Genomic DNA, 116,237 nt, shown 5'->3' on the forward strand with positions numbered 1-116,237 from the left:
TTTTCACATTTTTCATTATTATATATATGTATATATATATATATGTATTATAGTGGTGCCTGTTTGGGTGTTGGAAAAATTTTCATTCGGACGCCCCCCAGATTTGTTCCAAATCATTGAAAAAATAAAATAAGTGTAAATTTTCAAGCCTCTACGACAAATGGAACACGTGCCTCTAAGCCCCGATAATTTTTAATGTAAAATACATGTTATAACCAGTTATTACCTTTTGTATGAATTTGGTATAAATCGAGGTATAAATCAAGGGACCGATTTGAAACTTAGCAGAGTTATTGCTTATAATGATAGGAACAAACCCTAAAAATTTCAAAACCACATGTATTTTATATTTAAATCTTTCGGAGCTTAGAGGCACGTGTTCCAGTTGAGGTAGATGCTTGAAACTTTGCACTGAGTTTATTTTTTCAATGATTTGGAACAGATCAGGGGGGCGTCCCAATGAAAAATTTTACGGCCCTTAAATAAGGGGATGTATAAATAATTATACATATATAATTGTTTGTTTGTTTCGTAAAATACCAACAAAAAAAAACTCCCACTATTCTTAGAAAGCGTTTTGTAAATTCAAATTGCTGCGAAACTCTCGGAATGTCGTCAAAATCCTTTCATATCATAGAATTTTTTGTAATCGTAGGTCTTCTGACTTCAATATATATATATTAGAAGCTAATTTTTAGAGAAATTACTTTTCATCACGGTTAACCCTTACGCTGCACACCGAGGTCAAAATGACCCCGATGCGTGTTCACTGTAAATTCCACACGAAAAACATCCAAAACAGTTTGATATGATGCTTGAGAAATAATGAAATATCGTAAAAATCGTTAATTCATTCTCTCTCCAAAAATTCAACTTCACTCACTCATATAAATATGTATTTTTCATCGCACATTATCTCCATGTTTTTTTTTTTTAATCCCTGTGTCTCGAGAGTTACTCAATCAGTTCTCAGCTGGAAATATTGAAAATTCAACGAGTCATGATTTTTTGAGTCAACTAATCGATTTCCCGGTATTTCTTTGTTCAAGGAATTGTTTTCATTTTTAAAATTTCATTACGCTAAACATAGTTAATTTTTCTTGAAATGTAATAGTTAAAGAGTGTCCCTACATTTTTTCAAGTTATCCGAATCGATATCACCGTTTTTTACTTATTGATTTGTGACGTGGGGTCTCCAGCGACCCCGGTGTGACACCAGTGTTATACACAGGAGGTGTGCAGCGTAAGGGTTAAATTAAGTCATTAATTATTTTCGTCGTCAAACGCTGAAACACGAGTAAACGAAAAAAATGCCAATCGTATAAATATCAGTTCAAAGTATGCGTCTCGTTGCAGGTTGATCAAAGTCAGGAAGCGATATCTCAAGAACCTGTTGAGGAAACGAGGCGTACGAAAGGAAGAACGGGATGGCCTCAGCACGTCTGGGCCTTGGAATTAAAGCAAGAACAGCCTCCGGGATTATAGCCTAATTACCACGAACAGCCTGAGATTCATCCTACTTTATACGAACTGGGTATGTGACAAGCAAGGTGGCGTGATAGATAAGTGCGGACATGTCACAAAAATGAGAGAGCATTCACGCTTTCGCCTCGGTTCTAAGAGTGCCATTTTTTGGAGAATAAATCGTTCTCACGAGAAACGAACGATCATTTAAAATCAATAAGCACGACCACGAAGCTGATCCATATTTTTTTCTTAAATTTATCTTTGTTCGGAAACATCACTTCGAAGAATAATTGTTTTCTTCAACTTCATAATATGTTTCGTCAGTAATTTTCTACCCAGCAGAATTTGGGAAAAAAGATCAGCTAATTCGACCTCAATCGATATACCTACCGTAAAAAAAATATTCCCAACAAAATCATAGTGCCTACGATTTTTTATAAGTCGTCGTGGAATTTGACTGTATATTTCAACTTTTACGAGCAGTTTCAATCGTCCTAAGATTTGCTATAATTTCGTTGTACCCAGGATTTTTAACAACGTCACGACGTAGGAATTTTTATTACTTGTCTCAAGTTTTGAAAAACGAACAGCTTTTGCAATGAGGTCGCGTTTCACGGATGAAGATACATAAATTTCACGTTCACCCGGCTGGTTCAATAATTTTTTATTTTCCATCGATCCTTCCACTCGAATCGTCCGGAAAAATTATAATCCACTGTACCGCGGCGTAGCAAAAGAAATCGCGGGCAGCTGGTTGAATTATACGGGGAAACATTTGTCATTGAATTTTCCTTCATAAATATCTCTGGCGAGCGCGAGTGCGACGTAAATTACGAATCAACGTTAGGTGGTCCAGGGAATCCCTTTTTCCGCGGGTATCTCGACGCAAGCGTCGCTTGGGAAAAATAGACACCGCGGAAAAACGAGCTCGAAATCAACTAAAACAAACGATTGGTTTGAAGATTAAAGAAAAGCTCGTAAAGTGAGCGGACGGATGTTCAAGCAGGTCCGTTTCACTGTGCATCAATTTGAAAAGTGTGCAGATATCAAGTTGAAATTGGTCGTGAAATCGTTGCTTATTACGATAGTAAAGCGTACTTTCTGTTTTGAAATATTACTATTAACGAAGGGGACAGAGTTTATGGTGATGCAAGACACCCGATACCGCGAGGTTTAAATCCTGTGAGTCACTTTTTCTTCTTCACTTTTTCAACGAGACATCAATTACGCGCGGGTTCTGGTAAATTCGATATCTCCGAGTCGTAATTACGGCGCCAAAAGTCTCGCAACGTTCCAAGTCATGATTTAATGTATAGTTTTGCTCAAATGATTCATCGACTCACCGCTGACGGCAGCTGTAGGTTTTAATTAACGCGAATCGGAAATTTGCATGCATGAAAATTTTTAGTGTGCCGATAATTCAGCTTTTAAAAAAAGCAATAAACATATGTAGCTCGCTTTTTGTAAATTCAACAAACAGACTTTTCACCTGAAACTGTTTGACGAAACTTTTTACCGCGGGTTACGTAATGTTTTAATTTCCATCGTTTCTTCAACTAAATTTTTATCTGAATTCTATTTCTTCGATTATATTTTGGCTCAACACTGAGAGGACAATTTATTACTGTATGGTGAAGCCAGTATTTATTACCATGTCGCATACTAAAACTATATTATCGATACACAAATATTGATAGCATATTTATTCAGGTTTAATTTATCGGTTTCTAATAAACTTTTATACAGCTTCGTGATCGTTTACAGTATAAAGTAACAAATATACAGCTATTTCCAAGCTTAATGCAATAAAAAAAAATCTCTATCGTTATAATAAATATTGATATCTTCCTTCTTCTCACGATGAACATTTCTCGCTAGTTGAACTTTTACAGAATTCTGATACGGAATAGAATTTAATCTTGCTCGAATAAAAATAATAAACTTTCGCAAAATTGGAATAACAAAAATCAGCTCGCCGGACGATTATTCAATAAGAATTGGAATCACGCGGTTCTGCGTTAAAATAATTAGGGAGCTAAATATATTTTGGCATTTTATTGCAATACGTTAGACATTATCGAAGGAAAAATTCGACGATGCTGTTTGTTGAAATGCCAAATAATGAAACAAAATCGGTCGCATGAGCAACAAATCACCATCGAGAATAATTAAAAAATATATATATATATGAAATGCATTCTCGAAGGTGCCGAGTCGGTAAAGGTGGAATCACCAGTTCATTTTTCTTCGTTCTTTGTTAATTTTCAAATACTACGTAATATGTGTAAAGTTATAATATAATACACGCAGATACATATTACATATAATTATGCAAGTATTATAAGTTATTTTTATCGACAAGCAGAGCCAGGGCACGCCTGGTTTGAAGTATAACTGCTGCATAGACGGTAATATATGCCGATAGCAATAAATATCTAGTGACTAAAATTCACCCGCATATGTACATTGTTAGCTATCTATCTTTAGTAGCAATTAAGTCTTACACCAATGTGTTATACAGACACTAGAATTCGCATGAAACCCGCCGAATATCATCGTGGACTTGGAGCTCTACGGTTAATAAATTTTTAAGCAAAGAGTTGAGCGGTAAAAAGTGATAATATTCGCGGATAATATATACATATTTATAGAATTATTTAACTTATTTTCCACAATTATTATTCATTTATGGCTATTTTGATATTTATTGCGTAGACAGCGTCATGTGTATGTATGTATACATTATTACATAGCGTATGTGTGTGAAATAAATGTGAACGTTAAAAAAGGCGTTCCGAGTGTATGAGAATTATTACGGCGGTTTCACTGTTCCCTTGCACTTTCGTTTTCATCAACGATTCGAATCGAAGACTCGAGGCCGGAAAAAAGACGGAAATTTTTCTTCATCCCATCGCGGCCACCCCTGCACCCTCAACTTCGAGGTTCAAATACCGGGTTGAGATATAAATCTGCATTCCAAACGGGCGACACTATGCGAGGCACGCTATTATTAGATAAAGAAGTGACGTTTTTCCTGTCGTCGGGTTACCGCCACCCTTATACTGATTATTCCACGCTGGATACGCGTTCCCGTTATTTTAATTGCTCGCGTAATTAGGGGTAGTTTTTCATCGGCGGGCGGTACCTGGGATCTTTTGAAGCCCGGCCGAAATACCGAAGGTGGGAATTCGTGTCTCACGCTTCTATACTTGTCTACAAGTTCATCCCGTAATTGGTAAAAGCGTTAATCTCCATTTATTTTCACTTGCATCGGCATACCGGTTGTCTTCTTATTCCTACCCTCGGCTACGCCCACGAATCAAAATAACGACATACATTCAGCATCCCTTATTCCGTCTGCATGGGAAATCCAACTCACGTCAGTCTGACGTTAATACCGTGACTAATATGCAGGAAAATAATTTTGCCACCGCATAAAGCAATTTGCTCATTGGTTTTTATTTTTTGTATTTTTTTTTTTTTTAAACATATTTACAGCATCTCCTAAACGAGTAGTCGAAATAGTCGATACAACGTAATTTTTTGGTTACGTTTTGTGGCGACTATTTTACAAACTTGATCCTCATAACAGTCTTCCACGATTATCATCAAAGTTAATTACATGTTATTAAACAATTAGGAGTGAATTTTCGATAAATTTATGACGCAGAAACAATAATACTGTGATTAAAAAAAAACATGAGTCGTGTACGAGGCTTCGACCAGAGTTTAAGAATTGTATTGAAAAAGCTCGCTTGTCGCGTCGTTACTCCGCGAGCTGCCAAGACCCAATGGTCAAGCGAGGAGAATCGAAAGGGTATTTATAGCGTAAGGGGTTGATTGGTTGATCCTCAGATTGAATTGGATAATTGACAAGTTTAACCCGCGACTGATAGCCGGGGAAAGCGTTACGCATAAATTCGACGCCTCGCGCGAAGCTCGACGTTAAATCTGTTCATTCGTTACGCCGTATGGGGTACGCGAATACGTCGAGAAATCCACGTCGCCGACTTTCAATTGTTTCCGTTATCCCCCGTCTCCCAAGCACAATCCCATTTTCAGGTGTATTTTGTTCCTCCTTTGAAAGTTGCAAAAACGCAATAGGTACGATTTTCTGACGATCGAAAGTCGGCACGGTGATCATTTTCACAGAGCATACAAAATGCGTGTGTATAAAATGTCTGTACAACTCACCGAATGTTGAGAAATCCACTTCCTGTCTTGCTACAACGCTCTGTTCCCTCGTAGTTCACATTTAACACTATGCACTGGGAATTTCAAACAGTTCGTTCTGCCTTACTGCGCAAAATTGTTGATAAAAGTTGAAAAGTTCTCGATGCAACCTCGATTCTAATACGAAACCTCGTCATTGTCTACACACTCGCACCACACACTCGTTCAACTGTTACGATTAGAATTGTAGAATGAATGGGCTTTGAGACAAGCCAACGTATAAACGGATGCCGAGAAGGATCAGCGGTAAATGAAACCCGGTGTTATTGATGAAATTCTACGCGTTTCGGAGCAGAGTCACAAACACTTACGTTAGTTTACATTCACAGATTCGCCGAGTCACCTTTCACCCTCTGACTATCAGCTACGCGGCGATGTACGGTGTGAAAGGTAAACAATGCTAGTTTATGAAAAGAGGAGAAGAAGCAAGCCTCTCGATTTGACTTTAAAAATGATTAGTATCGGGGGAAAACAGCTCGTCGGTATCGAGTGGTCCGTGAATGGTGATGCGAAGGTGTATTATCGGACAGGTTCGTTCTAAACTCGGTGCGTCTAATTCCGTATGGGCGACGCGGAGTCCCGATCAAATGGAGACAAATTACCATTGAGTCGAGATTGTCGATGTAGGGGGAAGGGTGTTGTCAGCGGGGTGGTTTTCCTGCCCCCGTGAGCGGCGCCTCGGTCATCCTCCCCGTGGGATTGCGCCTCCTATATAACCTGAGGATTTCGTTTTACCGAACACCACTCGACTAAGAGGTTCAATCCAGTGTACAGCAGCATGATCCTCTTCACCAAGCATTTCTCTGTCTGTACGAGCATTGCTCTCCTCGTCACCTGCGTCACGGCCGAATACGGTAAGTCCCAAGTCGACGACACTCTTACACACATTTGTAACCTTATTACATGTTGCACATGCATCATTTCTTGCAGTGAAAATCATTCTTACGAGAATTACAGGCTCGGCTTCGAGATTTGTACTTGAGGGCGCGGAGTCGTGCTCATTGTTAACGAAATGTAACTCCAATCTTGTTTAACGATGTTAAATCGTGTGGCGATTCAATTTCAGCCTGATTAAGCAATTAAGCTCCTTGTTGAAAACCTGTGACTTTTGGACTTAGTTGAACTTTGCATAGTTATTTCCTTCTTCAAATGGACGGCTATTTATGCAACTCGCTAAGGCAGTGAATCGTACAGATAGTTGCAGGTATTGATTTGACAATGAGACATCCATAGGTAACGGATTTCAAATCTTTTACAAGGATTTGATGCTCTGCTCTAGAATTTTGGGTGATTTTAAACCATGCGAATCGTCGAGGAGCTTGAGACCTGTATAAAGTAAATAAAACCTCGTGTTAATTGACGTTGATTTGAAACAAAACTTCCATCCGATGACACGAAAAGAGATTCCCCACAAGAAGGAGAATATTTAATTGTAACGATTTGTAATTGAAAAAGATCACTCCGCAATATTTCAGTATCATAAAGTCACTGTGAAAATTTCAAGTAATTTAGTAGACTCGCTTGAAGGTTGTATACAAGAATTTTTGAATGCTAAATGTTTTTTTTTTTTAACAAAATAAAAGACGCGGTCTTCGCAACTGCTTTACCGAATGAATTTTACCGTACAGCGATATAAAAATTTCAATCCCTATACCTATTATCACTAGAATGAACCAAGAGTCGCGTGTTTTTTCTTTTAAATTTTAGTACCTTCTTAGCCACGGATATCAGTTTCTGCGACGACGTTGCTAATTCCGAAAAAAATTCTCCCCACTGTCAAGCCACTAATTCCGTATATTGATTTGCCGCAATTCGCAAGCCGTGTAACGTACCTACCTCGGTAAAAATTTTCCAGACACCAGGGAAACCGAATTGAATGGCGGCCGATTGCCGGAAGAGAACAGCATGTGCTCGGGAACCAGCTGCGCAAAGCGAAGTCCCCTGAACGGTGCTGCTGGCTCAATGTGGTTCGGGCCGCGTCTCGGCCGCAGGCGAAGATCCGACGAGAGGCTGGAGATGGATCCGGAGGAGACGAACGCCATAGCCGACGTGATAAACGGTGCGCCCTGGGCCTTGGTTTCCATCCCAGGTGAACTTGCGCTCGCCCTTTAACCGATCGGTTGCGATGCGTGATACGAGTTCCCGCTGTACTTTGTATTTTCTCAGGAGGAAAACGTCACGCTCTGCAGGTCTTCACACCGAGATTGGGAAGAGAATTGGGCGAGAATTACGGGTTCAATTCGCTGGTCGGTGACCAGGGCGGGAATCAGGACGACATGGAGCAGCGTTCTCCACCTTTCGCGCCGCGTCTTGGACGCCGTCTTCCTTTCGCACCTTCGCCGCGCCTCGGTCGCGAGCTTCGAGCACTTTTCCAGAAGGTCTAGGTCCGTCGACACGTCCAGGGATTCCTGCTGGAGGATCCCTGCATTCGCCCACTTCCGTTGTTACATAAATTTACATTGATTGATATAATTACGATAATTAAATGGTATATTACACGATTATACTGTATATTAGCCGTATTAAGTACCTGTATGACAACCTCTACGATGTATAATTAAACGCGATATTGCAATAGAAAATTGAAAGAAAGAAAAGACAGAAGAAAAAAAAAAAAACAACCATTTTACACACTTCACAAACGAAATATAAATACGTCCGTACAGAACGTGACTTGTGTAACCCAAGTAAATATGTACTTATAAATATATATGTATGTAGCTCATCTCTTATGGATAATAAACTTTTATCAAGAATTTATTTTTTTACTATAATTCCTTAAAAACTTTATGAAATCTTTCCAAGCACGGGTAAAAGAAAAAAATGTCAAACTGTTATACGTGAAATAGCGGATGAAAGTGAGAAAATGACGAAAGGATTAAGGGGAATAAGAAAAAAATGGAGAGAAAAAAAAAAAAAAACTGTAGGAAATGATCCATGGACCGGAACTGCATGGTGCAGTAGTGGGCCATGTGGCCATGTGTTTTGGGCGCGAGTCATAACCGTAAAACACGAATCACCAACACGAACAGATACCAGGAGGCAGCCACACGCCCCGCGCTCGCTACTATTTCAAGTCTTAACTTTATACTTTACAGCTCAATATTTATTTATTCGAGCCTTGAGTTGTTACGACGCGTTTCTCCCCCTGCTTCGTGAATTTACAGCGACTACCCACGAATTTGCTTTGCGTTAAATTTCGCCGTTTATTGCATATTTCTCGCCGATATTTGGAACCTGGAATAGTTGGAAGATGAACCGATTTATTTGGCATTTTTTTTTTTTTTTCAGTTATCTACCGCCTCTCCTCTTTTTTTATTTATCGTATTATTAAACAGGAACAACGAATTAGCGTGGAACAAAAATTTCGGTCAATATCTTGAGACCGGACCAAATAATCCCCAAGCTTTCTCGGAATACACTGTGGTCCTAATTTTGAGAGAAGTTTGAGCTTCGAGGGAACGCTACATAGCGGAAGTTGAAGCGACCATAAAGCTTCCAACGACTTCGTACACATTGTACATACATATATTATAGTCATACCTGCGGGATCGGGGGTGTACACCATATTATACGCCAGATGTCTTATACGGTGTATTTATTATTTTAAGCTCGATCTTATTTTAAACCGTGGGCTCAGGAAGATAATAGTTTTTTCGTTTAAAACTCGGTCTCACAATGTTATTATCTGCGTTAACCTGCATCGTACACCATATCTCCATGACGTATATTACGGAATTATAATTTTCTGGTACACGTCCCATGGTTCCACAGTATTAATGTCCGTTAATATCGCTTTGATATAACCATGAAAAAATAAGATATCTCCTCGCCTTAGTCTCGGTTTTTTGGTTTTTATTGTATCATTATTATTATTATTATTATTACCATTAATTTTATATTAACAAATGCTATGTATGTATAAGCTCAAAACGTATCGAGAGAACAGAGCCAGATGCATTAATAGGCGTGTGATTTATCTATCATATAATACCTTGCTATTTATCACTTAAGTATACACTACGAGAATTTTCTCTAAATTGCAAATTTTTTCGGCTTTTTTTTTCCTTAGTTCCTTTTCTTTCTTCTTTTTTCGAAATTTTTTTAAAAATCCGACATTTCTTTTGCATTATTTCGAACCAATTTGGGGGGTGAGACCATTAAAATTCGATTTTACCCTTATTAAGGACAGGTCTAATGCACATGCATGTATATACACATGAATGTATACGTTTGCTACTTACATAATAATATTTACATTGTATAGTATCGTTAATCGCATCCAATTAAGTGCAACGTTGTAACAGTCACTCAGAATAAGCTATATTAATACGTTTCACAAATCTGTATAATGATCTATTGTTTACTATATGATAAATAATATGGGATTATACATTTTTGGTCTGTATCTACATAAAATGTGTATCGTACATATCATCGATTATTCAGTTATTTATCACGTTAAATCCAAACGCAGCTTCGCTTTACTCGTCGATAAATATATTTGTCTGTATATTTATATGGGTAAAATTTCTTTTCCTATCGTTTATATCCCGTTTTAATATGCTAAATTTATACAAGTGGTAGTTCAAATTTATTATAATTACACGTATAATTAAACGAAGGTTAAATTTAACACAAATCATCGCTTACATGTCTATCGTACAATTTCAAACTGCTTGATAGGCCCTGAAAATTCTTTTATCCATCCATTATACTGTACTTCGCGTAATAGTAATAATCGATCTGAATAGAATGAGCATAGGCAATGAAGTTCAAAACAAATTCACAAATTGATATTTCCTTGCATGAATCAAAAGTGTTTCACTTCTGTAATAATATGTAATGTAACCCGTATTTTTTTCAACATTTTTCTTTATTTGCGTTTTTTCATTTTTTCATTTTTATTTATTAATTTTTTTTTTTTTTTTTGTTCTTACTAACATTATAACCCCAGCCGTTATAATAAGCCCTAATTTTGATATTAAAGATTATAGCAGTGTGAGTAGATTATAATTAATAGTTATGTATATTTATACAAGCAAAAAAATTTTAAACGCCTCGAAGCACGCTCTATGTAGGATACATAATATACTGTATCACGTCTGATTTTACAATAATTAACAATCTTTAGTTTCTACACATAACTCCCATCGCAAGTATATCTAAACGTTGTGAAAAAATAAGGTTTATCGAATACTGGCAGCAAGTTATGTTCTTCTTTTTTTCCTCCCGTTTTTTCATAAAAACAGACGGTAACTAATATCTATTACATTTAAGGAATACCCTGTTTCAACGTCAAAGCGTTTTTGTCCTCGATCACGTCGATCGGAATAACAAGTCGGAAGTGAAAGGTGTCAATTATTGCAAATTTCCAGAGTGATAACAAGATTGGATCTTGCACACTGCGTTACCCTAAACGTGCCACGACGTACTTTAATAATTTTGCATTTTCATCATATAATATATTCTTATCAAATAGTTATGAATCTATGAGTCTATAATTAACAGCATTAATATTATCAATAGGGTATATAATATGATATTATGCGGTAGTCACTCGCTTAAAACTAGTTAATCCTAAGCTGCCAACAAAGCAGTTAGTTTCTATTTACAAGACTGAGCAAAGTCGTTCAAGCGCTATCAACTCTTTTCAAACGTGACAATGCTTATGGCTGTCCGATTCGTTGCCAGCACAATATTATACTCTACCTTTCTCCGTCACGCTTTACTTTGAAATTTTATCAATCATTCCATTTCGCACCACTGTAATATCGTGATCTCTGGATTCGCGCGTTATTCGCAGACAAATTACCTTCTTCATCCTACCCATTCCAGTCAGTTTACAGACACGTTTTCAATGTTCAATCACCAATATCTTTCGTGACTATAACCCGTTCTTAACAAACCCAATTTTTAGTAAGACGTGGATTTCCATAAAAAGAATAGGATGTTCGAAGCCAACTCAAGTTATAGACTTATAGTTAGATTACACTGAACCGAGTGTGACGTGACTAAAACAGTGACTAATGTATTAAAATATAAATTTGAACCAAAAACGCTATCTCATTTAAAACGAATATTATTCATTCGTTTGCCTGATTCGATTTTTCATTACTGTTTGTTAAATATCTTGGAAACTTCATACTTGATGCCTATTGATTTGACAGACTATCATAGGAACTGTCTAAATTATTTTTTCTCTTATGAACTATTGTTAAAACGGTCTTGGCCGCGATGTTACCCTCGTGTTCAATACAAGAATTAGCATGAAACGTCTTTGAAATGACTTAATTTAAAAGTAGTAAGAAGAATTAGAAAAACATGAAAGTGAATTTTTTGTGCGTTCTCATGCATAATAAATAGCACAATAAGTCACTTTTCTGCAATAATAAATACATGGATTACTCACGATATAGAGTTTTAAAAAATCAGATTATGGATCGAGTTACCGAGTGCGTGACAAGGCTGTCAATACAATAATTGAAATCTTTCAGAAGTCGACGTATAATGAGTTTATATATAAAAAAAACACAATTTGAAAAAAACTAGACAAACAACTGAACTGTAATTTCAATTTTTCAGTTATAACGAGGGATGTAAATGTGTGATCTGAGATCCTTGGATATCTGACGAGAAAAAAAATTGCTACAAATTAAGCAATGTAGAATAAATTGAAGGATTTTTAGCAAATTGCTAAAAGATTTCCCACCCGAAAAATGATTTGAGTAGTTTTTGTACCAATTCTTTACAAGTGCCGAATGCAAACAATATTTGGTTAACATTAAGAGTATGTTGCAACGCCACAAAAAAAAAAAAAAATGCTATTTGCTTGATGTTATGTTTTTTTTTTCTTCCCTTTCTTTTAGCAATAACATATTACAGCCTGTGGGCAGAGGGATCACACCTTTCAATAACAGAAAATAGACCCGTTGTATACGCACGAAAACCTAACCGTTCTAATTCATTTGTAATAATGTATTAAGTTTTGTTTTTCATTCATTTGTATTTTTTTTTTGTTTTTTCTCTTCTTGCTCTATATTTTAGATATAGTATATAATATATATGTTTAAATTAATTCTATACTTTAGTAGTAGTAATTATATTATATCATGCACACCTCGTTTCTTTGCCACTGATCAATGGCTAGGTGTGTAGTTACTAATTAAATATTCTTCCTTGTTTTGAAATGTTTTATGTATTTTCTTTTTTTTTCCTATCAATTACGATTTACGACGGTCTTGGAGGAAATTTTTCAAAACCAGTAGTCATCATTACAGTATTCCGAAACTGTCTGACGCAAATTTAAAAAAAAATTTTTCCTTGATCTCGCGGATGTCAATAATTTTTATACGAGTGGGTAATCATAAACTAACAATTTGAGACGACTTAGACGACTCAGATTTAACTTAATTTGTTGTCTCATGGTGGTTTTTTCCTAATTTCTGCATTTCTATTTTACACAATTCAATGTTAAAATTCTTTCGGATGTGCCTACCATAATATTATGAAATTTACACCGGATCATACTGATTTATGGAGTAATATATGGAACACAGCTGGGTTAAGAGACAAGGTTTGTATATAGTAACTGTTTTTGTTCCAACAGTACGATCGTAGCTTTCTCGTACTGGATTCTAAAAACAAGACAGGATTGACTAAGTTACAATTATCATCGACTCAAATCGTTGCAAAACGATAATTAAGCATGGATTTCAAATATTGCAATATGTTATAGTGCAGATGTAGTAAACACTCAAGTATGTGCAAAGTTGTCTATTATACAGTACACGCCGAACACGTGGCACTAGACAGCGTCAGTAACAAAAAATAAAGTTATTTTTGCCAGCAAATACGGTTGCAGGCAATATCGGAAGCCCGGAAAATAATAATATTCTTGTTCCGCTCCTTTAACATCAGTGCGCGTAATGCATTTGTACATTATTTTTAGTTTCAATTATATTTACCCATTCATTCATCTGTAGAATTGATTTACGTAAAACGTCTATTGAATTAAATCTATAATTCATAGCACTATACTTTGAGTTTTTTTATTTTTCTTTTGTATCTTCCCCTTAAATATCTATTATTTTTCGTAATAACATTATTATTGTTGCCCAAAATTGTTAATAATTGTATTAAAAAGTTTAAAGGCAGAATATCTGGATCAAAATATAAAATGTATAAATATCAATGGACTGTTTATCTCACGTTATTAATAAAAATTATAAACCATTTTTTACCTTTTCAACAAAATGATAAATAAAAATAATAGGGTACTTTGTGCAGTATAAGTCATATCTACCTATACAACGATTTTCAAATCGAGATAAACTTTATCAGCTAAAGTACCTCAGAATACTCCTTACTACGTACGTAAACAAGTTATACAATAATCACCATTAATTTTTGCCAATTGTAATTCCGATTCAAACTGGTATAATATGGGTTTTGTTGTAAAACGTTTTATTCTGCAAACAAAAGACAATAAAATTACTATGTAATTGTTTGGACAATAGAAGTTCCTCAGTCCCTAGTATCAAATTTTCTCGTTCTGCCGTTCTCCGGTCCCTTGATAATTTATTCATTTTTGACTGACTGATGCCGTCTCAGGTTTAGAAACACTGGGCTTAGGTTGCTCAGATTTAACGGATAATCTTGACTGACCTTTAGCTACTTCTTGGGGTCTAGTAAAAGAGCCAGAATTGTGTCGACTCCTGGGTTGTTGCTGCTTGGTGAGATCACGTTGACTGTTAGATGCAGAATCGTTTCGTCTTTTGGTACGACCCAATCTACCCGAACCAAAAGATTCTGCCCTATTTCGATACTGCGACAGATTTACGGAATCTGACCGTTTGTGATTGTTAGTATTACTAGAATTGGTAGAAAGTGTCACAGTACTCGAACCACCAGATAAACGTCGTACTCGACTAGTAGGGGATGCTTCTCCGCCACCAGCGCTTTCAGAAACGCTTCTGTTTCTCCTTTTCATAGCTTGGCTTCGTAGATTCCCACTAAATCCTTGGAGCATCTCGTTTATTTGCGGCTGTAAATTATCAGACAGTTTCAAGTTACTCTTTTATACCAACCAAGATTGTCGAACGCATGTTTCTATCGGGTGCCAATAGAAATCTGAACGTTTTTGATGTCTTGAAATACATGTTGATTTTGAATAAATTAAGCACCGAAACCGTGGCAAATAAACTGAAAACCTACAAAGACATGCATATCATTATACAGCAGATTGGAAGCGATGAAAATCAAAACAAACGTGTGAACCGCAATATCAAACGTGAAAGAGCTTCGAATACATACTTCGACAACATTGGGGTATCCACCAATGCTAGATTTCATCAAGAATATAGTATACAGGCGGATCAATAAAAATTTGACTCACCTCAACTACTCTGAAATCCTCAATACTTTTGAACTTTGAAACATACTCCTGTAGTTTGCATTCAACGTAGAGTTTTTCAGCATGCTTATAATATTTCATGAAAGCCCAAAACTTTTCTAATCCATATAATTGGCCTAAAAAATGAAAAATGAATAATAAATTAACAAATAAAAATCGGATACGTAAATATGTAAGATCTATACTATAATCATTCATCAAATTCGTCCTCAAATACCGACTCACCAATTTCGTAATCTCGTATCGTCTCGGTTTGAAAATCTTTGTAAAGTTGAGGCCTGAACAAATATATTTGATTATTTAAAAAAAATCGGGTCATGTATTAACTTATAATGATAATACGGTGATCAAAATTTGAAATTCTTAAGTCGAAATTTGAAGTGAAAATTGCGGTAGTTCTTCGATAAGAGCCGATCGGAATTGAGAATGACGAAGACATAAATCGTTAACTACTAGAAGTAGTTGTCAGTTGGAGAAATAATAGATACTAAAATATTTGTTATTATCTATCTGCCGTTATGCAGTAAGAGAGATTGTTTTCATCGTGTTTCTAAAAATATATATTTTGCATATCACTATCGGTTTTACCATTCGGTTATGTATATTTGTAAATCATAGGGGTAAGTAACGCCAGCAATTCACGGTGCAAGGTATCGTGTAACGATAACAATTCCCATAGCTACAAATAGAATTTCACGAATAGAATAAAACTCGCAAGCATCCAACTTTACTTTTGGCCACGTATCATATAAAATCACCGAGTCTACCGAAATTGAAGCTTATTGCTCTGTAAGCACATTGGAAAAGGTTCTTTTTTTTTTGAGAGTGAAGCAAACTCCAGCAGGGTAATAATATGATGAATAGGAATTCTCGACCTCGTATATAATCTATTATAGAATCTTGGTGATCGGTCAATTAAGTAAATGTATTTTTAGTTAACGTTTCGACCCGGATATGGGCCCTCCTCAGAACGATTTATTTATTTAACTGTCAAGAACAACAGAACATTTTTATAAAAATAATACTAGAAGTACAATCAGACATTAAATATTGTAGATGTAATACTCTTAGGGCTATTATACATTATTGGTTAGTGAGAACAATTTGATTAATTGAAAAAAGAAAGGCTTAGAGTGTTGCTTACCTTTTTTTTATAAAAGTAAGCGGACCAAGATGCAGTCGAATTCACAATTTACAATTTGTGGAGACAATGTTCTTTGGGTGACGGTAGTCATTGTCACTCTTCTAGTTATTTTACATGTAGGAGTCAAGTGTTGGAAGTCATTAATTAAAAAGATTAAAGAACTATGTTTCTTCACAGTCTATATGTCATTGTATTAAAAGGTTTTAAAGAAGGTCTTTTTAGCAGTAAAATTAGTTTGCAAAGTGTCCAAAAAGTGGAGCTAGGCTCTTTATGACTATGTTCCCCATGTCTAACAAAAATTATTATTGGTTGAACCGATTGGGTCAACGGGTGAATAACGACTGATGGGAGAAACAAATATGATCCAGAGTGAAGGTGAACCTAATATAAACAATTATACAGAAAAACAGAAAAATATTTTGTGAAAAAAAAATTATGTAGAAAAACTGTGCTATGGAGACAAAAATTTTTTATGTATCTAGTTAAGGTTAAACAATATTTGTTGTGTGGGCGGAGATTAGAGGTTTGTAAATATTACTTAAATGTTCAACATCTTGTCTAAGATTAACCGAATTGGTGTGACCTACAATGTTGCACGTTTCTAGTAATAGTCTTTTATAATAATTGGGTTCTTCACAAAGGATGTTTGTATTGTCGTAGTTAAAAGTATGTTGTTTATTGATACTATGTTTTGTTAAAGCGGTGTGACGTTCTTCAATCTCATGTACATTGCGTTGATGTTCTTTGATTCTGGTGTTAAGGTGGCGGCCGGTTTGTCCGATATAAACTTGGTTGCAATCATTGCAAGGTATTTTATACACAACATTGGATCGTTTGCCGATGGGGATCTTATCTTTTCCCGTGTCAAAGACTAATTGTAAATCGTTTGAATTTTTTCCAACAAACTTGACATTATGTTTGGTAAATAGACGGTTCAATGACTCAAAGAGACCAGATACATATGGGATGGGAATATATGTATTAGCAGGTCTATTGTTATCATCTGTGGGAGCAGAGTCAATACTATTGTCAGGTAAGTTGTTGATGTAGGTGCGTCTCTTATTTATATGTTTATGTAATAGGCCATGAGGATAATCATTCCATCTTAGTATATTGTATATGAGTGACAGATTTTTTACGTGGAATTCTGTACTTGAAAGTTTGATGGCTCGGTCAACTAGGTTAATGATGGTGCCTATTTTGTAGGACATTGGGTGGTGAGAATTAAAATTCAAATACCCCTGAGACCAGGTTTTTTTGTAGAACCAATCTGTTTTGATATTATTGTTGTTGTGTATCAACAATACATCTAAGAAATTGATGGCGTTATTTTCTTCTATTTCAATAGTAAATTGTAATCGTGGATGATATCGGTTAAAAATATTAAGAGTGTAATCTATTTTTTCTTTAGGAACAGCAGTAAGAATATCATCAACATACCGAAAATAGAACGGTAAATCAAAATCAAGATTGGTAATGCAAGACCTTTCCAAGTCTTCCATGACAAGGTCTGACAAGATTGGAGAGAGAGGAGATCCCATGGGCAGCCCGAATTATTGTGCATACGTATCATTGTTAAATTTGAATATTGCAGAATCAAAACATATTTTTAAAGCTTTATCTAGTTCAATAAGAGGAATTGGGATCTTATTTTCAAGAGAAGCCCAACGATTGTTTACTACGCGCAATGCAAGATCTGTCAGAACGTTGGTAAAAAGAGATATTACATCTAGCGATATTAAAGTATAGTTGTCTGGAATAATCAATGTTTTTATTGTGTCAACTAAGGAAAAGCTATCTTTAACTCTAGAGGTGGGAGGTGTGATATTAGTAGTGAGCCATGAATTAATTATCTTGGATAAGGCATAAGTCGGGCTATTGACAAATGAGACAATAATTCTTAATGGGACTTCCTCTTTGTGAATTTTAGGTAGCCCATATGCACGTGGGGGGACACTATTGTAGGTAGAAATGCTTCTGTGTAAGTTTTTGTTTATTAATTTGGAGTTAAACCAATTAAACGTGAGTTTATTCACCCTAGTTTGTAGGGAGTTGCACAGGTCATATTCAGCAATTCTGTAGGTATTAGTATCCGAAAGCTGTTGCCTCATTTTGTTATTGTAAGAGTCTCTATGCATAGCTACAGACGCATTGCCTTTATCCGCTTTTAAAAACATAATATTAGGGTTGTTTTTTTTTTTTAAATCATGGTATCACGAATTTTTTTGTCAGTGACTGAATTATTGTTATTGTTTCTGGGGTACTTTGGGAAAAAAAACATTGCAACATTGTAGGACACAACAATTCGGTTAATCTTAGACAAGATGTTGAACATTTAAGTAATATTTACAAACCTCTAATCTCCGCCCACACAACAAATATTGTTTAACCTCAACTAGATACATAAAAAATTTTTGTCTCCATAGCACAGTTTTTCTACATAATTTTTTTTTCACAAAACATTTTTCTGTTTTTCTGTATAATTGTTTATATTAGGTTCACCTTCACTCTGGATCATATTTGTTTCTCCCATCAGTCGCTATTCACCCGTTGACCCAATCGGTTCAACCAATAATAATTTTTGTTAGACATGGGGAACATAGTCATAAAGAGCCTAGCTCCACTTCTTGGACACTTTGCAAACTAATTTTACTGCTAAAAAGACCTTCTTTAAAACCTTTTAATACAATGACATATAGACTGTGAAGAAACATAGTTCTTTAATCTTTTTAATTAATGACTTCCAACACTTGACTCCTACATGTAAAATAACTAGAAGAGTGACAATGACTACCGTCACCCAAAGAACATTGTCTCCACAAATTGTAAATTGTGAATTCGACTGCATCTTGGTCCGCTTACTTTTATAAAAAAAAGGTAAGCAACACTCTAAGCCTTTCTTTTTTCAATTAATCAAATTGTTCTCACTAACCAATAATATATAATAGCCCTAAGAGTATTACATCTACAATATTTTATGTCCGATTGTACTTCTAGTATTATTTTTAAAAAAAATTTTTGTTGTTCTTGACAGTTAGATAAATAAATCCAGGGTGGCCACTCAATTCCGCTCACGGAATTCCCTGACATTTCCCGGTTTTCCCTGACTAAAATCACTGTTTTTCCCTAACATTTTGATGCACAATTTGTGCAGAAATCACTAACAACTATAGTAACCTAGGTAAAGTATGGCCAAATATATTAAAGTTATAAAAGTTTTTAAAAGTTGTTCATTCCGTTCATTGTGATTTTTGAAAGTTGACAAAAAATGAAAATTTCCATTTGCTTGGTCTTGTTAAGTATATATTTAAGAAGGGGCTCCAAGAAGCGAAATATTTTTAGAGCTATTATTTGAACATTTATGCTGTTTGCAATGAAAATCGAGGTTCGAAGAATTATGAAAAATAAACTTAAAAATTTTTTTCCAACGGGAAATTTTTCTTTTAAGCGTGAAGAGTACACCACAATTTATCCAAATTTTTAAATTGATATTTAATACAGCAAAACAATTATTTTATGCGGTGTACTGTCTAGACGCGGCGCGTCTGTGCCGTCACAGTTGCGCAGAGCCCTACGTTCAGCGTTGAATTAAAATTACTAATACTGAAGTTAGAATTCCGGGTGCTTGTACTTTTTTATTGGAAATTTCCTCCTCTTTAAGAATCTTTTTAAAATTTTGGCTAGCGCTTTTACTTTTTGAGTTACTGCCAAAAACCTGAGGCTTCGATTTTTCTAGACTATTAGGCGTCGGTGAACTTGCGTCTCCACACGCAGCGACGGTCATAGATAAATCAAACCGATGTCTGCTCGTACTACTGAATTCATGTGACAATCAACAACTAAGCTTATAATCGTTGATAAGAAGAGAAGAAAAATTGTGACGATGCGGTGATAGCATCTCAATTTTATGGACAAAGCTTTTGAAATCCGTGAGTTCTATAAAAAGTCCCTGACCAACCAAAAAATTCCCTGACATTTCCCTGACATACAAAATTCCCTGACATTTCCCGGTTTTCCAGACGGGTGGCCACCCTGAAATCGTTCTGAGGAGGGCCCATATCCGGGTCGAAACGTTAACTAAAAATACGTTTACTTAATTGACCGATCACCAAGATTCTATAATAGATTATATACGAGGTCGAGAATTCCTATTCATCGTAATAATATTTTGTATAGATAGGCAATGATCGTTGATTTCAAACATACCGTGTTCCTCAATATTTCGCTTTACATTGGCAGTTTTAAGCATCGTGTAAGCGAAAGACGGGATCACATGCGTGCCCCCTGAAAGGATGTTGGCTAAATAAAAAAAGATAATCTCCATACGTTACTTTTCTTCAAAGCAAGATGATCGATAAATCATAATCCCTGGTAACAGTTGATTTTCTTCATTCCTTTTCCCAGTTTCAACGAGTGCAAGGTAATTTTTTTCAACGTTTTTCTTTATTTGCGTTTTTTTCATTTTTTCATTTTTATTTATTCATTTTTTTTTTTTTTGTGTTCTTACTAACATTATAACCCCACCCGTTATAATAAGCCCTAATTTTAATATTAAAGATTATAGCAGTGTGAGTAGATTACAATTAATAGTTATGTATATTTATACAAGCAAAAAAATTTAAACGCTTCGAAGCACGCTCTATGTAGGATACATAATATACTGTATCACGTCTGATTTTACAATAATTAACAATCTTTAGTTTCTACACATAACTCCCCTCGCAAGTATAGCTAAACCAGGGTGGCCACTCAATTCCGATCACGGAATTCCCTGACATTTCCCGGTTTTCCCTGACTAAAATCACTATTTTTCCCTAACATTTTGATGCACAATTTGTGCAGAAATCACTAACAACTATAGTAACCTAGGTAAAGTATGGCCTAATATATTAAAGTTATAAAAGTTTTTAAAAGTTGTTCATTCCGTTCATTGTGATTTTTGAAAGTTGACAAAAAATGAAAATTTCCATTTGCTTGGTCTTGTTAAGTATATATTTAAGAAGGGGCTCCAAGAAGCGAAATATTTTTAGAGCTATTATTTGAACATTTATGCTGTTTGCAATGAAAATCGAGGTTCGAAGAATTATGACTAATTAACGAATGTGTAACTTTTTGAAAAATAAACTTAAAATTTTTTTTCCAACGGGACATTTTCTTTTAAGTGTTAAGAATACACCACCATTTATACAAATTTTTAAATTGATATTTAATACAGCACGATGCGGTGATAGTATCTCAATTTTATGGACAAGGCTTTTGAAATCCGTGAGTTCTATAAAAAGTCCCTGACCAACCAAAATATTCCCTGACATTTCCCTGACTTTTCCCTGACGTACAAAATTCCCTGACATTTCCCGGTTTTCCCGGTTTTCCAGACGAGTGGCCACCCTGTAAACGTTGTGAAAAAATAAGGTTTATCGAATACTGGCAGCAAGTTATGTTCTTCCTTTTTTCAACGTCAAAGCGTTTTTGTGTCCTCGATCACGTCGATCGGAATAACAAGTCGGAAGTGAAAGGTGTCAATTATTGCAAATTTCCAGAGTGATAACAAGATTGGATCTTGCACACTGCGTTACCCTAAACGTGCCACGACGTACTTTAATAATTTTGCATTTTCATCATATAATATATTCTTATCAAATAGATATGAATCTATGAGTCTATAATTAACAGCATTAATATTATCAATAGGGTATATAATATGATATTATGCGGTAGTCACTCGCTTAAAACTAGTTAATCCTAAGCTGCCAACAAAGCAGTTAGTTTCTATTTACAAGACTGAGCAAAGTCGTTCAAGCGCTATCAACTCTTTTCAAACGTGACAATGCTTATGGCTGTCAGATTCGTTGCCAGCACAATATTATACTCTACCTTTCTCCGTCACGCTTTACTTTGAAATTTTATCAATCATTCCATTTCGCACCACTGTAATATCGTGATCTCTGGATGCGCGCGTTATTCGCAGACAAATTACCTTCTCCATCCTACCCATTCCAGTCAGTTTACAGACACGTTTTCAATGTTCAATCACCAATATCTTTCGTGACTATAACCCGTTCTTAACAAACCCAATTTTTAGTAAGACGTGGATTTCCATAAAAAGAATAGGATGTTCGAAGCCAACTCAAGTTATAGACTTATAGATAGATTACACTGAACCGAGTGTGACGTGACTAAAACAGTGACTAATGTATTAAAATATAAATTTGAACCAAAAACGCTATCTCATTTAAAACGAATATTATTCATTCGTTTGCCTGATTCGATTTTTCATTACTGTTTGTTAAATATCTTGGAAACTTCATATTTGATGCCTATTGATTTGACAGACTATCATAGGAACTGTCTAAATTATTTTTTCTCTTATGAACTATTGTTAAAACGGTCTTGGCCGCGATGTTACCCTCGTGTTCAATACAAGAATTAGCATGAAACGTCTTTAAAATGACTTAATTTAAAAGTAGTAAGAAGAATTAGAAAAACATGAAAGTCAATTTTTTGTGCGTTCTCATGCATAATAAATAGCACAATAAGTCACTTTTCTGCAATAATAAATACATGGATTACTCACGATACAGAGTTTAAAAAAATCAGATTATGGATCGAGTTACCGAGTGCGTGACAAGGCTGTCAATACAATAATTGAAATCTTTCAGAAGTCGACGTATAATGAGTTTATATATAAAAAAAACACAATTTGAAAAAAACTAGACAAACAACTGAACTGTAATTTCAATTTTTCAGTTATAACGAGGGATGTAAATGTGTGATCTGAGATCCTTGGATATCTGACGAGAAAAAAAATTGCTACAAATTAAGCAATGTAGAATAAATTGAAGGATTTTTAGCAAATTGCTAAAAGATTTCCCACCCGAAAAATGATTTGAGTAGTTTTTGTACCAATTCTTTACAAGTGCCGAATGCAAACAATATTTGGGTAACATTAAGAGTATGTTGCAACGCTTCCAAGTACCTCGCCTTACATCATGGTCAGATATAGTGATAATTAATGTTCGAATATGCAAAAAAATGGTTTAATAATTGTATACGATATTATATCATTATTGTCTCTATACCCTAACATAGGAATAAAATAAAACAAAACAAAACACAAAAAAAAAAAAAACATGCTATTTGCTTGATGTTATGTTTTTTTTTTCTTCCCTTTCTTTTAGCAATAACATATTACAGCCTGTGGGCAGAGGGATCACACCTTTCAATAACAGAAAATAGACCCGTTGTATACACACGAAAACCTAACCGTTCTAATTCATTTGTATTTTTTTTTGTTTTGTTTTTTTTTTCTTTTCTTCTTGCTCTATATTTTAGATATAGTATATAACATATATGTTTAAATTAATTCTATACTTTAGTAGTAGTAATTATATTATATCATGCACACCTCGTTTCTTTGCCACTGATCAATGGCTAGGTGTGTAGTTACTACTTAAATATTCTTTCTTGTTTTGAAATGTTTTCTGTATTTTCTTTTTTTTTTCCTATCAATTACGATTTACGACGGTCTTGGTGGAAATTTTTCAAAACCAGTAGTCATCATTACAGTATTCCGAAACTGTCTGACGCAAATTTAAAAAAAATTTTTTCCTTGATCTCGGGGATGTCAATAATTTTTATACGAGTGGGTAATCATAAACTAACAATTTGAGACGACTTAGACGACTCAGATTTAACTTAATTTGTTGTCTCGTGGTGGTTTTTTCCTAATTCCTGCATTTCTATTTTACACAATTCAATGTTAAAATTCTTTCGGATGTGCCTACCATAATATTATGAAATTTACACCGGATCATACTGATTTATGGAGTAATATATTATATGGAACACAGCTGGGTTAAGAGACAAAGTTTGTATAAAATAACTGTTTTTGTTCCAACAGTACGATCGTAGCTTTCTCGTACGGGATTCTAAAAACAAGACAGGATTGACTAAGTTACAATTATCATCGACTCAAATCGTTGCAAAACGATAATTAAGCATGGATTTCAAAGATTGCAATATGTTATAGTGCAGATGTATTAAATACTTAAGTATGTGCAAAGTTCTCTATTATACAGTACACGCCGAACACGTGGCACTAGACAGCATCAGTAACAAAAAATAAAGTTATTTTTGCCAGCAAATACGGTTGCAGGCAATATCGGAAGCCCGAAAAATAATAATATTCTCGTTCCGCTCCTTTAACATCAGTGCGCGTAATGCATTTATACATTATTTTTAGTTTCAATTATATTTACCCATTCATTCATCTGTAGAATTGATTTACGTAAAACGTCTATTGAATTAGTTCTATAATTATTCATAGCACTATACTTTGAGTTTTTTTATTTTTTTTTTGTATCTCGCCCTTAAATATCTATTATTTTTCGTAATAACATTATTATTGTTGCCCAAAATTGTTAATAATTGTATTAAAAAGTTTAAAGGCAGAATATCTGGATCAAAACATAAAATGTATAAATATCAATGGACTGTTTATCTCACGTTATTGATAAAAATTATAAACCATTTTTTACCTTTTCGACAAAATGATAAATAAAAATAATAGGGTACTTTATGTAGTATAAGTCATACCTACCTATACAACGATTTTCAAATCGAGATAAACTTTATCAGATAAAGTACCTCAGAATACTCCCTACTACGTACGTAAACAAGTTATACAATAATCACCATTAATTTTTGCCAATTTTAATTCCGTTCAAACTGATATAATATGGGTTTTGTTGTAAAACGTTTTATTCTGCAAACAAAAGACAATAAAATTACTATGTAATTGTTTGGACAATAGAAGTTCCTCAGTCCCTAGTATCAAATTTTCTCGTTCTGCCGTTCTCCGGTCCCTTGATAATTTATTCATTTTTGACTGACTGATGCCGTCTCAGGTTTAGAAACACAGGGCTTAGGTTGCTCAGATTTAACGGATAATCTTGACTGACCTTTAGCTACTTCTTGGGGTCTAGTAAAAGAGCCAGAATTGTGTCGACTCCTGGGTTGTTGCTGCTTGGTGAGATCACGTTGACTGTTAGATGCAGAATCGTTTCGTCTTTTGGTACGACCCAATCTACCCGAACCAAAAGATTCTGCCCTATTTCGATACTGCGACAGATTTACGGAATCTGACCGTTTGTGATTGTTAGTATTACTAGAATTGGTAGAAAGTGTCACAGTACTCGAACCACCGGATAAACGTCGTACTCGACTAGTAGGGGATGCTTCTCCGCCACCAGCGCTTTCAGAAACGCTTCTGTTTCTCCTTTTCATAGCTTGGCTTCGTAGATTCCCACTAAATCCTTGGAGCATCTCGTTTATTTGCGGCTGTAAATTATCAGACAGTTTCAAGTTACTCTTTTATACCAACCAAGATTGTCGAACGCATGTTTCTATCGGGTGCCAATAGAAATCTGAACGTTTTTGATGTCTTGAAATACATGTTGATTTTGAATAAATTAAGCACCGAAACCGTGGCAAATAAACTGAAAACCTACAAAGACATATCATTATACAGTAGATTGGAAGCGATGAAAATTGTAAGATATGTGATGTACGAATGTGTGTATCTATAACGATAGTATAGAATGTGAGAAGGCAGGCAATAAAAGTAGTCGGTTCTGAACCGTAACAGAGTGTAGTCGTCTTTATTTACCTCTTCCTTGCATACACAATAACTGGCGACGAGGATAAAAGCATTGTTCTAGAAACTTCGTCGGCATATGACGAAATAAAACCAAATTAAAGTGTTGGAATGCTGATTGAAATAAAAGGGACTGCATGGATCCAGAATTTAACAAAAGTCCAATTGCAAAAGTTGTGTGAATTAAATAATATTGATGGTGAAGACGATAATATTAATGAGTTACGAAGAAAATTTCGAGAATTTGTGAAAGAAAAGACTGAGTGTGGCCAGCAAAAATTAATACGGATAGCAGATATAGTGGATAAAAAAACGTTCGAAATAGTTGATCCAGATAGTATAAATGAACAATTAAACAAAAGCATAATGGAACATAGTGCAAATTTGGATTTTGATATTACCAAAAATGATTGGGAAATGTTTTGTGATCGACTAGAGCAGTATTTCATTGCAAACAAAATAACAAATGCTGAAGAAAAAAGAGCAATTTTGTTGAGTAAAGTGAATGCAGAGACGTACGAAGAGATCGCAAAAATATGTAAGCCCGTTAAGCCTAAGGACAAAACCTATGAAGAAATTATAACAAAGGTCAAAGATTATTTGAAACCGCCAGCATCATACCTTGTATATAGATATGAATTCAGACTCAGGAAGCAATCAGACGGCGAGGGTATAAAAGAATACGTCACAGCGCTGAAGTTTATGACAGACAAATGTAAATTTACGAACGAAGACGAGCAAGTACTCGATCAAATGATTTGTGGCTTAAAAAGTAAAGCAATAACGGCGGAATTATTAAAACTAGAGAAACCCGATCTGGAAACAGCATTAAAAAAAGCTATGGCATCAGAGGCAGCTAGTAAAGGCGCAGAAAAATTGCAAGAAACAAATGCGGAAATTCAAGAGGTACACATGCTAAGTCGTGGAAAGTTTTGGCGAAAGCAACATGAGGGAGATCGTAGACAGGGACAACGTACATGGACTAGAAGGGGAAGAACATTCGGCCGGGCTCGAGGAACGGCGCAAGCACAACAAATACCGCAAGGCTCTGCTTGTTACCGTTGCGGGGATTCAAGACACTTCGTGAAGGATTGTATGTATAGGGAAAATGTAGTATGCCATACGTGCGGTGATAAAGGTCACACTACTAGAGTTTGTACGCATAGAACCGGAAAATCACAAAGAATTACAGTTATTATTAGGTAAAATCAATTATTATGGCAGGTTATTTAAAGATCGTGCTAAAATTCTAGCACCATTACATAATTGCAGTAATTCGAGAATTTTTGAGTGGGATCAAAATTGCAAAGAAGCGTTTAAAAGAGCGAAAATAGAATTAAAAAGTGTGCTTGTAAACTACCTTCCATCTTTACCATTAAAATTAACATGTGATGCGTCCCCAAAAGGGCTGGGTGCGTATATCAGCCAGTCTTATGAAGACGGCGATAGACCAATAGCGTTTGCATCAACGAGGTTGACAGCCGCGCAAGAAAATTACTCGCAAATTGATAAAGAAGCAGCTGCGATAATATTTGGAGTAACTAAGTTTTATGATTATTTATTCGGACGTAAATTTCTTTTAAAAACGGATAATAAACCGTTATCTAGGATCTTTTCTCCTGAAAAGGATATACCAAAAATGGCTACGAGTAGATTGCAAAATTGGAGTTACTTTCTATCGGCATTTGATTATGAAATAGAGTACATTAGTACAAGAGATAATATTGTGGCTGATACTTTATCAAGATTACCGATAAATTATGTAGAAAATAATGATGTTTTAGAAACTGAAGGCCGATTTACGTATTTACACTATGTATATTCAAAAAACATAACATGTTTAAATTTCAAAGCAGTAGCACGCGAAACTGCTAAAAACGAGACTCTATCCATCGTGAAGCGGATGGTAATAGAAGGATGGCCTGACTGTAGTCTTAAAAGTTGGCCTAATGAGTTGCAACCATATGCACTGCGTAAAGACGAAATTCACGTCGAAAAAGAATGTTTAATGTGGGGACAGAGAGTTATCGTCCCACCTAAATTAAGAGAAAAGGTAATCGAAAAATTGCACGAAAGTCACTTTGGGATAGTTAAAATGAAGAGTTTGGCAAGGTCGGTGGTTTGGTGGCCTAATATAGATAAAAATTTAGAAGATAAATCTAAATATTGCAAATGGTGTGTTGAATCTAAAGACAATCCAATTAGAATGGAATTAACTCCATGGCCATGGCCAAGCCAACCTTGGCAAAGACTTCATGCAGACTTTGCGGGGCCATATTTGGGGCAAACTTACCTTTTAGTCATCGATGCCTATTCTAAGTGGCCTGAAATTTTCATTATGAAAAATATATCAGCAGAAGCAACGATAGAAAAATTCCGAGAAATGTTTACAACGCATGGGCTACCGAACCATATTGTAACTGATTCAGGAACGCAGTTTACGAGCGACGAATACAAAAAGTTTCTCAAGCAATTAGGAATAAAACAAGATTTTTCAGCGCCGAAACACCCAACGACAAATGGAGCTGCGGAAAATCTTGTAAAAACATTTAAGCGTAAACTCAAAGCGATTGTACAAAGCTCGAAAGTAGATGTGAGAACTGCTATACAAATGTTTTTATTCTCATACAGAACAACAAAACAAGCAACAACGAATGAAACTCCGGCCAACTTGTTGTTTAAAAGAGAACTGGAAACTCCTTTGTTATTATTACGGCCAGAAACGAGATATCACGTTGAATCAAAGCAATATATGCAAAAAAAGCACTTCAAAGGTAGTAGAAAAGAAAACTTTGAAGAAGGCGACGTAATAATGGCAAAGGATTTTCGAAAACATCACCCGAAAATGTCGGAAGCCAAAATTGTTAGGAAATCACCTCCAAGAAACTGTATAATAAAATTTAAGGAAGGAGGAGATAATTTCTATCAACTTTGATAACTGAATAAAACGGGGAAGGGTGTAAGATATGTGATGTACGAATGTGTACGAATGTGTGTATCTATAACGATAGTATAGAATGTGAGAAGGCAGGCAATAAAGGTAGTCGGTCCTGAACCGTAACAGAGTGTAGTCGTCTTTATTTACCTCTTCCTCGCATACACAATAAAAATCAAAACAAACGTGTCAACCGCAATATCAAACGTGACAGAGCTTCGAATACATACTTCGACAACATTGGGGTATCCCCCAATGCTAGATTTCATCAAGAATATATTATACAGGCGGATCAATAAAAATTTGACTCACCTCAACTACTCTGAAATCCTCAATACTTTTGAACTTTGAAACATACTCCTGTAGTTTGGATTCAACGTAGAGTTTTTCAGCATGCTTATAATATTTCATGAATGCCCAAAACTTTTCTAATCCATATAATTGGCCTAAAAAATGAAAAATGAATAATAAATTAACAAATAAAAATCGGATACGTAAATATATAAGATCTATACTATAATCATTTATCAAATTCGTCCTCAAATACGGACTCACCAATTTCGTAATCTCGTATCGTCTCGGTTTGAAAATCTTTGTAAAGTTGAGGCCTGAACTTTCTTTCCAAACCGTAACTGTAAAAACGGAAAAGACATTCCAAACCGTAGCGGTATCCTTCAGCAGCATCTTCTAAAGCCAAGGATTTAAATTCTTCGTACATGGTGCGGTTGAAGTTCTCTCTGAGGAAGAATGACCAGAAACGGAATAGCGTGTTCATTTCCTGAGACTGCCCAATTCCCAATCTTTTGCGTTCTGTGAAAACAAAAGTTGCACATGTGTAAACAGCCAGAAAAAGATAGAATTAATTTACTACTCATGCAGCCTCAAGAATTTCATACCTTTCAAACATCGAGAATGGTACTTGTGATAAACTTGTTGAGTGAAACCATTTTCTTTGAGGAGTGAATGACTTGGATGTTGGAACGTTGGTAAAGACTGCGGTGCACTGCCGTAGCTGCTTGCCAAGTAGCTTTCGCTTGGGCTTGTGCCTGCGCTGCTTCTAAATATTACAAGGTTCAAAGAGAAAAAAAAAAGAAAGATGTTAGATACGCCTATTGATTTATAATGTGAAGTTTTGGGAACTTTGGAAAATATATGATATCCTGATATAATTACCCGGTCGAATAAGTTCTAGGACGATGTTCTCTGACGTCCATAATCCAACCAACGTGATGCTCGACGGGAGGATTACTACTGTGACGCGTTTTACGTTTGCGTGGTGTTCTAGGATCCACAGCTGCCTCGTCTTTCACTACGGCAAAGAAACGAGATGCTCCACCTCTTCTGCTGCCTCTGCTTGTCTGAGCAGATCTTTGTACATCGTTGCCTTGACTTCTATCACCGCCTCGTTCACGCTTGCCACGTCCTTCAGATGTATTTGGATCCTGAATATTGGAAGCAACCATTTGAACGCTGTATTCGCAACCGCATCAGTGCAATTTCGAACGAAAATTAATCAATGACAGATATTAAATACCTGTGTGGGCAACGAGTGAGCAACTTCCATTTCATCTTCACTGGTGGTAGGTGGCGGCGGCGGAACTTCAGGGTTGGTTTTTCTTGGAGCTTTAGGTGCCATTTTTTCAAAAGCTTCTTGACTAATCAAATTTACAGTTTTGTAACTTCCGGTCGAAGATACAGATCCAATCTAAAATATTGGCAAGTTGCTTGAAATTTGCTGACTTAAGACTTCCATAAGACATGCAAAAGGTTGTTTACCCTTTGTCTGTCTTCAGTCCATAAATCTTCTTCATAATAATAGAGTCCGTCGTTAATAGCCTGCTCAAGATCTTGCGACATCTTGACACGAGTCATCCAATCACCTGTACGATCATGTCCTTCGTGTTTAGGAATTCTTGTCGTAATGGCGATTGCCTGGGGATTCGACTGTGTTACAATCAAAAGTTTGTTAATGTCACGATCCGAAAGCTCATAATCATCGTCATCCTCAGACCTGTGAAGTGTAGACATTCCTTACTATTAGCAAGTTTTGAGGTAGGATTACATAAAAAAAATTCAGTCTCATTGTCAGATGCAAATATATCAGCATATTTTTCCTAAGTCGGGAAAAGAAGACAAAATTTGATTAAATCATCATGTTTTAGAGTGTTTGAATAATTGTCATATATTTTATTGCAGGTGCTTACCATTCGGAAAATGCATTGTGTCGGCCTGTTGGTGGAGGTGTATCCAATTCTTCGTCAAACTGAAAGTCTAGTTCTTCACGTTCTTCTTCTTTGTTATCCGCTAATTTTCCTCTGTCTTCAGATTTATCTTTTGGTGGTTGTTTCACTCTTCTTCTCACCTGCACAATCCAAACGAAGTTATAAGCCATGCATACAATTTTTCAAAATCGGTCGAGGCCCAATATCATACTGTGTCTGCAGCATTATTGGTAAGTATCGTTACTAGATTGTTAATACACTGCTAAGAGCGTGTGTAGAGAGGTCTACTATCAAACCCCACTCATCGGATGATAATCCTTGTGGTGTTAGCGAATCCTCACAAAATACTCTTGCGCAATTCAAATCATCCGACTACCACAAAATGAATATCCGAATTATCAAATTGAGCTTATGATGGAATCTATAAAATTATTTCCTTCACGACTAAAACTGCGTCACATACTTACTTCTCTCCAAACGTCATCCATGGACGGCTGATCATCTCCGTTTACTTGAAAGGTTGACGATCGCACTGAATTGGATGATATTTTTACAGGTTTAACACCGGTATCTGGTAAGGAGCTGCTCTGTTTTCGACGTTCTTCTTCTTTCTTGGATCGAACATTTTCTTTGTCATTATTAAAGGACTCAATTCCCTTGTTTACTATAACGGGCACAAACTCTGGTACGTCAGGGTTCAGACTATCACCTATTGAAGAAGATACGCTATCTGATTCGCTAAGTCTCCCATGTACAGAATTAGAATTATTGCGTACACGTAAGCTTAGAGGGATTGGTGGTGGAGGAATAGCAGTCAAGGGTTCGGCGACGGGAAAGAAACTGGGATGTGAAGGCGACGACGACAGTTGCGAAGGAATCTGATGATGATGATGCGCCTGAGGATAAACGGGATTTCCAGCTGCATCTAATATCGGCCATTTCAAAGGCTCAGTCTTTGTTCTAACCTGAAAGTCGAGAGTTTAAAATTTATAAATCTACATTCCATAAATGGGTAGATTAAGAATGCATTAAATTATCGAATAGCGTGAGGAGAGAAGCCGTAAACAGTTGTGCGAAGGTCTACTATCAAACCCCACTCATTGGATTTTTGGTCCTTGTGGTGTTAGCGAATCCTTCAACTTTCATCTGGCACAATATCGTCATTAAACTAGTATCAAGAATCTAGCCGAATAATTCGATGATAATGTGCCTTGCAGATGTGAAAAAAAATCAAAATATCGAACATTCTAACCTGGAATCCATTAACGAGTTCAAGTTTGTCAGACTCTTTAATAGCCTCGACGACCAAAGCTACGTCAGTGGTAAGCGCTTGTACTCGATGGAACGAAGCTATAAGAGTGATAGGAAGAAAACCTTCAGCATCCATTTTACGACGTAGAAAGAAATCCCTCATCAGATTTTCTTCGCTAAAGTAGTACTCGCTGGAATATAGAAAATACATACTGCCTTAGTATTTGGGTTATAGAAAAATCCTTGATTCTGTATAAAAACCAAATTATTCTTCAGATATAGTTTTATCAGCATGTCGAATTTCTTTTCTAAGTCGGGAAAAGAAGACAAAATAATGTAATATCATCATATACGTAATGAACTAGGAACTGAATAAAAATCATATTAATGCCTGCATTATTAAATCAGACTTACATTTGTTTCTTAATGTAATCTTTAAGCGTTGTCATATCCAAATTGATGTAGCTCGAATTGTTGAAGTAGAAAGTACCCATATATGGCATCATAAATGAGGCATCAGATCCGCCAAACTTATTCACCTGCAATTCAACTCTGTTAACTTCATATCAGGCTCAATTAATACCACTCAGTTAAATTTTTCCAAGTTTTATGCCAAATTTCAATATATACAGTTAATAACATCTGTCAATTCGTATTAACAGCTAGATGTGGCAGAATTGTGATGAGTTTCACTCCGACTACAAGTGCAAAATTGTACATTAATTAATCGTCTAATCTCAATAATGAAGGGAACAAAAAATTGACTCCCAAACATATAACAAACGTCACATACCTGCGTGTAGTCCGTAGGATAGTCTGGATATTCAGGATCATGCCTAGGCTTAAAACCACCGCGGCTAGTACCACGAGTGCCTCTACCACCTCTCCCTCTGTATCGAGTACTACCGCCTCCTCGTGCGCCTCTATAGCTATACCTCGATCTGTCGTAATCTCTGTCACGCCAATTTTCCTCCTCTGACAGTTAGCAAAATGAAATTTGTTTTGGTAAGTTGAGATGAATACTAGAATTCTTCGAAAATGAACGGAAGACTCAATTAATCGAGAGTTTTTACCTTCTCCATTTCTCTCACGCGGTCCATGAGTTTTCGGAGATCTTTCTCGCTTCCCTCTGTTCTTTGCCAAATCTATGTCTAGGGGAACCCATTTCTGCTTTGTGACTGAAATTTGATATCAGGAACTATTCAATAACTTGGTGGATTGTATAAGCAGTGAAGAGCGTAGGAATGTGTCACAAGCTCGAGAGAAAATGCTAGCGTATTTGTATTTTAGTCAATCAACGTAATTGAACACTCTTTCTTTTTTTTCTTTCTTCTCTTTCACGAGTCACCGAGGAATTTCTAACGTAGAGTTACCTTTTTTCTTTTTATCACTGCCGTCCGTGTGTTCGTCGCTATCATCTTGGAAGTGATTTTGTTCTTTGTTTTCCTTGCCTTTGCCTTCGCTGGCTGGACCAGCATAGTTGTCCTTTGTTTGGTTTGGTTCGATGACGCCGTTTTGTTTTTGGGTTGCTATTGTGGGCTTCTTCTAAACCAAAATGGCATAAACTGTACCGCTGATTATCAATAAGATATCATGATCACCAAATGATATAACAGATTACGTACTGCTTATCGACTTATCGATAAGATGTCAAAATTAATGAATGGAGTGATTTCAATTATGGTATAAACTTTTCACAATTATGATTTGCTAATCATTTAACAGTTTTCTTGTTTTTTTTTTCCTTTAATTTGCACGAAAGCCGATAGTAATACACTCTAACTGGCATGGGAAATATTCAAGACAATGAAATCATAGTGGATTTTTAGAAGCATGTAAGAACACATTTGGTACCAAGACAATTATAATACAGCGTCGGCACATGTTTTAGATAAAGGTGTTCGGTGTTAATCTGGCAAAAGTTCTACACCTACAGATTTTCATGGAAATCTGTACGCTCTAGCTTTTGCAGGTTTGATATAGGTACACTGATAGTCATGTTGAGATTGAATTTTACTGTCTGTTTTCTAAATTAAATAATGGTAAGTAAAATTCAGGAAAATACGAAACCCACCTCTCCTTGAGCCCCAAGAGATGGCCAGTCTCCAATATCGGTAAAATCACTGGCCTGAAATATTGTAAAACGTATATGTTAATACTAACATAAAGATAATTTAAACAGTGATAAGTCATAGAAGTTAGCAAATACGGTATAGAAGCGGGAATGGTGATTTGCTGCGATGACAAACGAGTTAAAGAAATGTTGAGTCTAACAATACTCGGGCAAATTTATTAAACACGTAACTATACAAACACTGCCAAGGTATTATGGAAATTTCCAAACCGAGTATGAGTAGTAAAAACTCTGGGACACGGTGAGTAGTTTATAAATAGATTTACTAAAAATGATTATCACCGCAGATAGTTTCTGAAGCGTTGAGTGAAATCTGAAAATAAATCACCACGTAGCGAAACCAGGATCGTGATCCGATCAATTTATCAAAAGAGTAGCAATCGGGAAAATTCACTCAATCGAACACAGAACTGGTACAGTAACTCAAGATATTATATTTTAAATTTCCCAACCGATGTAGTCAAAAATTTTGCAAAGACCTGTGGAATCTATTAGACTGGAATAATCAATGATTCTAATGAAAATCTTACCTTTTGATTGATTTTTCTTCTGTCTTTTGGCGCTTTGACAATTGTTGGCTGCACACCGGTTGAAGAACCATTTTCTGCAAACAAGAATAAACATTTGTAACAACAAGTATACTTAATGACCAATAAATAACGTAATACTGGTAATAAAAATAAATATTGCAACAAACATTCGATAAGTTAAAAAAAAACATGAATAGACATTATGTGTATAATGTATTGATTAAGAAAGAGTCGCTCGTTATCAACTCCGATTGCTTAACCTTGAAGATAATCGCGTAACACTCGTACAAATAAATTATAGCATGAAATCAAATGCAATGGCAGAATTGAACGGTCTGTTCAATTTTCATTCTCATTCTTATAACTATACGTGCGCAATTCAACCTGTACAATCAGCAACAGTGTCAATAAGAAATGCTAAGTAATTTTTCACCGAATTTCCGGTTGAATACTAAATATGCCGCAAGTTCGTCAATTACGACATAATATAATAGTTGGAATAGGTGAAAAGTAAGCATTAATTCTCATATTTCGCAAACATGGATATTTCTTCACCGCTAGTTAATTGAACATAATTAGTTTTCAACGGAGACAGCAAAGCAAACTCTCAGACTATCTACTTATTGTACGAATACGAACGTACGCGATTCAAATTATTCTACGCTCTTCTTATCCAACCGTAAGAAACTATCGTCTCATTTGTAACTTTACTTACTAGAGAAAAAAATAGGATATTTTTAACAGAAAAAGAGGCAATCGCGTTGCACAGAGTTAAAAAAAAAAAAAAGAACGCAGAATACGGATATTTCATCTCCCGATAGTATGAGTTTAATTTCGCGTATTACACCCCCTCATTTCCAATTACACACGTATTATCACACATTTAAAGTATTTTCGTTACTTAAATAATGCGTATGTACGTTATATATACTTGCCCACAGAGCAAATAATTATTATTTTCACAAGTGAGAACAATAAGATCGAAAAGCAATAGCCTTAGCATCTTTTCGCGTTGTTACGTTACGTTAACGGTATATTACGCTATATATTTATTTTTGTTATAAATACGAAAATATACGAACGTTCCCAGTTGTTTCAGGCCTCGCGCCAAATACATCGGTGAAAAATATTATTTGCTTCGAAAGATTGAAAGATAGAAAAAAAATTTGGATAAATATGAAATTGGAAAAACGTCAAACGTTAGGCATCATACTATCGAATCATTTCGAGAATACCAAAAGCCGTAATAATTGAATCTGAAAATGATTATAATAAGTAAATCATTTGAAATATGAAAAAGCATATACCCGATGCCTAGAACTGTACTAGTCTTGCATTAAAACAGGTATTATCACCACACAGAGAGATTTAACCTGATTAGTTTACTCTGCCAAGTAAGCGTGAGCATGTAAAGAAATACACAATGCATGAATTGAACTGAATAAGGATATTTATCCAATTAAATTCATTGGCCAAACGTCGTCAAATTGTTATCGTGCACAGATTTCGCAATGCGAATACTGAACGTATGTAATCGTACGATGGTTAAAGATAAAAAAAAAAAAAAAAAATTCCCCTCAGCAACGAATGTAACACAATATGTAGCAAAGATGCGACGAAAGTGAGTGACTGTTTATTCGGATCGTAATGTCCGACCATATACCCATTTGTATAAATTTAATTTTAACAATCGTTAAATTTATACAAAGCCCTAACGAATTATTTCGATACATATATCAACTCTTGTTTATTCAGTAAAGAGTTACCTTGGAAAGGATGAATGAAAAAAAAAAAAATTTGAAACTTGTCTGTAAGAAGTAAATGTAAATAAGATTATTTATTATTCAAGCCTGTATTGTCAAATAATTAAACCTATCAATCAATTATATATATATATGTAATATGTACACATGATTTGATAAAATAGAAATAGAATAGAATATATATATATAGTGTTCAAATTTTGTTTCTGATCATGTACCAATCAGGAGACTTGATTATAAAATAAAATAGCTGATAAACGTACTGATATTTGTTTCCACGAAAAAATCACAATAACAACGAATAAAATCAATATATATATATATATATATAAAAAACAAATAAAAAATCAATTAATTGAACAAAAAAGCCCAAGAGTATTGATTATTTGTTGATTGAGGATTTGTATTAAAAAAAATTCCTCGTAAATAAATATGAGGTATGTAATCAACGTAACGTATAGTGTATATACGAATTAATTCCCAGGGAAGTGTTATAATAATTTTCGATATCGTTGTTGGTTGACGATATTTTTAGTCTGCAATCCGGAGCAATCCGATACGGAAAACCTTGGCAGCCGTGCGTATCTCGTTGCTTGTCTCTGGTTTACAGGTTAACCAAAGCGATCAAAATTTAAACTATTAACTCAACATATGCAAGTGCACACGTGCTTTCTGTACGAATATATTCAGGGTTCGTACGCTTTTTGGAACCCGAAATTCCCTGACTTTTCCAGGTGTTCCAGCCTGGAAATAGGATTTTTCTCAGTAACCTTCCAAGAAATATGCCGCTGATTGATGACAATTTTTTTGCATACCTAGTAATTAATTTACTGTCCGACTACTAATTTACAAACAGCAGCCAAAGATTTTCAGTAAGAAAAAAAACGAAAGGAGGTTCGATATCAAGTAATGTACGTGTGAGAACGAGTTTATTTCTTCAAGAAACTTAAAATTCCAGTCTTATTTTCGAAATTCCCTGACTTTCCCTAATTTTTCTCTGCTGTAAGAAACTTTCTAAATTTTCCCGGTTTTCCCTGTGCGTACGAACCCTGATATTATATATATTTGCCTTAATATATTCTGGAAACGAGAATATAATAATCACTTTTCAAATATAAAGTACGTTAATTTTTTTCACGCGATTTATAATTAATTTATAAAAAGCGTCCGACAATATATACATATATGTAAATGCATGTATAGAAAAATGTCGAATATTTGCACTGCGGTGCAAAATTTTGTAGTTTGAAAAATATCAAATCTCGCAAAAAAAATAAAATAACAAAAAAATTAACTCAAGGTTACCGACACATGCGTTATACATCATTTGCTTTTTTCTCTTCTCGGCTCCTAATATCAAGAACATTCGCTCTCCATTTTTATTTTCAAGGATAACCGAGGACAAGGAAAATTTACAGTTACTATCCCCAGTGCCCATCTGCTGTTCCTGCAGGTATAAGGATCAGGACTACAACGAAGCATTCACGATTCACTGAATGAAATAGGCTTTCGGTGAAACGTTCGAGAAGAACTTTAGAGGAGTATTTGAAACCAGAAATTCGAGAAAAAAAAAAATTAAGAACAGAGAAAAACTGTTTTTTCTTTGCTGCATGGTTATTTATTCTTTGAATTCGGCTGTGGTATTATTTTTGTTTTTGTTTTTTTTTTTATTTATTTATTTTTTTTTTTTCAAGAAAAAAAAACGATGGAATTTGCAGCCTTTCTTAATTCTCTTCTACAATTATTATCAACCGCCATTACAACTGCATCTATTTAAAATCTTTCATAATTTTTACAAAACAATTCAATTTACTTATATAATTTATATATATTTAAAAGGAAAATCGTATCACATTATACGAATAGTGGAAATTTTTCGACGATACTCAAGATCAGCTTCCCAAACCATTTATTCCTAGTTGTTAAAGTCATATATCGAGATTAGATATGAATTCAACGTTAAACCTCAGGCGATTACGTAACCAACATTCTCAGTTCATCGTGCACGTGTAGCGGGGTAAATCGCCACTACGTGTGATAATAAAAAACATACGATAAGCGTTTGTACAGTTGTTTTGAAATTGAACTCGAGTTTTTGAAAATAGCAGATTTCAAAAATAGAGATTAAAAAATGTTAATTTGAAAGTAGAATAAAAAAAAAAAAAAATCAAATAACACGTTTAAATTCTATCGTCACCCAATTTGAAATAATTGTCAAATATATCCAAGCGTGTAATAATACTCGTAGTATTGCCTGCTGGTGGTTCAACTTCACATGATACATATGTAATAAAATGTCTCAATATATAACTTCGTCGAAGGGGAGAAGAAAAAAAAAACGAAAAAGAAATTATCAGCAGCAGCTGAGACTTTCGAATGTTGTAAGAGAAAAAGAAAGAAATACAGAAACAGAGAGAGAGAGAGAGAGAGAAGAAACGAAATGCCAGGCAGAATATTCGGGCGAGGTTCAGGGCGACAAACAAATTCGAATCCGGAACATAAGGTGAAAGCAAGAAAACCTTTAACAAGTCAGCCAGCCAGCCCTGGCCTCAGGCAACTGGTTGATTAATTTCAATCGCTTATAATGTCAATCGAATGACCAGGTGGACACGACGGAACGAAAGAACGCCTCAGTCCAAGTTTCAACCTGTACCAATTAGAATTAAAAAAAAAAAAACGAATGGTGACTTTTAAATTTTTCTAACGAAAAGTAAATCTGATTACAGGGATTATGTATTCAAACGTAAATGCGGTAAAGGATGATTTTTATTTTTATTTATTTATATTTATTTAAATTTTTTAACTTTTCAAACATAATACAAGTTACCTACGTGCGCCTTAAAATACCCACGAATGCAATGCGACACAATGCAGCGGTGACTTACTTAATAGGTTTGTGAGCCCGAAATAGAGAGAATGTTGGATGACAAAGAAAGACGAGGTTGAAGTTAGTAACGTTATCTTGACGAAACATTGGGAGAAAGTCCACTATTTCCTTAGTTTTACAAAATATAAGTATAATTTGTTTCATTACGGTTTAATGAATTTCGACCACTTTCAAAATCGCGAAATTACGGTTTTTCTTCAACATGAACCGTTGCGATAACGTTACTTGCTGCGACATAAAACAAGCATGGTGCAAAGTCAACCTGCCCGTTGAAATTGACGGGAGGAGGCAATTATAAATCGACCGCTGATCAGGGACAATTATTTGTCATTGTTTCATTATGCTCACGTGTATTATTGTTGTCGTGGTTGTTGTTAGCGAGTCATAGAAAGCGAGAAAATATAAAGCACACGTGAACAAAGACTACTACGAATCCCCAAGTTTGCCCTTTGTACGTAAATAACAAATTAATGATTCTCTAATTGAAATAACTGTGCTTTTACTTGGTGATAACATTGCAATTGTTATTTATTTATTTTTATTAATTGAATCGAATTTGATTTTTATTTAAACTAAACAAACATTAATAATTGTGCTTGGCAGTCAACAACAACTACTTTTTTTCTCTTCACGAGCAGAGAAAAGATTTCGTTGTTTTATCAAAACCATGATTTATCACCGTACAGTTACGGAAGTCTATATATTGTAAGCGTTTATTTGTATGGGATGTTATCCCTGTGTGCGTCAAATGACAGTAACTGTATTGTAAATGTGAACTTTTACGTATTTCCGGTGTTTCGTTACGATATAGTTGACGTTTAACTTGTATTTCTAAAGAACTACACACACACATATATACATACATACATACGTGATAACAAAAATGACCAAGGAACTATGTAAAACGTATACGTTGATTACCGAGGAAAAACGATTTTACAATTCCCAACTATATAAAGCGTGAATCCCACTTGCTCAGCAGCAGTTATGTGATAAGACTTTTAACACAAAATAATTATACTTTCAAATTTTTTTTTTAAATATGTCTTTTGCTATATCCAACATCGGTTCCTATGTGAAAATTCTCTCAAAATTCTTTCCGACGTTCGGCAGTAATTCCAAGGACAAACGAGATGATGGAAGGATATAAACCCCCCCCCCCCCCCCCCCCCCCCCCGCCCCGGGACAAGTTTCGACGAGTAAAGCAATGAACAAAAACCTTCAAAGCCAGATTTGCGCATAAATTAGATGCGTCCGTCTATACGTATGGATATACACGTATAATACAGATCGAATCAAAGATTTTAGTATCACCAGAATTCAGGCGTCAATATCCGGCCGAACATCTGCACAGGGTGGCCATCGAGAAGTTTTCGCATCAGCACGCAACGCCACGAGGCTTCTGCTTCTCGTTTTTACAAAGATCAGGGGAACCGGTTCGGTTCGCAAAGGTTCGAATCCTCTTTTACGAGTAGCCGTCGTCGTTTCCAAATGGCAAATCGATTTTTGGATCGTGTATCGTGTGACGTAGGTACGTTTAGGATAAGTCAGAATTGACACTGACACGAATCGTGATCTATATTATACTCAATCTTCGAACAATTCACTAATGCATAAAATAAAGTTTCCTTTTGAAGGAAAAAAGTTCCGCTGAACCAGTCAAATTTTTTAAAAAATGTTGAATCAGGGACACGAATTTCATCTAACAAAGACGAAATGAAAATTTACACAAGCCGCAGAATGAAATTGGACATAGTATTGCAAAAATGACATAAGCCGTGGCTATTGAACATATTGACTGGTATCTTATAATTATTGTTGTAAATTTATAACGATTAGTGAGTAGAGTCGCATACATACACATTAAATACACGACACCGCACGTAATATTATACGTGTATGTAACGATTGATTTATTATTCACCATGTGTTCGTTTCGTATAATTTTATACGTATACATGTAATATAGAAGCTCGGAACCTTGAAGAAGACGGAAACGGCAAAGCCGCCGATTTTGCGGAGGCGTTATCGTCGAAAAGTGCGCGAATGAATAAGTCTGCGTGAAAATATGTCGGAAAGAAGTTCGACGTCGATTCATTACCACCTGTTCAAACTCGATATAGCGATACAAGTTTTTGCAATTACTTAACTCGATGTGTAACACAGCGACACGATGTTATTGTACTTTTTGGTTGATTCAATAAATGACGAATATCGAGCCAAAGAATGAACGTTCGTGACTAAGTACAAGAAATATTCAATTATCGTAAACGACGATTCGGAGAGTCGCTGATTAGAAGAAACAACAATCTCAATCTAATAAAAGAATTTCTCCTTGTACAAATTTTCCGCGTCTGTGAGAGTTAAAGAACCTAAAAATTGGCACAAGACCAACTTTTCAGTCTCAAATTGAGCGTAAAAATTCTAATTTATTCATTATATTTCTGAACAACTGTATCGTCAATTTTTAAAGGTCAACAAGACATAAAAATCACGATTCCCAAAAAATAAAAATCTTTTCTCCAATCGCTAAGATTTGATCTCTCTTTTCTAGTCTCAATAAAAATAAAAAGAAAAGAAAAGTGAACAGTGTTTCGGAGGTGAAAAAATAAAAATTTTTAATGGTGAATCCGTACACGCATTATACATTGTATACGCATAATTTTGCCCCCATTTTATCTAGAATATATGGTAGAAAAGCACCAGCGTTGCGTATAAAACTTATTTTCAGCCCAGTCTAAACTCTAAAGATAAAGATAAAGACAACAACGACCAAGCTATAGTTAATACATATGTGTATGTGTGCAGCGGGCAGAGTTTTGAGAGAGTGCCAAAGTCTGGGATGACTTTGAAATTAGGTCTCCACGTAATAACCGACATACCAACTAACTAATCTGTACACCTCACGTCGGAGTTCGGTCGTTGAACTATCTTTATTAACAATGATAAATCTTGCAGCAGATTCGGATTATATCCTTGTTATAGAAATCGCATAACTAATAACATAACTGATTAGCACAGGCGGCGATTGGCTGATTTCTTTTTTTTTTTTTAATATACTCTTACCTGTACGCATAATAATGCAGCAACATGTGTAAATTTCGAATTATATAAATAAAGCTAGAAATATAACGACGCCTGCATATCCATAAAAATTTACGAGCTGATCTTACTTTTACTTGGACGAATTTTTGAAACTGATTAAGTAAATAACTCACGGGTTTTATTGGTACGATTTCGACGGCTTTTAGGAAAAGAGAGAAAAAGAAATAAGACTTGAATATCGTTACAGACGAATGTCAGGATTCGTAAGAGAATCGCGGTAATAATTATTTGACATTTAGATGTCCTGCGTGCGTAATATACATATATACGTTTATATAACTCAAAGAAAGTAAAAGCGCACCGCTGCAGCTGATGTGACATGTAATGATTATATTATATACATACTAACGTTATTCCGTATTTCAAATTATTCGCAAAAATAAAATCAAAAAAATACGGATGACAATTAAAAGATCTTCCATACAATTATAACTAGTGGTGACAGAAGTAACCGAGATAAATTTTATCTTACCATTATAATTTACCTACAAGATTCTCATATACAACCGTTTGTGGATGAAAAAAAAAATTTCATTCAGTTGTACGTATAATAAATTTCAACTATACGTGCGCGTATAACTGAACGTAATCGAAAACATTTTCTCTACAGCATATACTTTCTTCAATATACCTAAGCATTAAAACTGCAACTGCACGTTGTAATAAAATGATTCGATCGATAAATGATATCGCTACAGTTTGTCATAATAAGAGACTAATTGTAAACCGGAAACATGAAGTACGTATCGGCGAACATTGCCGATATACTTGTCGCAAGGCGAATTTGATCGAAATGATCGATGTATAATTCGTAAAGCATTGCAGAAACCAAGTATTTATGATTGGGTGTTTCGAAAAAAGTTATTCATCATTTTCCATCGTGGCACCCCCAAAAAGTTTGTTCGGTTTAAAAGAAATATTCTGTGAAAAGACGAGTGTTCTGCGTTGTGTGGAAAATCGTGCTAGTTTGATTTTTTTACTTTTTTCACATTTTTTTCAATTCGTGAACAAACACGCCATAGCACTTCAATTATTATTTCTTTCCTGACGTTTATATTCAACCCAAAGATCACGATCCGTAACACAACGATATATCATCCGGGAATCTTATTCTCCTAAATTAGAAGTTCATATCGAATTAAAACTATTTCATGAGATTGAATTAATAATGAAAAAGTCGTCAGATACGCGTCTCAAACAACAACTGGAGACTTGATATAACAAGCGTGGGTCTTTGTGACGTAAGTTGATATTGTTACGATTGATATAAGTGATAGAAAAAATATATCATTCCACGTAACTCGGAACGCTCACGTTTTGACAGAACCGTTGTTTTACCCTAAACAAATTTTTCAGAGGTCGCGATGGTGGAAAATCGCAAGTTATTTTTTTTCTAAAATACCCTAATGTATACCGTATACGTATAATGTGGTAAATAATTTAATAAGACAGATTTTTTTGTCACTAACACACGAATAGTACTAATTAATATTCGTGAACCGAAATAATGTATATACATAAAAATTAACATATGGACTAGTTTTCAAGGAAAAGAAGGAAAAGAGGATAGATTTGTATCACATCAAATGCGAAAACTCACGTGCAGGCGCGACGTCGTTCTCGTTAAATTTCATTATGCCTCGTATTCCAATAACATAATCCGTTATTTTCACTTTTATTCAGTAGAACACTGTTCAAATAATATCGGCACGCACATACACACACCGCACGTATTTGCCACACAAATTATCAACTGTGTTTATTACGGATATTCCTTCACTGAAATATCTCGGGCGTAGCACACAGGCTTAAATTGTGAACTCTAACTGCCGTAAATACAACAATATACGATATTTAAACCGCGACGACGACGGTATCAAAAATATCAATCTTCAAAAGCACATCGTCTTCGTCAATTTATTCCTTACTTTTGTCGACCGGTGCTAAAAAATAATTTAAAACTATTTGAAAGTTCAAGGATATAATTTACATACTTTTGTAACGTTTACAATATAAATTAATGAAAATATGCGGTAAGCTTCACACGGCAGCTGTAAGAGACGACAGTGTGAAAAATAAAATACAGTTACGTAATGCCGAATTGGCATTAGTGATTGAAAAAAAATGAATGATAATAATAATGGAGAAAAAAAAAAAATTTTTTTTGTTTGAAAAAAGAAGGGAAAAGCAAAATAACTCTAAATATTCTGTATGTGTCTCAGATCAGACTTGGCGTCATCCGTTGCCATGCGAGCCCAGCGTTGTACTGAGAGCTCGAAAGTGAGTCGACGTGTAAAATTACGATGAAGACGACGACGTCGACTCTGCGAACCTCGCCTCGTCTTTCCTTGTTCGCCTGCCAGATTGCAGCCGCAAGTTCACAGGCACAGGTATAAGACGTAACAAGGATGTCGTATACACGTACGTTAGGATGTTTTAGAAAAAAATAAATCGCGACTTTCCATCGCGACAACCCCTAAAAAGTTTGTTCGAGTTAAAAGAAAGCTTAGTTACGTGGAAGATTGCGCTCAGTTGATTTTTCAATTTTATACATTTTTTGAAATTCATCAAGTATCGCGAATGATATTTTTTTCTGTCGCTTATATCAATCGCAATATCAATTCACGTCACAAACAAGACCCACGCTCGTAATACCAAGTCTCCAGTTGATGTTTGAAAAGCGTATCTGACGACGTTTTCATTATTAATCCAATCTCGTGAAATAGTTATAATTCGATACGAAGTTCTAGTTTAGAAGAATAAGATTCCCGGGTGATATATCGTTGTGTTACGGATCGTGATCTTTGGGTTGAATATAAATGTCAGGAAAGAAGTAATAATTGAAGTGCTAGAGCGTGTTTCTTCGCAAATCTAAAGAAATGTGAAAAAAATGTAAACTCAAATGAGCCGCGATTTTCCACACAACGTAGAGGGCTCATTTGTAGTAAAATTTTTCTTTTGACCTACGCAAACTTTTTAGAGGGTGGCGCGGTGGAAAATTATATTATTTTTTCTGAAACACCCTATTGAAACATAATGTTTAATGTTTTGTATCGCGTATTCTTGCAATTCCAGAACGATAATTTTGAAACGTCGTGAAAACGATACCCATTTATCTTGTACAATTTTTTATTACTTATATATGTATATATATAATATAAGAAAAATGAGAAAAAAGAAATTTTTCTACATGCACATAATATTACGCATACCTAAGTCAGTCACGCTTGGCTGATTCGCGTCCCAGAGAATGTGCAGCGGTGGCTCGGCATTTGTGCAAATAATTGATAATTTATCTAAATCTAATCTATGAATTTCTGTCCCCCTTGATCAACTGATTGCAGATTTTTAACATTTCCGGCGAGATTCAATAAATTATTATTCTCTTCTCGTCGCTTATAACCACCGTTCTATTTTTTCTTCTAGTTTTATTTATTTTATTTTATTTTTTGATTCTTAAAACATGTCTCATTGCAGGTAAGCGTTTCCATTTTTTCATTTCTTCTTTTTTTCCAAACTATTACACGTGCGTTTACTTCACGATAATACGTTACACGTACGTAACGTTTGTTCAGCTGCAACTAGAAATATGCAAATAAAATAAAATAAAATAAAAGGATCGGAGCTGACGATAAACTATCGTATATGTAATAATAATCTAAATAATAATCATCTCTCCTACGGCTACTGCTGCACGAGGCACTAAATTCTTGGCAAAAACTCAAAGTCTGAACTGACTCGCAATAATTCTACTGCACCGTTGACTTGCCTTGAGGAATAGAAGACTAAAACTATACCTCGTCGTGTAATAAAACCGGTAGCTGACCAAGTTTTAAGGCTAGATTCGACACGCTTTTAGATAATAGAAGAGGCAGACGAACAATTCGTGCACTTATCATTTTTAACGCGTGACTTTTTATGTCATATTTTTATTAAATACATACATGCATACATACATACATATATATAATGAAACGATCTATATGTGCGTTGTTTCTCGTTCCAGACAAGGCGGCAGTAAAATGATTAATTACTCATGCAACAGCAGGTGAAAACGTGCACGTGCAGAATGTAGAAGAAAATAAACGACCAGGATGGGATCAATTTTATTTAACACGCAGGCGGAAACTTGCAAGTTACAGGTACACGCATATGCCTATAAAACGAGATAAGCTCGCTCCATATCTTGAACTACAATGGTCTGAACACAGGAGGCAAATTACGTCAAACAACAAAACGTGATCAAGTGATAAACCGAACTACAGTGATAATTATAACCGCCTTGCAATATTGTGTTTTATTATAGGTAGTTTGAAGATTATTGAATACATATATTTTTTAATTAATCTCTTTTTTTAGATTCGTGATTCGTGCTATTAAAAAGAAATTGGAAATTCGAACAATTTTTCAATCAAAGCCTGATTATATGTATATAATATACGACGTTGTATATCGTGTATATATACATAAAATACCGCTCTACAACACAGGTACAAGATATAATCATATCTGCAACACGCCGATTTCAAAGATAAGAGAATGAAAACGTGGATAAGTCCCTTTGCTATGCTATAGCTAAAAAGTGTATAATAATATGAGTACGTGAGCGAATTACGTACAATCCTAATTACTATCGGCTATAATATTACGATAAATGTCGCACAATCTTGACATTGATTGATTTTTTCCTCCTTTTTCTTTTCATCTCAAAATATCGAAAAGAACAATAATGTCACGGTACATACATTGTAAGTTTTTTTTTTAATTTTTGGTCACGTATTTATTATACAGTTGTGCAGACGACGATCATTTATACATTTTTACCACCTGCACTTTCGGGCGGTTTTTAACTATTATCGTCATCGTCATCATCACCATTATTATTATTATATTTTTTCGCGTTACCTCGCAATCTCCCGACAATGCCGTTTTTTGGCACGTGAAAAAACATTACTACAAATTTCGTGTCAGGATAGTTTTACCGAATGATTCGGATATCCGAATATCCAGACAGCTTCGATCCAAGTGTGAGCGCTAATATAATATAAAATAAGCTCCACGGGTGATGTAAAAATAATAAATGATGTAATTTATGTATCAATTTATCGAAGAGAAAAATAAAATTTAAATTCAATCGATAGGGAACAATCTCGACGTTCTCAAAAGTCGAATAAGAATATATATAACGGGTCATTGCCAAAACTGTAAGATACAACGATGCTCGACGTTTATCGCGAGTTGTTGATTTGTTCCGGCCGGCCGGAAGTAGTAAGTTAAGGAAGGAAGATCGTGTACGTTATACTTGTACTGCGCGCATGTTACAACGATGATTGATTGTAATTTAGTAAAAGGAATAAATCGACGACGATCATTGACGAGTTTATTATACAAGTCCTCACAAAGGTGTCCAATTTCTTCATTACTCCTATACTTTATATTACACAGAGAATAGATGATTTTAACCACCGTCGTACCGACATTCCCGTCCTTTTATCAAGCTCGTATTTTACTTGCAGGCATGTAAATATGCGATAATCGAATAGAGATTAAATGCTTTTATCCCGATTACGCACATAGGTATTCGCCTTCTTATAACGACACCTGTTATAACACCGCAATGCTTAATCGATGTAGAGGTTGAGGACAAGTGAGAAAAAAAAAGATACATAATACGTACAATATATAACACGAGAGAAGGAGAAGGTGTAGGTTTAGGTGGTTAACACCGTTTGAAATTAATTTCTTACACTACATTATTATTATTGTTGTCGTCGTTACTATTATTCTATGGTGGTTAAATACACTGCGTGTCTACGTATGTTGTATATACGTACAATATTGTAGGTATAGAAGTGACGTTGAATACTTACCGCATCGTTGACAATTCATTTGTATAAACCTACTAGGAAATTGTATAATTTTAAATATATTAAGAGCGATAACTACGCGCATGTAGAGTACATAATGAGGTAGTGCAGAAATTATTTATTTCTTCTTAATCGTTGGCGCGAATTTTGCACATACATGTATACATTTCTGTGTACCTAATTCAAATACGCAAGTTAATATATAACTCAACCAAAACAACAGCAGCTAGTAACGGCGGTGTGTTCTTCGCTGTATGCCGTGACTTCTCTCTCTCTCTCTCTCTCTCTCTTTCTCTTACGTTTACAAAGCTGACGTGAGTAAATCGAATCGAAGAATTAACGATCGTACGCAACTGCTTTTTTTATATCAATCCTAACAGGCGGCATATTTACGCTACTAAAATATCAATCCTGAAGGATTTTCGTCATTTAAAATTCAGTCATACGGGTAAATCATTGACCCGTGCGAAAAGTTGGCAGATTTTTTCTCTTCAAAGGAGTGGATAAAAATTGACAATGAGAATTTGATCATCTTTGGTAAATTTTTTCAGTACGGGGAAAAAAAGAATAACGATATTATTTTGAATATAGAAACTCCAATGCGAAATACAGTCGTCGTTTGTACCGATGGATATATCGTTCTGTGGATAGACGGCAGGCAGCGTGTTGGTATCGCCACGGCTGTCGTTGATTGCGAATTACGTAAGTACACGTAAGAGAGCCGAGAGAAGCACAACACGCAGAAGGTCTCGTCGAAATAGGATGAGGCGAGCGTGCGTACGGCGGAGAATAAGAAAGAAATGTGTCGGCGTTCGTCCCCTCAGTGGGACACGTAAACAACATTGTTTACCATTCCCGTTTGCCAAATAATCTCCCCCGTGTATAATTGTTTTTGAAAAAAAAAGAAAATAAAAATAAATGAGAGATAGACGGAGAGACGATATCTCGGGGAAAATGAAACGATAGAAAGCGACAAGAAATTTCAATGACAACAAAAAAAAAAAATCACTTAGAGAATATTATTACGATCAGGCAGCGCGAGACGTATAATCGACGAATTAAATTTGATTGAAAATTCAATCTACCTATCCGTAGCAAGTCGAGAAGAAAAGAGAGTGAAAAAAATGTACGGTAATATACCATTCGAATTCAAATTGGCGTAAGTTAATTAATTGCCGGGCGGTGATATAAAACGTCAACCTGCAGCTTTGGACGTATTATGTATTATAATCGTATAACGCGATATTTGGTGCAAACACGTGTGCGTCGTATTACTTATCGCAATCGGTCATGTTGATAACAGATCAATTCTTACGAGTATTATAATACAAAAAAAAAAGGTGTGGAAGCGGGATTTAGAAAATAGAAAAATTTCCGCATTCGTTTATAAATTGATCGCGTATCGGTCCGCACGGAGATTACGAATTAATTATACGCGCAGAGGCATAATCGGAACTATAAACGTACATACTTTACGTTATACATACTTCGTCGCATCATTCAACGCACGTTGCGTGTGATGCATTGGACTGATTAAGCGATAATACGTATGCAGATGCAGTAACAGAACCATGCAACAGGTGACGAAGATGACGAGGAGGGCAACGACATTCGAGACGGAGATTCGCGACTGCTGTTTTAGTTATTACAGGAGAAGAGTGCAGATGCGGAAAGATGCCTACTTTCGGCACTGTGTAAATAAAACGGGGCTAGCATCAAGTCCGCGAGTTTCATACATGAGGTTGAAGTTAGCAACGTTATTGTAACGAGTGATTAACGTTTCGGAAAATCGTTACTTCACAATTGCAGGAATTTCTGAAATTCAGTAAATTACAATTTTCATATTTTGAAATCTTGACTACATCAAAGTCGTTATAAACTTACAGAATAGTCATTGTTTCGTTACGTTAACGTTACTAACTCCTGCCTCGTTGTTAAACGAGGTCCGAGTTAGTAAGGCTGACGAATAACGAGACATTGGTATGAAAAATCATTACCTTACGATTTTAGAATGATTTCGAAAGAATTGGGTTCTCAATACATGACCACCTTACGGTTAATAAACTTCGAACAATCCTACAGCTGTGAAAGTAACAACAATTTAAACGTTACTGCGTTAAAACGTTCATTTTCTTTTACATCGAAAACGACGACAATAACGAGACGAAGAACCGTTCTTTAATCGCAACTTTTGACGTTTTTCATCTGTTAGATTTTTATTTTATGATTAATTAATTGATCTAGATTGTCGATAAAGAGAGGAAAGGCCGTTGTCGAGAGATAAATTCGGGACAAATTAATCTTGGCGAAGGAAATATAACAATAATGATAATAATAATAGCAATAAGATAAATATCATCGGTCCGTATTTTTCCAACAGAAAAAGACGACGGTAAAATAACTTCGTTCTGCTCGCCTGTACCCGATATCCTTCCTATCCGTATTATTATCATAAATTATTATTATTATTATCGTTATGTATATAAGCATAAATTTTAGCCATCGAATAAAATATCATTTTACATCACTTGCTATTGAAATTCCTGAAGCGTTATATATTAGCCTGTATATCTAGATCCGGCAGCGTATCAACAACAAACGCACACGCCGAGCATCATTAAACGTATAAGCTCGTACATTAATTTCGCTCGCGTGTGCGTAAAAAGACAATGGTGAAAACGAAAACTAATTTTACAACAAGGCGAATCACTTTAAAGAGATGAATTAAGCGAGAATACGTTAAACGTTGATTATTGTAGCGTATATGATGTGTACAAGGTGTATAGTAATGAAAATACGCTCTGCGTAAGATGCCGATTCTTTTAAACCACGTAATTGGCAAACCTGCGTAAGTAAGTAAGCATGTTAGAAGGAAGGACGGGGGGATTCGAGCACGAAGTGATATCGTCCGAAAGTGAGAGTTGGAGGAAAACCTGTTCCATACAACAGCGAAGTTGGGAGAGATATGAAGTGTAACCACCACCCACCCATGATTGGCAGTAGTTATAGATCGATGTGACGTGGCAACGTAATTATCGAGGATAAATGCCACTGCAATTTCCAGCTAATTAATGAGAATAAGGAAAAATGTGAACAACCAAGAAAAATACATTATCGTTCCGGTTGTTATATTATGCTGGAGTAATGATATTTTTCAATGGTCAAAAAAAAAAGAACGACGACGACGACGAGTAAACGGTGTTAGGTAATAAGTGTCAACAGGTTGTTCAACACACCGCTAATGCTAATGAATCATCCAAATTTATATACCTAGATCAGAACTCGTGACTTTTGCCACGTGTTCAACCAGTTAGATTTACTATACATGTACGCATATATCTAGTATCTAATTTTTCATTCAATAAAGCAGAAAACTGATTTTTATTCTTTGGCTACGTTTCTTTGTTTCGATTATTTATGTTCCTTTGTAAGCAGGAATTATTAATGAGTTTGAAAAAAGAAATCAAGGTAGGTGTTTATGGAAGCACAAAGTTGAATAATAAAGAAAATATTTTAATTTCTAAAACATTTCCAGTACTTTAGGGATCATTAGAAAACATTGGGGTGGAAAAAACCTTGAATCCTATCACCGAGAATATATGGAGTAGTAAGAGATAAAATTTTTGCCAATCAAACATACTATCGACAGTTCATTGAGTCTAAAATGCAGCGACTGCACACGCTGATTCATGAATGGCACATAGTATTGAATAGTAAACAAATGATGCAGCAGTATTGCAAACAGCCAAAGCAACCATGTCTGGACTTTGTGAGAGGAGCTATCGTAGCTCCTCGAATCTTCGAAACTCAGATGCAGAAGCCGTTCAAGAAATGTTTGAACAAAGAAAGCGAGAATCGAAGGTTTCGATATGTAAATAGAATTGGTCAAGTTGATGTTCATTGAAACAATATCCCTTTAACGTGAAACCAACGTTTAAAATCTATCAAGAGATTCCTGTTTCATTGAAACTGAACGATTTCAATTGGCGTTATCCTGGAAAAATAATATGCACAACTTACCAATTTTTCCTCTCTGCTGCTGCGGCTGAAGCACCCTTTTTTCTCTCTCCGCAACCACCGGCTTCTCGACCGGCTTTTCTGTAGGAACTGGCGCAGAGACGATTACAGCCTGAGGTAAGGATGGCTGAGGTCGATTGCCGCCGCTGCCTTTGCTCTTCATCCACGGATTGACAACCGGTATAGGAGCCTCGACGTACTTGACCGGCTCTGTATCAGTTTCTGGCTCAGTACCAGCATCGTCTTTATCTTTGGGGACATCTTTGGCGAGAGAGTGTTCGGCGGCGCTCTTTTCGTTCCGCTCGCCTCTCTCCTTGTGTCCTCGCTCGTCGACAGCGTCGCTGTGCTGAGTCCTGGAATGATACCTCTCTCTGTGATGATACCGATCTCTATGATCATGGTGCTCTCGATTCTCCCTGTGTTTTTCTTTTCTGCGGGCGCTCTTTGGAGCGACGGTTTGAAACTCGCTGTCGCTCTCCGCCTCCCCGTTGTTCAGAGGCTTGGCTTCCTCCACCTCCGAAGCAACCTCGACTGCGTTCTGATTCGACCTGGAGGACGGGTTCTGAAAATTCCTCTCCGACCTACCGTAGTGCGAACTGTATCTCCTCGTCGATTTCTGGTACGATTTACCGCGTTGGACGACCGCCGATGAGGGTTCGGCGGACATCCGGTCTTTCCCAGCGACCCGGGGCGCATCGTTTATGTTCTCCTTATTGTTGTCGTTGTTTTTTGGGTTGAGTACACTGGCGTAAGAGATGCCTTGGCCCTCGTTCGTCTCTCTCGCCCCGCCGCTGCCGCCTTGCATGCTCGGAGCCACCTTTGCCGCCATATTGGATCACTCGGCGATATAAAAACACGAGGCGGACGATACTTTCCGCTCCACAATTCATTCAACCATTAAATATGAGACATCTGGTCACTTACGGTGAATTGAGATCGACGAGGAATTTCAGCGGGTCGGATTCAGAGACGAGTTTATTCAGCCAATTATGGGATATGCGCCGCACTCAGTCCATGTTTAACGCAGGCGAGAGAACGAGCGCGTGGCTGGCCGCATGCGGGACTCGCGGTTGCTCTCCAGCTAGCACGCGGCGCTGACTTGGCAAATATCGATGCACTGGTCAATTTTCAAGGGTGAAACTCACGGTCTGATATCACCATGAGATAGTCGGACGATCGAACGTTCGTCGCCGCGAAAGCTGTAAATTAAGAAGAGCTCGTGTTGGCCGTGATATTTGAATGTCCCTCAACGGTATTGTATATCCTTTTCCGACTTTAGCTGCAAGCCCTGGCTAGCAGACAGCACCTTGTACCGCGGAGATGATTTTATATCGAGCGAAAAAAATACGCGCACTTCGTCAAATTGTATTGTCCGCTAATTTTTACTTCCGACAATTTTTATCTCTCCAGAAATTTTGTCGTATCCTTGCAGATTAAGAGAACACGGTACATTTTAAAATCCTCCTTTACTACGAACGCTGAACCACAAACAGCACAAACACATGTGGCCGACGCTGAATCTTGGCCTTTGAGCGAGCTGAAATAATTATTCCAGATACTAGAAGGCTGTGCATATTGGTTCAACCGGCGGCCGGTAATACCGCAACTTCTAGGCGCTACCATCGCCACGTTCTTCCTGCCAACTTTTCAAGTAGACAATCAAAATTCTCCCGATGAATTCCGCTAGAGGCGCTACGTGGCTTGGCAGAAGCCTTCGCGCAAATTTCGAATGGGTATGAACGTAGATTGCAAAGTTATTTCGTTTTTTCTTATCGATATGCAACGTATTTATTCAGACAGTTGTGTAAGTTGTATGATAAATATATGACATGCATATCTATTTATATACACACACATATCCATGTCATATATACTTATTTATACGTATATATGCATAACGCAAGTTTATTTGTATATATATTATACTATGTACACACATATAAATAAGTACACGTGCATAGTATTTCATAATATATAATACATGTATTGTATAGACCGATAAATTGTACAACGATTTTATAGAAAAATATGTATATGTGTTTGCAATTCTGTAAATTGTGTATAAATATTGTACAGTATCTGTATACATGTGTTACAGAGATCGTTAAATATGAGAAGACGATAACAACCTCTTGCTTTGTGTATTATATACAACAGAACAGCTAAAACAAGTGCAAGTATTTTCTGCTTAAAATCACTAGTCAGACTCTCAAACTTCCAAATTGATTATAATACATTATTATCAATGCGTTCAGACGATTCTTATTTACAGAATAAATTGTTAGACAATTCATTCGGACATATTCTATCATTGCTTAGTGAATTTCATAAGCTGACAAACATTCGGAATTAAACAACAAGAATTTATTGCTATGATGTCAACGATTGATAAATTGTAATCATGAGGCATGTCGAAGCTTCGAAACCTCTATATTTAAACAATTAACTAAATCTAATTAATGGGGCACATGAGAATGAAGCGCAGAACCACTGAGTAGGCTGCGTTCCTCTTTTACTCATATGACTCTTGTCAGCTATTGTTTACTGGATATTTTTTCATGTATCTTGTGAACGCCTCGACGATTGTTGACCTACAAAAAAAAAAAACCGATGAAAACGTAAGTTGAATAACCATCGGACAATAGATTTATTTATAATTATTCAAATATTAATTGATCTTGTATATGAAATAAATATATATGTAATTTCTTTCTTCTTCAATGGTAATTTTGTATGTTTTCAATTATCATATATATAGTTACTTTGTAAAGCAGCCCAAATTTCACTATTTATTGAAAAAAAGTCCAAAAAAACAATGCACAAATTGACAAACAAAGAATCTTCCTGTAAGATTACCACAATTTCCTACGTGAAATAAGCGTAAGAGAAAACAGATCGAAAAATGTATATTCCTAATTTACTATCAAAGACTTATAGAGTGAAGTCCCCGGATAGAAAATAAATACTATCCCATTTCAGATCAAGTACCTGAATAGTTTCTGGTGAAGAAGATATGCTGAAACGTGACCAGCATCAATGAACCGTATTTCGGCTCCTGGCCAGATTTGTTCAAGGCCCATACAGCCTTCTCGAGGCACATATGCATCATCTCGAGCACATACCGAGATTATAAGTTCCGTATCAACTGGAACCTCGAAATTCTTGAGATGAGTACATTCGTCCATCACGCCACGCATGAACTGCAAGGCTTCTCGTTCCCTCCACTTGCTGTCTGAAAGTAGGGGATGTTTTGTGACGGGTAACGCGCACACTCCTGCTCCAAAAAGGCCCCCATTAACGTCACACAACACTGATTCAACACTACCTTGAGAGACGCGTTTGCTAATTCTTGCTTAGCTGATTCAGCCCGAGGAAGTTGTACAGGAAATTCGCAATTCAATACAAGCTAAAACGGAGTTGTTATTTATAAATATTCTCATCCTCGGATTGGCTCAGAGCAATCGAAAATCAACATTTGCCAGGCAGGATGGGAAATAACAGGTAGTAATACATAAATGCAGGAGGTGACAGAAGTTTAATTAGCTTGGAATTGTTAGTTTTTCTTTGCACAAGATATGCTGAGATAACGTAAAGTATAAGACAAAAGTAGCGAGAATTAATTGAAAAATATTCACGACGAATTGTCTGTTCTTGTCAAGTTTTTGTCTTCCAAGTAAAAAAAGAGTCAACATTTATTATTATGATCAGGCTTACCTAGGGGTTGAGTAATTGTTTCAGCAGATGCACAGAGGATGGCGGAATGGGATGCCTGACTACAAATGCATAGAAATTACCCAACTCACCTTTCAAAACATCATTGTCAGTGAATTTCAATTTGCTAGTAATAAGGTTAAAGGGAAACACTAATGCATCCGCTTTCTCCATATCGATTCTTGCCTGGTCGACAACAGTATCTTTAGTCTTATCTTTACTATTGTCTGTATTATCTTTAAAATGATCATTATTATTGTCGATACTGAGGTCAGTACTGTTTTTGTTGTTTTGAACGTCGGTGAGACTGTGTGCTCCTCGTGACAGCTTATCACCTGACATCTTTTGTTCTGATTTCGAATCGGCAGTTACGACTCGATCGGAGTCAATTGACTCCTTCTTCAATTTGTTCATCCTGTTCATACTCTCTGGATAATGTTTCGCGAAGTGTTGTCCCGCCAAGAAGGCGTCCTATAACAAGCATTTCTTAAATCATTATTTGCTCCACTTTATTTTGCATTCAATAACAACTACTTTAGCTTATAAAACGTTGGTTTGAATTTTGCATGAAAAACTATTAAGAAAATGATTTGAGAAGAATCGAAGCTTACGTCCTGTGTGACGACCTTGACCATTTTTGCTAAATCGTTCTGGTAGACTTCGTCTGCAAAGTACTGGGACTCAAGGAGGTGCCAATTAATGGATGCGCTCATGACTCCTTCAGTGAAAACAGGTGATGCGGTAGACCATGAAAGGCAGGGAACCAGAGGAATTGGCTTTGGCCAATTTGTTGCTGCTAGAGAGGCCATCTATACATTTTTCCATCATCTGTTAGAAATAAATACTAGCCACCCAATGCTTTCATGTTTTAAGCATTGACTGGGATACGGTAAAGATGTTATTTCAAAAAAGTTTCATCATAATCTATCAACCATCTCGATGGAAACTTTATTTTGCCATGGTACATCCTGAGTGAGTACAATATTTTTGTTTCTGATTGCTTCGCCGTCTTTTATACGTTTTACTATGCACTGAAAAGGTTGATAAACAATGTTTGATAGTAATAGCAAGCGTGATACTGAGGTGATAAAAATTAATAAAATCTCTCAAAAAGCATTGAAAAATTTTATAAATACATGTAAACTACTAACGTGACCACCCATTGATAGTCCGGTAAGCCCTAATGGTCCAAAGCCTTGCTGTTCGCACCAGTTTAACAGAACTATAGATTCCATTATTAAACAACCACCCATTACAAAAATGTCTGAGACATTATGCAAGCTCGAACGTCTATCAACAGATAACGTATTTATAAATAAAAGTTATGTGTACAAATTGCACAGGAGGTTCTTACATCTGATCCTTGGGCTTTCTGAGACCGTAGAATGGATTTTCAAGTAGAATAGCCCCGATCCCAGCTTCCTTGAGCAGAGGGCGAGCAATCAGATTTCGACGGCGCCAATAGAACTTGAAAGACAAATTTAAAAGTTACTAAAGAGTTCTCGCAACTGCTGTCACGCTGTTCAGTTAAACTTACGTGATCCCCTGTTCCGGCCAAATGCAAGCAAATGGGTTTGACTCGCTGGGATTCCCACTTGCGTGGCAAAACAACCTGGAAGTAAGCAGTTCGCGTCTCTTCCGGCATGAGGCCTGGCAGATTTTGGTCAAAAGGCGACTGAAAGGAGCCCTCCAAAATGTGACAGTCTGACCATTCTTCATCCTGATTATTTAAGGTTATATTTTAAAGGTTAACATTGGTGAATGCAAAATTCGTTTCATCTCTTGTTCCATTTTGAAGTCGATGAAAGTTTTTTCCAATGAGAACATTCAATACTTATAAAAGCGGTTTTCGGTAAAGTATGAGATAAAAAATTGTAAACATAGTAACACGTCACCTTCGTTATCGTTACGGGATAATTGGTGGGTATAAGATTGTAGCAAGCTTCTCGATTTGCAACAATTTTACGGAACTCAAATATCCTGTGAGTAAAAACGAAAGAGATTATAAAGAGAACATAATAGAAAGTAGGTTGAGTAGATTTCAGGTAGTTTTAATATATTTACCTCCTCAAATTTTCCGGTTTTCCCCAGCCCTTGGTGAAAAATTTTGTGAGCAAAAGACTCCTGTACACCGCATCCAAACGACTTGCGGGCATTATAGAACCGATTGTAACGTGTAAATTTATACCTATCCGGAGAATTATAATTCTCGTAAACTGAAAAACTAGATAAATTTCACCGGACCCAAAGCGTTCAACATCTTTTAAAGTATACGTCAAAATTCATACGGGTCAAACAGGTCAAACTGCACTTTGGGCTGCATGTGTTTCCTCGTCTATGTATAGGGTGTTATAACTCCACTTCGCAGACGAAATCTGCCTGAATCGCTGATCTACTAACTTTGGCACGTTTAACACCTAGGCTACAGCGTATAGAATGACAGAAATCTACGCCAATCACCGCGCAAAGATGGAATGGAGCCACATCTCGGTGTTCATGACGAACGATTAGTCGTGATTAGATTATTCATTGCTTGTTATTCGTTCTGGTCGAGATAGATATCGTCGAAATGGTTCTGTTTATCTACAAATTATGAAAAGCATGCATCCTAAATTGTAGATATTTTCGCGACCCCGTATTTTGACGTTCTGAATACGAAACCGGAAATCGCGTAAACGTTCACTACGCTATGTAGTTTACTACTCCTACGGCTATAAAAACACGTGTTTACCAACGTCGGACGTGCCGCACGGCACAACGGCGAATATACATTCCGAGAGTTTTTAAACGAGTACCTAATCGCTGTTGCTGGCGACTCAATGTCTTGTTTGTTTTGTAACGCTATGGCCTCTTAGGTATTAGCAACGCTTAATTTTGGCAGTTTATCTCAAGCTAAATTTAAATCTGGCACGTTAATTAAGATTAGTCGCCGACTATATTATTCGCATATGCATATCATATTGTAACTATCATACAATATTTATTCGTGTAAGATAAATCGACCTGAAGAATAAAATGGATACACGTAATTTATTCGTATTGTCCGGAGAATTAAAATTCATTAAAAATATACTCAATATTCAATTATTCCTGAATAATTTTATATTTTCTGATGTTGAAATGTAAGGTGCAGCTGCACATGAAACATCGCGCTTTTTGTTTGGATCAATGTAACAGTCAAATACCAAATACACACACATATTTGTTGTATGAGTACTTATACTTCCATCGCACAACGTAATTCGTTCAAGATCTATCTTATCTTGTTCTACTTTCTGAGAACTCAACGCGCCCCGTAAATTATTATCGCTGAATCGAAGGTTAACACAACAAATTGTCGCCTGCAAGATGACAAGTAAATCTGCATGACCGTAATGATGTATATTTACATCCCGGTATTTTGAGGGTACTTCAACCACATTTCAACTCTGTTCGATTTCGTGAATCCCGATAGTGCTGCACTCTATGTTTAACTTTCAAGCAGAATCCTCGTGTACGCATTTCACATGTCACTCGTTTCACGTCTAGTGGTTTTCTAACCTATTAGAATTGATTGTTGTTGTCAACCGTCGGTGATCGATTAATTGTGAATAATGCAGAACAACAGGAAAGATTTGGGTAGAAATGAAGCATTGAAAACTAAGAAGGGCGATAATAACGAGCAAACTAAGAAACCGTTCGACAAAAAAACCTACAGGTTGAAAAAGTATAGCAACAAGTACAAAGGTGACTTGAAACAATATCTCTGATAGCGACATACCTATATGCCTGGGCTAAATATTTAATGATATTTCAGTTGACCAATGGGAGGATCGCAGAAAGAAGGCTGTTCTCAGACAGTACTACAAAGATCTGCAAAAAGGTCAAAAAAATGCAGCACATTTAAAGACAGAGTCAAAAGATAACGACACAGAGACTGGGTATAGTTTTTACATAACTTGTTTGAATTCTCTTTCATATTGAAAGCTTGATATTCACACAACGTGCACTGTTCCGTCTTATTTCAGCAATCCGCAACCCAAAGGAAATGCCTTCCATGCGGCTAAGATTGAATATTTGAAGAAAAAGGATGAAAAAAAGAACAGAAGGGAAGAAGCTCAACGTAAAAAAGAAGAAAAGATCGAAGCCCTGAGAAAATATAGGGAAGAAAAGGCATTAAAGTACAAAAAGTTGTCGAAGAAAACAAAAAAAGGTCAACCCGTTATGAAAGATAGGCTTGAGATGTTACTGGAAAAGATTCAACAAACTAGTTGAATGAATCACGACGTTGATCGTCCTAAATCTACAAAACTCATTCATACTGTAAATATCCGCCCATTGTTGTGTAATTAATAATTTTTTGTGTAACAATAAAATAATGGGATAAAAAATAAAAATCTCTGAACGACATGTGAATAATTTGAATCGACGAAGAATTAATCAAAAGAAAGTTTGAGTGTTTTGTCGAAAACGCCGAAACGGATCACTCAGAATTCAGTCCCACGTATTGCGAGAACTCCCAGACTGTGGCTTGAATAATTAGGGAGCTAATAAAACGGAATCTTGTAATATTATTTGAAATTTGCCGGTCCACGGGATGGCGCTGGTTACGATAAAATGGCGCACGAGCCGCGCAGCGAAATACGAGGGCCGAGCAGCAAGCGTAGAATATAGAGCCGTCAGCTTAGCGGTTGCAAATGGCGACAGCCACGAAATCCCTGTCACAGATTCGCGTATAATTCTCGTCGTAAATATATCTGTGACTCCGCCACCCGCACGGTTATCCCTCGGTTATATTGGTGAGTAGAACCATAGCAATCAATTTATATAACCATAAGTGATCCGGTTAATTTAATAATGTTATTAGTGATTAGCGAAGGGAGGTGGGCCTGCCTATCGGGCCGAAGTTTCATCGAAATATTTTACTATTTATTCGTCAAAACTACGCCCCCTCCCGCGGAAGAAATTATCCGGTCAATATTATCGCACCGCATCGCCTTCTTGTCTAACTTATCACTTATACCGTAATAAGGCTCTTCCAAGAATTGTTTAGTTACCAGATAAGTCCGATCTTTGATTTCCAGGGGTGTGCAAAATGGGGGCTAATCAGTCCGCTGTCAAAATCCTCGCTCGTTATCACAATTAGAGTAAATCACCGCATACGAACAACAAATGGAATATTTTGGCCCATTAGTTTTCGTTGTGCAACCATCTGGTACGCTATTTATGTCGTTGGCACCATTGCCAATTGTTATTACAACTTTGAGTAGCCGTTGACAGATTTTTGCGCAAGGTGGTTTTTAAATTCAGCCCTAATACTGTTCATAATTTTTTTTTTTTTTTTCTCCTTTCTTCAGCTGATAACAATGCATAAATATTTTCATTGCCATTGACTCAACGTGCCTGCATGCGTGTCTGAAACACTTCTTGCGTTACATGTAAGAATCGTATATGTATTAGTAATCTAGCTCCGCCAGAAGCAGCTCAGTATATCTGAGTATAGATTGATTGCAAATCAATTTATGCGTTGAAAGATTGATTGAGTTTGCATTAACTAATCCAAGTGGTTTCTTATTTTTCTTAGACCTACATTTGTCAGGCAAGATTAATTTGTCGGTTTTCTTTTGTGAATAAATAAAAATTGTTACGTATCAAAAATTTTTGTCACACAGCATTCTAGGCAGCAAATTATCGACTATGAACTACGAATCAACCTCAAGTTCTAATAATGCAACACTTTTATCAGTGCTATATCAGATATCAGCCTTTTCTTTCCAGTCTACTTGCCCAATCTACTTAATAATGACTAGTTTACCTTTATCCTAGGTCGTCTGAGCAATAGGAGGCAAAGATGCCAGCCGTGCGAGGAGATGGCATGCGTGGTCTCGCCGTGTTCATTTCAGACATCAGAAATTGTGAGTTTCATTGTTATTTAAACTCATTCACTAAATCTTTGAAGCCTCAGGTTCACAAGAAATTTAATCACTAATATGGGCATGCATCAAATCTCTCTATATCATTGCTCCGGCATTTTTTTTTTGAAATTCGCAACGACCAGACTGCATTCGCAGACCGGAATACACGCTTATCGCAATTGCTATTACGTTTCTTCTGTCGATGAAATGATAATGTGCCATTGAGACTGAAGGAGATACATGATAGTCTTTTGTGGAATGGGGGAATGGGGGCGGTTCTGTGATACTGCCCCATATGTGATAGTCCGGTAGCTTCATGCCACAAACATGTAACACCTACTGTGATATGTATTTTGTGATATACATTCAACATCTCTGCCGAGAATAATCATGTTATTAATGGCATTGAGCTATCTGAGAAAAAATTAATAATTTTTAACAAAAGTATATTTATATTTACTCCATAAATTTATAACGCCGGTTTGCGTATTCTGGCATATTTATCTTTCGATGTACACCTAATGTTTTTTTACTATATTTTAATTAAGTTTTATTGCTTTCCTTACCTTGGTAAAATTCGTACGAAAATTCTTATATAACCAGTACGAAAAATTATGGCCTCTTGGTTCTGTAAGAATTGGATTTTAGGATCTTTTCCGGTTTGAATCGTTCGTTAGTGCTGCTTTTTACATATACAGCAGTTTTCCCTGCTACAAATAAAGTGAATTCCTCGAGGAAGTTGCTTTGATGGAAAATGAATCAATATTTGTAATCTACTATGCCAAATGGCCAAGAGCCATCTAGATGTGTCATTGACCATACTAGAGATTTTCAAATAGGTATATAACCGGACATTAGAATAATGTACTCTTGAGATTTAACGTGACAATTTCGTAATCCATTTTTTGCATAAAATATATCCCAATATCATGTAACAACAACAAAAAACTGTTATTATTCCTGCACGTGAGATTTATCAGAAATCTATTCAATTATATATCTCACATATGAAGCTGAAGGAAGTAGCCATAATTATAGCTGTCTTGTACGAATTAGAAAAAGAAAAAAAATGTCTGAGAGTAAATTAACGTTATATCGTTCCATTCATAGCTGGTCTATAATTAAGCTTTGAATACTTTTTGATAAAGTATGTTTGCACCTAAAAAGGGATATTTACTTACTTCAGGAATAAGGATGGTAATTTTTAGTTCAGTTCTAAGAAAATTTACAGCAATTGATGCTGAAAATTAGTATCAAAATCTGTTCTGTGGTCATACCTGTTTCTTTTTTCTCTTACATCACACATCAACGTATCTCTTGTTCACAGGATAAGTGCCTGCTTAGGTATATTTCAATTTGAATCAATTCAGCTTTGAATACTTTATTACCATCTAATTGACAGGCAAGAGCAAGGAGGCAGAGATCAAGAGAATAAACAAGGAGCTAGCAAACATCCGTAGTAAGTTTAAAGGCGATAAAACGCTGGATGGTTATCAGAAGAAAAAATATGTTTGCAAGTTACTGTTCATATTTCTACTTGGACATGATATTGATTTTGGTCATATGGAAGCTGTAAACCTTCTTTCGTCGAACAAATACTCAGAAAAACAAATTGTAAGTCATTATTTTCTACTCTAGTTTTATGTTGAACTGTAAAAATTTATTTCATTTGCTTCTGCAAAGAAGTATTTATTGAAATTTCTCATTTCAGGGATATCTATTCATATCTGTACTAGTAAATACAAACAGCGATCTTATTAAATTAATTATTCAAAGTATCAAGAATGATCTTGCATCAAGAAATCCAATTCACGTAAATCTTGCGCTACAATGTATCGCCAACATTGGCAGCAAGGAAATGGCAGAAGCGTTTGGCAATGAAATCCCAAAACTGCTTGTGTCAGGGTAAGTTGTCAAGATGCAGCACAATTCACCATTCTCTACACTATTCTCACGGTTTTACATAATCCCTAAATTGCTCAATGGATCTAGGCGACTGGATATTAGGTGACGTAAAATTCTTGTTACAGTCTTGGAATTCGCTTCTGCCATAATTACTCTATACATACTCGTTTCCAATTCTAATGTCGGTCAATGAATTTTTTGCTGCTACATTAGTCGATTAGTGGTAAATCGCTAATTCTGGCTCAGGGATTTATTTCGGTAGATAAATTTACTGCCTATCATTGTTACACCAGCAGTCGCATTTCCAATGTAGATGTCAAATCAAGATATTTTTTTAAGTTGTTACGCACATGCTTTGATACAGTGTACCCTAGAACAAATATACTTTTTAATTTTGTATATCAAAGCATTGATCTTACAAATTTCCTGTTTATTTACGGTTGTATTAATTGAACTCCGCTATCCAAATCCCACCAACACAGTGAAGATGATTTTGTAACTTTATTATGACAAAAGTAATTTTAGTAAATTGTACTGCAATTTTTGAGGGAAAATCGTAAATCCACAGAGACACTATGGACGTTGTGAAACAGAGCGCAGCCCTTTGCCTCTTGAGATTATTGAGGACAGCACCAGAGGTGGTTCCAGGTGGAGAGTGGACTTCTCGCATAGTTCATCTTCTGAATGACCAACACCTCGGTGTTGTCACAGCGGCTGCATCGCTGATTGATGCGTTAGTTAAACGAAATCCAGACGAATATAAGGGCTGCGTCAGTCTTGCTGTTTCAAGATTGAGCCGGGTAAATTTTCATGGAAAACCTGTTTTAATGTTGTAATTACTTCGAGTTTTTTCACTAGGCACTCTGTAATTATAAGTGAATGAGGACCACTCTGCTATTATTCTCTAATTACGAGTTTTTCTTGCATAGATTGTAACGGCTAGCTACACAGATTTGCAGGACTATACCTACTACTTTGTACCTGCGCCTTGGCTCTCTGTTAAACTTCTTCGTTTGCTGCAAAATTATACTCCACCTGGTAAGAAACTTTGACAGTTTAAAAAATATAAGTGTATTAATTTAAAACGTTACTCAACCAACGTTTCATATCTATACTTATTTTCTGTAGCCGAGGATCCAGGAGTACGTGGAAGACTGAACGAATGTCTTGAAACCATATTGAACAAAGCTCAGGAGGCACCAAAATCGAAGAAAGTACAGCATTCTAATGCAAAAAATGCAGTTCTTTTTGAGGCGATAAGTTTGATTATTCATAACGATAGCGAGCCAAACTTGTTGGTTCGTGCTTGCAATCAGCTTGGTCAATTTCTATCAAATCGTGAGACTAATCTACGGTATTTAGCACTAGAATCAATGTGTCATCTTGCTACTTCCGAATTTTCTCACGAAGCTGTGAAAAAGCATCAAGAAGTTGTGATACTTTCAATGAAAATGGAAAAAGACGTTTCCGTGAGACAGCAAGCCGTTGATCTACTTTACGCGATGTGCGACAAAAGCAATGCCGAAGAAATTGTCCAAGAAATGCTGAATTACCTAGAAACTGCGGATTATTCGATCCGAGAAGAAATGGTATTAAAAGTAGCTATACTAGCTGAAAAATATGCAACTGATTACACGTGGTATGTCGATGTGATCCTAAATTTAATCAGGATAGCTGGTGATTATGTTTCTGAGGAGGTCTGGTACAGGGTTATTCAAATTGTTATCAATCGAGATGACGTTCAGGGATATGCTGCTAAAACTGTGTTCGAGGTAAGAATTCTATATTGGAAAATTGTCTTCATTATAGTTGGCAAAACACTGCTGTGATTGTACTAATTATCTTCTCTATGTGTAACAGGCTTTACAGGCTCCGGCATGTCATGAAAATATGGTCAAAGTTGGTGGCTACATTTTGGGTGAATTTGGGAATCTTATCGCCGGTGATCAACGTTCGTCTCCTCTAGTACAGTTTCAACTTTTACATTCCAAAGTGAGTGTGATGCCGTATGAATATCCAGATTATTTTTACACTCATTATATTTGTCTCACCTTCTTTGTTACAGTATCACTTGTGCTCCCCGATGACAAGGGCACTGCTGCTTTCGACTTACATCAAATTTGTCAATTTATTCCCTGAAATTCGTGTTCAAATTCAAGAGGTTTTCAAGCAACACAGCAACCTACGCAGTGCTGACGCAGAATTACAGCAACGAGCTTCTGAGTACTTACAGCTGAGCATTATTGCCTCCACTGATGTCCTTGTAAGTGATAACAATACAACGTATACTGGACATTATTAATTATCAAATATTAATACGTGAATTGATCCATCTACGTCAGGCTACCGTTCTAGAAGAAATGCCAGCTTTCCCAGAACGAGAGTCGTCCATTTTGGCTGTGCTGAAAAAAAAGAAACCAGGTCGAGTTCCAGAGAATGAAATTAGGGAAAGCAAAAGTCCAGCACCTAATTCAAATCATCACACTGAAGCCCCTTCGGCAATATCAGCTGCAACTGTCAGCAATAATAATTCGGCAGATTTATTAGGCCTCTCTACTCCCCCATCTTCCCAGCCGACAAGCAACACTGGTGTTCTTTTGGACGTTCTTGGTGATATATATAGTGGAACACCAAACAATGTCGGTGCTACGAATGGTGCACAAAACACTTATAACCCTAAGAAGTAAGTACAGACTTTGAAACTTTGATTATCATTTATCAGTATCGATTTTCGCGTTTTGTTTTTTTTCATAATACGTCTATTTATCTGTATAGATTTGTATGTAAAAACAATGGAGTGCTATTCGAAAATGATCTGATTCAAATCGGAGTTAAGTCTGAGTTCAGACAAAATCTTGGACGCATTGGATTATTTTACGGAAATAAGACGCAATTTGTGTTACACAACTTTCACCCACAATTATCCTGGTCGGAGGAGGACGAGGCTAAACTATCTGTTCAAGTTAAGCCGGTAGATTTGGTCTTAGAAGCAGGAGCGCAAATTCAACAGATGATTAATGCTGAATGCATCGACGATTATAATGGTGATTTAATTGAACCGCTTTTTGCTGAAAACTTGCTAACTCATGGTCAGTTCTAACTTACTTTTCTTTTTCTTTCAATTTTTTCATTCCAGATGCGCCGAGCATGGTAATTTGTTTTTCGTATAACAACGTGCCTCAGAAAATAACAATGAAATTACCACTTACCATTAACAAATTCTTTGAACCTACTGAAATGAACGGGGAGTCGTTCTTTGCGAGATGGAAGAATCTTGGGGGGTAAGTAGTGTCACAACAACAACGTGGAATGTCTTTAAGCAAATTAAAAATTCGTGTAAGAACTAAATGTGGAATTCTGTCCTTCATACTTCTTCATTTGTAACAACGACGTTGATTTTCAGGGCAAATCAGCAACGTTCGCAGAAAATATTTAAGGCTCAACAGCCAATGGACTTGGCACAGGTCCGCACAAAGTTGCAAGGCTTCGGAATGCAACTGCTTGACGGGATTGATCCGAATCCCGATAACTTTGTGTGTGCGGGAATTGTGCACATGCGGGCACAACAAATTGGGTGTCTTTTGCGTCTTGAACCGAATAAACAAGCTCAGGTAAATTTGCAAATCTTTGACAATATGTAGGAATTCATATGTGAATGATATTATAGGCATTGCCGTATTTTCAGATGTTCCGATTAACGGTGCGTTCTAGCAAAGAATCAATGTCTATAGAGGTCTGCAACCTGCTGGTGGATCAATTCTAAGTGATCATACGTCAGGCTTGTATATCTTACATATTTACAGAGGCAGAGCAGCAAAAGAAGGCCACTTCGATCTTTACTCATTATTCACTGATGTTTCGTTTGATCTAGAGGTCATTTTCTGTTGTTTGGTCAATATTAATTATTTGTACAAGATTGCATTGTTCTCAGTTTCACACTCGCTAATTTATCACGAGCCTGTCCCACTCGTATTGCCACAGAGTTTTGTGTAAAGAAAGCTAAAAACAATGAAGGAAACTACGTACCGGTTGACTTTTAATTGACAGTATTAACCCCTGACCTTAAGGAAACATTTAAAAATATACATGTACCTTTTTCTTTTTTAAAGACGATATCAAAAAATATGTTTGACGAAATACTAAGCTCTATCGTAAATTTTCTATTTTGGGAAAAAATAAATGAAAAAATACCTGCTCAAGTTCGTCCCACTGTTCCTACTCAGCATTTCATTCCAAAAATATTTATCCTTCGCGAAGCAAGATATAAGATTTAAATTCTGTGCACCAAGAATACATCACGCGTGATGCATCTTGTACATTACAAATGATTTACAACTAATGGTAAATCGATTTCGATTAAAATTCATATGACGTTGATCGTTTATTTAATGATTGCGCTTTTCAATCATATTGCTTAATCCCGAGTAATTGGCGAGTGTGGCTTTGTGAGCAATCTTAGCTGTATGATATTATTCACATCAATGCATCTTGAAGAACGCTCAAACGATTTCTTGTAACTTGCTGCTTCGAATTGATTGTCCTTTTTTTTTTGCCAACCCGTGTTTCAACTGAAGAATGTTAATGGGTGGATCCATGGCTGGTAATCTAGGACAAATCGTAAATTGAATTTATTAAACGATTGCAAAATGATTTACTTTAGTTACGAGAGTGGTTTCGTAAATTAATTCGACGTTGTATGTGCAAGAAATATGTTCTAGACATAATAGAATATTTTTTTTCTGTTCTTTGCCCAAAATCATTGATTAAAATCTTATTTCAAGTTCTACTCACAAAGTGACAAAAATAACGTGTTGTCCAATTTAGTACGAGTATCACGTTTGAAATTCGCAGATATTCAGCTTAAAAGAAATACGACATTTAATACTGATATTCGATCAGTTTTCTTTGCCCAAGATATAACAATGTAAAAAGTGTTGGTTAATAACTACGTATTGGCTCCTAGCCAATAATCGAAAAATTTTTAATCAGTAATGATTAAACACGAGGTTTCTTTTTAAATTATTGTGTCGTCGCCAAAAGTAACGTTTCCACTAGAACCATAATATAGGTAATACTAATGGTTAGCGGGTAACTGCAAGAAGCATCCGGCGCGAGGAAAATTCTTTATAACATTTCAGAGGTAATAGGCATCAGCAAAATAGATTTTTACTTGTTTAATATTGTTATTAATACTACTTTTATTATTATTACTATTTTTCTCTGGAATAATATCAATGCAGATATGCTGCAGTGCATAACCGACAGTCGACATTTACTGTGTAGTAGGTGGAAAATGAGTTTAAAAAAAAACTAGAAAAAACAAAAACAAAGTGTAAAATCTAATTGAATTGTAAATAAGTTTTTGGATTAACTAGCTTCCAACACAAGATCAGCCAAAGAAGAGACAAGATTGCGGTACTTTCAGCCATAAGAACTCTAATCTTATCCATAATTGCAACTCTGTTCTATATGATCTTGTTACCTTAGCTTTTTATTTCTTAGTTAGAAACTGAATATATGTTTATCAAGATGTATATTTTCTTTTCCCTTGAATGTACGGTAGTGTAAATTTTCACTCTACTTTCTTCCCTTTCTTTTGTGCTTCTGTTTTTTCTTATTTCATGTCCATTAAATACTCGGTTTGGTTGTGTGGTCAGGTATATGGTCACACCACTGAAATGTTTAAAACTCATTTTTAGAGACGCGTTGTCAGTAATAATTGTGTATATAATTTCCAAAGCTGCTACTTGATCAGATGCTACGATGGAGAATTTGTTGTAACGTTGAATTTTCTCCCATCTAAAATGAGATAAAATTGCACTCATTTCGGCACGTAAAACAACAAAGTACGGATTCCTAGAACGCGAAAAAATCTTTTTAATCGATCAATGGCGCACGGATCCGTCTCTGACTGGGTAGAAGATAGGGAATAATGAATCTCAGATGATCTACGATGCGCTATTATTTAGTATTTATTTTTTTCTCCTATTCGCCGTTGGTACACTTTATCAATGCAAAATGTTTTTTGAATTATTGCCGACAATAGGTACGATATCACATTGTGACTGTATACTTGGGTCACAAATTCCTCAACACCGTTAATGGATTTCTAAGAAATTACGGTATCAAATAATTTTACAAGAAAGTTGAAAAAAAAAACGCCATTTATTCCTTACTAGTTTGTACACGTTTATTGTACAAAAAAAGTGTATCTGTAAACATAGCTAATTAATTTAATAGTTACGTACCTCGGTCACAGTCATATACATTGTGGTCCTATGTTATTAATCCTAATTATTATTATTATTATTATATTACATCAGCGTCAATCATATTAGCATGTTATTTTGTGAACACTGCAAAGTTGATTTTTATATTCTAAGATAATAACAATGATCGGCCCTGATCTAGAATTAACTTTGCAGACGTTTATTTTTTTTGTAATATTCGAATTATTTTGTATTGTTTAGATCTATATACATGTTTGTAAGACATCATTGATTTATATATTATTAAACAATATAACATCTCGTACAATGTGTGTATTTGATTAATTTTGTTATATTTTCTTGCTTCGTTTTAAAAGACATGGATTCAATGCTCACAGATATCAACTTATCCATCAGAATCATATCGAGCTTACTTACTCTAATCTCATTTCAATATCACTCCTCCGTCATCTTGATATTTCCATAAATCAATGTATAAAAAAGTGTTGCTGTGTAGATTATCGTATAAAACGTAACGAATCAAGTAAAATAACGAGTAAATATAATTTATCTGCTCGCATTGAATCCATAATGTTGAGAGGACAATATAAATATCTTCACAATTAGATTATATACGTAAATGTAATATCGGTGGTCGAATTGTGACGCTATATTTCGCTGTAGTTGAAAAAGCAAGTGGGTTAAATTGGGTCCATGCATTGAACAAATGTTGTCAACGATAGTGAGTTACTTGTACCCTATTTATAAGAAAAACACGCTCATTGTAATCTCTCTCTGTCTACGTCGGAACTAAGTAGTGGCAAATTTTTATAACAGATGCAGCGGATTGTTATTAAAATATGTCATATTGATAGTCTGCATAGTCGAAAAAAAAAAACAAATGTACGATGAAATACAAAATAAATTAAAGACCAGAAAAGCCCGAAGTAAAATTGAAGAAATTTAGTTTCGCGGAAGTAATACAGTAGACTAGAAATCTATAATACTCATTACCTGCTTCTGTATATTAGGTACTACATACGTATAGTTAATTTACGAACTAAAAATGCAATGAAAGTAATTCCATATGGATACACGATAGGCCATTCTATGTTTCGAAGAATGAGTGTACCTAAAAGAAATGATAAAACCGAGATAGGTGTGAAGTGCAAAAGAAACAAAGACGAAAGAAAAAAAAAAGAAAAACAGCGTGAATTTATAACTATTAATTATGGCATATTTATAAACAGCAAGAAATGTTTAATATTACGAATACATATTATGTTATATTACGTTGTAACACGCTGGGCATAAATTAACGGGTGTAGAGGCTCGTTTGTAATTAGCTATGTTATATTGTATTAGAACAGACATAATCTTTTGCTGTACGTTGCTAGGGTGTCGCACGATGTGAAAGAAACGAGTTCTCGTGTCGTTGAAAGTTTGAAGCTTGAGGATTTCGCCTCATTGAGCTTTGAGGATTATTATTTCTGTTCAAAAGTTGATTCGCGCATTAGAACGCGTTATCAGTTATTATCTGTCTTTCAAATTTGCCTATATCTACGACTTTCAATATCATATATATATCGTACATATATATATATATATTTACGGTGAGATCCTGAAGCTTGATATACATAAATTTATTCATATGAATTGAGTGTTCAAAAACAACGTGAATTCAGTGAAATCTGTGGATATTTATGTACAACAGTTTTAATTTCAATTTTTTACCACTCGTGTATACTTATAATAATAATACGTATACCTACAACAGTATACAACACAGGTAATACCAAATCTGTATAAAATGTTACGATGTAATTAAAATATATAATATATAAATATACAGAGTCAAATAAACGACGAATTAAATTGGTATACCTATATGAATAAAATTTAAGAAGTAATATATTGGTATTAATTAATAATTGTATAATGCTAAGAATTATTCGATTAAATTCAAGCATTTATTCTAGCACTTGTAATCGCCGACGAGTTAGTAGTGTGATTTTTTTCCCTGCAATTTGAATTCTCGCTTGTCAATCTATATTTAAAGAAAATCATGTATCCTTACTCTTTAGACAGTTGACGAATATTTCCGACCCGATACGCTGAATCGTTGCAAATTAATTTACATATGCCTTATTCAGTTGTAGATTTTCTTCAAAACCGTTGGTGAAAACGAAGAGACGGCAAAAAAAAAATGTCATCGATTTTGTACATGTACTCGACATTATTACAATACATTTTCGCACTCGTTAATATGTGTGCAAATCAACCTAATACAGATTTTTCGCAGCATTCATTTCATAGCATTCCTGTATAATCAGTTACGTGAAACCTGCCAGCTAATTATTATTATAAATATTATAACTGCGACAGTGTGCTGCCCCTATAAATACCTCTATATATGTACCTCTAGGAGCCTAGAACGTTGTTTTATCTAGGAAAACAACGTCTCCTTTGAATGTAGATAAATATTATTTGTATGTATAATCGGGAGCTATATGGCATGTTTCTGTACACACGATTGGAGGAAAAAAAGTAACTAATTTGCGAATAATTGGTAAATTGTAGAATATTATTTACTATAAAAATGAGTATGTAATATACATACGCTTATGCATTATGTAGCTTAGTTGGAAATTATTTATAGTATTGTAGGAACCATCAATTATAGACACACACACAAATGCAGACATAAGTTGAGAGAAACACTGATTGATTATAATATTGTTATATGAACGTACAGCCAGTATCGTGTGCTATATTTCGTATCGTATATACGATATACATTCACGTATATGTATATATAATATAAACATTATTATCACCTTAACCGTAAAGTGTAATCAATAATTAAATAAACATGTACACTGCTGTTTAATGCTTGTCGTCGTTCATTCTTCTCAAGATTCGGTTATTACTCGTTATATTCGGTATGCTCCGAATCGAAATGATTGTAGTGAAGAAAAAGAGAAACATAATAATAGAAGAATAAAAAAAAAAAAAAAAAAAAAAAATGCTTTCGCGGCTTGAACCATACTTATCTAACGTTATATTATTGACTAGTTTTACGTACGAAATAAAATCCATGTTCTTTGCTCTTCGTATCTTTTTTCGTACTTATTTCTTATTCCAGTAAAGGATTAAAATCAAAAATTGTAGACAAAAAGTGATCCTGTAACAACGAAACGTCTGCATAGTTATAAGATTCAGTTCGCTGCAGGTATTACTTGTGTTGTTTGTTCTTGTTGTTGTTGTTGCGAATAATTTAAAACTGATCGTGAAACATCGGAGGGAAGATAATATGATTCTTCAAACTCGCGATTTTATACTCTAGTATAGCACCGACGATCTGTTCTCGCATATTTGATAATATTATAAATTGTATTTGGTATATATGTCACGTAACGCTACGACGTACACGCTTTTTCTTTTTTTTTTTTCTTCATCAAAAACGCCGAGTTTCTCACTCAGCAGCAAGCTCTCAATTAAATCCGATTATCGAGCCACCGAAAGGTTTTACTTTTATCTTTCAAATCTCGATATATCGCCCAAGAATCTCGGAGTAATTCTTATCGGTGAAAAGCCGAATTGTTCCGTCAATAATTGATATTCCGCAATTGAGCACCGGCGGCAGCCTCGACGTCCTCTCGGAGTATAATTTCCCTGCCATCCATGTCGAACCTCTCCTCGGGCTCGTTAACCAGGACGCTCTGTTCCCCGGTGTTGGCGGCGTCCTCGGGCGCCAGGAAGAAGTTGAGGCCCTTGCACTTCCGGCGGAAGTCGGGGTTCTCCGAGGCCTCGTCCGGGCCCCGGTGACAAGAGTCGCAGACCGTGTCGGCGCGGCTCGTGCAAGGATGAGCCTCGTAGAGTCCTGGACCGCATCTCGAGCATATCCAGCAGGGGTGGACGCTGTGGTGAGGGCTGTAAGTGCCCTTCGTGCATTTTCCACATTCCGTGTCTCGGCCCTTCGAGCATCGCGACGTCATCCCCCATCCTGGCTCGCAACGTCTGCACCGAGAATCGCCTCGGTGATGACGAATGTGCGGCCGGCAGTCCGATAACTGCAAAAAAAGAATTAATGGGTCAATTTTCAAACTTGTCACACAGATACGATTAAAATATCGGCATTTTTTCCAGCGGAGCTTTTGTAGCTAAGCTTACTGTAAGGAACTTTCGGCGATCGGATAAATTTATTTATGAAAGCCAGGTGCGTGGCGACGGTGCAACAGGTGGAACTCGGCGCGGCGAGTTTTGTAATTCGAAATACCTGAGGCCTACAGCGTACCTTACAATCGGTGAAAATATATTTGAGAAAAATTGGTTAAACGATCGCCGGGAGGATCGAGTACCTGAAAATTATCCTCGGTTTCATTGACAAGCTAATCATTCTTTTCGACGAAGAAATTTTCGTCGCACACTGAGGGGAATAAAAAAAAATGCTCGATCGCTGCGTATTCCGATTTGAAAGTTCTTTCCTCACCTTCGCCGCACAGACGTAAATGAGAAATTGTTATCGTCGTTTAAATAATCATATTATCATACGTAGTACCGACAGTTTGTAAACACGGGAATTATATTCGTTGAATACAAGCAGCATCTGTCGTCTCGGTATAACGTTCGTCGAGAGTTTAACGAAGCTGCATCGCTACAAAGGTATCGAGCCCCGAAGGCACGAGAGGGTTTGCAGCTGACGCTTTATCCAGACAGGGATAGAATAAGGCCGGGTGTTGCTCGGTGTATGTGAAAAAAGATAAAAAATAAATGGGATACCCGTAACACAACATACCCGCATGGTATCCGATCCTCGATCTGATGATACTAGATAGAACCGTTGATCCGAAAAACGAATACGGACCAATTTTCACGCGTGCGTTCGAAGCCCCTCAACGCTGACGTGGAGAAAATTTTTTTCACGCACAATTGCATAAGAAATCGACACGGACCTTGCGTAATACGCTACTGTTCGATTTCAACAATGCTGTACACAGATCAATTCGTGACACTACGCGTAACTAACGCGGAAATAAGTCATCGGGTCGCTACGTGCCTTCTTATTTATTACCATAATTTACCATAGTTTAAAAAAGTCAATTATATACACAGTAAAGTAGCAACGAGGAACGAAGCAGCTCGGACTTGATTTCAAACGAGCCCTTCTCCACTACCTTAAACCGTTGACTGTATAATTTGTGTAAATGTTGCAATTCCTTTCGGTATTGAAATCAACGCTATTCTGAAAGTCTCGTCTTCCATTTCCCACCCACTTTGAGAGCGCGTTTCGTACGATTTAACAAAAATTTTGAACCTACCCAAAGAATCGAATTCCAAGTTTCCGTTATTTCACATGGAATTCGTAATCGATCATTATTATCATTACTATTATTATTATTATTATTGTTATTGTTATTATATACGGCGCGTGTGTCGTCGAGAAGATCCAAGACTTCTCGTCGGTCAATTACGGTGCCAATTAAGCGACTTCTCAGGTTTAACGGGCAGCTGGTCAAAGCGGTTTTCAGTGGGCACGCGCCACCGATCTTAACGATTCGGGACTTCGGGAGCTGCGGGCCAGATGTCAAGTAAATTAGCACCGGGCCTCTCGACCTCCTCCTCACCTCCGCCCATCGTGCTTTTCACCTGGACTTCAACGTATGTGTATACATATATATGTATAGATAAGGCTACATTGCCGGTAGATCGTTAAAAATAACTACCTATCAGACTTAATCGGTGCAACCAAATATAGGTATTGTACTTTCTTCGAGTAAACACTGCAGTTGCGTCGTTTGATTTTGCCGAATATTTTTTCCCGCAAACGAACTGAATGATTCGACTTCTGTTAGAATTATATGAATTTCTCGAGTAGAATGAATTATTTTTTCATACGTTTGATTGTTCAATTTGAGGAATAACTTGTGTTTGTAGATTATGAAAAAACATGAGTTATTCGAGTATGGTAACTGGTAAGAGTCGTTCAGAAAACTATACATACAGTCGAAAATCGTATAAATGTATTGATTCGAAGAAATTTTATTAGATATCACATAAAATAGATATTTACCAAACGTTGGCTAGCCGAGTCAACAATTAATAAGAGATATTATTTGATGTGATTTGAAATTCTTGTCTTTCGAAAAGTTGCACGTATCATACGTTTCGTCTCGTTCAAGTATATTAACGCAATGAATCGACGATCGATCGACGATCCCTGGATCGTTAAGCCGAAGGCTGCTCCGAGACGCAGATGCGCAGGAACACCTTGCTGCTCCGAAACTCTCGGAAAGTTGATGCCGAGACACCTTTGCACCTTTACACTTTTTACCTGCAGTTGCAGACCTGCAGCTGATTCCGAAGTGCGTAGACGCGGCCGCGTTTTACACCAGAATTACAGTTTTTTTCTTTTTTTCCTGCCTCGAGTTCGAACCTGGCGAATAAACCTATAACAACAAGTCGGAACGCGCAATCGCGAATTGCGTTTTTCTCCGACACCGCAGCGCCTTCTCGGAGGTATTTTACGACGGTTTGTGAAGCCGAAGGATCCAGCGGAGCCGTAAATCCTTTTAACGCTTCTACCCGCGGGATCCATCGATCGATAAATCCGCGTTGCGGTCTACCGGCAAGTGCAACAGGTACGACTCGAGTCTAGACAAAGCGTTGGAATTGCGCTCGCGATATTTGCGAAAATTTCCACGGACAAATTGCCGCTACAATGCACTTACAAACAAATATAACCTGGGACTTTTTTTTTAATCTCATATTTCAGTGGTAAAGGGAAGAATAAGTTGCTCGTGTACTTGGTGTTCTCTTTTCACATTTGAAACAAAGTTGAAGGAAATACAACAGGTTTGATAAAGGTACTGTGTTTAAAATTTTGAATAAAAGTTTTTCAAATGCGAAACTGAAGTTTGTTTAATTGTTATTTATGATAAATATTTTTTTAAGTATATATAATTCTTCGTACAAAAGTAAACTTAATTTAACAAAACTATTTATTCTTTTGTTAGTTACGTGGGAGAAATGAAAATTTGACATCTAGAATCCAGACTCAAAATTCGCGTTGACCGGTGTTGTGTTTAAATATTCTACTTTATGCGGGTATGAAAATTTTTTCCAATGAAACTTCGCTTTTGAAAAATCCGAGTTCATTCGCTTTTCACTACCCAATTTTTTTTTTTTCAACGCCGTTTTGAAGGTGCATTACGTCATCGGCCTGCAACAATATCCGGCACGTTTAAGCTTCCGGAATCCGGATGACCGCGGTCAGCGCACGTGCATAATTGCAGGCAACGTCGAGTTGTCGTTTTCCTGCAGGTATTACAGGTACAACGTACCTGGGTATGTATTTTCTCCATCTGTCATCGGGGGTCGAGTGAAGCCAAAACCCTGAAATTATTTAAATACATACACGTACATTATACACGTGTACATTCCTCCACTTCCGACTTCCCTTCCCCCGACAACGGAAGTCGCTTGAAACAGCTGCCCATCCCTTTTCCATTTCTACACCTCGGTCGTTTTACCTACTTTCATGATATTTCGTTAAATTCTACTGGAATAGAACAGAGCACGTAACTCGATCTGCACGCGTCTACCGATTAACGATTTATTTAATTAGAGGTTGAATTCTCACAAACGATTTCGTTATTTCTAATTTAATTTTCGGCTTTTCAACAATTCGATTCCGCGTCAATTTGCACTTTAGCTCAAACTCGTTGATAATATATATTTAACTAAATTGGAATATCAAATTCTGCAGATCTGCCGAGTACTTTGAACCTAATGAATTATGCATGCTTAATCAAAGGTAAAAATGTTTTTTTCTTACACATCGCGTTGCACATGCGGATTTCTGGATCTCATATGCGTTCACCTCTTAAACTTTGCCGAAAAAATTAACAACCTTGCTGCGTGCATGGCGGCAAATGCAGCCAGGTGGGAACTAGACTGAGGGACTTGAGATCGCGGTTAAAGATCTCCTCCAATTAATTGCGCGGTGAAATTATTACCACTTCCGACTCCGGGGCTTGTAGGGAACTGCACCCTTGGAGAGGAAGTCGAGAGCGTCTGAATTGCCCTGCGGACGCGGAAACGAAGAATAAAGTGAGGTAAGAAAGTTCTACAAGAAAATCTCTGCACGCGTGCATGTATAATAGTCGTACAATCGTTTGCTTGATTCCTAAAATATGATGCAAATAATCCGGGAATAGTTGAATTGACTTGTTCGGCAGGTTGGTTCAGAAAAAATTAGTACATATTCTGAATTTCGTTACGAGTTAATCGCACATTGAGTAATAATTTATCAAATTATTATATTTGTCAAAAAAGAAAAAAAAAAAAAAAATGTCCCTACGAATTGGTAGAAAATAGTCTTCTCAATAAAATGAGTCATCGTAATAATTGAAATCGAATGAATCTGTTAGGTTTTGTAAAAATTTTGTAGCGATATGAAATCAAGCTGTCCAGCTTTTTGTTATGATTCCAGTAAGTTGTATTTTTGTTTGTGTTTTTAAAGAGATCTTTGTAGCTCACAAACATGTCGATTTTAGAAATATTCAAGATAAAATTCTCTCCTAATAAAATTGTTTTTTGGGCAAACAAACTTCTGAAAACGATCATCGAAGCCCTGCTAAAATCGATGGTCGTTCCAATTTTTCGCTTCAAAATATTTCACCTGTTCGCCTCACCATTATAATTATAATTACTTTACTGGCAGGTGTTATATCTCCTGTAAAAAAATTCGTCGCTCTCCTCTCTCATGAATTATTAATGAAATAATGAATGCAGCCTATTTACCGGACCGCTCGACTGCCGTGGCTAATCGTGGGACCTTACCTTTTCCATTATCTCCTTGTTGCCTTCAAGCTCGCTCTCTTTCTATCTCTGTCTCCCCGCCGACAGGGAGAGAAACAAGCACTGGCGGAAATGGGCGGTGAAATTTGCCGCTTTTATATAAAATGCGTTTAGATTAACGCGCGACGGACGTGTTGTTTCAACGTGAAAATTATAGATCACGTGGATCTGCAGCTTTTCCAAACCAAGTTCAGTTTTTGCCGTAAGAAACTGTCGGCAATAAAAATATTTCCATCATTCTTAGACGTAAAATTTTTTTAAGTGCCTTACTGATTGTCGGACGTTTTATTTGAAAATTGTACGGTTTCGTGCCTTTGCGATGATTGCATGTATTTTTTAACGTGGTTTTCTTTTTTTTTTTATTGCGGAATTGTTAGAGAAAATGAATTTTCTGTTCTAAGTAAATAAAATGACGTATCACTCAAAATTGTGATACCAATTGACATAGATGCATACAATACGTATATACGAAATGCGAGATCGGTATTCGGATCGTAAATTTTCAGTCTAAAAATTATTAATTTGCACAAATTATTTCCGAAAGCGAAATCGACAGATTTTCGGGTAAGGCATGAGGCGTAATGAAGCAATGAAACTATACAAGGCTATCTTATCTCCCTACGGCAACTAGTGGCTATAACGAAGCGACGGTAATTACGTTATTGCGCAATTCTTCCTGTCATGTAGTCCAACAGATAGATTAATAACAATAAACGAACGTCACCATGCCAGCTATTTTCTAGTTGGATGAAATAATTGGCTGTGACATGCCATCAACCGGTTGATGAGAAGCGTTCATTCCGCACGGCTCGATTTTCTCTCTTCCTCAGGTTATTATTATTATACCATTGGTTTAAATCCATCGATTATACGACGATTTTAATTCACCTGCATCCGATTGGATATCGTTCAAAGTATATTGAGGGGGAAATTCTACGCTCGAGTTAATTCCCGCGGCCGAATCACGCCGAACAACGGAGTTACCGGGCCTTGAGTTAATGAATAAAAAAAAAGAGAAGAGAGGAAAAAATCATTTCCTTCGTAAAAACCGATTGTGTATATTGCGTTATTTACCATGCCAGGCGAAGCGTATCAGCTGATTAAACGCTGTACGGCAAAGCAATAATGCCTGCTTGCCTGCCTGTCCGCATGAAGTACCGTCAGAATTACCTGCAAGGTACGCAATTCGTGCCATCGAATTCCGCGGGGGCTTTCAAATTTCCACCGTTGCGATCCCCTGCCGTCGATTCGAATTATTTGCGTAAACGTAATTGGAATCGGTAATCGAATCTTGTTTTCATACCTACGTTGGATACACCATACAAGCCGCTAATCCCCAAGGAGAACGCTTCTGGCAATCACGAATTACAGATCGTGCGATCGTTACAGCTGGCGAAAATTGGCAATTCTGATAACTCTGGTAGTCTCACGTGAAATGCCAAGAGTAATTTTTCGTCAAACGTTTATTATTTCGCTTATTTCCCAACGTTTAAATTGTACTTCGTAACGTTTAGCATGCAGCAAAAAAAAAACCTTGCGGGACAAAAACTTTTATACACTTCTCATTTTTATTTCAAAATCTTTTTCCTTCACCTTACGAACTCGCGCCGCAACAATTTTTTTAGCCGTGAGGCTCAGATCGTCAAGATCCTTCTTAAGACGCTCGTGCGTCTTTAAAGGGTCGATTTAAGGAATCGATGAACGGACCAATTTCCCGTAGTATCCTTCGCTTCGAGACAGGAAGTGAGGGCTGACGAATCGCCGAGAGCATGGGAATTCAAGATAATCACGATCACCCGGCTAACGAACGGATTCGTACGAGACTCTTGTTTTCCCGACTATATTTCTTGCTTCACTTTTGAACCCAATTTAGTCGGGGTAATCTGCCTATAACGAGACTGATTTAATTATCGTCGATAAAATGACTCACCTGCAATAACGCTGCCAGCAAGCAAACCACCAGTGCAAAAGCGACGGCCAGTCGATTATTTTCGACGAACATTTTACCCTCAGACGTGGAATGATCACGGCAAGATCCACAAGATTCAAAAATGTCTCTGTCTCCTTATCCAACTGACGACAGTATCAAGACCACAGGCACTGCACTTTGGCGTGGAATGACAGACACCGGTTTTGCGGTTGAATTTGGATCTTTCTTTCCCGGATGGTACCGGAGAAAACGCAGTCCCAACACTCGTCGCTTCGATCACCAAGGTAGAACCGGAGGTCAGGATCTTCGGGGCGAGATGAGGACCGGAGACGAAGACGCTTCTCACGGCTTGAGAAGACAACGGTTACCTCTAGATTGGGACGAATCGGACATTGGCTCTTCGTGATTGCTGTTTAAACGTCGACGGAATGGCGAACACTCAACATCCGGTTTGCCCCGGAAGCCTTCAAAGCCTGCACATATTCACTCGAACCCTTTACCGAAGAAATGAAATCGGACAAGTCACGCGGTCCTATGGGCAAAAATTCAAGCAATATTTCTCAGCGCCATGGTTTGAGTTCAAAAATAAATTGCACCGGGTTCACTGCCGTGCGACACCGTCGACAACCGCGTGGTGAGTGAAGTGAAGGCACTCTGTAGAGCCGATTTTCCATGGCTGCAGCTCGGAGCACGCGGTCGACGGTCACGTGGATATCCCGATACCCCCACCTTCGCCAAAGCCCTTTCTCCTCGAATACCAACCCTTGGTATTATCGACTATGTTTTGCCCACCTAGAGACGAGCCCGACACCCTAAAAAAATGTCACCGAATCGCTGGAACTTGGAAAGAGACAGGACGGAGTTCCAGATTTTTTGATTGATGCTTGGTTGCACGGCTGGTGTAATAAACGTGATCTACCGCAGTACAAAAGGATTGAAAAACGGAATTCCACTTTCGATCTTGGACTATGATCGGTACAGGGATAAGCGTCATCCGCTTAACGAGGTCACAGTGATGTGGTTCCTGCGTGGTTTTGGTCCTTTCACGAGAAGCGACCATCGGCGTCTGCTCGAAGCGAGTTAAGCAACGTGATTGCAAGGCAAGGCGGCGAGTATGGGATGACACGCGCCAGGTTGTTCAATTTACGGTACGTAGTGCACGGAGGTAATCGAAGTAAATTGAGCAGGTCAGGCATACCTTGACCTATCCAAAGTGGCAGCGACGCCGCGTGAGAACTCGACTCTGGGCCGAGATCGCGTCGAGCTCCTGGCGTGCACAGTGTCTTTTATTTAACGATCATTCGAAGGATTCAGCGCGATAGCACGGTATTACAAGGGCCTAAATCCGCGGCTCTAAGGATATTTTAATAACCGTTTTATCCTCAGTGGTTTCTGCGCCGCCTACCACTCGCCATAACCGATGGGATCTCGACTTTCGGAGACGGCTGGCTTGAACAGAGACGGAATTTACGCCTCCTGATTCACCTGTCCCCTGACTTGCCGTCAGCGTATATCGAGGAGTCCAGGTATGGGAACTCCAGCGGCATGTGGCCCTCGAGACGAAAGTCATCCCTCCAGCTGCGGCCCGCGATCTAGAGATGTTGGGCCACTTTTATTGCTGCAAAATATCAAGCACGCGCCACAGTTGCACGTGCATGCACGTGAAGCGTGTCAATCTTTCGTACCAACGGATTTTCCACCTGCTTCCAATCGTTCTGAAAACTTATCACCCAGAGTCCGTCACGATCCCTGGAGTCTAATAAATTTTCTATCTCGAGCTGAGGCCAACAGTGATGCGTCGAGATAAGTGAAGTGTAAACTGATTTCTGCAGCTCTCGTAGTTGCCACATATACTTACCCTTCGGTTAGGAACGTGACCGATCACTTGTACGAAAATGTACACCAAGCTCGAACGAATTCGACGAAAATGAGAAGCGACGTTACGAGTTATCATCGAAATCCTGAAAAGCTGTCTCACCTATCGGTCTCTGAGGGTAAAGGAAGGGTATCCGGAAGCGTAAGAAAACCGCGTTTGGAAAGGCACGGAGATAATACTGCAAGTAGTATTATATGCATACCGTGCACGGTACAACAGGACAAGGCAACTGTATCGTGCAGTTCATTCCCAAGCCTCTGCAAGAGTAGATAGTCGGGGATAAAAGTTCAGAGCCAGCTGAGATGTAGAATGCAGTACAAACGGCAAGGCAGCGGTGAACGTTCCCATGCACACAGGTAGACCTCCACCCACGCCTTGCGGCATTTTTAAATCACTTCTCGCACACTCGCAGACTCAACTGCCATACGGCAGACTCTTGCTCTGACCACCGAACGTGAGCTGGTTTTATTTATGAAAAAATTACGGGCTCACGCCTCGAGTGATTAACTTCAGGTCCCTTGCAACGATCGTTACCTCCTCTTGGCGCCAGTCGGCTTTTGCCCATGGTGACACGCACCTAATTGGGGATGACGTTAACGGGTTCGCGATGGCGGATCTGCCACCTTCGGTTACCGCGCATACGTCAGAGCGGCAAGGTTCCATTGATTAACATATCTTCTTTCCGAAATGGTCACCGTTCGCAGAAAGGGCTTTGACCGTATTGAAACACGGAGAAAAATTTCATTTGTCATAGTAACTGGAAAAATTCGGTAAAACAGGTATCGTTTTAGCACTATTGTCGATCCTTTTTTGGTAATTGCAACGAAAAATGAGTTTCTGAGGTTTACTCTACTTTTTTAGTTAAACAAGGCTTCAACGTCAATTTATTGCTGCACAAGCATTAAATTTTCGCAACACTTACAAGAAAACACAGCAACAGTGATCGTAATGAGAAAGAATAGTAACGGATAACAGACTTTCCGGTAACAGCTAGAAAACTAATTTTCATTTCGTACCTTGGAACTATATTTTTCGATTTTGATAAAAAACGAAAATAGTTAAAGACTGAGCGCTAACGGGAAATAAAAAATTCTCTCAATGAAGAAACGTCTTGCACACCCGTACCTGTAAGGCAGGGCATTCAAGTCGGACAAATCAATGATTCTACAGACAGAATCCAGCGCTCAGGGTTTACCTCTTCAAGCACGATTCCACCGACGGTAGATATCCGGATGACGTCGCAAGTGATCGTCAGAGATTTCCGTACACCAGTGTCACAGGTTTTGTATCAGAACTTTACGCTGTGACCGTACGCAGCGGAGAATCATTATCAATCCTTTTTGGATTGGCTTGATACAAAAACGTTCAAAGCGGCTCGCTAAGCATCGAAACACATTCTCCTCCACGTCGTGGCGAATTTATATGTTCCATGAGAAGGATCCGAAGCGGATAAACTGGGGCAAGCGTCGGATCTACTTAGTGGCCAAGGGGTCGGAGGCTTTCGCCATGAAGGGCGCCAGTCTGAACATTCAGGGTGGCGCCAGGCCTGCGATAATCACGGCACCATCGAGCGACGCTCCGACGTTCGCCTACGCTGTTAATCACAATTTGTACGAGCGGAAGAGCAAGTGCGTGGTGTCCTCTGCCTCCTGAACGACGAATTGCATTGCGCCGATTGCTAAGTCGAGAGAAGTCCGCGTTACAAACAGCCAGTAGTGTCGACCCGTTGCTCTCCAGGTCATCCCCCGTAAATTTTCCATAGTCGAGAGTATGGCCACCGCCATTCGGGTCACCACAGCCACACAGCCGACAGGTGATGGTCAGAGTGAAAAGTATCGGCGCCGTGGCCAAGGCGCCGGCTGGAACATCATCCCCTTGCGGACGGGGGATGCTGAAGGAACGTCATTACGGCGATATCGTTCAGGGTACGGGACGACCTCGTCTTCGTGGACGCTATAATTGCAGCATCACCTCGGCCGTTTTTGACTCGAAGGCGGGGCTCGTTCTTAATGACAATCTGATGGGGTGAGTAGCTTTGCGCGACAACGAGTTTGGGTACACTTATCGCGTCGTTGATACGCTCGAACATATCAGGAGGATCATCTTCTGTTCTAGCAACTGTCACGGTCAGGTATTTATTTTCAACGTTTTTGCGATTTTTTTTTCTTTTAGACGCTGGAAGAGGGGTAGTTTTTCACTGCGTATTTTCCGTCTTATTTGTACAGTTGTATGTGCTTTTAGGAACCGCTGCATGCACTTAACATAGGATTATAGGCTTGAGCTGGTTCGGTGAAAGCGGCGCACTGTTGTATGAACAAAGAAAATCTAGGTGTTGATTGAAGAATAGAAGCGTGCTTAACAAAAGTAACGTTTATAACAGCTTTAGCAAAACGTAGTTCACGTTTAAAACGCATTTTATCCTCAGAATCGCCGGTTTCGCATTCCCATGCAGTTTTACAGCTAATTATCACGTATTCACGCACCCTGAAGTCCAGCATGTGAAAACGGTAACTTTGGTTGTGTACACAACGAGTTTGCACCGCTCGTTTGTGAAAAGAAATTCTGTGAGAAAAGTACATTCGCTGTATAAACAAGCATTCGAACCTGTGGTCACCGTTCCATTTTACATCTACGATACGTATGTGGAAAAGTAATTCGTGGACACGCGGATCTGCAGCCAGAATTCATAGCTGAACTGTTATCTTCCTGGCTGCTTCTAACGTACATATATATACCTATATATTGCAGAATATACAACACCAGGAAGATTTATGAGGAATTATTGCAACGAATTAGCGTGGGAACGAGACACTGAGAGAGTCAACCGAGTTCACCGAATGACTAACCGTAACATAGGCATTCGAACGCGAAAATACAAACGCGTCCATGGATGGAAGACTTTCTTTGTATACACCGTGTACACAAGTTAGGTGCCACGCATTAATGCACCAAGTACGTTACTTTTGCTCTGCAACAGTTCACCTCGCAAATTTCTCTCGTCCTGTCCTAATCCGTTTTGTTTCTTTATCAATTTTATTTTTGTCGGTATAATTCTTCTGATAAGAAGATGAAAATGATCGGTTTTGAATACTTGATAATAGAGTAGAAAACAAGGGTGTAATTAATTGAACTGCAATATTCGTGGTATTGTTGTGAAGACATCGGGGAAATTCGGCGCCAGGTACGTGGCAAGAATTTCTCGCCAGTTCACCAATGAAATAATTACGATCAGTTATCCTCGGTAATTTGTCTATCGGACCGGCGTGAATTGAAGCAATCAATTTCAGTGTGTACACGTAAAATTTTTCCTACTGCTTTAGGTACGTATGAAGTAAATTAACACACTTTTTCCCAGGTACAGAAGATTAATTTATTTTCTTTGCATTCGCGTTTCTCGTGTAATAACTATTATTTGGAAACTGTAATATACGTGTCGGGGGACGAGTTTAATGACACAGCGCAAGCGATTACCAAAAGATTAATTACACACTCGCGTAAATACGGTTACCCGTTCCGGGGAATCAGTATGATAATTTATGTACATAATATTCACGCAGGCGTATAGTAAATATGAAAGATGTATCGTCGAAATATTGAGCCATTGATGGTCCGCCGATTCAGAACGGTATGTACAAGCTTGGCAAAAACAATTTGCGCCAGTGTGGCGAGTCAGTTGCACGACTTGGGTAGGTACCCGCTTATAATTATCTGAAATTGCTCGTTAAATACAAATATAAGTAATGGAATTTCGCACGTAATTGTATGTTCATGAGGGTAGTTGCATCGGGTGAGAATGTTTTACGGTTTTATCGAAATTCGTTCAATTTTTACCTCCTGCTCAATAACTCAACCGCTAAAGATCAAGATCCCTTCGTCGACAAAATTAAGAATTATTCAGGAACAATGAGGCAGAGAAGAGTTTAAAAGAATTGTTTTTGGTTGGAAATGTATTCCATTCGTGAATTGATACCGTAAAATAAATGAACTAAATGACCGGATGGTATGTTTATTGTTACGTATGAGTTGAATGGGTCGTTGACATCGATTCGCTTCGGCATTTTTTATGCAGGTCTCCCCTAATGCTCGGCATCAGGAGTGTGGGAGTGAATGTTGTGTTGCATAACGTCAGACGCAACGTGTTCGAGCCATTGGAGCGGTTCGGTGACGTGAATTTTGGTAATAAGTCAGTGATATTTTGCAAAATTATTATCGGACTTAATTAAAAACTTAATTTGTTTTATATTCGTTACAGATTTGAATAAAAAGAAGAAAAACGCATTGGAATGTACGCAGAATTTAAATTTGTTTTTCTGCATATTGGATATTTTTTATCAGATTTACCGGTTGCTTGTAATCTCAAATTTTTGACAGCGCTGGTCAGAAATTCTGGAACCTTGGAAATTCCCAGATCAAAATGCTACGAAGTCGCTGACAGCTTCGAAACTCAAAATTGGAAGACTCGGTAAGTGCTTTAAAGAATAAATTTAATGGAGGAGGAATGCTCTTTTTGGAAATTCTTAAAAAATTACAATTTCGTTCTCATGTATTTTCAAGTATTACCGCTGCAGTGGTTCGCTTCAAATTTTCGGAGCGTGAATCATTAACGAAATTTGCACACATGCGTTTCCGCTGTATCCGTTGATAGCTAATAGCTTGAAATCTCACACCGCAGATGTCAAAGTATTACCGTGTTGTTCACACCTGGTGGTGTTAAATGTTTTGTACAAGTATGAATATGACATCGTCACATGTAACAATTTGTGTTTACCTGCTAATTACTAGTCACACTTGGCCAGATTTTTTACAGTCATGACGATCTATATCCATTTCTGGCGTTCCCAATGACCCTGAAAAATTACACTTTCATTGACTTGCAGGAAGCGATTTTCTGCGAGTATATAGGTATAGTTTCTAAGTTCTCGATTTGCATCTTGAATTATTTCCCTATGATCTGACTAAATTAAGGCACGCCAAAGACGAGCCTTCGCACAATTGCCGCGATTCACACGCGTGTCGAATTCAATTATTTTCAACATCTGTAATCGAAATGTTTCGGTTTTATGTACCGTCTACAAGCATCGAAATAGTCTTTCGAAATATAACGATTTATAACTTTTATGAATTTTTTTCGAAACTTTGGGAGCAGCTCCTCGCGCCCGAATTAATTTACATAAAAGATCTTTTGGTAACAGCTACCCGTAAAAAAAGTTTCGTAAGAATCCGTGAATCGAGTCGTGAGAAAAAACATCAAATGCATAAAATGTCATTTTTTTACTTCCCGGAGAGGGTGGAGGGGGTTGTTGACGAGTTTTCTTCACTACGTAACGTGAAAATTGCGCGTATCTTTCATTTTGCCGAATAAAAATTACGGACCCGACTTTTGTACGTAAGAGACTGAATAATTTTGTCAAAGCATTACGAAGATGACGATAGCTGACGAAAAACGTGAACTGGACTCAAAACTGAAGAACAATTCGAGGATACTAGCGGAGACCGATGAAAGCGACGACGGTGGTTTGGCCGAAGTGAATCCAGAGTCGGAAGTAATTGATGAAACGTACCAAAGAGAGGCAGTCTTACGTAGATTGGCCGAGATTGAACGTCGTGGCGAAACTAGAATTCTGCGTAACTTTGAACGGATGAAAAACCAATCCTCTCTTTCGGAAGCCAAAGGATTATTTTCGAAGCGTTCGAAACCTGTCGATCCTTCCAAAGAAAGTTTGGAATCGCTGGTAGAATTGTTACAAGAAGCTTTGCAAGCTGTGCCGGACTCGGTCCTGCACTTGATGACCGGATGGACACGTTCCGGGGACTGCGAACGATCCGCCGATCACAAACCCGATTGGCTCGACATGGAAAAGCTGCGACGAGGGCAGAAGTTCGCAGAGAATTACATGTACGCCATATTCTCCCAGAACGCGCTTACCTTGTTCGTTATCTTCAGCATCGAGGATTCGCTCAAGCCGTTAATCATCACCGGAAAATCGAGCACGCCGTACACCGCGTTCAAAAGGTAACCAGACCCCCAACGTAACTCCGATTGATACGAAAGTACAAATGCAAAAACTGGTTGGTAAACGGACCTGACGCCGTTTTCATCCTCGCCGTTCCCACGTTCGCCGATAATTAATCAATTCTAAATTCAAGGTACCTGTCAACGGGGCTGCGGATTCGGCGCTGGATAACCGGTGACCTGTGGACGAAGGGGTCCGTAGCTAACAGGGACATTTCGACGGTGAGGGCGATGCACGCGGCGGTGAGACGGAGACTGGAAACTTCAACTACCGAGGAAATAAATGCCGCGACGAAAATTGGCAACCCTTGGTGCCCCATGCGGGAAACTCTTATCAGGGATTTTTCCGAGGCTTGTGAGGCCCCAAAGATCGACCAGTGTCCCTACGTCGTGGAGCCGAGCAGCCTTGATCGACCCAAGAGCATTAATCAGACTGAAATGGCGCTGACGCAGTGGTGCTTTGTCGGTTTGCTCGTCTCCTTCCCGACGTCTTTTGGGGTCCATTACGCATCCGACGAGGATCTCGAGGCCTATTGCCACCTATGGAGAAGCATCGGGTACCAACTGGGAGTGGAGGACGAGTGAGTCGGGTTCTCCTTGCTTCTCGATTGTCCTGTTCTTGCGGAAAATTGCTTGCTTTAAAATTAAAGGTACAACTTCTGCCGTGGAACTCTTGAGGACATTCGGAGTCGCACTAACGATTATCTCGAATCGTGGGTCAAGCCCAATCTACGAAACGTCAGTCCCGAATGGGAACACATGACGAGGTGCGTCGTGAGTGGGCTTAATGCCGTCGTCTCGGATATCGCGTACGAAAATGTCCTCCTCTTCCTTACCGAGATGCTGGACCTCCCGATGCCACGACTATACGCTTCGTTGTCTTACACGGAATGGTGCCGGCACAAGATCAGGAAGTGAGCTTCATTCTTTACCAAATTATAAGACAGGGGGTTAGATTTGAATAATTTTATTCGATAAACCAAAGAGGATAAAGTCGAGCGAAGATTTCAGAACCAGTGTGAAATAGGGAAAGGACAAACAATTATTCATTTGATCGATACTTCAGGTTACTGCTTCGCAGTCAGCTTTTAAACCAACGGTTTCTGTTCGTTACAGGTTTCACTTTTCCTACACGCTAAAGCTTCCAGGAATGGCTGGCTGGTTCAATAAGTTCGTGAACGAAGCCACGAAGCGCGCCGAGAACTTCACTCCCGATGAACTGGAAGTCATACGGATAAAAATGGACAGCATTTACCCTGGTCAGAACAAATAACTTCTTGTCCAGAGTGATTTGTGGCCACTTCTTGATGAACACGATCATTGCTTGTCACTGTTTCCAAACTCTTAGTCAACGACGGATATCTATGCATAAGGTTATAAAATTTGACAATATTTCTTTACATTTAACGAAAGTACTACGTAAGTGATACGTTGGTTAATGAAATTTCGCCTTTCTATCCGAAGTTCGAAATGCAAACGCGAACTCGGAACCTCTTTCTTAACGAGAGTAAAGCGACAAAAAAAAATATACATCAGAGTGGAAAATTCTTAAAACATACGACCGAACGTCATTAATTGATCTAGACGAATATGTCCCATCAACCTTAACGACTTAACAGATATCGAAGAAGATTGGGAACAGTTTACGACACGACGGATCGTATTCCATCACAGAGAACATAATTATACCAAACTCGTTGTTAGTTCCAAACGAGAGAAGAAAATGGGAACACAAAAGCGTACGAATCCGGTGGCACAAAATCGGAGTACACGTGGTCTTGCGACACGGAACTCGTGTAGAATGCATGTATCGACACGTGCCGGATACACAAGCACAGAGTGAATTATTTAAGGCTTAAGGCGAGTCTAATTTTGTTGTTCGGCCGACAGGGCGCATGCTCTGGGTCATGTGCCGTCGTCGAGTAGACGAGGGTCGGTCGATTCTAACGCTGGCAATGTGGAATCCCTTCTGACCTGACGGAGGACGGAGTGAAAAACGGTGATCGCCTTGCCAGAGGCTGCAGTGTCGCTTCGCACCAGCATCCGGCAGCACGTCCGTCTGTAATATTCGCTTTTTCCCTCCGTTCGTTCGCCGAGCCTTTTTTCCCTCTTTTCTCTCTCGTTACCTTTCATGCATACATTTTCCGCCCCAGTCGCCGCGCCGCCTCTCCACGGCATGGGCACGGAATAGTTCAATCTCAACTCCTTCGTTGGCTGCAGTGCGATTCGGTTTCGATCCGTTGCAGCAGCATTCACGACGCGACGCTGCGTCGACGGACTCGTTAGCTTCCGTCAATTTGACGCGATACGTTCCGTCGTTTCGTTGGATTCCACGACGGTGATTCTGTGCTTTCCGAAACCTGGCTCTGAGCTTTTGCCCATCTTTTATCTCGCGTTCGTCGTTCGCTTATAAATGTCACTGAGGAAGGAATCGAGGAGGACCGGAAGTCGTACAAGAAGTGATTGGCTACTTTGACCGGAAGTCGAACTGCTGTGAAAGCTCCGCGCGGTTAACCGGTAGGTATAAAATATAATATACGCAGTAGTTACGGCGATATTGTGTCTGAATGAGCGATACCGCTATCGCTTGCCCGTAATTATTACTCGAATCTTGTATACAATAAGGCTAGATGAAAGTCTAGTCTCAACTTGCGTTATAACCTGTCATCGTGCGCTGTACTTTACGTCGATTTAAACATTGTGATATTCGTAAAAGCGGACAAGACGATCCGAGAAAATGTCGAACCACTGAAATTGAAATTACGAAGTTAATCTTCACGGATGAACGTTGAAACGGATGAGCGTGAAATACGAAGAGGAGGACGTGGTGCTTAATATTTGCAGTGTCGGAGTGTTAAATGTATGGAAAATTTCAAGTCAGAAGTTCCCTTTCAATAATTCACCGAAGTTCGCAGAGCTCGGACATTTTACTATTCGTCGGTGTTATTTTAATCTAGATCGCAGCTGTTACTACCTTAGTGCGTAATGCGAAATAAATCTCATTGTCATTTGTTGACTTTGCAGTCACATGCCGAGCCGAGTCAACGACTGCGCAAAAGATGTGTACATATTACATATATAATATTCCAAGGTATAGAATTGTTCGCGTTATAACGTATTGCCGTTTGTATTTTAACGATGATTTGCCTGCAACAAAGCTGATTGTGAGTAAAAATCCTAGATTCTGCCTTCACGTGAAATCTCGGATGTTCTTTACTTTCCAAAAATTCCGTAATTGTTGACAACGGTCTCCAATGAATAATAAAAAGTAATTGCACAACACGGCGGTTACACCTGAAACGAATAAATAAATGAATATTTGATCTGTGACGTGATAAATTTGAAATATTCAATCATCGTCTAGAGTTAAAAGCGTGTGTTCGGGGCACTTAATATTTGTGTAAACATAAAAACAAATTTCAATCTAAAACTTAATGCAGCTGAGAGAAAATAAGCACGCGTCCTTCACCGGAGTACCAGCTACAAGGTACACACTCGTCCGTTTCGGCAAAATCTCGACATTCAAATTTCAACTCCGAGTGGATGGTTTTTTCTTCACTGGTACCGATACCCATGGTTCTTAAAAATTCTTGTCGATCTGCGAGAGCGTGAGACGCGCGAATTCATTCGGATTACTTATCGCACTGCGATTCAACGAACGATTACTTTAATCAATGCGAGATCGAACCCGAATTGTAGAAAGGTGATCTCGTCATGTTCCAACGGACTCATCATCCAACGCTCGCATAATCATAAAATCGGTTTGGAATTAGCACCTGTCACACGATCCAAGGCTATCAGTTCGCGTTACGTAATGCAATAATTCCAAGACGAATCCGCTGTCATTTCCGAAGCACTTGTACGTATAAATTCTTGCGTGCGATTCATTTCGCAATCCAATCATTAAATCGGTTGCGTTCCTGCTGTGACGGGAGAGAAAGAAGATGAAATGAAAAAAAATGAAAAAAAAAAACAACTACTTTACCGTTCGCAGAAGTTTTGCTGCTCGCAATTGCGATATGATTAAAAGTACCCTAACAGCGAATAGTAAATTCGATGTATCGTTCCTTCCTATCCGCGAAAAATTAGACATCAATTTTACCATTAGCAGGCTGAGCAAATGTTATTATTTGCCTGAGTAATTTGTAAGTCTTAAAACTCTTGACCGCCGTGTTGGCGGTATCCATAAGCGAAGGTCAGCTCGGCAATTAGCAACTATTCCGCATAATAAAATCCAGTTTTTTTACTACACGACTCTAAGTTCACACAACACTGTCGCGGCTCAGTAACCGGTTTCTACGTATGTGTGATAATGTTGACGTACCTGCCTATCCAAAGTGCGCGTCGCATGATCGCTTGCCTGTTCAACCGAAATAAAATTTTCCTAGTTTCACGTTTTGCGTGAACACATCCGCAGCTCTAATTGACATTCCTCACTAGGGCGCAGTCATTAGATTACGCAGTATTGTTTTCACGTGACACCAACGTCACGCACATGGTTCGTGTATCTACACGAAGACTATCGCGTATCTGGCACAATCAGACACGGTGTAATATCTCGTTTGCAACAACTCGAACGTCGTAGCATCGCTGGATTAAGAATGTTATCGTACCTTTTACATTACGCAGGAAGGTCGTTCCTGACTCCCATGAATTGGACAAAGTTACATAATTTACGAAGTCATTGCTCGATCTCACGATCTGTGAAGAATCAAGTTTTACGAAAAACTAGGAGTATCAATGCAGATGCGTCGATACGGATCGCGACTAATTTTTATTTTTTATTTTTTATTTGTTTCTTCTTTTACTCGTGAATCTTTCACTTGCACAGTTATCGACTTCGCAATAGCTTGCAGACTCGACTCGTTATCCGTGGCTTATCCAACCGCGTAGTAAATCATACAAATTACCGCCGACGGTTTGTACAGAAAAAAAAATGGAAAAACTGTGTACAAGTAGATATTATATTAGGTACCGACCACCACATACGTCGAGCGGCGTTATGCGAATGGCGAAAATTGCCGGGTGTAAACCGTGACGAGAAGAAGAAAGAAAAGTGAGTGGGGGAGAAAAATAAGAAGGAAATAAAATCACGCAAGACTCGTCTATCAATTCATAGAGTTGCCGATATCGCCTTCTGATTCGTGATACATATCTCGCCCGATGTCAGTCTCTGCGAGTTGCTAACCTTCGGCGAGGCTGATGTCCGTAGTTTCTGACCGTCAGAGCCTCAACCGGATCCGTTTGTTCCTCGCATGCTAGTCTGAGGTGAACTTCTGTTCGGTGAGTTCGACCACACGGCCAGAGTTTGTATCTTCCAAGTTTCATCCGCGATAGGTAGCCGTTACACGAGTACCGTGAGTCTTTCCAAAATTTATCCCCCCTTGCCAGTAATTATCGTTGGAGAACACAGTTCGATTTGTCATTTTTGTGCAGATTTTCCGCCTCGACACCGCACGGCGATCCGCGTTTTCTGTGAGCGTAATGGTGCTCGACGAGCTGCGTATAATAACGCGGAAACGGGACCAGCGGCACGAAACCGCGTAAACCGCGCTACGGTAGTAAGGAGGGAAAAAGTCGCGACCCAGTTTTCGGCTAGATCACAAAACAATTCTCTATCATCTTCCGCGATGAGACAATTGTGTCGAAGAATATTGAAAATTAAGAGGAGGACTAAAGGCTGTTAATTCAATTTTTCTTTATCTTAAACAAAACAATTTTCAGAGATGAATTCGAGCGATTAAAATGAAAAAAAACTTGTCCTCCTCCATTTTCTTTTTCAATTTTTATTTTTGCCGGCACTTACAGCCTCTTTTAATTATGCTCTTTAAATAAGGAGGAGCTGCGGCTTCCGGTTTCTCAATAATTGACAATTTCTAGGTTTGCAGGGCTCGAGGAAATGGAGGCTCAAACCGCGTAGAATAATGACGAATTTTTTAATACGACTGACGATAATGGCGTATAGTTTCCAGTGCCGACTTGTGTACTCTGACGTCTCCGTTTCTTACCCCCGCGCGTTCTTTGTATTCATACTAGTTTAAGTCGTTGTCACGACTCGCGGTTTTCCAAGTTTCATTTACTTTTGCCATCCGATACTCCGTCTTCCTTTTCCTCTACAACGGACCCCTCGCTTCCACTAAGCTGAAGTGTTAATAACAGTTAACACATCACCTTGTTCGCTTTGTCCCAGTTTTCCCTTCTGCGAGATGTTTTATTGAACGCGTTTTTGATCCTCTTATTTTCAGTTCCTTCGTATCGCCGCTAATTGTTTTTGCTGCTAATTCTGTTGACCTTTACGCTCTAGAATCGTTATGTTATACACCGAATCGTATCCAAGGCGGTTTAGTTTAGTTACGCTTATGTTGGTTTCACACACCGAAGCATTCCAATATACTTCATTGGCGTTGTGACCCTTTTTATCCGTTCAGGGTTTTTCAGGTCTATCAGGTATTCAAAATTTTATCCAACAACCTGCCGGTGCGTTACTTCTAGTTTGGGATGGCTGTCTGACGAGAAGATTAATATTCATGTGTATGAATACGTGTATAGATGTATAATCCATGCACAAGTAGGAACCTAAGGTGAAAAATTATCACCGACTATAATCTGTTCCCCGTGTTGCGTATTAATTCAGTGTTTGGATTTATGATTTGTTGATTTCAACGAGACCGCGCAAAGTCTAAACGCACACTTGCATGATATCTACGTAAGCATCGTTTGATTCATTATCGGTCAAGTGCCCAAGATCGTGACAAGTGTGCAGCCATTGAGAAAGTCTCTAAGAACTTTCAAAAATTCATTTGAAATTGACACGGTAAAGTTTCGATCCGTTCTGTGCGTCGCTGATTTTATGCGGATTTTTTCTTCCTCTTTTTGTCCTTCTTCTTCTCCTTCTTCTTCTTGTTCTTTTTTTTTTTTTTTTTTTTAAGACGAACGACGAACGGTCACCGCCACTCCTTTTTGCGTCTCGCTCTAGCCAAAAACTCGTTTCTGTGTAAATCTACGCATTAACGTAGAACTCGCGCAATCAAAGTGTGTCAAGACGAAAAAAAAAAAAAGTAACAAATCATTTAGTCTTAGCTCCACTTTTGGACGATCGACGTCTCGGGAGTCCAGAATTTAATCGTATATTTCAATTTTTTTTTAAACTTTCGTTGAAATCGTAATTCGATGAAGATCGCGACCGGTAATTTGAAATCCCTAAAAATGATCGTCCGTGCGAAATTATACGTGTCAATGTTTTTCACGCGCTCATCTCACTTTGCGCAGATAAAGTCACAAGCTAATTGTATTTTAAGCTGATACTGCTAGCAATGACATCTCAGCTGATCCGCTGAAACAGAGCGATTCTTGCGATTGAAAATCGGCCAATCAATTAACTATGGAGACGTTCGTTGATCCTAAATTTTTTCTTTCTCAATTAGGAAGGTTTCGGCGGTTGATCAATAGCTGATCTTTGAACCCTTTCCCCGATTTTAATCCCATGGAACGCGATTAACGATCTGCGGTCAGGTGCTGCCCTAATCCATCGCAATCTCTTCCTCCGAGATAAACGTCGACGTGTCTAGTCGGCGAGGAACGGGAGTTATGCTAGGCTTTGATTCGCCAAAAGTAAAACGACAGTCAGTTTTGCTCGCGCTATGAGAGTCGCGTTAACCGTTCTGCGCGATTAACGCGACGAGAATTCATTTGTTCGCAGAAAAAGAAAATACGTCGTATAACTTGATCGTGGATAGAAATATTAATTGACGTGAATAGGAATAGCGAGTGAGAAATATCAGGTTTATTTAATATTCACACTTTTAGTGGTATCCGGATCTTATTATTACGATAATTATCGTTGTTATTACATGCTTTGATGAGGTCGATCGTTACATCTATACAAGGATACGAAAATTCGGATCTACCTCGACTTCATTTTCACATAAATTTTCTTAAACCTCATTATACAATTATGGCATTTCATGAATCAGGTTTTATTAACCTTTCGTAGAATTTAAAAAAAATTTACTCATCAGTTTAAAGAACAATCAATTGAAATGGGCAGCGAGTCAATTAATAAAAAAAAAAAAACGGTGACCTAAAAAAGTTGATGAATCGATTAATGGATACTTAGAACGATTAATTGCATAGTCCTACGTGTTGATAAATACCGATCGTTGTTAAATAAAAGTGAATAGTATGGCAACTTGTAACTACAGAAAATGACAGATCAAGTCTTTTACCCCGAGACTCATTGTTCCATTTTGAACAGATTTTGAATTTTAATATCTGACAATGAGGCGTGCGGTGCATTGCTCTGACAATGAGTGGGGGCAAAGCCCTGGTTAATATTAACCACACAAAGCCTAAAGAAAACTATAAGAATATAACGATAAAATTTTGACAAAAAAAAAAGTTGAATCTATGATTTTGTTAAATAAATTTGACGGAAGGATAAAAGTATGGCAGGATTTTATATCTTCAAGCAACTAAAAACGTGACCTCTTCGGTGTGATTATTTTCTTCGAAGCTCGTTCGAAGCTAAAATATTAATCCGTGATGAAAAATTTTCTCTGCACGTGTTTCAGAATTGACATTCGGTGTCAAATTTTCTACCGATCATCCGATCTACCGATTTATGGTTAACGAGAGCGTTGATAAATCGTCGACGAGAGGAATATTCGAAAAATCAAGAGCACAATGAAGGTGGAAAGAAACCCGTCCGAGGACTCGAAGGCGGAGAGTGAATCCTCGGACTTCGAGGAGCTCGGAGACGTCGCGTCGACAAAGAGGATATTCTCATCGTCGGATGGCGAACGAACGGAGATCGACGACAGCGACAACGACAGCGGGTTCGTGGGAGTTTCCCAGGGATCATTGGACCGCCTCGACACCGTAACACCGGAAGTGCCTTGCGCCGAGACGAGCGGAAGCGGCCCCTACGACAGGGATGCGATCCTGTACGAGTTGGCGAGTTCCGGCCATCCGCGGGAAGCCAGATTTATCGCGGCCGTCGAGCGGATGAAAAATGGCGGTGTGAAATCGGCTTCAGATATATACGCCGATTTTCCCGACAATTTCGAGTACGACGCTTCAACTTTGAGCCAGGAATGCCGGGAATCGATGATCGAGAAGCTGCGCGAGGCGACGAAACCTATTCCGGACTCGATGCTGCACTTGCTGACCGGCCGGAATCGGCCCGGCGATTGCGGCCGACCCTCTGACTTCAAACCCGAATGGCTGGACATGGAGAAAATCAGAAGAGGGCAGAAGTTTGCTCAGGAACACATGTTTTCGATATTCTTCTCCGAGATGCTCTCCCTCTTCGCTCTCTTCAGCTTCGAGGACGGACTAAAACCGCTCATTATTACTGGGAGGTCCAGCACCCCGTTCACAGCTTTCAAAAGGTGATAAAATAACCGTTGAATAATTTTTTTTTTTTTTCATATGCTTGTCGAAGCTACGAAAAAGTGTCGCAGAGTCTGAGACTCTTTCCGTAGGCTGTAGGATAAGTATGACATTGTGCCGAAAAACTTTGTCAGAATTACCTTATAAATGCAGTTCCTTTCAATGTTAGTCACTATTCAATATCGTAAAACAATTTATAAAAAATTTTGCAAGTTTTTATGTTCGTGCGTTGGGAGGTTCCGTCAAATCTATCTCTAATTTGACCGAAAATTGAAATCGCTCGGAGCCTGACCTAAATATGTACATATTGTACATGCATATGTATATATGGTTATGGTTGCGTTTGTATAAGTTGAAATCGAATATTCAATTGAATATATTAAAAGTTCTCTGGCCTGTGCCAATTGATTGAGTTTGACCAAATCTTCTTTGAATCGCAAGAATAATGTAGCTGAATCAAACGAATGGATTAACTCGGTTTCAGCATTTTTAGTTTCATAGTCTGCTACATGATACGTGTCAAGGAGAAAAAAATCTCTCCTTCGATAAATTCTAATTTGATGGTAAATTTCTGACGTAATAAATGAATAATAAATGTTTCGAATAGTACACTGTAAAAAAACTTGGATGTGAACTTTTAGAGAATATTTTTTGGTGCTAATCCAACACAATTTCACGTCAATCTAACGCTGCTCGACGATCAAGTTCCGAATTGGCCATACAAATTTTTCTATAGTAGTCCACAACGGCCACATCTGGTCAATTATTTGACACCGTAAATTTTTCACGGTGTACATTATCTTTGATCTCTAAAAGATGGAAACATTCTACTTGAAAATTAGTCAAGTTTGGGTGAGAGAATCACAGACAAGTGAAAAGTAAATCCGAAAACTACATGGAGCAGAAAAAAACATGTGATTATAAATAATTTGTAAAATTTGCGGCGATTTGAACACAGTAATAATGAACAAAAATTCTGACTAAAAATCGTTTGAACCGGGTTTTCGACGTTAAAAAATTTCAGGTACCTGTCGACTGGACTGCGGGTTCGGCATTGGTACACGGAGGACCTTTGGGCGAAGGGATCAGCCGCCAGGAAGGACATTTTGACAGTGAGGGTGATGCACGGTGCCGCAAAACGGAGACTGGACGCTTCTACGAACGCGGAGATAGACGCGGCGGCGAAAATTCCAAACGCGTGGTGCCCGTCAAGGGAAATGCTGCTGAAGGACTTCGCCGAGACTTGCGAGGCCCCCGTGATCGGCCAGTGTCCGTACTTGATCGAGAAGAACAGCCCTGATCGACCGAAGGGCATAAACCAGACCGAAATGGCCTTGACGCAATGGGGCTTTGTTGGCCTGATAGTTTCCTACCCCAAGTGCCTGGGCGTTCATTACGCGACCGACGAGGACCTCGAAGCCTTCTGTCACTTGTGGAGAAGCATCGGGTACCAGCTGGGAATGGAGGACGAGTAAGTAGCGAAAGATTCCGTGATTTGCCGCGTTATTCGTTCTTCGGCGTGAAGTTGGCGGCAAACGTGGTTTGGGGGGACCTTGCGGTCCAGAATTTTCGAAATATCTATTTTTTTTTTCAACATTTCGAAAGTATAGTATCTTAAGAATATACTGTGAAAATTTGGTAATGATATTCACAGTATTTCAAGTTTTACAGCCCATTGAAGGTCGGCGCCAAAGTAAGTAGAAGGGTCGGTCCACTAGGTGAATAGTTTTATTGTTCGTAGAAAAGCAGCTGCTACCTGAGTTGTAGTGAAAATATGAGAGAAGAGTATGAGAAGACTGAAGGGATGTTGTATGGTGCTGGAATCGCAGATTAATGTAAGTACAGGTTTAAATCTAATTTTTTTGAGAAAATACTTATTTGAAATTTTAAACGCGTTTATCCCGAAACTATAATATGTTATTGAGTACGCTGGTAGCTATCGCAGGGGCTAAAACGAAAATTTTCCATCAAATATTTATAATTTTTGTATAAACAAAACATTGTTAAAATCAGGCTGTTTTCCGACTTCTAATTTTGACGATACGCTATTTTGTCATTTGTTTTTTTCTTTCATTTCAGTTCCTGCGATAGATATACTCATAATAATTAAGGGTCATTTTTAATTTTTTGATTTCAGATAAGCGGAAGAACCAAATCGATTAACAGCAGCAAGGTCAACTTTTTTCGAAGGGACGACTTCAGCGCCATTTTTTAAATACTAAAAAATTATTCTTTTTTCTTTGATTTCCAATTTTGTAAAATTTATAAGTAATAAGACATACCTACAAAATTTAAATAACATTGTTCATTTCTTTCATTGAAAAAAAATTGTTTCAAAAGCAGTGAAATTCTCACCCGCTAGACCGCAATAAGGTCCCCTTAAGCAACATGGCGGCGAAAAATGATCTACAAGCGGATCGTTTTACGCCGATTACGTGTATGCGAAAGTAGATACAACTCGGTGCAAGTTGTCTGTGTTTCAGTTTTTGAACGTGAAATCGATAGACTGCGGAAAATACGTGGAAAAATATGTTTTAAAATTAAATATGGTGCATTTTGAACGATGCGTCGTTTTGCCACCAGATGTCACAGCGCGGCGTTTTTGATACGACCTTTTTTGTCACTGCAGGTACAACTTCTGCCGTGGAACTTTGGAAGAAATTCGACAACGGAGTAGCGATTTTCTCGAGAGTTGGGTCAAGCCTAATTTACGGATTATCACTCCCGAGTGGGAACACATGATGAGGTGCATATTTACCGGGGTCAGCGTTTATCTACCCGGTGCCACTTACGAAACTTCTCTTCTTTACCTCACCGAAATTCTCGATCTCCAGATGCCACGTCTATACGCTTCGCTGTCGTACAAAGATTGGATCAACTTCAACCTCAGCAAGTACGTTCAGTATTTCAATGGCCTCGAGATAAGAGAATATATTTTTCGCTGGAATTGAATCGATATCGAAACCTCCACTGCGATGTATTGTATGTGAAATCACATAAATTTTACAAAAAGTTCTTTGGAAATGAAAACTCATGTCAATATTCCATTCAAAAGACGTTGATTGTTTTCTCTTCTGGGACCCTCGGCGTCATGAGTTACAAATTCTTAGTACGGATTTTAAAGTTTTCATCACATTTTATAAAGCGTTTAGGAACCAATTTCCTCTCTACAAATTCACCCTCAAATTTCCCCGCAGCATCTGTTTTAGTTCATGAAAGAACGCATATTCTGATCGTACACTCGGTTTGTTGCAGATCTCTCTTCTACTGCACGATCAAACTGCCGGGAATGAAGAGTTTGTTCAACGTTCTGTTGAACCGAATTTTAGATCGAGCCGAAAAATACACGAGCGAGGACATCGAAGCAATAAGAATCAAGCTCTCCAATTTTCCTGGGTTTCCAGATGTAAAAACGGCGGAGAATCCGATCGCTACTAATTCTTGAGATGTGACAAATCAAATTGTAACCGCGATGCCTGAAGATATTATAGGAAATTTAGTAAGATCATTGATTTCGTTTTGAGCTTGGAATACGAGTCATATTAATCCTGCAAAGCACTGATGGATCTTTATTACAAAAAAAGTATTCTGCACGCTGGGCGTTACTCCGGTAAATTACAATACGCATAGTTGTAAAAAAGTATGATATACTTAATACACAAATATTTAATAAGGTTAAGACAAATTGTATTATATAGTATAGCGTAATAACTGAAACGATGAATCATAAACTTGAATCAAAGTAAGCAATGTAAAACTGTGATATAATTAGCAAGGATTGTAAATCAACAGAAAATAATTAATCAATACAATATATAAAATCGCAGAATAATGTGAACGCAGGGATTTGAAGAACAGGAACGAATCGTTATTCGTAATTAATAAACGACTGACAAACAGAAAATGACTCCGCTAAAACTTCGCTGTCATGTTGCACAGTGTTGAGTTCACCGAATAGATTGACCCAGAATAATCACGTATACAATATATAGGATTTCGACTTTTCGTTGGCGGGTTACTCCGAGCGAACTGAATGCAAACTAGACGATAAATTACTAGTAACCAATTCTTTCTTTATAAACTCTGTGTTTCGCGCTTCGGCGCAAGCAAACAAGGTACCAGGGCGACAACTCTGATGATTTATTCTCCCGATGGCCTCATTTACCGACTACCTGATGTGCAAGCTCTGCTCTGCCTTGAAAAGCACCGATCATTCATCTACCATTCATATCTATCGTTCCAGTAGCAGTTATCGAGATACGAATTTTAAAATAACGAATGATCAGTGTACCGAATTTCGATGAATCACCCAGTAGAATAACTGTTTTCACGAATGTTCATTTGAACCAACGCTCATTTATCCGAAAAAGGATTTTCAGAACTAACGGCATCATTCCGAATGAACAAAGCGCAGAATGTGGTAATGTCAATATATCGATAATGAAAGTTCCGAAATTAAAAATTGAGAGCGGCTAATACTTCGAACTGCCGAAAAACGAAAATATTGTTTGTCGGAAATTAAACTTCAGAAGGAGCAAAATCTTGATCTGCAAAATGACGAAATACCGAATCGCCCGAGACTTCGGAATTTGTGAAATTCGTCAACTCGATGCTAGTTTTATCAAGATTATCCCATTGTATTTGACGATCGTCCGTGTCATGAACGAAAAAAAGAACGCAAAGGAACAGGCATTATATTTTTAATAACACGGTATATCTTTCTTCTCGTACGTTCAATTTATTCAAGACGTTATTACAGTAATTAAACCGCGTTCCGTAATCACGACAGCGCCCTCGTGTCACTTTACAAACGCGTAACGCCGTTTATTAGCTGCAACTTGGAAAGAATAAACGTGTTTCTCACGTCTTGCAACCTTTCGGTATTTTGTCCATTCTGTCTTACGTTAGTGAGTTTCGGAATTTCGACCTTTCGAGGCTTTGGTCTGTCGTTGTTGATAAATTCGGGTTCGTAAATTTTCAAAAAAGGCACGAGTCTGACATTTGAAAAATTCGACTTTTTGACTCTTGGTAATTTCATAATTCAATATGTTGCTCCTCGTAAATTTTGCCCATTCTCAAACAGAAACAAAAATTCGGTAATTCGACCTACGCGCAATTTTCTCTGCTAACTGTCATCCTTTGTTAAAAGCTGTCGTTTGACTTTATTCTCCCGTAAATCTTACCAAATACTATTGTTCGATATATTAATTGATGTTGACTTGTTAAATAAGACCAAGTGGATTATTGTTAACTTTTGTAAGCTGACTTGGCTGCCTCGAAACTTGTAAACCCAATCGACATTATACGACTGATTGACCTGTTCTTTTCTTTGATTTCAGTTTATTTGTTTATTTATCTAACTATCGCTAGCTGCCTTTGAATACCGTCACTCTACCACTTTGTTTTACCGTACCTAATTGTAAGCCTAACCGGCAGATTTTCTAATTATTATCATATCGTACCGTACGTTTTGTCTAAAAATTGACGCTGAAGAGTCTGGCGCCCAACGAGTATCTTTTATTATTGTTTATTTGAATTAAGGCTAGTTAGAGAATTGCGGCAAACTGTCAACGGTACGCCCTCAACTGAGGGTAAGAGCAGTTTAACGTTACAGCGAATATCATTTACGAATATTCTTATATTATACGAATTTGTGATGTGTAGTTACGTTTCAAAGCTGCATTTGAGCAGTTAACTGGAATGCGAAAGAACCCACGAAAAAACATACGAGAAAAAAAGTTAATCATTATAAATCAGTTCTCGGCCAAATTATTCAATTTTCCAAGTGTAACGATTCGATATACGTATACGTGCATGAATAATATTTATTGTTTTAAAATTTGGTCAACTATTAAAAAACTGCAACCACGACGTGCCAATATTTTTTAATGCAATTTATATTTTTAAATGTAGCTCCAAGCGATCGTATTTATGAACCTGCAATGAGCTACTAGTAAGTCTCTTCAACTGGCGTTGAGTGCTGTGCAAGTTTGATGTCTGTTTTGTGAAATCACCGAAAGGAAATGCCTCAGGTCAGGGAGACTGTTGAATTAACTTGCACATAAATTAAGCCCCACTTGACATTTTTTCGCTTAAGCTTTTGTGTGTCGACAATTGTCACTGATGGTTGTGAACAGTGAAACATCAAAACTTGGACGGAACTCGACCAGTGAATGTGATTGGTATGTCGTTTCGTTGAATAAAATCACTGGTGAAAACTGGCCCATAGATAGTCCATGACAGATTATTTATCTAAGCGCTTTCAAATTCTAACCGACAGCGGATAACAAGAATCATGAAGGGGGATAAAGAGTCAATTATGAACTGTGAAGTGCAGAACGAATTTTCGGGTGCTGAAGAGGACGGCTACGTGGAACGAATTCTTTCGCATTCAAGATCGTCGCTCGAAAGCGATGCAATGTCGATTTCTGATGGCGTGAAGGAGAGCGACATTTCGGAGACGTCTCGGAAATCAGGAGATTATCGCGGCACTCTGACACCTAACGATAAAGAAAAGACGAACGGGATTGACGCGATGAAATCGTCATCGGCAACCAAAACGTACGACAGAGAGGCGATACTCCGCAAGCTCGCAGGTGACAAGTGCTTGAGAAAATATCTTTTGAACAGCGCCAGAGAAGCGCAGGCGAAGATCGAGACTTCGGAGACGAAGACGTTCGAGAAGTCCGAAGACGAACGCCTGGAATCGGTTGTCGAAGAGTTGCGAGAATTTTTAAAGGCAATACCGGACGGACTACTGCACATGATGACGGGCATGTCTCGTCCCGGAGACTGCGGAAGACCCGCTGACCGGAAGCCCGACTGGCTTGACATGGAAAAGCTACGGCGCGGTCAGAAATTTGCTCGGGACCACAATTTCTCACTATACCTTGCCGAGATGCTGTCCCTGATGTGCACGTACACCTTTCAGGACACACTCAAGCTGATGATTCTGACTGGAAAGACCAGCACACGTTTTACGGCCATGAAAAGGTACTCCTAGTTACCGCCTGTAAATACTGTCAGCGTTTGTTCAGTAAACGCTGTCGCTGAAAAGCTTGTTAAAAAAGAAGAAAAAAGTCATGTCGATAATATTAATTCCCGTTTCTGGAAAAATTCAAGGTGGGCATCCGCGGCGATACGGTTTCATCACTGGTACTGTTACGATCCCTGGTCCAAAGGAACGAAAGCTTGGAAGGATATTTTGGCTGTTAGAGCGTCCCACGCTGCCGTAAAACACATGGTGGATGCTTCCACAACCGAAGAAACGGACAATGCGGTAAAAATTCCAAACCTGTCGTGTCCGTCGCGTGACATGTTGCTGAAAGATTTTTCCGAGGCTTGTGAAACCCCTGCGGTCGGTCAGTGTCCTTTTCTGGTGAAGCCGAACGATCCTGATCGACCCAAGGGTTTCAATCAGTTTGAAATGTCGTTCACGCAATGGCAACTTGTTGGATTGGTCATCTGCTACCCTCAGTATTTCGGAATTCATGACGCGACGGAAGAAGATCTTGACGCTTATTGTCATTTGTGGAGAAGCATCGGCTACCAGCTGGGAGCGGAAGATGAGTGAGTCGAGCAAAAATGTATATGATGCACTGTTAGCGTTTTATCGTCAGCAATGGTAAGCCAGCAACTTATTTTTTAGGTACAACTTTTGTCGTGGCACTCTCCACGAAATTCAACAATTGAGTCATGATTTTCTCGATGTTTGGGTGAAGCCTAATTTGCGAGAAGTGACTCCTGAGTGGGAGCACATGACAAGATGTGTATTCGATGGTTTCAAACTCATTTTACCGTACATCAGCTTCGAAACTTCCGTTCTTTTCGTTTGCGAAATTCTTGATCTGAAAATGCCGCGGCTCTACTCGTCGCTATCTTACAAAGCATGGATCAACCACTGTCTTATGAAGTGAGCTCCAATTTTTTCAATCCATCATTTTCTCTCTACTGAACCACAGAATGAAAATGAGAGTCATCTTTATCGATATCACAAGTCACCGTACCTGAATTCACATTTCTCGTTATTTCAGATCTTTCATTTACTACGGGATGAAACTCTCGATGGTTGTCGATTTCGTCAATACCAAGCTGCAACGATTTTTGGATCTAGGTGAAAGACTCCGCCCCTCGGGTTGGGAGAAGATACGAATTAAGTTTGAAGGATAATTCGGTTATCCGTTTAATTTTCAACCAAATTCATTGTTTTATTATTGTTAGGAATAAGGATATACTTGTCATACTCAATGAGACCGGCGCTGATAGGGAAAACTTGTCAGATGGACACACATGGCAGTACCAAACTTCATAAAATTCAAACCTACTTAATAATAACTTTTATCCTGAAGCCATTCTAGCCTCCCTTTTTCGTCGAGTAGGAGAGGCAACAAGTATATCTGAAGGCTTGCGTGCTTGTGGGTAACGACTGTCTTTAAAGGAACTAGATACACCTCAACTTGGAGTAATGAACCAATTCCTAATAATAATGCCTCTCATTCGAAGCAAAGTTGTTGGTTCAGAATTTGACAAATAGTTGTTCACTTTACCGTAAAGAATTGTACTGTACGAGACAAATGTTGCGAGGCCTTGTGGTAATAAAATAACAATCTAAACTCGTATACCTACGTAATAACAATAACAAATTCAGCAGAATGCACAGAAAGTAAGAATTTGTTGAATTCGTCAAAAGAATTGATCTAAAATAATATTATTATTCAAGAAGATTTTTTTTTTTGCCTGGTCCAATACATTAAGATTGGCTTAAGAGTAAATAAACGACAATCCTACACGTAAATACATATGTTTGTTACATAAGGTTAATTAAGAAGGCGAACATTTAATTTTCACGGGATTTCGATTAATAAATGGATGTCAGGGGAATATGTGTATACTTAATCAAGCAAGAATAAATATTAACAGTCTAGTTGTTTTTGATCGGCTGAAACGAGCTCCCGAGCCCAAGTCTTTGTTACGGTTATTAAGACTCGGGTGAAAACCGAAATTATGCAGAATCGTTACAAACCCTCGAGGCACTAATACGCAGTGATGCTAATCCTCTTACAAATCCTGGATCAATCACTGTCTTATAAAGTGAGTTCGAATTGTTTCAAGCTGTTATTTTATCGCTATGGCAGAGACAGAGGAGAATCGAAGTGGAAATCTAAATCAAGTTGGATAACTAACCGAATTGATTTTGGATAAAAGTGTCAATTTTGTCAAAAGAGAAGACATAAAATTTGCACCATTATATCACGATTCCACATATTTCACGTGAATTTTCGCGAATTCAAGCGAGTTAAACGCTGTAATCATAAAATGACTGGTAAAATCGTGATGTTAGCAGGCGTCAAATCAGCTTGGCTTCGAGGTCAGTGAAACAGTTGATTGGTAGCTTACACATTAGCATAAGTAAGTAGCAAACGACGTCGGTTATATCGCAATAGCGTATGAGCGAATGAAAAAGTGTGTCGTAACATATAGCGATACAAGTATTAGGACTGTGAAACTAGATCACCGGTATCGGACGGACAATCAATCCCAGGAATTTCGAAAGTAACAAATTAAAAGTGACCTGTTACTTCCGAAAAGTAGATATCCAACAAAACCTCTTCTGCCGCGAACAAATTATAATTTTGACAAAAGGATAGGTATTAAGCTAATTACGTCCTGTATCAGCTGTGATTGAAGTAAGTATCACAATTTTATCATGCAGCTTTCCACAGGAAAAGCTTTTGCACTTGCGTAACGATATCGACTTTAATAATTTTCCAATATCTTATATCATTCGACTTGGGATTAAACTAACCTGTGGTATTGGATAAAAAAAAAATAGTCCCCAAGGTATTCAGTTCTGAAAGGTGTCATGCGAGAAATGAGAATGAATTTTACATTGTTTTACCGATTAGTTTACATATAAAAATAACACAAACCTGTGAATCTACTCTTTATTAAATTTGCCTATATTTTATTCCAACTCGCACGACTTGTTACACGCAACTGTAGTTACACGCGTGTACGATGTTTAACAAGTCGTTTAGCACACGGCGCACTAAACGAAGCTGTAAGGTGAGGGCCATGTTAAAACCGCTTTTTTCAAACTACGCCATCAGCGCGCGAAATAAACACGGTTCCTTGAAATCAATGAACATCTTATTCGTTACCTCTGAACGCGTTGTCATTGACTTATTAATCGGATATACACGATCCAGTATCGTTCAAAAATACACAACAAAACTTATGAGGAAATGCGTTTCGGAGGTATTAGCGTTGTTCACGTGCTATCTATAAAGTTATGAAGCAAATCAACAAATCAATTCGCAAAACCAAGGAGCAACAGTTCTCGCCTAACGATGTGCAACTCAGGTAATCAAATCTGAGATCCTACACAAGTAGCGCCAATTGTAAGAAAGTAGGTAGGAGTATGTGCATTATATATTTGTTGGGTTAAATTTTTGTTGGACTATCGCCACCGAACCTTCCTGACCATGAGTCATCCGTATAACCGTTGCACTATTGCAGCCTTGCTAATTTATACCTTCTGGCGTGCTGTGAATTGGTATCCACATATTGAATTCATTCGTTCGAATAATTCGAATAATTCGTCCTGAAGTCAAACTGAAAATTCTGAGTAGGTAAGTCAAATGTATAAAAAAAAAAAAAAAAAAAAAATAAAAAAACTCCGAAACTAGGATCTAGACAGTCTTTCGGAGCATTCGTACGTACGTAACTATCGTTCAATTATATCGCGCCATTCTATTTGCGCAGTTTGTCCTCAGACTTGACCTCTCGAAGATCCGCGAAGATCTTTACTCGCATTGTAAAAAATCTCTTTCGAGAGAATCGCGCTAGCCTATTTACAATAAAGAACGTTGTAAATCATCGCGTTAGCTCTGCGCAGAACGAGGCACAATAGATCGTACCGACAGAATCGGCGAGCAATGTATAACAGCAATGTATAACAGCTACGCTTTTACATTATATATGATGTCCGTTTGTGTGTACATGCAAGGGTTACACACGCGGACTGGTCAATGTCATCGGATGCAAATAAATTCTATACGTAATCCAATGACACGTTCTCCGCTCTAAACACGAGATATTCAGGATGCGGACGGGTTGTGCAATATGGTGCTTTCAGGTGTATCGCATTACCGGACAAACTTCACACCCACGTTGTTTGCGATACATCTGTCACAGATATTTTTTTCTTTCTTATTCGTTCTATTCTTCGCGCACACTTTCAAACTCGTAAAATCACTGTATAATTACTTGTCGCGTTACGTCGAATACGTGTGGAAAAACGAACTCAATATTCTTCAAGAATGAATTTCGGCTATCGTTGAACGTTATCGATCAACAGGAATTTCTCCAAATCGATCAAAAATCATCACAATTATACTAACAATAATCGACAATCGGTCGGAATAATTATCTTTGATTAATTACTGTGAAAGTCCTAGTTTTTTTCTCACAAGTCTGAGCAAAGTATAAATAATCTCAGAGATGAAAGACGGATTCATCATCTGCGGTTAATCAGCAAACTGCAGATTGCAAAATGTGAAACTATGTACGCACAACTATTTTCGTGTGCACTACGTGATGTATGGTTACCTACATATTTTTCTCGAGTACAAGGTACCTAGAAACGCACTTCGTACAAAGTGACCAAAGTCATGTGGCACTGATCCGAGGCCTCGGATTCGTGGATGTTTGAAATTTTCTTTAGCTAATAATAGCCGCGGCAGCGAGGATACAGCAGTTGCACGATGCCCGAGTCGGTTTGGTTCTTATTTTCCCGCACATGCCAAACGCCGGTGTCCCATTTCGAATCGCCTTGAGGGAGACAAAAAGCGAATAGAAAAAAAATTTAGAATCAGATCGGACGCCACTGGATCGCGAATTTTTCTCTCCATCGGCGGAAATTTGGCAAAAGATCGTCTGGTCGCGGCTGCAATTCCATCGCGGAATTCTCTCGTCGGTATATCTCGCAGTTTCCGATCGGGCCGGATATATTGGCCGGAAAATGATGCCGCAACATTTAAAGCTGCGCTAGAATTCTGGCCTCTGGCTGCGCCGGCGAGGACGAATAAAAATTGAGTCGAAGGCTAAGGTCGCGAGGCTGCACCGGCAGCCGGGTCTGAGGAATTTTTGGCACGATTATGAGGCGAGATACCGATCGTAACTTGAATCTTAATTAAGAACCGAATACAGGGTAACGAGGATGCCGAGGATACGGGCGGGATAATTCTACCTGCCGAGGTGATAATTTTCACATTTTACAACCACGCGGTCGATCAATCTCCCCGAAATTACCGCCCGCCAATTTTGCTCCGTTTGATTGATCGCGTTTTCGGACTTTCGCCCTTTTTTCGACTTCATCGCGGGTTAACTCAGGCCAAAGACGCGACGTTGGTAGAATTTACCCTCGCGGACGTATTTTTTTTACCCTAGGATTGTATGTTGTTCGTGTGATTTCATTTTACGATGGCTCATTTTATTCAGAAGACTATTTTCCAAAAATTCAATAGAACACTTTTTCTATCACATTCGCATCGTTGAATATTTAATTTCGTGACATTCCACCAATGCTCATTAAAATTAGCGAGTGGCAATACTCAATTAACTTGGCTAAAAAAAAAAAACAATCAACTTCAAGAATTTACAGTACAAAATAGTCTCCCGAATAAAAGGAATCGTCGTATATCGAAATCAAACAAACTTCTATTAGATTTTCACCAATATTAATGTGATTTTAAACGATGCATCGATATCCAAGCTTTCCTATGAAATTCTTCGTAATTCGGAATATTATAATAATTTGATAAGTACTCGACGCATGACTATCTCGTAATAAAATCAATTCAAATTTTATACTTTCAGCCAGCCAGTCCCCTTCATTTTTACAAAATTCCGCCACTGATGGATCGCAAAATATCTTCTCCCTTCGTACGCCTCTGCAAACTTTACGTTCGAATCCGTTAGGCGCGATCTACACAGCGAATTAAAAAAGTGCGACGAACAAGATATTCCGCAAGTAAATCAAACGGCCCAGATCCTTATAAGGGTCTCCGGGCTCCTTGATAACGCCTCCGCAGTTCGGATTCCGTTCTCCGTCGCTTTCAACTCGCAACACGCGATATCACGAACGGCCCGAGAATTCTCCCACGTAATTCGCAACCCGTCGCTGTTTTATTCGCTCTTTCTAATTTTGGTCCATATTTTTGACCAGTTTTTCAAATCTTGTTGCAGCTGCACTCCACGGCTCTGGTTTTTTTTTTCTTTTTGTTTTTATTTTAGTTTATCACAAACTGATTAGATAGTCACGAATTGTATGGAAGAATATACGAAAATATCTATCTCACAGTTTTTTAACGAATTTAATTACATTTGGATGACTCTTGTCTATGTTATGAGAAAGAATATTTTTTTACCAATTTTACAGATTTCCTCAAGACTGGATTAAAATCTCGCGCCCCATTATTCAATGACAATTAAAACGAGAATCAACGCACAATGTGAAATGTTTACTACACAAAATTTTCATGTTCTTATCATCGTCTGTGACTGTAGTTTAGTTATCGATGCAACAGCGTGACTGCAAAGAACAACTCCGACAAAATTTGCCCGACAAAACGGTTTTGGAAGCGAAGATCGATCGGCGTGCCTCCAAGACGACCAAGACTATTTCGGATCCAACGTCTGCCGCGTTGGTAGTTGTTGGATGTGACGTCACGATCGTCGACGTGAATCGTAGCTGAGGTCACGCACAAATTAGTCGTCACAGAATGCCGAGAGTTTAACCTCGGAGTTTAGATCCCCGAAGCGTTTCGCCCACAGTATCGACACCGTGATGCATGTTTAATGGCGTTCGAATTGTTCCTCCCATACCTTATAAATATATAACCTACCGCGTGGATGGATAATGATTTACATTTTACGTGGAACACAAACGAATGGTAAAGAGAACTTTGCTCTCGGCTCTGATCGCGAAACCGCGGTCGAATCATATTTGGCAAAACTCTTGTTTATCTTGTATTATTATAATAATCCTCGAGCCTCTGATACTATTTACTCGCATTGCACGCACACGCACACTACGATACGTGTAAAGCACGCCCATCGGGTCTTTTACGGACTTGAAGTACGACCCGCTTGGCTGTGGTCAACGTTGATTCATCTGGTCTACGATGCATATTAATAAGACGGTGTGATAATGTTAATTCGAGCATGTGTTTCTCGCCCAGGGGATCCAGAATCTCGTACCGCCCACTCGCCAAACCCCCGCAGGACTATTTTGGAACAATGAGAAGACAAAAAAAGTCTTGTCACTCCGTGACGTCATTCATTCAAGTCCCGTTCCGACGTTTTAGACTTCTCTCATAACCGGCTTCTCGCGATTTTTCAATCCGACGGAAATACACGTCATTGGGTCGATTTCCCTACATGGGGCTCAATTTTTTTCACAGGAAAAGAGTGAGAGCTGAAACACCAGGTTTCTCGAAGCTTTCGCAAATCTTCAAACCTCGGACAGTAAGACGCGTACTGCTTAAAAATTTATCGAATTCGGGGTAGCGCTACTAAAATTTTTTAAGCTCAAAAATGGAAAACCTAATATATTTCTGGGACTCGATTGTGATCGCATTTATTTATACTATTCAACCGAATTTTGTCACCCGTGTCGCGGTACCATTGGCAAGAGTTCAAAATTTCGGTCGTTCAAAGTCCAAGAAATTGACTGATCAAGGATTGAACACATTTCTAAGTATCAGCGCTCGTTTAATCCCTGACGGGCAAGCATCCAAACCTTGTACCTTTCGTGGCAATTACTGTAAACAATACCCAGTGGAAATTGACGTCAAACATCTCAGATTCTATTAAGGCTAGCAGGATTTTTTTTTTTTATTCATTAAAGTTCAAACAATTTTGCATAAAACGGTTGTACTATAGGTAATAGTAATTAAGTTGAACCAAACAAATAAAAATGTACGTTGAAGGGGTTCAAACCTTACAGTCCACTCCAAGAGTACTATATTATTGGGGGGAGGGGAAGAAAAATGAAAAGAAAACAACAAAATTTGGCAAATCTTAGCGAAATGATTCGTGATAATACAGTTTTGACGATGTACCAAAGAATACGTATATTAGCAGTCACGGTTTGAAAATTTCTTCAAAAATAGACGACACGTAATTGCAGTGTTGTTTGTTTCGGAAAAATCGCAGTTCCGCCTTTGCACCTGTTATATGTATAAACCTACCTACCTGTCTATGATTGTTTCAACGCGGCACGAACGGAAATAGTGCGGGATGTAAACATGCCCACGGTATACTAATACGTCATATGTTTATTGATAGCAACGAGCCTTATTTATACGATCGATGCCATCACTTGACGTACGCCTCCCACGACTTTTCGAAACACGTAACCAAAGAGGCACGTATCAATTGTTCCAGAAGTTAACCTTGGTTTCTCGTAATGCACCACGTATAATAGCTTACACTATGATCAGCCTGACGGTGTTCTTGGCGTCGAGATGAAACTCGAAACGCGTCTGATTTTCGCGATAGTAACAAGAGCTGTGTTAGACGAAAACCTGTCCATGCGCATTCTTTGCACGTAGGTATAAAGTTTCGCGATGCAGGTGGATTTTTATTTTTTTTTTTTTATGATTTTTCATCTCCTAGCAAGGAAAGATCAGTCAGAATAAGCACACTGACAATGAGAGAAATTTTTTTCCGGTTACCGCTCAGTCCTTAACTATTTTCGTTTTTCACCACAATCGAAAAATATAGTTCCAAGGTACAAAATGAAAATTCGTTTTCTAGCTGTTACCGGAAAGTCTAGTATCCGTTGCTATTCTTTCTCATTAAGATCACTGTTGTTACATTTTCTTGCAGCTGTTGCGAAAATTTAATGCTTGTACAACAATAAATCGATGTTAAAGCCTTATTTAACTAAAAAAGTAGAGTAAACCGAACAAACTTACTTTGCGCTACAATTACCAACAAAGGATCGACGACAGCGCAAAATAGTTAGGCGTACCTCGTTTTTCGTAATTCCAGCAATATTCAAACAGTTTTTTTAACGATACCTGTTTTACTCAATTTTCCTAGTTACTACAACGAATGAAATTTTTCTCAGTGCAGCTATCAAGATATCGTTCCTGACCTTCGACGCACCTTGAGAGCGATATCATTCACGGTGATTAAATTACCACGCCAATAAATTCGTAAATCTTAACGCGTGAGAAAAGAGCCTATTTTCCATCCTTCAACGTTGAAACATATGTGCCGGTTCACCTATGATATGAAGCGGACCGTAACGAGACGTGACGAGGAGGAATCGCCTTAGTTTCTACCGCGGGCCGTTGCTTACACGCTAATTAACCAATTAACACACCGAAAACGGGACACACCTCGTTAGAAGGTTTTGAACTCGTAAATTCATCTGTTCGTAAGATGCCGGCCTTCCTATCGTACGTGTTGTGTGATATAACGCGCCTGTTCGCCTCGATTTCGATTCTTCGTGTCTTGAAACCTGCGGCAGCTTCGCTGATACAATTAATTTTCCAATTAATCAATTGCTCGATTTAAACGAGACCACGTAATACGTACACTCATCGTTCACGGATGTAACGCTTGCTCGGCTGTTGTATTTTAAATTATTGCACGAAGGAACTTTATCGTCGAATTATTTCCGCCAATTGATATTGCTGTAACGCAAAAAGAAGCTGACGTCGCACTTTTTCTCGCCGATACCTTTCAATCGTCGCGAGTTCAGGATTTCTGTTATTTTAAATGCGCAGACTTTATTTTTTGCGGCTACATTACCGGTTGCGTTATTTCCACTTTTGTTTTTAATCTTTCAGAATATATGTATTCTTCGTAACGTATATAAATATTCAAAGTTCTGATAGAAAACACCTCGAGCAAAATAAGTACGTCCACAATGATAGCACTGGTATTTTTGACGCAGTAGTATCATCAAAAATAAATATCCTCATGTTTTTACACCTGACGAAGTGTTTTGCTACGTCTGAGAATTGTAAATTTCAAATTTCCCAACACTACTCGAATTTCCTCTTAGACGATGAAAATTCGACACAAAAGTTATTATTCTGAATTGAAACTGCAATGTCTGAAGTTCGCATTGCGCCGTAATCACAGACTTCCACTTCTCAATTTATTTTCCGGCTCCAAAGTACATTTATCTAATTCCTTCACCATTCCGTACAATAAAGTTACAGGCTAAGAAACCGCATATCGAAATTGATCATATAATTATTAACTCTGCAGATATTCTTAAGGAATTAAATATTTATACTACAAGTATCGAAATGCAAGAAAAAAAATCGTGACGATTCGATTACTAATCGCTGGCATAGCATTACACCTATTCATCCCTACTCGTTAAACTCGGTTGAATAGAAATTCACAGGTTCTAGATCATCGCTGAATAAGGTATTGCGGTGTGTCTAGATCTGACGAGATTACGAAGCATCGAAACGAACGGCAAGTCGCGTCACCGCAGTTACGATTTCCGGAAACAAGTGTCCGTCATTCAATCCAAGCCTGCGATGGATCCGTGGATCTATTCCAGTCGGAATGTTGAGCACACGAAATAGCAATTTTTCGATATCACTTTTAAATTCCAAGTCCGGAGTTTCGACCAGATTTTACGGTACCTTCTGCCGCCATCTTGAATTTATGGTGAATCTTGTGTTCGTCAAATAACGTTCCCATTTTCAACTATTGACTAAAAATGGTAATGACTAATCTTTAACTCTCTACAACTCTGGCTACGACAATTTTGTATCCACCATCGA

General features: G+C 37.8%; 11 protein-coding genes across 29 annotated transcripts in view; 7 read left to right on the top strand and 4 right to left on the bottom strand.

Moving 5' to 3' along the window:
• The window catches only part of LOC124221791 (heart- and neural crest derivatives-expressed protein 2-like), an 11,307-nt gene extending 4,934 nt beyond the window's left edge, over positions 1-6,373 (top strand). Inside the window, exons 3-4 of one of the 2 annotated variants that reach the window (XM_046632110.2) lie at positions 1,357-1,534; positions 6,030-6,373. In XM_046632110.2, the coding sequence (XP_046488066.1) occupies positions 1,357-1,485 (129 nt within the window). In that variant the 3' untranslated portion in view covers positions 1,486-1,534; positions 6,030-6,373. Of the gene's footprint in view, positions 1-1,356; positions 4,248-6,029 lie in introns of those variants that run through there. The other variant, XM_046632108.1, reaches the window with a different exon arrangement.
• A 52-nt stretch (positions 6,374-6,425) lies between these two features.
• Pban (PBAN-type neuropeptides) lies at positions 6,426-8,353 on the top strand. The gene is made up of 3 exons (XM_046632115.2): positions 6,426-6,554; positions 7,556-7,789; positions 7,867-8,353. The coding sequence occupies exons 1-3, from the start codon at positions 6,479-6,481 to the stop codon at positions 8,082-8,084; spliced, it is 528 nt and encodes a 175-aa protein (XP_046488071.1). The 5' UTR covers positions 6,426-6,478; the 3' UTR covers positions 8,085-8,353.
• Positions 8,354-12,397: 4,044 nt separating this feature from the next.
• LOC138191128 (la-related protein 1-like) lies at positions 12,398-17,061 on the bottom strand. Its single transcript, XM_069137110.1, has 4 exons — positions 16,988-17,061; positions 15,341-15,393; positions 15,098-15,231; positions 12,398-14,746 (listed from the first exon to the last, which is right to left on the bottom strand). Exons 1-4 carry the CDS (start codon positions 17,059-17,061, stop codon positions 14,285-14,287), a joined length of 723 nt encoding a protein of 240 aa, XP_068993211.1. The 3' UTR covers positions 12,398-14,284.
• Positions 17,062-18,852: 1,791 nt separating this feature from the next.
• Positions 18,853-54,162, bottom strand: LOC124221780 (La related protein). 7 transcript variants are annotated; one of them, XM_046632078.2, is made up of 18 exons: positions 53,550-54,162; positions 52,629-53,442; positions 34,987-35,060; positions 34,397-34,450; positions 33,696-33,867; positions 33,396-33,500; positions 33,116-33,297; positions 32,737-32,861; positions 32,324-32,513; positions 31,539-32,036; positions 31,054-31,211; positions 30,626-30,860; positions 30,384-30,554; positions 30,023-30,291; positions 29,746-29,906; positions 29,405-29,659; positions 29,162-29,295; positions 18,853-25,598 (listed from the first exon to the last, which is right to left on the bottom strand). In XM_046632078.2, exons 2-18 carry the CDS (start codon positions 53,428-53,430, stop codon positions 25,137-25,139), a joined length of 4,047 nt encoding a protein of 1,348 aa, XP_046488034.1. In that variant the 5' UTR covers positions 53,431-53,442; positions 53,550-54,162; the 3' UTR covers positions 18,853-25,136. The 7 variants fall into 7 exon arrangements, with proteins under 7 accessions (XP_046488034.1, XP_046488037.1, XP_068993149.1 ...); XM_046632081.2 differs by lacking the exons at positions 52,629-53,442; positions 53,550-54,162 and adding exons at positions 44,342-44,684; positions 44,971-44,993; XM_069137048.1 differs by lacking the exons at positions 52,629-53,442; positions 53,550-54,162 and adding exons at positions 44,342-44,684; positions 44,939-44,993 and having other exon boundaries at positions 33,696-33,864.
• Positions 54,163-54,586: 424 nt separating this feature from the next.
• Positions 54,587-59,721, bottom strand: LOC124221785 (protein ABHD18). Of its 6 annotated transcripts, none has more exons than XM_046632095.2 (9): positions 58,401-59,718; positions 58,232-58,316; positions 57,874-58,056; positions 57,691-57,803; positions 57,488-57,626; positions 56,948-57,145; positions 56,429-56,807; positions 55,614-55,899; positions 54,587-55,216 (listed from the first exon to the last, which is right to left on the bottom strand). In XM_046632095.2, the coding sequence occupies exons 1-9, from the start codon at positions 58,490-58,492 to the stop codon at positions 55,156-55,158; spliced, it is 1,536 nt and encodes a 511-aa protein (XP_046488051.1). In that variant the 5' UTR covers positions 58,493-59,718; the 3' UTR covers positions 54,587-55,155. The 6 variants fall into 6 exon arrangements, with proteins under 6 accessions (XP_046488051.1, XP_046488054.1, XP_046488053.1 ...); XM_046632098.2 differs by having other exon boundaries at positions 56,615-56,807; positions 58,401-59,717; XM_046632097.2 differs by having other exon boundaries at positions 55,614-55,857; positions 58,401-59,716.
• On the top strand, positions 59,619-60,740 carry LOC124221795 (uncharacterized). The gene is made up of 3 exons (XM_046632116.2): positions 59,619-60,062; positions 60,133-60,256; positions 60,344-60,740. The coding sequence occupies exons 1-3, from the start codon at positions 59,930-59,932 to the stop codon at positions 60,588-60,590; spliced, it is 504 nt and encodes a 167-aa protein (XP_046488072.1). The 5' UTR covers positions 59,619-59,929; the 3' UTR covers positions 60,591-60,740.
• A 232-nt stretch (positions 60,741-60,972) lies between these two features.
• AP-2alpha (adaptor protein complex 2, subunit alpha) lies at positions 60,973-71,246 on the top strand. Of its 2 annotated transcripts, none has more exons than XM_046632082.2 (14): positions 60,973-61,114; positions 62,142-62,230; positions 63,633-63,844; positions 63,942-64,135; positions 64,704-64,935; positions 65,065-65,173; positions 65,264-65,907; positions 65,996-66,127; positions 66,201-66,398; positions 66,478-66,818; positions 66,911-67,179; positions 67,272-67,416; positions 67,539-67,746; positions 67,803-71,246. In XM_046632082.2, the coding sequence occupies exons 2-14, from the start codon at positions 62,167-62,169 to the stop codon at positions 67,896-67,898; spliced, it is 2,844 nt and encodes a 947-aa protein (XP_046488038.1). In that variant the 5' UTR covers positions 60,973-61,114; positions 62,142-62,166; the 3' UTR covers positions 67,899-71,246. The 2 variants fall into 2 exon arrangements, with proteins under 2 accessions (XP_046488038.1, XP_046488039.1); XM_046632083.2 differs by having other exon boundaries at positions 67,821-71,246.
• On the bottom strand, positions 70,025-81,762 carry LOC124221793 (tumor necrosis factor receptor superfamily member 4). Of its 3 annotated transcripts, none has more exons than XM_046632113.2 (2): positions 81,137-81,762; positions 70,025-74,417 (listed from the first exon to the last, which is right to left on the bottom strand). In XM_046632113.2, exons 1-2 carry the CDS (start codon positions 81,206-81,208, stop codon positions 73,953-73,955), a joined length of 537 nt encoding a protein of 178 aa, XP_046488069.1. In that variant the 5' UTR covers positions 81,209-81,762; the 3' UTR covers positions 70,025-73,952. The 3 variants fall into 3 exon arrangements, 2 of the variants coding, with proteins under 2 accessions (XP_046488069.1, XP_046488070.1); XM_046632114.2 differs by lacking the exon at positions 81,137-81,762 and adding an exon at positions 75,143-75,336; XR_011177415.1 differs by lacking the exon at positions 70,025-74,417 and adding an exon at positions 77,316-77,739.
• Positions 81,763-84,970: 3,208 nt separating this feature from the next.
• LOC124221782 (uncharacterized) lies at positions 84,971-90,583 on the top strand. Its single transcript, XM_046632084.2, has 8 exons — positions 84,971-85,037; positions 87,082-87,188; positions 87,265-87,297; positions 87,384-87,474; positions 88,426-89,025; positions 89,160-89,606; positions 89,676-89,939; positions 90,142-90,583. The coding sequence occupies exons 1-8, from the start codon at positions 85,033-85,035 to the stop codon at positions 90,296-90,298; spliced, it is 1,704 nt and encodes a 567-aa protein (XP_046488040.1). The 5' UTR covers positions 84,971-85,032; the 3' UTR covers positions 90,299-90,583.
• Positions 90,584-91,092: 509 nt separating this feature from the next.
• LOC138190297 (uncharacterized) lies at positions 91,093-102,319 on the top strand. 3 transcript variants are annotated; one of them, XM_046632086.1, is made up of 5 exons: positions 91,093-91,542; positions 97,596-98,414; positions 99,440-99,886; positions 101,045-101,308; positions 101,671-102,319. In XM_046632086.1, exons 2-5 carry the CDS (start codon positions 97,708-97,710, stop codon positions 101,858-101,860), a joined length of 1,608 nt encoding a protein of 535 aa, XP_046488042.1. In that variant the 5' UTR covers positions 91,093-91,542; positions 97,596-97,707; the 3' UTR covers positions 101,861-102,319. The 3 variants fall into 3 exon arrangements, with proteins under 3 accessions (XP_046488042.1, XP_046488044.1, XP_046488043.1); XM_046632088.1 differs by lacking the exon at positions 91,093-91,542 and adding an exon at positions 94,160-94,308; XM_046632087.2 differs by lacking the exon at positions 91,093-91,542 and adding an exon at positions 94,211-94,382.
• Positions 102,320-102,464: 145 nt separating this feature from the next.
• LOC124221784 (uncharacterized) lies at positions 102,465-107,434 on the top strand. 2 transcript variants are annotated; one of them, XM_069137049.1, is made up of 5 exons: positions 102,465-104,604; positions 104,696-105,408; positions 105,538-105,984; positions 106,064-106,327; positions 106,449-107,434. In XM_069137049.1, exons 1-5 carry the CDS (start codon positions 104,539-104,541, stop codon positions 106,582-106,584), a joined length of 1,626 nt encoding a protein of 541 aa, XP_068993150.1. In that variant the 5' UTR covers positions 102,465-104,538; the 3' UTR covers positions 106,585-107,434. The 2 variants fall into 2 exon arrangements, with proteins under 2 accessions (XP_068993150.1, XP_068993151.1); XM_069137050.1 differs by having other exon boundaries at positions 102,465-104,597; positions 106,449-107,433.
• The last annotated feature ends 8,803 nt before the right edge of the window (positions 107,435-116,237 follow it).

The sequence above is a fragment of the Neodiprion pinetum genome, chromosome 6, assembly GCF_021155775.2.
Source record: "Neodiprion pinetum isolate iyNeoPine1 chromosome 6, iyNeoPine1.2, whole genome shotgun sequence".
Classification (NCBI taxonomy): domain Eukaryota; kingdom Metazoa; phylum Arthropoda; class Insecta; order Hymenoptera; family Diprionidae; genus Neodiprion; species Neodiprion pinetum.

Coding starts and splice junctions, on each gene's coding strand:
- LOC124221780 (XM_046632075.2), bottom strand. CDS start 53,454: ATGGCGGCAAAGGTGGCTCCGAGCATGCAAGGCGGCAGCGGCGGGGCG. Junction 35,061..52,628: donor GCAGCAGAGAGGAAAAATTG/GTAAGTTGTGCA, acceptor TCTTGTTTGCAG/AAAATGGTTCTTCAACCGGT. Junction 33,298..33,395: donor GCGTGAGAGAAATGGAGAAG/GTAAAAACTCTC, acceptor GCTAACTGTCAG/AGGAGGAAAATTGGCGTGAC.
- LOC124221785 (XM_046632095.2), bottom strand. CDS start 58,492: ATGCCCGCAAGTCGTTTGGATGCGGTGTACAGGAGTCTTTTGCTCACA. Junction 58,057..58,231: donor ATCCCGTAACGATAACGAAG/GTGACGTGTTAC, acceptor TTAAATAATCAG/GATGAAGAATGGTCAGACTG. Junction 55,900..56,428: donor TGACAATGATGTTTTGAAAG/GTGAGTTGGGTA, acceptor TTTTTGGAGCAG/GAGTGTGCGCGTTACCCGTC.
- LOC124221782 (XM_046632084.2), top strand. Junction 87,189..87,264: donor GTTCGGTGACGTGAATTTTG/GTAATAAGTCAG, acceptor TATTCGTTACAG/ATTTGAATAAAAAGAAGAAA. Junction 87,475..88,425: donor ACTCAAAATTGGAAGACTCG/GTAAGTGCTTTA, acceptor ATTTTGTCAAAG/CATTACGAAGATGACGATAG.
- LOC124221784 (XM_069137049.1), top strand. CDS start 104,539: ATGGTTGTGAACAGTGAAACATCAAAACTTGGACGGAACTCGACCAGT. Junction 104,605..104,695: donor GTGAATGTGATTGGTATGTC/GTTTCGTTGAAT, acceptor TCTAACCGACAG/CGGATAACAAGAATCATGAA. Junction 106,328..106,448: donor ATCAACCACTGTCTTATGAA/GTGAGCTCCAAT, acceptor TCGTTATTTCAG/ATCTTTCATTTACTACGGGA.
- LOC124221793 (XM_046632113.2), bottom strand. CDS start 81,208: ATGTTCGTCGAAAATAATCGACTGGCCGTCGCTTTTGCACTGGTGGTT. Junction 74,418..81,136: donor TGCTGGCAGCGTTATTGCAG/GTGAGTCATTTT, acceptor CTTTTTTTGCAG/TTATCGGACTGCCGGCCGCA.
- Pban (XM_046632115.2), top strand. CDS start 6,479: ATGATCCTCTTCACCAAGCATTTCTCTGTCTGTACGAGCATTGCTCTC. Junction 6,555..7,555: donor CTGCGTCACGGCCGAATACG/GTAAGTCCCAAG, acceptor AAAATTTTCCAG/ACACCAGGGAAACCGAATTG. Junction 7,790..7,866: donor GGCCTTGGTTTCCATCCCAG/GTGAACTTGCGC, acceptor GTATTTTCTCAG/GAGGAAAACGTCACGCTCTG.
- LOC138191128 (XM_069137110.1), bottom strand. CDS start 17,061: ATGATTGCAACCAAGTTTATATCGGACAAACCGGCCGCCACCTTAACA. Junction 15,394..16,987: donor TCAAAGAACATCAACGCAAT/GTACATGAGATT, acceptor ATATTTGTTCAG/GCCTCAACTTTACAAAGATT. Junction 15,232..15,340: donor GATACGAGATTACGAAATTG/GTGAGTCGGTAT, acceptor TTCATTTTTTAG/GCCAATTATATGGATTAGAA.
- LOC138190297 (XM_046632086.1), top strand. CDS start 97,708: ATGAAGGTGGAAAGAAACCCGTCCGAGGACTCGAAGGCGGAGAGTGAA. Junction 99,887..101,044: donor CAGCTGGGAATGGAGGACGA/GTAAGTAGCGAA, acceptor TTGTCACTGCAG/GTACAACTTCTGCCGTGGAA. Junction 101,309..101,670: donor ATCAACTTCAACCTCAGCAA/GTACGTTCAGTA, acceptor GGTTTGTTGCAG/ATCTCTCTTCTACTGCACGA.
- AP-2alpha (XM_046632082.2), top strand. CDS start 62,167: ATGCCAGCCGTGCGAGGAGATGGCATGCGTGGTCTCGCCGTGTTCATT. Junction 64,136..64,703: donor CCAAAACTGCTTGTGTCAGG/GTAAGTTGTCAA, acceptor GTAAATCCACAG/AGACACTATGGACGTTGTGA. Junction 66,399..66,477: donor TTGCCTCCACTGATGTCCTT/GTAAGTGATAAC, acceptor CATCTACGTCAG/GCTACCGTTCTAGAAGAAAT.
- LOC124221795 (XM_046632116.2), top strand. CDS start 59,930: ATGCAGAACAACAGGAAAGATTTGGGTAGAAATGAAGCATTGAAAACT. Junction 60,063..60,132: donor GTATAGCAACAAGTACAAAG/GTGACTTGAAAC, acceptor ATGATATTTCAG/TTGACCAATGGGAGGATCGC. Junction 60,257..60,343: donor GATAACGACACAGAGACTGG/GTATAGTTTTTA, acceptor GTCTTATTTCAG/CAATCCGCAACCCAAAGGAA.